The 106,662-nt window shown below is 31.5% G+C and overlaps 16 protein-coding genes and 1 long non-coding RNA gene across 25 annotated transcripts; 7 read left to right on the forward strand and 10 right to left on the reverse strand.

Annotated features, from left to right (window-relative positions):
- The first annotated feature begins 2,026 nt into the window (after positions 1–2,026).
- On the forward strand, positions 2,027–5,335 carry LOC107908604 (tubby-like F-box protein 8). The gene is made up of 6 exons (XM_016835820.2): positions 2,027–2,397; positions 2,521–2,588; positions 3,064–3,499; positions 3,649–3,736; positions 4,102–4,234; positions 4,347–5,335. Exons 3-6 carry the CDS (start codon positions 3,152–3,154, stop codon positions 5,053–5,055), a joined length of 1,278 nt encoding a protein of 425 aa, XP_016691309.2. The 5' UTR covers positions 2,027–2,397; positions 2,521–2,588; positions 3,064–3,151; the 3' UTR covers positions 5,056–5,335.
- Positions 5,336–5,867: 532 nt separating this feature from the next.
- Positions 5,868–8,241, reverse strand: LOC121222473 (G-box-binding factor 4). The gene is made up of 4 exons (XM_041103334.1): positions 7,271–8,241; positions 7,091–7,162; positions 6,803–6,832; positions 5,868–6,382 (listed from the first exon to the last, which is right to left on the reverse strand). The coding sequence occupies exons 1-4, from the start codon at positions 7,973–7,975 to the stop codon at positions 6,302–6,304; spliced, it is 888 nt and encodes a 295-aa protein (XP_040959268.1). The 5' UTR covers positions 7,976–8,241; the 3' UTR covers positions 5,868–6,301.
- Positions 8,242–11,879: 3,638 nt separating this feature from the next.
- Positions 11,880–21,262, forward strand: LOC121222476 (probable helicase MAGATAMA 3). Its single transcript, XM_041103339.1, has 20 exons — positions 11,880–12,093; positions 12,177–12,321; positions 12,416–12,549; positions 13,028–13,240; positions 13,396–13,587; positions 13,750–13,785; positions 14,351–14,436; positions 14,545–14,595; positions 15,032–15,143; positions 15,225–15,330; positions 15,979–16,076; positions 16,441–16,542; positions 16,624–16,716; positions 17,076–17,129; positions 17,812–17,870; positions 17,977–18,061; positions 18,199–18,567; positions 18,903–19,025; positions 19,109–19,195; positions 19,775–21,262. The coding sequence occupies exons 1-20, from the start codon at positions 11,992–11,994 to the stop codon at positions 19,985–19,987; spliced, it is 2,460 nt and encodes an 819-aa protein (XP_040959273.1). The 5' UTR covers positions 11,880–11,991; the 3' UTR covers positions 19,988–21,262.
- Positions 20,843–24,578, reverse strand: LOC107908602 (uncharacterized). Its single transcript, XM_016835818.2, has 2 exons — positions 23,580–24,578; positions 20,843–21,410 (listed from the first exon to the last, which is right to left on the reverse strand). The coding sequence occupies exons 1-2, from the start codon at positions 24,279–24,281 to the stop codon at positions 21,324–21,326; spliced, it is 789 nt and encodes a 262-aa protein (XP_016691307.2). The 5' UTR covers positions 24,282–24,578; the 3' UTR covers positions 20,843–21,323.
- Positions 24,579–28,003: 3,425 nt separating this feature from the next.
- Positions 28,004–31,773, reverse strand: LOC121222479 (kinetochore protein NDC80 homolog). Its single transcript, XM_041103352.1, has 4 exons — positions 30,568–31,773; positions 29,690–29,936; positions 28,627–28,773; positions 28,004–28,380 (listed from the first exon to the last, which is right to left on the reverse strand). Exons 1-4 carry the CDS (start codon positions 31,650–31,652, stop codon positions 28,153–28,155), a joined length of 1,707 nt encoding a protein of 568 aa, XP_040959286.1. The 5' UTR covers positions 31,653–31,773; the 3' UTR covers positions 28,004–28,152.
- A 904-nt stretch (positions 31,774–32,677) lies between these two features.
- On the reverse strand, positions 32,678–36,088 carry LOC121222483 (uncharacterized). 2 transcript variants are annotated; one of them, XM_041103357.1, is made up of 3 exons: positions 35,898–36,088; positions 35,368–35,440; positions 32,678–34,199 (listed from the first exon to the last, which is right to left on the reverse strand). In XM_041103357.1, exon 3 carries the CDS (start codon positions 34,190–34,192, stop codon positions 33,131–33,133), a length of 1,062 nt encoding a protein of 353 aa, XP_040959291.1. In that variant the 5' UTR covers positions 34,193–34,199; positions 35,368–35,440; positions 35,898–36,088; the 3' UTR covers positions 32,678–33,130. The 2 variants fall into 2 exon arrangements, with proteins under 2 accessions (XP_040959291.1, XP_040959294.1); XM_041103360.1 differs by lacking the exon at positions 35,898–36,088 and adding an exon at positions 35,597–35,852.
- Positions 36,089–37,574: 1,486 nt separating this feature from the next.
- LOC107908599 (partner of Y14 and mago) lies at positions 37,575–40,727 on the reverse strand. Its single transcript, XM_016835812.2, has 4 exons — positions 40,317–40,727; positions 39,453–39,569; positions 38,805–39,050; positions 37,575–37,855 (listed from the first exon to the last, which is right to left on the reverse strand). The coding sequence occupies exons 1-4, from the start codon at positions 40,506–40,508 to the stop codon at positions 37,712–37,714; spliced, it is 699 nt and encodes a 232-aa protein (XP_016691301.2). The 5' UTR covers positions 40,509–40,727; the 3' UTR covers positions 37,575–37,711.
- A 4,131-nt stretch (positions 40,728–44,858) lies between these two features.
- On the forward strand, positions 44,859–48,827 carry LOC107938850 (protein SUPPRESSOR OF GENE SILENCING 3). 2 transcript variants are annotated; one of them, XM_041103375.1, is made up of 7 exons: positions 44,859–45,034; positions 45,110–45,148; positions 46,477–47,341; positions 47,424–47,718; positions 47,801–48,048; positions 48,133–48,287; positions 48,380–48,827. In XM_041103375.1, the coding sequence occupies exons 3-7, from the start codon at positions 46,496–46,498 to the stop codon at positions 48,567–48,569; spliced, it is 1,734 nt and encodes a 577-aa protein (XP_040959309.1). In that variant the 5' UTR covers positions 44,859–45,034; positions 45,110–45,148; positions 46,477–46,495; the 3' UTR covers positions 48,570–48,827. The 2 variants fall into 2 exon arrangements, with proteins under 2 accessions (XP_040959309.1, XP_040959316.1); XM_041103382.1 differs by having other exon boundaries at positions 44,905–45,148.
- Positions 48,828–52,056: 3,229 nt separating this feature from the next.
- Positions 52,057–56,918, forward strand: LOC107938869 (uncharacterized). 2 transcript variants are annotated; one of them, XM_016872114.2, is made up of 11 exons: positions 52,057–52,558; positions 52,693–52,942; positions 53,048–53,195; positions 53,292–53,399; positions 53,576–53,733; positions 53,941–54,106; positions 54,393–54,529; positions 54,644–55,331; positions 55,448–55,560; positions 56,109–56,364; positions 56,452–56,918. In XM_016872114.2, the coding sequence occupies exons 1-11, from the start codon at positions 52,372–52,374 to the stop codon at positions 56,740–56,742; spliced, it is 2,502 nt and encodes an 833-aa protein (XP_016727603.2). In that variant the 5' UTR covers positions 52,057–52,371; the 3' UTR covers positions 56,743–56,918. The 2 variants fall into 2 exon arrangements, with proteins under 2 accessions (XP_016727603.2, XP_016727602.2); XM_016872113.2 differs by having other exon boundaries at positions 52,060–52,573.
- A 537-nt stretch (positions 56,919–57,455) lies between these two features.
- On the reverse strand, positions 57,456–59,712 carry LOC107938876 (pathogenesis-related thaumatin-like protein 3.5). The gene is made up of 3 exons (XM_016872122.2): positions 59,148–59,712; positions 57,869–58,538; positions 57,456–57,785 (listed from the first exon to the last, which is right to left on the reverse strand). The coding sequence occupies exons 1-3, from the start codon at positions 59,203–59,205 to the stop codon at positions 57,647–57,649; spliced, it is 867 nt and encodes a 288-aa protein (XP_016727611.1). The 5' UTR covers positions 59,206–59,712; the 3' UTR covers positions 57,456–57,646.
- A 112-nt stretch (positions 59,713–59,824) lies between these two features.
- On the reverse strand, positions 59,825–63,673 carry LOC107938875 (protein RETICULATA-RELATED 1, chloroplastic). The gene is made up of 8 exons (XM_016872121.2): positions 63,171–63,673; positions 61,970–62,134; positions 61,767–61,859; positions 61,564–61,679; positions 61,337–61,435; positions 60,940–61,245; positions 60,649–60,813; positions 59,825–60,522 (listed from the first exon to the last, which is right to left on the reverse strand). Exons 1-8 carry the CDS (start codon positions 63,504–63,506, stop codon positions 60,234–60,236), a joined length of 1,569 nt encoding a protein of 522 aa, XP_016727610.1. The 5' UTR covers positions 63,507–63,673; the 3' UTR covers positions 59,825–60,233.
- Positions 63,674–64,981: 1,308 nt separating this feature from the next.
- On the forward strand, positions 64,982–69,009 carry LOC107938874 (probable E3 ubiquitin-protein ligase RHC1A). Of its 3 annotated transcripts, XR_005919809.1 has the most exons (5): positions 64,982–65,907; positions 66,019–67,074; positions 67,162–67,285; positions 67,810–67,882; positions 68,290–69,009. XR_005919809.1 is itself a non-coding variant. In XM_016872120.2 (4 exons), the coding sequence occupies exons 1-2, from the start codon at positions 65,043–65,045 to the stop codon at positions 66,051–66,053; spliced, it is 900 nt and encodes a 299-aa protein (XP_016727609.1). In that variant the 5' UTR covers positions 64,988–65,042; the 3' UTR covers positions 66,054–67,074; positions 67,162–67,285; positions 68,290–69,009. The 3 variants fall into 3 exon arrangements, 2 of the variants coding, with proteins under 2 accessions (XP_016727609.1, XP_040959341.1); XM_016872120.2 differs by lacking the exon at positions 67,810–67,882 and having other exon boundaries at positions 64,988–65,907; XM_041103407.1 differs by lacking the exon at positions 68,290–69,009 and having other exon boundaries at positions 64,988–65,907; positions 67,810–67,998.
- LOC107938872 (uncharacterized) lies at positions 68,438–71,863 on the reverse strand. The gene is made up of 5 exons (XM_016872119.2): positions 71,312–71,863; positions 70,409–70,518; positions 69,955–70,326; positions 69,195–69,879; positions 68,438–69,065 (listed from the first exon to the last, which is right to left on the reverse strand). Exons 1-5 carry the CDS (start codon positions 71,556–71,558, stop codon positions 68,986–68,988), a joined length of 1,494 nt encoding a protein of 497 aa, XP_016727608.1. The 5' UTR covers positions 71,559–71,863; the 3' UTR covers positions 68,438–68,985.
- Positions 71,864–77,154: 5,291 nt separating this feature from the next.
- Positions 77,155–78,476, reverse strand: LOC107938852 (histone-lysine N-methyltransferase, H3 lysine-9 specific SUVH5). The gene is made up of 2 exons (XM_016872096.2): positions 78,260–78,476; positions 77,155–78,081 (listed from the first exon to the last, which is right to left on the reverse strand). The coding sequence occupies exon 2, from the start codon at positions 78,071–78,073 to the stop codon at positions 77,297–77,299; it is 777 nt and encodes a 258-aa protein (XP_016727585.1). The 5' UTR covers positions 78,074–78,081; positions 78,260–78,476; the 3' UTR covers positions 77,155–77,296.
- A 172-nt stretch (positions 78,477–78,648) lies between these two features.
- On the forward strand, positions 78,649–81,918 carry LOC107938853 (uncharacterized). Its single transcript, XR_001694991.2, has 2 exons — positions 78,649–78,843; positions 80,340–81,918. It is a non-coding gene; the product is annotated as an uncharacterized lncRNA (long non-coding RNA).
- A 758-nt stretch (positions 81,919–82,676) lies between these two features.
- On the reverse strand, positions 82,677–86,061 carry LOC107938880 (60S ribosomal protein L3-2). 4 transcript variants are annotated; one of them, XR_005919818.1, is made up of 5 exons: positions 85,700–86,041; positions 84,435–84,539; positions 83,600–84,265; positions 83,375–83,505; positions 82,677–83,201 (listed from the first exon to the last, which is right to left on the reverse strand). XR_005919818.1 is itself a non-coding variant. In XM_016872128.2 (4 exons), exons 2-4 carry the CDS (start codon positions 84,516–84,518, stop codon positions 83,074–83,076), a joined length of 318 nt encoding a protein of 105 aa, XP_016727617.2. In that variant the 5' UTR covers positions 84,519–84,539; positions 85,700–86,061; the 3' UTR covers positions 82,677–83,073. The 4 variants fall into 4 exon arrangements, 2 of the variants coding, with proteins under 2 accessions (XP_016727617.2, XP_016727616.2); XR_001694998.2 differs by having other exon boundaries at positions 84,160–84,265; positions 85,700–86,040; XM_016872128.2 differs by lacking the exon at positions 83,375–83,505 and having other exon boundaries at positions 84,160–84,265; positions 85,700–86,061.
- A 4,254-nt stretch (positions 86,062–90,315) lies between these two features.
- LOC107938846 (uncharacterized) lies at positions 90,316–91,143 on the forward strand. Its single transcript, XM_016872089.2, has one exon. It carries the CDS (start codon positions 90,474–90,476, stop codon positions 90,900–90,902), a length of 429 nt encoding a protein of 142 aa, XP_016727578.1. The 5' UTR covers positions 90,316–90,473; the 3' UTR covers positions 90,903–91,143.
- Positions 91,144–106,662: the final 15,519 nt, after the last annotated feature.

The raw sequence follows: 106,662 nt of genomic DNA on the forward strand, positions 1-106,662 counted from the left end.
TTTAAAAAAAGTATTTTGATTCTTTTTAGAAAGTTGATAGTCAAATTCGATTTTTTTAATTGAGGCCAAATTTAATTAAAATAATAAAGGTCAAATAGACAAATTATATAAACATTAATGACTAAATTTGTCATTATACCAATAATTCAATTTATTTAAAAAAAATTAGTTGACATTCATGGAATTTAATATAGTTTATTAATATTAGGCTTAATGACAATTTTAGCCACTAACATTTACATGTCTAAGCTATTTTTGGCCATCAACCTTTGTGTATGTGTGTGCGTGTGTTTTTTTTTAAATTGCTTTTCTAAAAGTTTTGATGAAAGTACTGTTAAAAAATTAACATAGACGATGTGTAATATTTTTAATGAGATGTAATTTATTACTTAGGTTACCCAATAAGATAATTACATGTGAAAAATAATAAAATAAATAAACCATACATGAAATTAAAAAAAATAACTCTTAATTTAAAGAAAATAAACGTAATTATCTAAAAAAAATTCAAACTGAATGCATATGTTTTCTTTACTGAGAGGTTTCAAAAAGATAATTAATAAATCAAACAGAAAAATATTGAATGTTACATTCATTTTGAAATTTTTTTATATAATTACGTTTATTTTTCTTAAATTAAGAGTTATTTTTTAACTCCATGAATTATTTTACTAAGTTATATAAGTAATAAAATTACATCACATTAAAAATATTTCAGATATAAAATTCTATGTCATCCTATTAAATTTTACTACAGCAATTTCATCAAATATGTTAAAAAAGTAATTTAAAAAAATAAAAGTTGATGGCAAAAAATTGGGACCGTTTTGCCAAAAAATATAAATATTAGGGACTAAATTTGTCGTTAAGCCGTAATATTAATAATTTATAATATATATATATGATTAGAGTTTTTTATAAATTAAAAATAATATTTGTGTTTTCAGTACGAACATTTAAACAGTACACCCATTATAAAGGCTATCGCAACTTTCATTAAATGGAATTTATTTTTCATAAATGTTATGATTGGATTCAAGTGGGAAAAAAAAAACACATTCAAAAAGTTGCTATTTTCATATATTCAATCAATTTTCTCGGATTAATTAAATAATGGCGAAATTCAATTCAAAGGTGGGGTTTTTTTTTTTGTCTAAAGGGCAAAGAAAAAAACAAAATGAGATGGACCTTAAATTCCGAGATAATTTATAATGTTTGGTTTCCAATAAAATGAAAAAAAAAGTTTAATTTAATTTTAGTCCTTCTATTATGTCAAAATTTAGGATTTAATTTCTTCATGTTATTTTGACATAATTTATTTTTTATTTTTATAATATTATTAGCATATTTAAATTGATAATGTAATTAGTTGATGCTTTAAAATGTAGATGTGAGTTTTTTTTAACTTTAATTAATAATAAATTTACAAATCAATGGAATGCTTATTACTTATTTGAAAAAAGAAAATAATTCATCAGTTTAAGCATATAGATAACATTATGTTAAAATATACTCTGAGTTTCTATATTTTTTGTATATTTAAAATCTAACCTCTCTATTTTTATTTTAAAGAATTTAGTCCCTCTATTTTTTAGATTTAAAAAATTCAAATTCAGTTGTTAACAATGTTGAAATACATTTTTGTTAAATTCAATGATGTTGGTAGGCAAGTAACAAAATCAAAATGCTACGATGAACCTAAAATTCGAAGAAAAACTTTAATGATGTTAAAAATTGTACTATTTTAAGGGTAAACTAAATTAGTAATCACCGAACTATGATTTTTTTTTTTTAGTCACCCAACTATGAAATGTTATAAAATGTGCACTCTTCAAATTAAAGTAATAAACCATAGTTGGGATTCCTTAAATTAAAGTAAAAGGATCAACTCTTCAAATTCAGTATAATATAGGGGTTAAAATATAGATTTTACCAAAACTTTATGCCGTTTCCTTCAGTCAGATAATGCAAACGGAAAAGTCAAACAGGGCAATTTAGTCTTTGGTTGGTTTTATAAGCCTGCTTTTCTGCTCTGTAGCTCCACGCTCCATTAAAAAAAAAAAAACATCATCAACTCCAAAGAAACCATATTAAAGAAAAAAGAAAATTATAGAGTAGCCTTTTTTTTTCTGCAATTTTTTATTTTATAAGGGTAAACCCGTGAGCTGAATTGAATGTGGGTCTGGAGTCCGGATTAAGATAAAAAAAGAAATCATAGAATACAAAGCTTCAACAAACAACACTTTAAAGAGCCAAAAAAACAAAAAAAAGGACTGTTTGTAGTTGAATAGTTCTTACTTTTGATCCATTTCCAAAAACCCAGATGTTATTTCAATAAGGTTTTCTGGGATTTTTTTTTGTTCTAGATCTTGCCTTTGGATTTGCTGCATGTTTCAGGTATATAAACATGGATCTCACTTTAAATCTTTGTTGTTGTTTTTTTTTTCTAATTTGTAGTTAAAATTACCTTGTTTTTAACTTTTAAGATTTGAATATGATATGGGTTTTTTTTTATTGCAGATCTTAAGTGGGTTTTGAAGCTTAAAAGCTATGGCGGTTTGATCAGATTCAGGCTTTGAGATTTTAAGGTTTATTTTTTTTTGGAATTTATTTTTTGCACTTAGGCTTCTGGGTGTGGGTTAATTCTATAATCTTAGCTGAAAAATCATTTCCACTTATGGAGAAAGTTTGGAAATTTTGATGGGAAAATATCTTTTTTTTCACTAAATATGTACTTTGACTTTAGCAACAATGCTTGATTTAAATGGGGTTTTGCTGCTTAGTCCAGTTTCATGAACAATAATGTTTCTTCTTCATATATATATGTATGTATGCATGCATGTATGTTTGTATACATACACTTGAAAGCTTATAAATTGCATACTAGGTGGATTCTTTGCTATTTGGGTTACTGAAAATGTGTTTTTGCTTGTTAAATGTTTAAAGTTTTGCATCCATTAGGACTGCTAGGGTTCCCATATGAAGCTTGCTCTCGTTTTTTCGTGCTGTCTTTTTGTTTTCCCTTGTGGTCGGAACTGAGTTGTTTTCGTTCTTTATGTGCAGCTGCAGACTCGTAACGTACTTTTATCTGAAATCTTCAGAAAAAGGCATTCTAATTGAGCTGGCTTAGCTTTCTGCTTTGACAAAAAAAATGTCCTTCCGTAGCATAGTTCGTGATGTGAGGGATAGTTTTGGGAGCTTGTCTAGGCGAAGTTTTGATGTTAGGTTGATCGGGCATCATAGGGGAAAATCCCATGGTTCATTACATGATTTGCACGATGAGCCTGTTGTAGTTCAGAGCAGCCGGTGGGCTAACCTACCCCCTGAGCTGCTTGTCGATGTGATCAAGAGGTTGGAGGAGAGTGAGAGCACATGGCCTACTCGAAAGAATGTCGTTGCATGCGCATCAGTTTGTCGGTCGTGGAGATTCATCTGCAAAGAAATTGTTAAGAGTCCCGAATTCTGTGGGAAGCTTACATTCCCCGTGTCTCTGAAACAGGTAGGATCACTGGATCACCGGTTCATCCAAAATGTCTTTATTCTGATTCGAGTTGCTCCTACATGGACATGATGTCGAGACATAATCAGTTCTTACTATAAATCAAGAGCTCGAGATTGTTTCTCTAACTCTCTTGTTTGACTTTTCAGCCTGGGCCACGCGATGGAACCATCCAGTGTTTCATTAAAAGGGATAAATCTAAATTAACGTATCGCCTCTTTCTTTGTCTTAGCCCTGGTAAGTGTGATTCTCGACAACTGTTTGTTGCATTAAGTTGCCTTCGTTAAATGTATATATGATCTAATTATTGCTCTTATTATGGTAATGCATATCTTTACACAAGCGATGGCATGCTATAATTTAAGATGACTTAATTTGTTTCATGTGTCTATGAATCACCAATCGGGTTCTGTATCATTAACTTTAATTCTTTGATATCATTTCGAACCACCATTATAAAGATAAGCTGTTTATGTGCGTTTTGAAATATGCATTTTGAACTGCAGTTGTTTTAAGCATCTTATATTTGTCTTCGCATTTTCTCTGTTGTTCCTTCTAAGCTTACTGACATGTATTCTCTATTTGTTTTTACGTTTTCGCAGCCCTGCTAGTTGAGAACGGGAAATTCCTTCTTTCTGCAAAAAGGACACGTAGGACTACTTCTACGGAGTATATCATTTCTATGAATGCTGATAACATTTCACGATCAAGTAGCAGTTACATTGGAAAACTGAGGTATGATTGCGATATGGAATTCTAAAATCATTAGCTTTTGGAAAGATTATTCATGACTCGTGCAAATTTTCATGTTTATGGAATGTAAAACTATTTCTTTTTCTGGTTCCAGGTCAAACTTCCTTGGCACAAAGTTCATAATATATGACACCCAACCTGCCTATACCTCGACTCATGTCCCTCCACCAGGCCGGACGAGTCGAAGATTTTACTCCAAGAAAGTTTCCCCTAAAGTCCCTACTGGCAGCTACAACATAGCTCAGATTACTTACGAACTAAATGTTCTCGGTACTCGGGGTCCACGAAGGATGCATTGTATGATGCACTCTATCCCTGCTTCGGCTCTTGACGCCAGTGGTGTTGTCCCTGGCCAGCCCGAGCTTCTCCGTCATCCATTAGAGGACTCATTCAGAAGCATTTCCTTCTCTAAATCTCTTGACCACTCTGTTGAGTTCAGCAGCTCTCGGTTTTCCGAAATTGGCACATCTTATGATGATGAGGACGGGAAAATGAAACCCTTGATCCTCAAAAACAAGCCCCCAAGATGGCACGAGCAGTTACAGTGTTGGTGCTTGAATTTCCGAGGTCGAGTAACAGTTGCTTCGGTTAAGAACTTCCAATTGATTGCTGCCACACAAGCAGCTGCTGGTGCACCCACCCCATCATCTCAACCTGCCCCACCTGATACTGATAAGATAATCCTACAGTTTGGTAAAGTTGGCAAAGATATGTTCACCATGGATTACCGTTATCCGCTATCTGCATTTCAGGCTTTTGCAATCTGCCTTAGCAGCTTTGACACCAAATTGGCTTGTGAATAGAGAATATTATGATAGAGCATGATAATTGGTGGTCCCACTAAAACCAAAAAAAAAAAAAAACGAAAGATTAATGACAGACTTTAATTTTCTCCCCTTTTTTATTTTCTTTTGCCGCTTCTCTTTTAGGGTGACCATTGGTAGGATGAGAAATTGATACTGTTTGTGTTATTTGTAAGCTAATTTGTATCTTTGATGCTATCACCTGAATGACACAGGCTTGCATCGTAGTAAACCCTAAATCCTCTTTAATTCATGAATGATTAATCAAGGTGCTTGTTTCTCCTTGTCTTTAAGTGAAAAGAATGTTAACTTGAAGACTTAATGGGTACAATGTCCATTGAAATGTGGAAGAAAATAAGGTAAGAACAAAGGGAAATTGCAAGGAAAATGTCAATGATCGGAGTACCTTTGCCTGTGGTGACGCAAAACATGGCATGGAAATAACAGTGATGAATGTTAAGATGATGGCAGAAGACAGTGCAAGTTCATCAGCTTTGATGCTGTTAGATCATTGCTGCAAGTTATAATTCTTCATAAATTGGTGGGTAGAAGTATTACGAGATTGGAGTATTAAAGTGTTACATGTATCTCGTATAAAGATTAATTTTTAACAGTAAAAATAAAAAAAAATATCAGAAGAATCAACTTACTTTTTGATCTCAGATATAAAGATTAATTTACTCATTTTTTATATAAAAATAAAATACAATTTAATTTTTAATATCTTGTCTCTTAATGGCACCACGATGAGCTTTTATCATGAAGCTATAGATATATAATAACAAGAATAATGAGAAAGGAAGGCCAGAATATTTCCACTCGAATATTCTCATGATTCTTTTTGTACTAAATAATTTTGTATTAAAACCAGTTCTCTCAAAGCCTGCCCTACCATCTTCTCCTTCTGACATGATTTACACAAATGACAATCAGATTCTTTTTTTTTTCTTTCATTTTTATTCACAATACCTAACCTAGGCAAAATGCATCCTCTTCTTCTTCAACACCTTAAAACTTCAGTCTTGCATTGGACTTCCTATGCAAAAAGAAAGTCCCCAATTCCCAACAACTCTCAAAAGATCTTCCACATGGATAATATAGATCAAGCTTGAAAACCGAAACTTTGTTTTCGCCTTTCATAACCCACTTCAGTTTCAGTTTGGTTCTTGCGGTTATTTTCCTATAGCTTCAATAATGGACACAGCATTGACAAAGAAAAAAAGACAAGGCCCTGGTTGCTGATCATTTACCATTCCATAGAATGAGCTCGTCTGATAACACGACGCGGTCTTTGCTTCTCGTCGACGGGGACCAAGTTCTTCATCAACTGTATTTGGAAAATAAAAAGGTGTCAGAATTGGTACCAACCATCATCATCTTTCAAGCAAAAAGGACAATCATCGTTATGTTTTAGCCATACACAGCACATTCTCGAATAGGAACCATTATAATATAGCAATAAATTATGTCACCATAGTTCATAATTACTCAGCAGTGAGCTGATAAGCTCGTAGCTCATTATGATGTATGATGTGAAAAGAATTAACTCCAAAGTGGAAATGTATATGGCAAGCCTGTTGAGCTTCATGTGAATGTTCTTTTGCTAACAAATAAATAACATCTCCCAACATTTATCACCACATCAATGATGGGATATCTAAGAACTAATGAATTCATAAAACAGCTCAAGAAATCTCATTGAAGAACATAATATTATAGAATTCAAAGACTGAACACAGAGACATACCTGCTTAAACCTCTCCTTGTTTAGCTCAGCCTGCAAAGTACACTGAGAAATCAATATTGAAGGAAAATGTTCATGATAAAGATTCATACACTCATTAACAGTGTCTGGATACTACTTGACAGAAAAACCAGATTAAAATCTATGCATGCTAATGCTTCATTTTGAAACACATATAATTTTAATCAAACATTTAGAACATGAAATAGTTTATTAAATTGGGAATTGGGCTACAACTGAAATTCTTCCATATAATTTGAAATATCATATAACATAGCACAGCCTATGTACCTCTTCTCTTCGCAACCGAGCATTCTCTTCTTCCAGATGTGTTACCATAGATTCCAATTCAACAGTATATGCCTAAAATGTAAACAAGGAGAACTAGCTTCAACAATGAGATGAGAAAAAGTACTATTTATCTCCATTTTCTAGGCAACCAAACGGAATTTCGAGAAATGAGAACCTGACCTGTTTGCGTTCTCTAGACCTAGCAGCGGATTCTCTGTTCTTGATCATCCTCCTCTGTTTCTGCTGTGTCGCTTTATCCAAAGGAGGTTCCTCCACGGCGCGTCGTTTACCTCTCCCGCCTCCACCAGTTGGCACCACCACCAACCTCTGATGATCAACGCCACCTTTGTTTCCAAACGTCGAAAACTGACTTCCACCGCCGTTGATAACGGCAGGCTCCACGTGAAAAACACCTGCACCCACCTGATTAACAACTCCCCGGCTGACGTCCTCTTCCCTAACCGCACCAGCTTTCGTCAAAAAATCCTCCAAAGTCATCTCTTCAAGTTGACCTTCCTGCCTTTGATCGCCTCCGCCAGCCACGATCTCCTTCCAAACCTCGTCAACGGACTTGCTAGCCACATCCTTCGGAAGCGAGAAGCTACCTTCGCGCGAGATGGAACCACCGAGGAACTGTGCGTGGTGAGCGTCGGAACCAGTATTCCCCGTCGTCGACGGCGGAGGAGGCGGTGTCGACGGGTATATGTTTTTCAATAGATCGTCCATACTCATGGAACCAACGCAGTTCTGAGATCGGTTTTCATTGTTGTTTTGTTGGTTTTGGAGATCAGCGAAGAGAGTGGAGAGCGAAGAGCACAGAGAAGGCTGACGTGTCACATCGGGATTCGTCTGTGACGTGGTCGTGATCAACTTAGAAGACGCCATGACGCCCCCTCAATTTTCGGTGGTGTTTTTTTTTTTTTCACTTCGTTGCTATTAACTGTCGTTTGTTTTGGGGATCTTTCTTCTTTTTATTTTTATTTTCTTTCGGCTGATTGGATGAGAGGAAAATTGAAACTGAGAGAGAATCTTATTTGAGAAACTCTAATAAGCAAACAGCAAAAGTAAAGCAAAGGGGGATGAGAAGAGACTAGAGAAGAATAAAGCAACAGAAAAGGAAAGAAAAGAGGAACCTGCGCGCTGCAATAGATGGGATGACGCCTACTCAGCAGTTATCAGTATAATATACCATTAGTAATACATTATATTTAATTATTAATCTTAGCCACTAGAATTTTTAAAATTAACATAATAGTAACTTTTACTCTCAATATTTATAAATTATATTAATTAAGTCTTGATTTAAAAAATAATAATCCTTAATACTTACCTATTGTATAATTTTCTTTTTGCAATTTTATTTTCCTTTGAAGGTTAATTTCAAAAGGATGAAAAAAATATAAATATCTTGAATTTTAGGATGTTCCTATTTTTATATATATATATATTTTCAATCAAAATTAACTAATAAATTTGTTTTTTAATAATCTAATCTAAATTGACATGATGTATAAATGTTGAGGGTTAAAGTTGTTACTAAACCAATTTAAAAGTTGCAACCGTTAGCCATATATTAACCAAAAAAGACGAAATTAAATAGTTGTGTGATCAGTTTATAATTTTTCATAGTTGGATGACCAAAAAGAAATTTACTAATAGTTAGATTACTAACGATGTAGTTTACCCTTAGTCTTATGGGATAGAGTAGCATTTAGTCATTAAACTTAACAACTTTATTCACATTAGTCATGAAACTTTTTTATGTTCACATTATTTCTAAAACTTGGAAACTTTTCTCAAATTAGTCATTGAACGTGAATTCTATTAAAGTATCCTGATGTGACACTCAAAGATTATGCCATATCACCACTTGAAGTTTTAAAAAAATTATTTATAATTCTTTATAATCTTTTAAAATTTTAGGTGATAATATAGCACGATATTAAAGTGTCACATCATCATATTTTAATCCAAAATCAAGGATCAAATTGAAGAAATTTGTCAAGTTTCAAAACTAACATAGATAAGAAAAAAAATTAGGGACCATATTTGAAACAATTGCTAAATTTAAATTCCTAAATCCTAATGACAGTAGCATTTTTATTTTATGTAGTTGAATTTGAATTGATATAATTACTCGTAAAAATGAAAATTTTATTGTGAGGATGGAATTATAAGTGGAGCGATAAAATATATATGTTTGTGAAAGGGGATAAATATTAAAACCATACATGAACATTGGTTTAATGTGTATTTTGATATATGAATTTTGACTCGGTGTAATTATATACATGAAATTTGAATTGTAGTTCAGATGTGTACATAAAATTTTAATTTTAATTCAATCATACAAATTTAAATAAATGAGTATATATATTATTTTTATATTGGATTAATATTTGTGGATGTAATATATCAATGTGGAATGGTACTAATTTGATAATGTTGTTTGTGATTTATAAAGTTTTAATCGAAGTAAAATTTCATGTATAAAATTATACAAAATCAAAAATCATATATATATTATACACATTATATCAAAGTTCATATATAATGTTGATATTTATCCCTTAAGTTTTTAGTTCACATCGATTTTAGATTTGATCTTTAAACAATTTCTGTCCAACTCATATAAAAAATAAATTATAATATTAATCAAGTAAAATATTTTAAATTTTAAATCATAAAATTAAAATGCCTATAATCAACTTAAATTACCGATTGAGTCTTAGTTTAATTGGTATCAGTATTGTTGCCAGTGCAGGAGAACGTAAGTTTGAGTACGTTGAAGTATATTATCCTCCCATTTAAGAGTTTAAAAAAGACTATGAATAATTTTAACTATTCTATCAAAAGAACAAATATGGTAACGAAAGTTAAAATAAATAGATAGAACACTAAAATAAAAACCTAATTTCTACTTTAAAAAACTAAATTATAAGTTGGAGAATAGTAAGACGATCAAAATCAAAATTTGACCTTTATGTTTTCAGAGAGGGAAAAAAATTGAGATGGAGCATTTGAAAACACGCGCTACAAGCTTTCAAAAAAAGGCCACGCGCTGAAGGAAGAGCGTGCGCCAAAATAGGCAAAAAGGCTGGATTGCCGTTTTTATAGTTGAATTCTGCCGTCCCGAGACGATACGATTTCACATTGGAACAATCCAATCAAAACTCTTTGAGTTATTTATAATTATTAATATTACATTAATTAACATATTATTGTTATTTTAAATTATTTTAAATTAAATTTAATAAAATTTTTAAGTAAAATTCAATCAAACAAAATAAAATCACGAAATTTAATATAAATTTAAAATATAATGATAAATTTATCTCTAATTAATAAGATTAAATGATAAATATTAATTAAATTCAAGTATAATGGTAAAATTGAATTTCCATTTAAAGTATAGTAACAATTCTGTATATTAGCCCATTTGATTTTTTCTTTTTTACATATGCATTAATTGAGGAGAAATATGTAATTTCAAGTTTGTTGTAAATGGCAAAAAAGTCAAAAAGAATTGATGAATCTTTTCTTCATTGTTTACGACTTATTGGTTCTTCCCTTTTAGCACTTTACGTGTACAATTCTTCAATCTCGTCTCACGCACCTTTCCTTTATTCACCAGCACGCTTTACATCTGCATCTTCTTTTATTTATTTAGGTAAAAGGACCTAAAAAAATATTTAGTAAAAAATAAAAAAAAATAATTTAAAAATTACTTCTAATCGAGTCATCAATGATTAAAATTAAATCAATCAAGCTCATTCGTTGATTTAACATATGATAGTATGAAAAACGAAAATGCTAACATATTGAAACATGATAGAACACATGGATTATTATATCGATGTGTCATGCTATGCTTAAGAAAATTAAAAAAAAAATTATAAAAATTTTTAATAATCAAATATATGAAGGTTGAAATATAAGTGTGTTATACTTCTATCAGAGCACAACATGTGACAAGTTGTTGGATAATTCACGAATAACCATTTGTAAGGAATGGTTCGAAAGTAATCATTCGCATGGAATAATTCATAGGTGACTTTATGTGAATCTTATTTAAGTTAACCTATAGACAGTTCTCTATACACTCTTCGTTGGGACCATCAAGGCACAACCACCTCATATGACCTTAAGGATAAGAATGTCAAAATAGGACTACATAGTATACTCCATGGTGACAATTTACCTGCAGTGACACTAACCATATAGTGCATTATACCATCGACAATGTAATACTATAGAAGGAATGAGAAACCCCTTATATAAGTGTACGCGAGGAACCAATGATCAACTTTTCTCCCCAGCCTTACATAGCAATCCTAAAGTATCCTCCTCCTCCTTTCTCCTTACATCGATACTCCATTTGTCATAGGTAAATTGACATTTCCTTCCACCATCTTCTCCTCTCTATCGATTACTTGTATCAACAAAAGTAAACAAATAGATTTATTATTAAATTGAATGTAGATACCTTGGCATTGAATGTAATGTTTATTACTTAAAGAAATTACGAGATAAATTGTCAAATTAAGGGGCTAATGTGATTAAAAAATTTAAGGATAAAATTGAAAAAGTAACAAATTCAAAGACTAAAAGTTACTTCATCCCTAATAATAAATCAAATATAAATACAAATTGAAAAAAAAAATCACCAAGATTTATTTAAAAATTGAAAAGCCCATTAGCAGGCAAATCCAAATCATCTCACAACCCAAAAGAAACAGAAACCCGTAACCCAAACCTAACCAAAATTTGGTGCGTAAGAGCCGAGCTCTAAAGCTCCGAATGCAGTGATCGTCGCTTAAACCTTCCCTTTGTTAAACCCACATATTTCCTTCCCAGTCTCTTTCTACTCTCCACAACCGAAGAGGAGGGGGAAAAAAGCCATGGCTGTGGACAAAGATAAGCTTCAAGAAGAAGCTTCCATTGTTCGTTTTTGTAAAATTATTCTTGGCTGGGACTATTTTCGCCTCCTCAAATTATCTAGAGTACGTTTCTCTCTGATTTTCCTCATCAAAATTTCAATGTGTGTGTTTTTTGTTTTTTGAATTGTTTTTGGAATTGGAATCAGAAAAATAACAAAGATGAGGCGACGTCGGCTTTAAAAGAAGTGAAGGATAGCTACAAAGACGTTGATGATTATTTGGCTACTTTCGAGCCGCTTTTGTTTGAGGAAGTCAAAGCTCAGATTGTTCAGAGAAAAGATGAGGAGGAAGGTAGTGTGTTTTTTAAGTCTCTGTTTGGTTCGTGAGATTTTGCAAAAACAATCCTTCTAGTTTCTTTCTCATGTTTTGTTATTAAGCATTGCAGTGACTGATTGGAAGCTAAGGCTGGTTATGGAATGCAATGAGGCTGATGGATTTTACTTACCTGCGATTACTTATGAAGCTGAGGAGGAAGAATCGATATCACAGAATGACCTTTTGCTGCTTTCAAAAGAGGACGTAATTAATGCTTCATTTGATCCTTGTTTTTGCTATTTGCTCACTAAAAAGTTGCTAAAATGCTAAAGCAATTGATGGAAACTGAGATTATTAATTTTTATAAAATTGAACAAATTAACTAGTAATTGTTCTTTGTAAAAGTAAAACATGCGTTTTCTTTTCTCAAAATAATTCAATTTCCAAAAGAAATAATCAAGAAGGATCTGCTTCCGTTGTTATGCTATACTTATATTGACACCTTTTTTACTTATAAAGTTTCTATCTGTTTTCAGAAGTGCATTCTTGACTTATATTAATTCAACTAATCTGGTCTAATAATGGTAGAGAATATCGTTGGTAATCTTAGCCATGTCATTGGTATTCATGATATTTTCCAGCTATTTGTTGACTGAAAGGGATTTTTATTTTCTTTAATAAGGGAAGAACGTTGAGTGGGATGAAATTGTTAAGAGTCTTGATTAGGCTTTTGCTCTTGCAGTTTAAAGAGGGTAGTAAGAAACTCCCAACAACATATGCATTTGCATTGGTGGAACATAGACAAAAGAATCAGCTTAGACTCAGAATGTACTTAGCTGGCGAGTTCACACAAGTAAATCCTGATGTTGAAAAGAGTTCTGCAAGGCTGGCGCGTATGCAAGCCCTTATCACTTCTACTGCTAATGCAGTGGACAAACGATTGTTCAGTATAAAGGTAATAAGATAACCATGTCTTTCCTGCTTTGACCATGCTAAAGTTTTACTTCTGCCCACATTCCTTTATGCATCAAATACAACATGTTGATAGATGGAGGTGCCCAGTGAATCCTATATCTGCTGAGACATATGGTTAATGCATTTGTCCTGCAGATTTGTAGTTTATCAACTATAGCGCGTGAATATATAGCTCTGCGATCAGTTGGTTCTCTTCCTTTCAAGGATTTAATACTTAAAGCAGCAGAAAGAGATCCTGGTTCTGAAGACCAATCCTGGAAAATTTCTGGATCCCTAAAAGATTATTTTAAGGAGAATCTTAACAAATCTCAACAGGAAGCTATACATGTAAGTCTTTGGTTAATTTATTATGCTCGATATTTACATGGTAGTTCTATCCTTTATTTTTTTTATTAGTCTGTGCAGTTTTAGCTTAAACAACTACTTTTTTGGTTCTACCTTATTATTGATCTTCTCATAACCAAAGATATTTCATTCTCTCTGTTGCAGGCTGGTCTGTCTCGTAAATCCATTGTCCTGATACAGGTTTAGCATCTCACTTAGTTTCTTCTTTTCGTCTGTTGGCTATTTTTTTCAAAAGAAAGAACAAAAAAAATGGAGGAGAACTCTTTGTTTCTCTTTTGGCACTATTCTGTACCATTCCAATTTTTTAAAATCAAAATGATGCGGTCATTCTTATAAGCACTGAATTGAATAAGTGGATGTGAAAATAATTGATATGTCCATGCCATATTACAGACCTGCACAGAATTGGTGAGTTGATGAAAGAAAATAGGAGGTGAAGTTTTAATGTATTATCTTTCTAATGTAAGTGCTGCACATTGAATTGAGTTGCAGACAGAAGACTGTATTTTGATTATTTAAATGAATCATTTTTAATTGCATGCATTTTCTTGAGTTCAAGAGCTGCAAAAATCCTGTATTAGAATTGGGGATTGAAGTTGACTTGTAAAGCCATTTATCCAGCTCAGTTATGGACTTATAATATAACCTTGTTGGAAAGCATTATCACTATTTGTTACAGCCACATGCATTGAGTTATGTTGTAGGTGCCTTAATTTTGGTTAGCTGACCATGTACTTTTTCCTAGGGGCCACCTGGAACAGGGAAGACACAGACCATCCTTGGACTTCTAAGTGCTATTTTGCATGCAACTCCAGCAAGAGTACACTCGAAGTATAAATTCTGCTTTCTTTATTTTCTTAGAGCTAGGGCAATGTTTCACTTTTAGGAATAAACCAACAATTGCACGTATTTGTGCTCATACCTATCTTCTTATTACAGGGGTGTATTGCTTGAGCTAAATCTTGGACCAGAACTACCCATTGAAGAAAAGTATGTTCTGAATCCATTTTTCTATGCCTGCTCCTAATTTAGTTGACCATGGATGTCTTGAATTATTTTATTATCTTCCATGCATGTTCAGTTGGGTTTTGTGTAGAAAGATTTTATGTTATCGTCAAATGGGGATTCATCTTCAAATGACAATGCACCTGAAAGCTTCCCTCATATGTTCTCCTAAGTTAAATGAGATTTTAAAAGTTATCCTTTTGTCAAAGACATGATTTTAAAAGTTTTCCTTCTCTCTAAGTCAATATAAATAGGTCACGTGATATGCAGACTTAAGTTTTACATTTTTCTTTACATAGAGTGGTGGATTTCAAGAGAACCCTTGCTAGTGCTTTTGCGCCTGAAATTGCATTACATGATTGAGTCTGACATGCCCATTTTCTGCTGACCTATCAGACTCTAATGGTTCTGCATTATGCAGATACAAGCATTGGGGACGAGCTTCTCCATGGTTAATGAATGCTAATCCCAGGGATATTATCATGCCTATTGATGGTGATGATGGTTTCTTTCCTACCTCTGGAAACGAGATGGTGGGCTGAAGTCTTGATATTGGTTTGTTAGCTTCTGACAATGTGATCAATTATCATCTTCTAACTTTAATTGCTCTGCAGAAGCCAGAAGTTGTTAATTCCAGACGGAAATATCGCCTACGGGTGCTGGTATGTGCACCATCAAATTCTGCTCTTGATGAGATTGTGTTACGTCTTTTAAAAACCGGTATGATTGTTACCGCTCTCTTGTACTTCTCTAGAGAAAAATAGCAGATATATAGGTAGTACTAAAAAACCATTTTCCAACACTCTTCACTGGTTCCTTTTTTCTATTCTATTGTACCGAGCTTAATCATCAAGCTTATGTGAAATGGTTACTGCAGACTAGATTCATAAAATATTGTAGTTTAAAGCGTATTGTTGTTCTTGAAACATGGAAACCAGAAGGTTATTTTGTTTGATCACTGTTGTTCTTTAAAAACTTAACCCAGCATTTAACTTGATTTATGTCTCTCTAGTAAACTTGATTTAATATATATTACAAATTTATTCAATCTTTTGCTCTGTATCCAGTTTTTCAAAAACTAAAATGAAAAGGTGATAGACCAAAAAAGCTAGGTATTCATTTGAAAAGAGTAAATGAAACCAGTCAAGTTGGCTTGCTATTAGAATAAGGTAGATTGCTTGAGGTAGGTATTCATATCATCGTAAAATCCTGGAAGTGCTTGACTAGGTATTTAATGTTGTAAATTATTTTGGAGGGTGGGATTATTGTTGGTTTGAAAGTTGTCTGAAATGTTTTCAAGTGCATGAGCTTATCATCTGGCTATCATTCTTGATGTAGTTACACATTATATTTTTCTATCTTCTACAGGTGTTCGTGATGAAAATGTTCGCGCATATACTCCTAAAGTTGTTCGCATTGGTCTTAAACCACATCATTCTGTCGAGGCAGTCTCCCTGGATTACCTTGTATGTATTCAGTTTAACCTATGGAACTTCATTTATTATTGTTATGATGAGAATACTCCTAAAATTGTTCACCTTGGTCTTAAACCACATAATACTTTAGAGGCAGTCTCCATTGATTTCCTTGTATGTGTTTAGTAACCTTCAGAGCTTAATTTATCACTGGTAACGAGCATGGTCACTCTGCATAAGTGTTAGGTTGAAGTTCTTTCAAGTGGAACTTTTATAATCATTAGGCAAGCACTGTTAAAATCATCAAAGCATAGAAAACTATCAATTCTTTCATAACTTCAATGACATGATGAATTAGTTGGCCAAGGAAGAAGAATTCCTGAAAGGCATCTTGAAAGAGAAATTTCCTTTGCAGGTTAATCAAAAGAGGGAGTTGGCTGGTGATAAGCCGAAACAATCTTCCACAGCAAAGGATATAGACAGCCTTCGTGCTGCAATTTTAGATGAGGCTGTCATTGTATGTTAATCTGATTTGTCTTGACGTCTAAGTCCAATATATATGGTTAAAAACTTAATTGCCTCTTTGTACACTTGGTAGGTCTGCTCCACGCTCAGCTTCAGTGGTTCAGCATTGCTTTCTAAACTTAGTTCTGGTTTTGATGTTGTTATAATTGATGAAGCTGCCCAAGCTGTAAGACTCTAAAATCACTTTATTCTTTTTGATCATGAATGTTTGTTTTTATGTGAGTGTGATCTTGAATAAACTGCATCAGTTAATCCTTAATCTATTCTATGCTAGTTTTTCAAATTTTGGAAAGAGTGGAACTGTTCTTCAGTTCTCAGGATTTTTTCACGGACATTGGACATTGTTTATCTGTTCTTCAAAGGCATTGGAGGAGCCTTTATCGAAAAAACTTTTGCTAGGCAGTCACTAGTACTCATAACTAACAAATTGTGTCCCTAGGAATACATTTGCTAGTGATTTAGATGGTGCAATTCTCCTCCTTTATCCCCATCTTGTGCTGCCATCAATTACATGTTCTTGTACAGGTGGAACCTGCCACTCTTCTTCCTTTGTCCAGTGGCTGCAAACAAGTATTTCTGGTATAATGCCAATGCTTTTTCCCATATGGTTTTTTTATTCTCTAGTGTCTACGTTCCTGTTTCTAAATCGTTGAATAATGATTGTTGTATTTCTCCAAGATGCTACAAATACTAGTAATATTTTCTTCATCTATCAGTTCCTTTATAGGACATAGGTATTAAGTAATTATAACCTGAAATTTGTAATTTATCATCATTATAAAGAACCATATTGAAAAAGCAATGAAATTAGTAAGGTGGTTGAGTTGATGTTACAGTGGAAATGGTGAATTAAAATCATTAAAATAGTAGTGCTGCTGCTCTAGGTTCTCCTGTTCTTCATAATGGCAATATTTTGTGATTGTGATGATCATATAGGAATTGAACATGATAGGAAGACATTGATGGAGAAAAGCCAATTATTTCTGAATGACAGATTCTACATCGATTTTCAACTTGCAAGATACATTTCTAGTTTGCACTCATTATGCAAATTTGATTTTTTCTAGAATAAAGAAAATTGACCTTTAAGACTTGTGAATCTCACCTCTGTGTGAAATTCTTTTGTAAAGATCTTCATTCTACAATGTCTAGAAAAGCTTCACTGCTCACATACCAACTGTTTGATATTTACATTATCTATTATCATATTTTCTTGGGCAATGTTATTAGTGCAGTTCATTAATTTATTAATTTTCCTTAGATAGGTGATCCAGTTCAATTACCTGCTACTGTAATTTCACCCGTAGCTGAGAAATTTGGGTAAAACACTTTTTTTTTTTTTGAAACACTTAATCATGTGCTAAAGGTGACTTTATTTATCTTTATTCCTATATCTTTCTATCTCATACATGTCTTACTTTTGAAGCTATGCCACGAGTTTGTTCAAGAGATTTCAGAGGGCTGGTTATCCTGTAAAGATGCTTAAGACTCAGTATCGAATGCATCCCGAGGTAAGATAATAAATGAACATTGATATCACTTATCCAAATGAAAAAAATTATGCTGAAGCCTTAGATTGTCTAAAGTATCCACATGATAATTGATGGTTGATAGTTCTTTGAGTGGATCTAATCTATTTGTTGAGCAGATAAGAAGCTTTCCTTCAAAAGAGTTCTATGATGAGGCGTTAGAAGATGGATCAGATGTCGAAGATCAAACTACTCGTGAATGGCACAAATACCGCTGCTTCGGACCATTTTGCTTTTTCGATATACATGAAGGGAAAGAGTCACAACCCTCAGGAAGTGGGTCCTGGGTAAATACTGATGAGATCGAGTTTGTCCTTGCCTTGTACAATAAATTGATAACAATGCACCCAGAGCTTAAGTCGAGCTCTCAATTTGCTATTATAAGCCCTTATAGACATCAAGTCAAGCTTTTACAAGAGAGATTTCAGGAAACTTTTGGGGTGGAGTCCAAAAGGGTTGTGGATATTGGTACCATTGACGGTTTCCAGGTAATCTTCTTGTGCACTGCTTTCATAAACTTATGTGTTTTTTTTCTTAGGCGCAGCCAAGTGAATTGTTGATAATTTTACTTAGACATGGATGGATATAGTATGTAGTTTGTAAAATCTATATTCTTGATATCTGGTTAATTTTATCTTTATTTACTCCTATGAAATTAATTGACACGTAGCAATGTGAAAGTTCCGAAGAGTAAGCTTGATCAATGGCAATCATATCTCGAACTATTTCATCTGACAGGATACATCTAATAGCATATAGTATCTAATAACTTTTATGCATAATAGATCTATAAGACTAACACATTCTCTGTTTTCCCTTTCAGGGACGGGAAAAAGATGTTGTAATATTTTCTTGTGTGAGGGCTAGCAAAGATAGAGGCATAGGCTTTGTGTCTGATTTTCGGCGAATGAATGTCGGAATCACCCGAGCAAAGTCTTCTGTACTGGTACTACGATATATACTAAGCCTAGTCGAATTCAAAGTTCCGCTAAATTATATACTTTATAACCTTTTTCACTGTTTCTACAGGTGGTTGGTTCAGCATCAACGCTGAAGAGGGACGAGCATTGGAACAACCTAGTAGAAAGTGCTGAGGAGCGAGGATGCTTATTTAAGGTGGTGTTCTTTTTACTAAGTCATTTGAAAATTCGTACTGTCTATTTACAGGATATAATGTGTTAACCAAATGTTACATATGAAACGATTTTTTCTTTTTTGAAATGAAAATTTTGGGGAAGTGGGATTGGAACTCTTGGATTAAGTCAGTTATGGTAGGTTATGATTTTAAATATGAAAAATATCATTTTTACCCTCTCTACTTTTTACATAGTTATATTATAGAAAAAGTTATGATTGTAAACAATCAATATATTTAATTATTTTCTTTCCTTTCCACCGATTAACCAAACAAAAATGGTTAAATTTATTGTAATTTCCTTTACATTATTAATTTTAACAATCCAAACAAAATAACATATAATCCTTTCCTTTTATGTTCTTTACTTTCTTTTCCTTTATAATTATCAACCCAAACATAGTGTAAGTTGATCAGTTAATTAATTAAAGTACGAGATTGATAGGTTAAGTTGGTTTTTTAACCGAACTGATCAATTGCTCTCTTCTACTTTGAACCAAATGCCTAGGTTGAAATGCATGCATTGAGATATATATTGCTAAGAAATTTCCTTGGTGCAGGTAGGGAAGCCTTATACATCATTCTTGAATGATGAATATCTAGAATCGATGAAGGTTATTAACAAGGATGCACAAATGATGGAAGATATGGATGATCTTGATAATGATAATGTAGCAGCCTATAATATGGCTGGAGATGCTGATCAAGCTCCGGTGGAAGACAATGATTATGGAGATGGAGATGGAGATGTAGGAGGATATGATGATGACTGAACACAACTATCACAATAGGTAAGCTTTTATGCATGCTTTATTCACCATCTAGAATTCTAATCAGAAACCCTTTTATTTTGGTTCTTTGCTTTCATTGCTTGGTTGGCAATCTAAATCACCTTATTTTACTAAGAGCTATAGATGGGTTTCTTAGGGGAAGGAATGGTAATAACATTATCCACTTAAAATTTGTCACGTCGATTCCTCTACCTTCTCTTGTTGACCACTTGTTTGGTTAGTCCCCGCTTAAAATATACTTTTGTCAGTAATAATTTTTTCTTTTTCTTTTTTCTTTAATGTGTAAATATTTATATATATTATAAGAGCCGATAAACGTGTTTTGCACTACAAAAATCTAATTGAATTTTTTATGAAACAATATATTTTTCTTATTAATATTATCTTAATGAGTGATACTAAGCTGAGATTTTGTTATTTATTTATTTATGTTTTAAGGACAGATTTTGTTTAGTTGAAATAAGAAACTAGGTTCATTCTGTGTACTTACTGGTTATGCTTTATGTTTGGGATTTATTTTCTCTTTAATTTGGCATGATTTATGATTTGATATTTTTATTAGTAGATCTAAATTGATGATATTGTTAAAAGTAATAACATGATTTTTTTTATTCTTTGAAATTTTTAATCATATTTAACAAACAATATTAAACATGAAATTTACGTATTGTTTGAAGGTTTTTTTTTTTAAAAAAAAAGAAATATGGAGTCATTTAAACTTAAGAAAGATCAAATCATATCAATGTAAAAAAAATAAAATGAAGATTAAAATTATAATTATAATTAGAAAGCATTTAACAGCATGGCATAGACGCCACTGGAAAAACAGAAATAGGATGAGAGAAAGAAACTTGCCAGTTTGATTTAAGATTAAGAACAGAGATGCACATGCAACTTTACAATGGCAATTAGAACTTTCTTTCTTTTCTCTTTTCTTTTTTCCATTTTTTCCCCTTCCTTCAAACCGAAGAAACCAATACAAAAATCAGCAAAATCTTAGGTTGGGAACAGGGGATGGGCTAAAGGGTAGCAACAAAAAATTGAAATTCCCATTTAGAATCTTCTCATCATCATCATCTTCTTTGCCTAAGCTTTACCTTTTTTTCCTTTGTAATACTCAAAACCACGTGCAATGTCCTGAATTCTAGCCTTCCTCCTCCCCCTTCCCCCCCCCCTTTTTTTTTCTTTTTCAATTCTTTTCTCAATCCAGTTATGGATAGAGAACATTGAACAATGAAAAGAGAATTACATACCTTTTTTTTTAAAAAATAAAACCAATATGAATTATAAGTTAGGAGTTTTTTTTTCTTTTTTTCTTTTAAACATTCAATCCTTCAAATCCACATTGCTTGTATGTAAGTGATTGCTTCCTTGGACTAATCACTATTGCACAATCCACTGATACCTGCCAAAACCCAATACAATAATTCCAAGATAAAGAACAATAATAATTAAAGCAAATTGAAAAATCACAATATGATCGTGTAAATGATTGAATGTCAAAATTTTGTCATGTTTCTAGACATCGCTGATAAGGGAATCGTTTTAAGTTTTCAAAGCATGTGGAGAGATCACATGATGATAATGAAAGTGAGGATTAAGGTCAATGAAAATGGGTCCCTATAATATATATGTGGTTTTAAACCTATTTTTATTACATTGTTAAGGCTGCTTCATGACTAAGAAATGATGTGTGAGATGTTAACAAGAAGCTTCATAATACTTTACTTTTAATCCCTTTTTCTTAAAAGAATTATTAAAGCCTTAAACATGGGCAATGGACACTTGTGTTACCCATATCTACTGACACATTTAAAAAATAATCGTACACGTATTTGAATGTGAATATTATTAATATTGTCCATTTAAAGTTGAAAACCTAAATGCCTAAAAACAAAGTGGGAGTATCTCGTTAAATGCGTAGTAAGATAAACTATTTAACCTACGCCTTATAGTATATAGGGCACCTTTGGGTGAGAGTATTACCACTCGACCTACCTTGTTCACTCTTTTTATGCTATAGGATATAAGTTCAAGATCAACCATATACAACACTCATGACTAAACATCTAACAAAAGATTCCCACTTTGTCTTCAAGAATTCAAGTATTCGACAATGTTAGAAGATAAATTCTCAACCAAGAACAATACCGAACTTATAAATAAACTTATCAATTCTCGATGGAAAACACTTATTTCGAAGGAGAAGAAAATCCTTAATCTTCTCTCATATGAAATAATTTTAAACAAAAACTAAAAATTGCCCATATAAAATATATAACTTAATTTCAAGCACCACAGATACAATAGGACAAAGGAATTTTCAAGTACAAGTAAATTTTGAAAATGGGTTGAGGTTAAAAAACTTGTGGATCACACAAGAAAAAGAAATTTTCATGGAAGGTGGATCGCACATTGTAGAGAGATAGGAAGTAAAATGGGACCAAGTGATAGCCCACCATTTACGAAAAATCGCATGGTGAGAAAAACCAAAAACCAAAAACAAAACAAAAACATTTTTCATTTTTACCCCATAAATAATTAAAACTAACATACTATTATAACCAATTTATTTATTTATAAGTTAACATATATCATAAATTCATATACTCTTAATAAATTTAGAATTTAGTCCCTTATTTTTAAAATTTTAAATTTTAAGTCTAATTATTAACAATATTAAAGTTATTTCATAAATTCAGGTTTATTATATCATTCTTTTAATTATAATGTTACCAATTGGGTTTTTTTTAATTTCAAAATATCACATCAATAATAATATAAGAAAATTATATTAACAATCGGACTTAAAATTTAAAATCTGAAAAATAAAATGATTAAATTCTTAAAATTAAACATATAAAAATTAAATTTCAAATTTATAAAAATTACAAGAAAACTACATCATACTTTAACCTTATTTATATTCATGCTCTTACAATTACCCAAAAAAATTATTTTATAATGTAGTGTAATGTTTATTTTTCATAGTATTATTGCATGAAGGAAAAAAAAGAAAAAGAAAAAAGAAGAGAGGCTAGGCGCACGATAGCTATAGGCCATTGGTGTATGTGTGGGTAAAGCGCGTGGGAAGCAAGCTAATTATTATTACCGTTAATTAAAAAGTTAAACATAGCTTTAATCTTCTTTTAATACGTGTGCCTTATTTTTCAGTGTTCAGACAACAAATAGTCAAATACTACTGTAAAATTGCAGCAAAAACTAAGTACATTCCTCTATGACAATGAAACGACTAAATGACATTTTTTATCCCAAAAATCAATGGAGATAATTTAGAGAATTATTATTGGATAGGTAAAATAAAAGTAAAAAAAATGGACAAAAACAAAAGCATCCAAGAAAGAATGGTGCATGTTAGTAAGAAACAAACAAAGCCCAAAAAAAGTTGAATGGGGCAGTAAGTGGTGGGGATGGCGGTAGCTAAAAGCAGCCACCGACTAAGCGACACCTTTTACGGCGGGTTTTAGAAAAGAAAACTGGGTTTAACATAATCAATAACGTAAGCTTATAATTGAAAGCAATGGAGAATAATAATGGAAGAGAATGAGGTGACCTGGACGCCAGGAGAATCGAAGTTTAATACACGGATCTTTGCGCCGACGTCACCGAGAACTCGGAGCTGAACACGGTCATAAATGGAGGCGTCTTTGATTAAATCGGTGGCGTCAGCTTGCATTAAGTTAGCTCGATCAACGGCGATGGTTGCTTCCACGTTACGAGTACTATGAGCTTGTTGATAAAACCCAGGAACCGAAGCTTTACCCAAAGGGATCCCACGGTACATAACGGTGAATCTAGATTCGCCGTATTTGATCCCCACTTTGTTAGGATTTACCGCTGTGAAAAGCATACGGATGGTTAAAGATAAAGAAGCGGTGGTTGGGGTGGTAGCGACGGCGGTTGCGGTACCGTCGAAAGAAGATGGAGTAGATGTTGAAATGCCCATGTATTGAACCGCTACTTGTTGGAGATCGAACTGGGGTTTTTTGGGTTTAACGGCGAGGACAATGATGAGGACGATAGCTAGTACAAGAAGTGCTAAGAAGGAAAAAAGGAGGAAAAGGCAACAACAACAGCCTTTAAAAGAGGCGGAGGAAGAGGAAGAACGAGGGTAGTAAGTATGGTGGCGTTGGAGTGGTTGAGCGGTGATGGAGTGGCCGTTGGGGTGGTGGTGGTGGTCACCGTTAGCGGTGGATGAACGCGTTTCTGTGGCTTGGGATCGATTATGGTTTGGATTCATGTTTGTAGGTGGCATTTTTTTTTCTTCCTTCCTTCCCTCCCTCACTCACTCACTCAGTCACTCGCTCGTTTGCTCACTGGCTGACTCACCGATTCACTCAGTATCTCTTACAATAGCTCAGCTACAGTGGTTTCTTAATTATGAAGGAGACTGTGAGGGAGAGAGAGAGGGAGAAGAAGAAAATTCGTGACCCTTTTTCTTTTTCGTTTCGTATTTTTTTTTTGGTGACTTTGCTTGCTGTGAGAGAGATTGAGAGAGTGTAAATTATTAAAAAGAAAATTAAATACTAAATAAAAACCCTAAATCCAATAAAAACTAAAAATTATATATTTTTATTTTTTTAATATTTAATATTTTATATTAATGATGATGTTATTTTATAATTTATCCATGGTGCATAAAATTTATCATATATTAATTTTATAATATATTATGATCGTGAAATGAATCAAATTTCAATGTTTTAATATAATTTTTTTAATAAATAACATTTAATCTTTAAATTTGTTTTTAAAATATTAAATAAAGTTTAGTTTATTTGAGCTAAAACATAAATAAATAATTAAGTATTAGTTCAATTAATATAATAATAATATAAATTCTTAAAAATTTCAAGTTTAATTAAATTTAAGTAAATAGAATTTAATTAATTAATCATTTAAATGTTGAAGGTAAAATAAAAAAATATTTCAAATACTGAACTTAAAGAATGGGAATTAAATAATATTTTTTTAAGTAGAAGCTTTATGGTTGATTTTCTAAGAAAAGTAAGAAGGAAAATTGTTATTAATAGAATTTTCATAACAACAAAAATAAATAAACATACTTTCAAAAAATAAACATGTTTTTATTTTAATAAAAATTTCATATTCTATTAACCAACTAATATTCTCTTTAAATGAACATAATAGAAGATTTGAGGCTGATGATAACTTCTTTTTTTTTAATGTATCAACAAAAAAAATTAGTTTTTAAAGAAAAAGAGGATCAAAATAACAACTTTTTATGTTAATGTTATTTTTTATTAAAAGTAAATAAAAATTTATTACTAGAAGGAACTAGTATAAACTTAAACATAAATAATAAAATCAGTAATAAATAGTTGAGTGCAATAATAAAGTACATCACACTCCTAACAAAAAGATTCATGTTCAAACTTTGAAAATAACATTATTGAGAAGGACAACTATGAACCTCGAATATAAATCGTTCATAAATAATCAAAACCTAACATACTAACACAATTTTATAGAAATAGAAAACAGAAGTGTTTCTTTCCCATGTGGATTAAGCATATAATGTAATGCATGTCAATTTCAATGTAAAAGTCAAAGGCTATATATCTATGAATAGAAAAATAACAGTCCAAATCCAATTAAATAACTATCATAGAGCCAAAAATATAAGAAAAAAAATGTCTTTAATTATAAACATCTTTATCTAATTTTTAATCACAGTTACTTTTGGAACCAACTCAATTTTTAGTAATATGTTGGAACTTCCATAAAGTTTGTTGGTTTAGGGGTCTATTGCCCCTTTTTTTTCCATTAAAATTTTTTTAAAAAAAAGCTAACTCAATAATTATTTACAACTAAATCTTCTTCACTCATGTATAAATATAAATAAATGCAAGCTTTGTTCTCTTTTGGAATTATATTAGTAATCATTGATGGGTTCTTAAATGTAAATGGGCTGTCTTTTGTGGGTGCTTTTGGACTAGTGGACCACACTTAACACTTCGTAACAAAGTATAAAAAGAAGACATTAAATTAATGGGTATAATTCATGATTAGAAACCTATTATACATTTTAATTATTTAATAGTTAATTGCACCAAAATACCCTAAAGTTTAAAACGTTTCAATTACATCCCTATACTATGGAGGTTATAATTTTTTTCAATTACAAACATCTTCATCAGTTTTATAATCTAAGAACAATATCAAAAGTGATATTTAGATAAAAATCTTCAAATAATGATAGACTCCAAAATTTAAACTTGATCCAAATATATGAGATAAAAATTCACTTTCAAATCTTCCAATTATTTGTTTATTTGCTTACTTTTATATAAATATAAAAAATTCCTAATATCACTTTCAACCGGAACAAAATTAAGATTGATCTTAAATTGTTTAAGATTCTTCAAGGGATGCAATTTTATCCCAACACTCTCCGTCCACAAGTGCCCATTTAACAATATAATCTGCTCATATTGGTTTTTGTCAAATCACTCTATAACTAGCATCAAACTTAGGGGGGTTATTTATATGAACAAAACCAATTAGGCCATCTATCAAATATTAATGATGCAACTAAATATATGCAAACTAGCCCGCCATGTCAGACTACTTTGCAAACCAAAAATAAAAGATGGGTAGCCTTTGGATCAAGACATACTTGCGGGTAGTTTCCTCAAATTTCATCTTCTTTACGAAGTTAAATTTTTTTTTTAAATAACTATTGAGAGGAAGTCAAAACACATTCTAAAAAAATTCTTCGAAGTGTTGCTCAAGGAGTCAATAGATCTCTCAACGATAGAGGTATTGTGTCCGAAGTGTTTTTACTCAATTTTATTTTCCAATTTCATCTCCGGATTCCGTGGAGATCCCTCAACGAGTTCACGAAGTGAGAGAGCCTCACTCACCAAGGATATGTGAGCATCTGACCTTGACAAGGTTCAAACATATACCTTTAAATGGCATTAGTGGGTAAAAATGACACCACTAAGGCAAACCCCTCAAAGACGGAGGTATTGTACCCACTACCTAGAGTGTCTATGCTCGATTTTATTCCCATGTTTTGTCTTCCGACTCTACGGAAAGCCCTCGATGGTTTTACGGAGTAGGAGCGCCTCACCAACGAAGGAAATGTGAAATTTTGATATTGGTAGGGTTCAAACCCATGCCCTTATATGGCATAATAACTTAAACCCAAAAGAAGTTCAGACCGCAATGAAAGAACAATTTTAAGAACTTAGATAATAAAATTGTTTAACCTCAAAATGGAAACAACTGTTGAATTCAAAGACTTAGACAAAAAAAAAATTAAACCCAACATTAAAAACAATTGCTAAATCCAAATCCTAAATGATTCATTCACCCATAAAAAATTCCAATTTAAGTGTTGACTCAACATTAGTTTATTGAATGATCTTAGGATGGTAATAAGATTAAGTGTTTATTTCACATGACGTTCTCAAACTATGACATAGTTTTTAAAGTAGTCTTAAACTTTAAAATATTTTAATTATAAATATTATCTTAATCAGGTCCTTCTCTTAACTTAACAATTAGTTTATGGATTATATACTAGCTCAAATCTAATGTTTACCATATTTAATAACTAATATATTAAATTTTAAACATGTATACCTATCCATGAACCATTTGAATTTATTTGTACAATAAATACAAATGTATTTAAATTAAATATACTCGACATCGAATCTAAAGCTAAAATTCAATGTTCAAGCTAACAATTAAATTAATAGAACTTGATATAGATAAAATATTGGTATTTTTGAAAATTCAATCAAAATGCTTTTCAATTTAAAAAGTCTAGTTTAAAATCTAAACCATAGGTTAGGATAATCTAGTGCAATTAACCCTAACGTTTTTTTTATCTAAACCAAATTCACTGCATATTGACTATGAAAAATTCTATACCAGAAAAAGACTTCAGTTGAATCAAATCAAATCTGACACCATATGAACAAAGGATTACAGATAAAGCACTAGACAAAAACCAAACATTTGAATCAAAACAAACATTTACATAAAAGGATGAAGATGGAATGGCAATTTAAGTAAACAAAGTGTTTGAGCAAGAAAATAAACGACTAACCTTAATAATAGATTCACATATTTTCAGCTTAATATTGCTGCTAATTTGCATTCGCACTACCAGGGAACTGTGCTGGCAATGAACCCTTGTAAGCATCTGATACGGCGGCAGCAGTTTCCGAGAGACTAACCCTCATCTCTGAAATTTTGGATTCAACGTGTTCTTTATATTTTGACACTGAATCAACGACCATAAAGAGTTGACGTGCGTGTATCTGAATTTCCTCTTCACTTTGTTGGATTGCTTCTTGCAACCTCAGTTGCGAAGCCTATATTAAGAAAAAAGAGAATTTTGTTTAGGCATCATACAGGCACTCGTATGGTAATACCCTTATTTGAAGTGCTGCATTGAAATTTCTTACACAATAAATTGTGGAGGGCGATGAGCATTCATCTTAAAATGATAAAAGCTGCTTTTGCTAATACAGTAATGGCCATAACTCGTAAGCATGACCACATTATTTATCTATTTATGTTTTCAACCACTGTAAGCAAAAGACCAATAAAAGGCCTACCTTTAGAATCTCTGTTGCTTCTCTTTCCGTGATATCTAACTTATGCGTCTCGAACTGGACGTCCTCAACCATTTTCTTGGCTTCTGCAGTAGATCTATGATCACAGTCCTGTATTTCCTTCTTGAACAAATTTATTGGGGCTTCAACCTAACAAGAATGATTAAATATAGAAGGTTAATGTCAAAAACTAGCCCTTTATAAACTTCAAGTTTGAGCATCACTGGCAAAATTAATATACATTTTCAGACATTAGCACTGATCAAATATTCGTATACAGATATTAGTGATAAAGGGGTAAAATTTTAAGAAATATCTCCAGGAATGAGAATTAAGGGAAGAACAAAACGAGGTCAAGATGGAAAAGATCCCTGCCAGTTCTGTTTCAACATTGAGAAGTTCCTAGATTCAAGATATTCAATGGTTGGTTGCCTTTTGAGGGATGCAACAAGAACTTAAACGAAAGACACTGGTGTGTTTTTTTTCATTGACATCACATTTTCCACACGGAACTGAACATGCTTAGCCCAATTAAACAAAAACTGGTTATAGGATGTGAAAACTAATACAGGAAGTATCTTAACTGCCTATACTTAGATTCCTCAAAGTAGCAAAACAAAGATCTAGATCATCACTCAAACAAAGTTGGAACCTGAAAATGCCTCCGTATAATTATTGCACTAATGACACTGTAAGTGATAATTGAAGTGAATTTCATGGATTCAATACAATAAAAGAGTGAGGAACTGAGCCATCAAGCACAGCAGTAAGCATGAAGTCTCAGCTTTTGAACATCAAATGTCAGGAACTATCTTGTTCCTCATGACCAGCTACTTAAGATACTATTTTACATGCCCCAAAAACTATGGTTTATAGAATTTCATTCATAAAGGCAAGACTGAACAAAGGCCTTTTGAGCAAGAAAGAAAACTTGATGCACAGGTCAAAATCCTGACAGATACATACATGCTAATCATGACATGCACCAAAAAGAAGTAGAAGAAAACAACATCAGTATAGTGCTATAATGCTATCGTAGTGTCAGACTAGATTTAAAACTACCTACCTCATCAATACGGGATTGAAGTTCAGCAATACAATTTTTCTTGTCTTCAATCTTAGAAGCCATTTCTTTTGATTGTTGCTGAAGGACAATCATGTCTTCAAACTTTTTCTTAGAACACTCCCTTATTTTGTCAGCATAGATTTCGAGTTCAGGCTTAAGCATTGCTTTGTAGTCAATCCCCATCACCTCAGCAGGTGTTGAACCTTTAGCATTAAGCTCGTACTGGAAATCATTACCAAGCTTTAACCTAGAACCACCACACACACGCAAAATAAGAAAAATGAGAGCATCACTATTAATTGTTACCAAAGGTAAAAGAACTACACAAGTTTAGAACTTACTCAAAGTAACAAATTCAAGCACACCAAAACAATGAACAATACTGCAAATACAAGTTGAGAATCTTAGCACAGACTTCACAGAACAGAGCCAGAGACCATGACCTTGTTTGTGCATTGTTTTCTTACAACTTCAACAACAAATTTCGCAATAGACTGGAACCAAGGAAAAGATAGTACTACTCAACATAATTTTGGGTAAACAATTCAATCATCACCTAAGGGCTAAGGTAGTCAAATCTCAAAGAAATGAATGCAACAATTTGTTTAAAATAGAGCATCATTTAACCAACAGCAATGATTAATTCCAATTTCCACCTGGGACTTATACCTTAATTTTCAGCTGCAGCAAAAAGCCCATGCAACTAAATTCCACTTTCTACTATAAGGAGGGATTCACTAATCCGCAGTTTAAACTTATTAGTAGTAGGAAATCAATTTCGAAATTGAATGCATAATCAATATGATCAAAATATATGTATCATTGGAAAAATAAATGTAATAGAGGATAAAGATAAGCAAACTAAAAGCTCAAGGAACCTCCTAATTGCCTGGTTGCACTCCATTGCAAGCGCGGTAAGCTCCTTAAACTTCTGCCCTATAGCAGAATCAAGATCCCAAGACTTATCCTCCCATGAATTTCTTGCCATTTCTGCCTCCACAATGTCCTTCTCCACAGCTTGCATCTCCCTTCTCATCCTCTCCACATCTCTAGCATTAAAGGTTTGCAACTCCACTCTCTTCTTAAGCTCCTCATTCTCCTCACAAATTCGATTCCTCTCCTCTTCCTTAACGTTCAATTCCTTCTGTTTTTCCTCCAACACCTTCTCCATCGCTGCAACCCTTCCCGTAAACTCCGCAATCATTGCATGAAACTTCTTCACATCTTCTTCCAACACATTGTTTTCCTTCTCCAGCATTTCCTTCTCCGTTGGCCCGGTCTTTAATCCCTCCGCTTTAGCCTCCAGTTCTCCAACACTCTTCTCCAAAGCCCTGCAATTCTCCACCACATTTTCCCTCTCTTTCTCAAGCTTCTGCACGAACTCCTTATCTAAAACCTCAACTAAATCATCCTCTCCACATATAAATCGTTTGTAACACTCCAATGCATACTCAGTCATGCTATTGTTTTGAGCAAAAGAAGATATGGAGTTCTGACATAAATGTTCATTGTAGATCGCAAGTTGAACCAGCCAGTGAACGATACCAAGCCAATTTGGCCAATTGTGATGGGTATTAGGGGCACGGAGCGTAGATTTATTGAACTTGAAAGGGCAATTTAGAGATTTCAAAAGAAAACCTAGTTCGTCCTCGACTTTGGAGCAAGGGAAACCAAGAAGAGAAAGGAGGGAGGTAAGGATATTCAAGAGCTCTTTAGCGGACGGTGCTTGAGAAGGTTTGGTGGAGATAGGTGGAATTGAATGAGTGGAGAAGAAAGCGTTAATAGAACGGGTGGTCGCCACTTGGAAAGAGCGTTCGGCATAGGGTTCAACGGCGGATACGGCGCGGCCAATAGCGACGGAAGAGGGCCGACTGCTGGCGAAACTGGCATCGGAATCACGTGACTGTTGTGCTACCGGAGGATGGAAGGACTCGGTGGGACGGCCGCGTGCGGTGGCTCTCATCTTTTTTTTTCTCCGTCAAGGCGCGCGCGGGTGTTTGATTTTTTGAGTTTCCTTTGGTTTATTAGATATGTTTTTGTGTTTGTGGGGACACTCGCTTTTCAGCTTTTAGTTTTAATTTTGCCGCTCAAATGCTGTTTTTGAAGCACTTTTGTAATTTCATTGGAACTGAAAAATACAAGTTGGTAGTGGGGCCAAAGAAGCTACACGGCGTCGCTCGATTTCATTTTCTTAAAACAATACATTTTCTTTATTATTTCTATGGGTTAATTTCATTTTAAGTCCTTAAACTACCACCCAAATTTTAAATTAAACTTTAAACCTTAAAATTATTCTAATTGAATCCTAAATTATCACTATTATATTAATCATAAGTCCTTGACTCCTTGGCTTCTTAAAACTCATCGTGTAATTTTATGTGCAGATTTCAAAGTCTCACAATGTGCTGGTGCCAAAAGTGAATTTTAGCTCAAGTTAGTCACTTTTTTAGTTCTTAGTCCACTGTGGAGGTTTTAGTCTGAATTAGCTGGTCTTGTTTGGACTTTTTTAATTCTTAGTCTGTTTATATTATAATAATTTGTCTAAATTTTTTAATTCGATGACGGTAAAATTAAATACTATAACAATACTATAATGTGAGATAAAAAAAATAAACTAAAAGCATCGAACCGTCCATCCAAACATACACTTAATCTATTTGTGCTATAATAATTTGATTCTACTTGTTCAAACATCTTTAAACTCCACTGTATTGTAATAATTCGACTCCACGGATTTAAGATCTGTAGCTGTACTTAGATTATATCATTAGTGTAAGCTTTCCAAAAAAAAAATAAACATGTGAGTTAAATTGCAAACATACCAAATGAATAATGCTAATAAAATACAATAATTCATACAGTAAGTTTACACGTATATACAAATATGTTTAAAAAAAACTTAATTGCACTATACCAATACCTTGAATACTCAAATCGAATCTTTAAAAATTTAAAAGCTGAATCATAAAGAGAAAAAAAGAAGAAAAATAAACAATCAAACAGTATGTTTGAATCAATTAAGCACAAATTTTCTTGGCCCCAAAAATACAAATAATGTTTCACTTGCATGAAGACTTTTCAATCTGTGCATAGTCTTCGCTGCATATCCTCATCCTATTAAAAGGCTTGAGGTTTTATTTTTAACAATACAAAGTCAATATATACACATGACAGATGATTAACACAAGTTAACTGAACAAATTACATTTTTTTTTGCAATTAACAGAAGGGAAAAGGAATTATGAACACACCCAAATGATTACACAACAACAAATTGAAAACGTATCTTTTTTCCCCCTAAAATGAATTAGAAGTAAATTGCTGCAAATTCAAGGTCAATTCTTTTTTATGTGTTTTTCTTTTTACCTAATTTTTGCCCAACACTATGAAGATGTGTTACCTTTTTTTCCTGTTTTCCCCCACTATGGGTATAACTTTGATCTATATTTGACCCCCCGTGGTGCCTTCTCTTCGTCTACGTCTTCGGCCTGCACGTCCCAAAAGAAGTCTGCCATGCCGGCGAAGGCGGCTAACCAAAGAAATATCGCTGCCATCATCTTCGTCGTCATCTTGACCAGAGGAACCGAGATCCCCAACGGGGGAGGTGTGGTGAATGCCAACAGTGTCCTCGTCGGGTGTGTGTGTAGGTTGCCTTGGTCGTCTACTCAGGTCATTACCTGATGGACCAAATGCATGCAGGAGAAGAAAGAAGTTAACGACATTACTATCTAAGCCAACTTCAAAATTTCCGTTACGATCTGCAGGATCTGTGTCGGGACCATCTTCTTCATCTGTCTCGAAACCACGATGATTTCCTTCTATCACGTAATCACCAAAAACCATTGCCCCTGGCATAGCTGATCTTATTGTGCTTATCACGTCCTCTCTTTCACGCTCTCGTTCAAGCCTTCTCCATTTCTGTTCAAGAGTAGGATCCACTTCGCGTGGCTTGGCACACGGATGATTGGCTTTCATGTGTTTCCTTAGTTCCTTAAAAGTCCCAACAAAGGTACAGTCATCCTGCATGCAGCTTCTCTTTTTAGCATTTAAATATTCCCTTGCAGGTTCCACCACAGTCCATCCTTTCACTTGACCCCTGCAAAGTGGACATGCAAGTTCCGTCACTTCACACTTCTCAACACTTGGCGCTAGAACCAGATCATCAATGGAACCATGCAAAGATTCTTCGTGACTGGCTGAGACTACTTTAGTGTAGAACTTCTTGTACTGGTCAAGGCAATTTGAATATCGGAAGCTAGTTCCACACATGTAGGGACGGCAGCCCTTGTCATGAGATGAACAGAGAAGAAGAACAGCATTGTGAGGGCACTCCATGCAAACAGAACATGTTACATCTTCCCAATCTTTCTTATCCAAAGGTTTGGAACATTTTTTGTGGTACAAATCCCCAGAGATCCCTGGGCGCTGTGAGGACAATGAGTATGGGGTTGGCCGGCATTGCCTGAAAGCACTTCTACGTCGTCCTTTGCTTCCTTTTGCCATATGCAAACTACACCTCAAAACAATACTTCGCAATCAAAAAATCTCATGACAGTAGAATAATCTCGAGCCAAAAACATACTGGTAAAACAGATCAATTACTCAGTGCGATTCAAATTTTCTAATTAATAGTAACTTAAGGCCTATAAACCATAGTTTCCATGACCCATGATAGATCATGCATGTTCATGGTAATATCTATCTCCTATAAACTTACTACCAGCAATGTCCTAACTTGAAATCTAGAATATTACAGTCCAAGGTCCAAAATTATATGCATGTAACCCTTAAAAGAACGATGAGATACTTTGGTTATTTAGGAAATGGATGCACGGAGTTCTCTCATACACTACATATGCAGACAGGCACATTTCTTTAATGTTTTCTCTCTTCTTTGTCTCCCAAAAACACCATCTTTACCAAAACTAACAGGGGAATTGGCATAAAAGGAGGCTTCCACATGTTCAAACTTGATAGAATAGTCGATCTAAAGCTGTCTCACTCGGCAAGTAACCATTTGGAAGATAAATTGATCACAGAAACTAGTAATACACCGGACAACCAACAATATTTCGTAGCTTTTAACATTATCTACTTCATACCGCATGACTCAAAAAGGATAAAACAACAACTTCCATTCTAATCTCACAATGCCATTATGAGCCATCTGTGACCAAATCTATAGAGAAATCTAGCCACATTACACCCTTATCCTCTCCTTTATTACATCGATATGCCCTTTTTCTAATAATGAAATGTTTGTAAGAACTTCGATACCTAGAGACAAATTTCTAAGACTTCAAGGAACTAAATCAAGAAAAGGCTAGGAGGGGAGTGAATCCTCATTTCCAAAATTTGAGATTCATGACATGAACCATAAGCATATCAAAAACCCGATCGGCTATCTTATCCTTGATGCAATTCAAATCCATAATTTTCATTGAAGAACTGAATTAAAATCCTCTAACAGTAAACAATAAACAAATGAAATAAATCATCAACAAAGAACGTCAATAAAGAAGAAAACCCTTGATACAATTGACATCCATGTTCAATTATCAACGTGAATTAGATCAACCTTCATTGAACATCATAAAAGAACACCACTAATCAATGGGCAACCCAAATATGATAAGACAATTCATAATTCAGAAACATGAAAATTCAAAGAATCTCACCTGTATGAAAAAAAAAAAGTTGAAGAAATCTTAGATCGAGATAAACGGGTTAGTTGAAGATACCAATTCTCATCTGCTGACAGAGCACCCAGAGTAAATAGATCTATTTATATAGAATTATAGATAGATAAATTTAAAAGAATCGAAAAATAACGTGCTTTAGAAATCATTCACGCAATAATACAGTTAATTAACTGATTAAATTAATCAGAGGAGAACATGAACCTACGATTTTACCCACATGGGACTTGTAGACTTTGATCTATCTAAGATCTACAATTATCAAATTCAATATTTAATTTATAAAAAAAAGACAATAAAAAAGAAGGAACTTGGAAGTATATTTAAAGATTAAAATACTTCCATTTTTAAAAAAAGGGAAAAAATCAAATTTCAAAAAAAAAAAGAAACTGTTCAAAGCTTGAAAAGTATAAATGACGTTTCCTAGATTCTTTTCTTTTCTAGTGAAGAAAATTAAAAGCTCCAAAATTCGATAAAAAAAAAAAGTAAAGATAAAGCGACGGACGTACCAGGGAAAAATTAGAGTGAAAATTTTGAAACGAAAGAGTAAAATAAAATTTGGGTATGAAAATGAGAGTGAAAGGAATTTAGGGTTTTGTTTATTAGCAACGAAATCGGAAGAATTGGCGACGAACTCGAGAGAATGAAAGAGAGGGAGTGATAAGCGCCAAAGAGAAGCTATATTGTATCGGAGAGGGAAAAATAGGGTTAAAGTGCTTCGGAGGTCCCTGGATTATATGAACATGATCAAATTTAGCCTCTCTATTATTAAATGGATAATTCTTTAAATAAATCCAAATTAAATTATAATAGATTTAAAATGGTGTATAAAAATATATTCAATTCTATTCTAAACAAAAGATTTTATTTAGAAAGATATAAAAACTTCAACAATATTAATTTTATTAAACATTAAATGTTAATTCTTTTGCAATTTAACCTTATTTTATTATTTTTAATAATAGAAGGACTAATGAAATCATTTAAAAATAAATGAATTAATTTTATCCAATCTCCGTAATACAGTAAACTGTAGTTTAACTAACAAATAAAAGTAGCTTAGAAATAACTTGATAAATCCAAATTTAGGTCAAATTCAATTTGAGAAATTATCGAGTAGTGGTTATTTCACACGGAGTTAAAAGATTGTGAATTTTACATTCCAATTTTTTTTTAAATATGTGGCGGACTAAGTTAGTTATTTTAAGTATTTGGTAAACGCTAAGTCATATGAAGATCACACTTCGCAAAATGTTGATGTAGTTAAAAGACATTCAGGCAAGAAAAAAGATTAACTACTACCTAGGACAATTGAGTAAAGGGGTCGGCTTGTGTGTGTCGTGTAGGTTGCTTTTTCTTTATTCTAAAATTAGTTTTTAAAATTATTATCTTAAATAAATTATTGTTATTATTTACATACATTTAACAAAATGAATCATGAAGAACTTTTTATTTATTTATTATTTATATTACTTCATATTCAGGGTTCATAATTATCCTTTCTAAAAACATTATCTCTAATATTTGATCCAATGTCTCTCATTGAGAATATAATGTGACATATATTTGCGCATTGTAAATATAAATTTCAACTATAAAAATGTTAAAAATATCATGAAGACCCCTATAGAAAGTGTCAAATTGCATTTTATCTTTTTTGCTCAAAAAAATTATCAAATTAGTCATTATACGTCAGTTCAAAAGCAAATAAATTATTCAGTTATAAATAAAGCAACTTATGGCTATAGATGAAAATATCATGAAGACCCTTACATTAAGAGCTGAATTATATTTTATCTCCTCTATTCAAAAAATGGATAACTCAATCTATATGATAGATTAAAAAGCAAATAATCTTTTTTTATTAAAAATTCATCTATTTATACTGTTAAAAACTGACATGATTAATGGAATAACCAAACAATGACATGTGATGTGATATGCCACATGTACCTAATGACAATAGAAATGGATTAATTTTAAACAAAATAACTATTTTACTCTTTGATCTAAGATATATAACTAATTTGCCCCTTTTTTAGTAAAGGGGGCAAAATACAATCTTACTTTTAGTATAAAAGCCTCTATGATACTTTTACCGCTTAATGATTGACGTGCAATGGAAAGGTAAAAAAGAGTACTACTTAAACATGGTGATATGCATGAATGCAAGTTCCCGTTGCCACTTTTAAAATCGAAATCTCTGATTATAGATCAACGACATAGTTTCTTTACGGAGACGGAAACCTAAACTTACAAAAAAAACGAAATTTCCAATTATAAATCAACAACATAGTTTCTTCGTGGGGACGGAAACCTAAATTTACAATGCTGCAAATTCATCCTTTTTGTCCTCCAAAAGCTTTAGCTCCTCACGCCAACCTTCTAGTTTTGCCAGTTTTTCCAACTGTTCCGGCTTCATATCTTGCTGCGGAGTTTTCTGCTGTTGAGCTTCCACTAACCGGATCTACATATGCAAACCACAATTTACGTAAATCAAAAGCGTAACACAAAAAAAGTTATATACACCAGATGTTTTACGGGCTCAAGAAAAGGATAAAGCCACCGTCACTGTTATCCGAGACTCCGAGGAATGGAAAAGATACCACTGAAATAAAGAACTCTATGGGTAAAAGTACCATACAGGCGCCTATACTAGGAGCTAAATTACATTTTACCCCCTCTACTCACAAAATGGTCAAATTAGTCCCTATACGTTAGATTAAAGAGTAAACCGGTCCTCCTGTTACAAATTTCATCCATTTCTACCATTAAAAACTAGTCTTTGTACGTTAGTATGAGGTGCACGTGATATGCCACTTGTCACTATCTTGTTAGTCCATCGTACACGCCAGTTTTTAACTATACAAATAGATGGCGTTTTTAAATATACAAATGGATGAAAGTTTTAATAGAAAAGACTAATTTACTCATTGATCTAACATATAAGGACTAATTTGCCCATGTTTTGAGAAGAGGGGGCAAAATACAATTTGACTCCTAGCACAAAGGCCTCCAAGATACTTTTACCAAACTCTATGCATAAGTGGCTCAAAGTTCTCAAACATGTTTAGACAACTCGAATTTGAAACTTGTAAATAGCTAGATAGATAGATAAACTACTCAGCATATATATTTGCTGAAAACAAGTCTTGTTTAGATAAACAAGCAACCATACACAAAAGCCAAAATCTTAGTTAAAATCTCCTCCAGGAAAGCATCTGAATCGAAGAAGGAAGAATGAAATAACACAAGTCGAGATTTATAGGAATATGAACCAAATCATAGAACAAGCAAGAGGACTGTGCACCAAGAAATTAATTATTAGCAAATGTGAACAAAGATTATGCAAATCTGCTGGACAAATTATAACCAATACTACTTGCATGTTAATACAACAGTGTAATGAACCATACCTTCTTTTTAAGTGCCCGGATTTTTTTATCGAGATCTTGAGCTGGTGTCACAGCATCTGAGGCATCCACTGAGTTTGAGAGAGGAGAGGTTGAAACAAGATTTTGAAAAACAGCAAGATCTGTCATCTGAGAAGTCAATGATTTAATAGATTCGGATCCATGATCTAAATCTTCCTCAGTTAAACCGTCTCCTTTAATCTCATCACCAGCCACTGCTTCTGAGTTCTTACCCTTTTCAAGAGCAGCCTGCCATAGGTAGATTGGTAAACAAAATCACAAGTATTAATATATATAGTCTCGTTGGCCAAACGTCTAGAACAATCACAAGACTCTATATTCATCTCTCACTACATTGATACCGACATTAAGCTCAATACCGAAGCTGAATAATTTATTCTATCAACTAGTTAATACAGTATATATACTTTCCAATAAATATGAAGCCGCAGCAATGATGCAAGTGAAAATACGAACCGCAACAAAAATAACAAGTCTTCCAATAAATAGTAAAAACAGAGATAATGAAGTACAAAAGGCCTGCAAGAAATCTAAAAACTGGGGAACCTGTTGGCAGACTGTATATGTCAGTACAACCGTATAAACCATTAAATGTAAACTAATTCAAGATTGCAGCAATGAGTTTCCTACCTGTACCCGTTTCTCTTTCTTTCGTTCATTTCTTTTTGCTGACTTGGTTTTCAGTTTTGTATCTGTAGGTGGATCGTAACCTGGAGGCCCTACTTGTGAAGCCATCTCCTTTTTCCACTGCATCGTAGATTAAAACAATTTACTAATGTCACTCCTCAGTTCTTCCTACTCTTTACCTTTCAGAAAGAAAGAAAAAACATTTTCGGGAGATATTGCTACAAAATAAAGCTTAGAATACAATAACCTCAAACAACGTTGAACTTTAGCTGAATGGGATGGGGCAGTCACAATACTATAAAGCTAATTCTCTACTTGTTGAGGGAAGTTCCGACTCCTTCAAGAGAAGTCTACAAAGTGTAGTCTGCCAAGCAGGCAGTCAAACCCCCAAAAATGGTCGGTATTGTCCCCAAATCGTGCTGGGGCTTTGTCTCTAACTTCCGCAAAGAGGCTTGAAAGGGACTTGAAAGGTTCACAGAGGAAGAATGCCTCAGGGCATCAGGCTGTAAGCACGGCTACCTACTATGGCGAAGTGAGCGTCTTTCCCTACCCGACGAATGACACCATGAAGAGTTCTCGGAAGTTCCCTCAACAATACTCATTCATCTAAACATTATCAACAATTAAATTACTTTTAACCCTAAAAGCTCAACCATAAAGCCGTAGCAAAAAAATTCCCAGTTTTAACAATCGCCAAACATAAACAATGAACCATACATGATAATACATCCTACACTATCCATCCATCTATCCCCATACATAAACAAATGCATAGTATACACATTAAAAATACAAATTCAATGCCATAACCACTAAAAACATGAAGATTATAAGCACATAAATGCATAAATTACGCAAGTGACATACCAGGGCACCTTTGGACTGGTAAATGGCGACTTCCTCCTGAGGAATATACCCGGCCCGAATCCGAACGGGTTTTCGAAGGGTACCATCGGGTCTTCGACTTGGTTCTAGAATTCTTTCTCCTTCTTTTAAGGGTTTGCCCAATTCCGCCGTTTTCTTCGATTGCTGTTCACCACCACCATTATTGCTAGCCATTGATTTAGGTAATTTGAAATTCAATGGATAGCTTTTGTTTTCACTTAGATACTTTGAGACTGTGAATTCGAAGTATTCATGCTTTCAGTTCGTGAAATCAATAAAAATGAATTGATTTATAGCCTATTAGATTAGCTAAAAAGGTTGCACAAAATGTTTTGGTTAATATACTTTTTGGTACTCGAGTTTATCTTCAATGTTCAATTTGATATCTGAGATTTTTTCCAATTTGGTACTTTTGAGTTTTTCCTTTTGTCTTGGTTAAGCACCTAAATTTGACCCCAATATTCAATTTAGTATTAGAATATTTTTTTTGTCCTGATTAAACCAAACTCAAGTACTAAATTCGGATAAAAGGAAAAATTTAGATACCAAATTTAAATACCAAATGATATAGTAACCCATTTTATTAAATATTTGTTTCATATGAATAATTTTGACCGATCATATTAAAAACAATTAATGTTATTAAATTTTAAAAGTATTATTTTTTAACACGCCATATTTACATTATTCATGTTTTATATATACACATGTTTAGATTTTGATTAACACCTTTCACAATATATTCAAACTATCATAGAGATAGAATTTAATAATGCGATGCTGGTTGAATCTCTTTTGGATGGTAGTAGTAAAATAATAGAATTACGGTTGATTCATGGAATGCTACACCAAGAATGGGAAGTTTAAGTACATCATATGCTGAGAACTAAGAATGAAATTAAGGATTGCATGACAAAAATTACCGCTCGACTTACTAGTTTACAATTGTTTGTTGCTCCTCTAGAGACAATAAAAGACATTTTTCTAGAGAATGATAATAAATCATTGATACTGTAAAGATGTCAATGAATGTATTCACATAGTCACTGTTTCTTTTCTAAAAAAAAAACTAATGAAATAATATAAATGAATCATTAATTTAGGGAATTTATGATTACTAGGGATAATAATAAGAACAAAAATAAATTAATTAATCAAAATTTTCATAATTATCAAAATTAAATATTTAATTTAAAAAAATAGTAATTAAATTAAAATTTTTAATAATTGAATAATAAAATAGAATAAAATCAATAATTTAGTGATATTTTGATAGGTTATCCCTTAAATATGATGACAAAAGGCTCAAAAGTCTCAACTTTGGGACTCAAATCATTTGATTAGATATTTTATCAAGTATTTTTAAAGTATTAATATTATATCAATCAAGTCATTCTGTTAATTTAATCATTAATTTGAGTATTAAATGTCAACTCAAATGTAACGTAAAACATTTTTAAAATCCGTAGACCAAATTTTTTATATATGTCTATAATCTATATAGATAGCTTGAACATAATATGCTACAAAATAGTCCTCGATTTTAATGAATTGTTAATGCAATTGGTTCACTTGTGTACGAATTTTTATTTTGTGTTTTAAGTACGCACCATCTCAAATCCAATATATTTTAAAGGGTTTTTTTATGTTTTCAAGTTTTCGGGCTAATTTAAAATTTTGGATAATAATTCTTTAAATATTTAGTTTTTAAAACATTTTGAAAGAGTCAACTAACATTTAAAGCTTAAATTGACACTTATTGGTGTTTTAAAACCTCAATTAAAATGTTTAAAATGTTTAAAACTAATTTAAAATTCATTTATAAATAATCCACGATGGTATGAAAGATGAATCTTTTAGAAAAAAATGAAGATATTATGTAAGATGAAACTTCTTGTGTTTCACGTGTTGTGAAGAATTGTCAAAATTTTCACATATATTACAATTTATGTAATAGATTATTAGTATATTTAAAAATATATAATTTTACTTTTACTTAATATAAAAAATTAATTATGTTTACTCAAATATTAAAAATTCAAATTTAATTATATTTTATATTGACTGATAATTTTGAAAAAATTTTTGGTGAATTACAAGAATTTGCCTAAAAAAAAGATATTGAAATAAATGTACCCTTATCTCTCATTATTCACGTGTTTTTTTCATACCTTTTGAGATTATAGTTTTAAGAAAAATATACTTATACCCACAATTACAAATAATTATAATTAAAATTAATTATTAAAAACATAATCATATTGATAGTAAAAATAAAATCGAATCTAGATTAAAATAAATCTTAATTATGATTTACGTATGTTTTGACTTAAATTAAAATAAAATCTAAAAAAAAAACTCCATGCAAGATCTGTGTGGAAGCCATAAAATTATTATTAAGGAGTCAAGATAAAAATATAAAACATTGGAAGGTAAATTTAGAAAGAAAAAAAACTAAAAAAGGCATAAATTGAGTTAGTAAATTTTTAGGGGGACTAAAAATAAAATTCACCCATTTTATCTAAAGAGCCAAGGCCTAAAGAATAGGTACCACTTTGGATTCGCGTCTGCACACGATAAAAACAATGTAAGGTTCAAACTTAAAAACAATGAAGAAAAAAGACAACCATTAATAGAAAGCATAAACAATGGTGTACACATACAAAACTAACATATAAGAATATTATAAATTATTGGATAAATGCCACTGTTTCTAAAAGAAAAAAAAATAATTTACGAGAAAGATAAATTTACAATAATCGTAATATTGGAGGATTTAGAAATACAACATTAATCAACCGTTAATAACTATTTCATAGTTTTACTATCATTAGACCAACTTAATAACGAACTTTCATTAACCTATAAATTATTGTCAAAAGCCCAAAAATTCCACTACAATAGCTCAATCAAATTCTTTATATATATAGTAAGTATAGATATGGAAATTAAACCCATAATCATATTATAATTAATACACCATAAATTTATAAGATAAATTTCCTTTTTTAAATTAATTAAGTATTAGTTTCACGATGTTAGAATTTTAGTTTGACAAACCGCGCAGCCTTAGGCTATTTTTTTATTCTTAACTTTCAAAAAGTGTGTAAGCAACTCAAAGACAAAAGAACTCGCCAAGTGTTTGAGTAAATTACATCGGCAGTTAAGATTAAAGTCTATCTACAATATGAGAGTCTTCAAGGATTTAAACTCTATATAATTTTATCACTTATGATTTACAATATTTATAATGGTAACTCCAGTTTTTCTGAAGTGTTCCATTAGGTTGTCAAGGTTTCAACTAGATAAGTTTCTCCACGTGTTCTACGAATTGGGTCAGTTTCAGTGGGCTAAATAAGTCCTATTTAATTAGTTTACCTCAATGGGAAGTTTTGTATGCTTTCGTCACGAGTTTTGATCCGTGACCCATAACATTAATGATAACTTTTAATTATACACGAGCTTTGATCTAATGTGTAATATTATGCATAAATTTTGATTTGATTTAATTTTCACCAATTACTAACACAAATGTTCATATAACATTATTTTAAGTTTGCACATTACATAAACAAATAATTATATTTATCTAATATAAAATTAAATTAATATAATTTAATTTAATTTATTTAAATGTATAAAATTAAATTAAAATTAAATTTTTACCTACACATTTATAGAAATAAAATAATATATAAAATAGTTTATTTTTTAAAATTTCATACTCTTATGTATGTTAAGTTTTGAATGAAAAATTATAAAGGTTTAATAGTATGATAATGATATTAAATTAACTTGAAATCATATAATAAATATGAACTATATTGATAAAACAATAACCGATAAAATATTAATTTGAAATCATATAATAATATATATTAGTGCGTTGAAGTTGGAGAAAGATTATGGATAGTTCTAGCCTTCTAGGCATTGTTAGGAGGATAATGCATTTCAGCGCACTCGGATCTACGTCTTTTTGTATTGGTAATAATTAATATTCATACTAATCGAATTAAAACTCAATCAACAGCTATTTATTATTTTTTATTTTCTTTAATGATAACATATTATACTATTATTAATCATCAAATATTTTCCCTATGAAAATTAATTATTCATACATATATATATAAAGATTATAACGACTACAAGTCTGAACGTGATTCATGCAAACGAAGCAGAAAATGAAAGGAAGCTCCCGTTTCTATCATCAATTAAAATGAGTACCACATATCTTTCACATGAAAAAAAAAAGTATATATTGAAAATAAACTATAAAAAAATATATATACAGACACACACTTCCGGCCAAAATATTTTTTACGCATAAATAAAATTAAATAATGACTTTTAAGAATATTTAAAATTTATATTAATTATTTATATTTTATATTTTATATATCATAATATTAATATTTTATTATTAATGCGCTTTTAAGACATTCAAATTTATATCTTTATTTTCTCTTACACTGATGACAAAATCAATATTAATTAAACTAAAAGTTAATCCACGGTTATAATCATAGTTAGTTGAAAAAAATAGAAAATAAGGAAAGTGAAAAAAGCGGGCATGCAATGGACTCTCTGCATGGAAGTAAATCTGCGATATTTATGTGCATATAGTCGTGAAAAGGGTCCCCATTCTCGACTCAGTGGGGGACTCAGCCGTCTGGTCATTTCTATCACTCACAACGCGCGTGCGTCTCACATCCCTTCTTCCATGATTAATGATTTCTCAGTTTCTCATTTTTAGACTCTCTTTTTCTCCACAGGCACCTGTTCTTTTTTTTCGCTATTCAAACTCTATCCTGGTAAAAATACCCACCTTTTTGTTTTGGTAGAAAGCATGTCTTTTGTTAAATGTTAATGTATTCTTCCATGAGAGTTTCAAAGAGAGTAAAGAGTTGTTTTTACGTGATGGTCTCATGTTCTTAATGGTTGAAACTTGAAATCTTTGTTTGTTTTGCACATGAATTGTTTGTATAAATGCATGTGTTGATGTCATTTGATTGGCTTTTGAGTTATTCAAACAGGATGAATAAACGGCGGTATTTTTCTTCTTTTTTTCGGCTGAATAACTTGTTTATTTTCATATTTTATGCATTGAAAAACGTTACGTTTTGAAAAGATCTGTACTTTTTTCCTTATTATATTCAAGTTTTATGTTTCTTTTTTGAGTACTGGTTTACAGTTGTTTTAAATTAAATCTGCCATAGCTACTTTGCTGCTTATTCTTGCTCATGATTGGCTAAAGGAAAGATAGGTAGGTTTCTATTTAAATCTTACCGGTAAGATTCCATATAAATTGGAAGTAGCTAGCTGATTGATCCTAGAGAGAATTATCCAATTCATTTGATTTCAAAATGGTATTGTTTGAAGTGCTCATCATTTGCATATATATATATTTACAAATAAGTTATCATTTATGTACGTATTATCTATTTATAATTTTTTTAGATTCGTAACTACTCTTCTCAATATTAACGTGTCGTTTGATCAACTATTTTCATTTTAAAACCCATATTATATCTTTTGTTTCATAGATTTTCTTTCTTTAATTATGATGCGTAATCTTAACATTCAAAGTATATTTTTGAATAATCTAATTATTCAATTATTCAACCATTTCATTATATCAAATTTAATATTAATTGTATTAATTGATATTTATATATTTCGGTACAATAACAATATGTTATTAGTCAGTTAATTGATCATATTTTGTTCATGAAAAGGGGTTTGATTGGTATTAGTGTGGATACAACAAAATATTACCGATCTAATAAGCATCTTGTATTAGAACTTAGAAAGGAATTAATCTTATATGATATGAAATTTTGACTATTCATGAGTGTGCTCAATATAGATATATCCCATAGTGGTCCTTGGTAGTAAATAATTTTAGCTGATGGAAAATCGTAGCATTTTGTTTTGTTCTTCCTTGGAAAAGAAGAATAACGTTTGGTCTAGTACTTTTAATGTTGGGACGTTTCACTGCGAAAATTAAAACCATATGGGTAGCTTTTATGCATCATTAATCCCTCAACAACTGAGCACATATGTGATATTTCTTGTTTATGTACTGATATAACTAAGCTTCTTGCTGTGAGAAAATCACCAGTCTTTTCATTCAATACAGTGATCTAGGAGTAGATTTCATGGCAGATGCTATTGACCCATTTCCTGACTTGGGGAGCGTGTATAAAGTTTCCGGTCATCGTCAAGTAAACAGGGATGTAGCAGACATCAAGCTTGCTTCTTCAGTGGATGGTGACAAGGAGAACACAAGGGAGTCTAAAAACCGAGTTGCTGCAAATTCTTGGTTACATAAAGATTCTACATCTAATGTATGGGGACATCCAAATTTGATTCAGAAACTTAAGATGCAAACTACTTCCAATATCAGGCCAATTGTGGATGGTACTTGTTTGAGTTCCAGCAGACATGGTAGTGCATCGACCCAACAAGGTGCTGGAACTTGCCCTGATCAAGCCGGTTTCACTTTGCCTAACAGTTCAGAAAATAGAGTTGATGAATATGATAACAATGACCCTGATGTTGTGTATGATAACGATGATTTGGATGACTATGATTTCAATTTTGATGAAGACGAGAAGAGTCATGAAGCACGCAAGAAGAGCAAATGGTTCAATGCATTCTTTGAACATTTAGAGAAATTGACTGTTGAGGAGATTATTTCACCAGCTCAGCAATGGCACTGCCCTGCATGTCAAGGTGGACCGGGAGCCATTGATTGGTATCGAGGTGTACAGCCTCTAATGACTCATTCCATGACTAAAATGACACGGAGAGCTAAGATGCATCGTGTATTCACGGAACTTTTGGTCGAGGAGATGCGTAGGAGAGGAACCTTCATTAAACCGGCCAACGACGCTGTTGGCAAATGGGAAGGGCTTAATGTTAGAGTTGCAGATCATGAAATAGTTTGGCCACCAATGGTTATCATTATGAATACAAAATACGAACAGGACGAAACCGGCAAGGTACTTTACTGCTCTTGGATACTAAACTATCTCTATTACTAATATACTGCTAATTGCTTTGTACTGACTGTTATTTCATCAGTGGAGTGGGATGGGAAATCAAGAGCTTCTCAATTACTTCAGCTCATATGCTGCGACAAAAGCCAGACATTCGTATGGTCCACAAGGACACCGCGGGATGAGTGTGTTGATCTTTGAGAGTTCAGCAGCAGGGTATTTAGAGGCTGTTCGTTTGCATAAACATTTTAAAGAACAAGGAAGGGATAGGGATGCTTGGGATCATTCACGGGTCCCATTCTGTCCAGGCGGAAAACGCCAACTTTACGGCTACATTGCCATCAAGGAAGACTTGGATGTATTTAACCGACACTCTCAAGGTCTAATACGCTGCAATCACTTTTGTTAAATCATTGTTTTTGAACTTTTCTTATGAATGATACAATCTATGCGATCAAACAGGGAATTCCAAGCTGAAATTCGAGCTGAGATCATACCAAGAGATGGTTGAGAGCCAAATAAAGAAGATAAACGACAATAGTCAGCAACTTACCCGACTTAAAAAGAAGGTTGCTCAAGAACAGCAACATTCACAAGTCCTTGCAGAGTCTCTAGGCCGATTGAGTGAGAAGCTCCACCAGACAATAGAGCCGAAAAATCGTATCGTGAGGCAACGAGCTATATTGCAGCATGAACAGAACAAAGAAGAGGTAGCATTTTTTAACTTTATTGCTGCAATTTCAGTGTTCTATAGCTAGATATCTCTTCCTTATTGCAATGCAATGGTTTTCCAGTTGGTAGCTAAAGAACAATATTTCAAGGAGAGAATCAATACTATCTACCAATCCATAGACTCTAAGGAAGATAATTTCGAGAAGCTGCAAAGGGCTGCAAGTGAGAGAGTTAAGCAATCAAATACGAATCCGATACATAATAAAGATGAATGCAGGTGACATTCTATCTACTCAAAGCTGTAACAACACTTTTTTTTTCTTGTTCTATGTTGTGAAGTGATTTTTTAACATGTTTTTGAATATTCAGTGCCATTGAGCTTCATGAGAAAAACATAGGGGAGTTCAATGCAGAGAGGGAGAAGCTGATGAAAAGTCGTCAAGATAGAAGGTTAACAATCACACTACGGTATTGGGAAGATCTTGTCAAGCTGGAGGAAGGGTTTGAAAAAGAATTGACCTTGCTTATGGAAAAGTACACCTCCAGAAAATTGCATTGAGGAACAATAGACCACTAAATGGACAAGACATGAACCAGAGATAAGGAAATAGAAGACACAATACCACCATGACCATTACCATTGGCACAGTGAAAAGAAGCAAGACAAACACTTGTTTGATAGGTAAATATAAACCAGTTTTGTTACTTGATACACTTTTTAAGTTTTGGAAAGAGAAAAATGGTTTATGAGGGAGGGAAGTTTGGGGTTCATGGTGAACACTGAAATAGTGAAACTTCAAGTAATGTTTTTTATGCATTTTTGTTTCATATTTTTGGCATTTGGCCATGGTATTGTCAACTTCACCATAAATTTTTTATTGTGATCTTATTCGAACTAAAGATATTTTATTTATACATTAAAATCTATACTACTATATATAAACATAAAAAAATAGTTGGAAAAAGTGGGAATGGACTTTTTTGTCAAGTATTTAAATTAAGTTCTAATTCTTGAGTCAATATTATTAAGAGGGTTTACTTGAATACCACTCAGTCTAAACATGACTAGACTTAGACCATAACACGGATAAGAACATCTACAATAACACCCAAGAAAAAAAGATGCCATACTACTATATATACCAAAGGAAAGCCCCTAAGGCCTTCCTTGCATGAAACAATTCCATTGTTTTTTTAAATTTCAAATTTAATAATTTTTTTAGATTATATAAAAATAGTTAAATTTTAGTTTTAATACTTATATTTCATTCAAATTTGAGATTTAACCTCTATCTTTATATTTAACATAATTTGATATCTCAGTTTTTATAATGTCATTAGTTAGTCTATTAGTTGGTCTAGTTAGTTTATTTTTATTAAAATGTTGATGTGAAATTTTAAGAATTGTTATTGTTAAAATTCTCTATTAAAATTAGATCTATTTATAATGTCATTAGTTAATATATTAGTTGGTCTAGTTACTCTATTCTTACGAAAATGCTGATGTGAATTTTTAAGGACAGTTACCACCGTTAAAATATTATATTAAATTCAAGTTTATTAGGCCATTAAGACAAAGCACATGTTAGACTTTCGTTAGATAATTAACGTAAGAGTGACTAAAATATTTAATTTCCAAAAGTTGAATGACTAAAACAAAAAAAAAACTAATAGTTGAATGATTAAAATAGAACAAACTAAATAATCGGGTGACTATTCTTATAATTTACCCTAAATACAAACAGTAAGTTTAGCATTTATTTGAGGAATTTAAATAAATTAAAATACGCTTTTGTATTCTTATTTATTTCTATTATTTTTATTTATAGAAATTTAGATTTTTTATTTTTTGAATTTAAAAAATTTAAATTTAATTGTTAATTCAGTTAATGTTATTTTTTTAATTCGTTAGTGTACTATTTTGAAATAAATAAAAAATAATGGTTTACTAACTATGTAATCAATAAATGATGTAATAAACATAAATTTAATAGAAAATTTTTAATAATGTCAATAATTTCACTTGTACTTTTTTAATTCGGAGGACGAATACATTAAATTCTTGAAAATAAAAATATAAATATTAAATTTCAAAGGTAGAAAATTAATATATGGATATTTTAACCTTTTGAATAAATAACAAATATTTTGAGAAAAAATTAAAAAAAAGGGTAAATTCCACCCAAGGTCACTAAACCATTAGTAAATTTAAGTTTTAATCACTCAACTTCAAAAAGTTACAAAATAATCATTAAACTATTCAAAAATTTTCATTTAAGTCATTAGGTTGTTAAATTGCCATTGCATGGCTTTCTTCATTCACACTATTGGCAATAATCGAAATCTCTCTTTCCCCTCCTCTTCTACAATCTAGTTTTTTTTCCATAAAACAACATTGAACGTCACGAATTTGTGAACCAAAATCCGAATAGATTTTTTCTCTCATCTATGACACTAATCATCAAATCAGCTTAGATCTAAGGTATATATATTCTACTTGATGGGAATTATTTGACTGTATTGATCGTTGAATTGTCACTTGGAGCTCACTAGTTGAACTTAAAAAAAAAAAGACTTGACAGTCTAGTGAAATAAATGAAAAATTTCGAATAGTTAAATAACTATTTTGTAACTTTTTAAAATTAAGTGACTAAAATGTAAACTTATTAATAGTTTGATAACTTTAGGTGTAATTTACCCTAAAAGAAACTTAAAACACACGTATAGATGTGCTAGAAGCTAAATATAAGTGGTGGTGATGGTTGTTTCAAACTCCGAAGACAAAAATTTTGGGTGTTGTGCTGGGTTCCGTTTCGTCTCGTGTCAGCTAGGTGATGTAAAGGCAATGGATAATATTATTTTTAGCCCCTGAACTTGACAATTAGGTTCATTTTGGTGCCTATAATTTTTTATTCACTTTAACACTTAAACTTGACAATTAGGTCCATTTTAGTCCCTGAAATTAAAAAGCATAAAAGTGTGATTATACGAGACTATGATATTATGTCATCTCATCACTTGAAAATTAAATAATTTAGAGTAAACTACACCAAGGTCACTAAACTATTAGTAAGTTTACGTTTTGATCACTTAACTTCAAAAGGTTACAAAATGATCATTGAACTATTTGAAAGTTTTCATTTAAGCCTGGGCTATTTAAAATCATTGTTGTATGGCCTTCTACGTTTACATCGTTTGCACCAATCGGAAACTCTCATTCATTTTCTCTTCAACAATTTAGTTTTTTTCATGCAACATCTTTGAACGGCATGAATCTATAAACCAAAAATTCAAACAACTTTTTTCTTTGACCTCCAATAGGGATCGCCCGATTAATTTAGATCTAAGGCATGTTCTTTTACTCGTCAATGGGTACTAATCCACTGTATTAACTGTTAAATCGTTGCTTAAAGCTATCTATCTTTTTTTTTAAGTAACAACCCAATGACTTAAATAAAATTTTTTGAATAGTCAAATTACTTAAATGAAAATTTTCGAATAGTTCAATAATAATTTTGTAACTTTTGAAGTTGAATGACTAAAATATAAACTTACTAATAGTTTAACGATGCTGAGTGTATCTTACCAAAAAAAAATTTATACAAAATTTTCAGTTGATGATAGGGAATAATCTTGGAGTGTCACATATAGGGTTTTAATACCGAACCTATAGTTGAATAGGTCAGACCATCGATTCACAATTCAAACAGTTCAATAAGTTTGACCATCAGACGAACAATAATTAAATAAATAATTAAATTTCTTAAAACTCTAAAAATTGAAAAATAAAAATTTTATTAAACCAAGTTAACTTGTTCAATTGTCGATTTTTGTCTCAATTTCTTACTTTTACCAATTTTAAGCAATTTTTGAGTAAATTCGTTTAATCCTCTGTTCGAACCGTTATATTATTCGGTTCTCATTTTATTTGACATAATCTTATTCCAATAACACATGTAACGTTATCAAATCTTTTAACAGAATAAAGTGTTAGGTTGAGGGGCAAAAAATTATATTATCCTAAAAGCAATTATCCCAAATGACTCTTTTTCATCCAGCACGTTTATTTTCCTGTGCATTAAAGGAAAAGCCATTTCCACACGCCTCTCTTATTCATCTTCATCTTCATCTTCTTCCCTTTTGATTCCAACGTCTGTAGTTACAAATCTGTCTCAAAGCTTGAACCTTTGAAACCCATTAACCCAAAGAAACTTATGTTTTCAAGCTTATGAATTCCAAGTCCTCTCCAATAGAGCTATTTGACCCTTTTAAATTCCTTTAATAATTATTTTGACTACTTTGCTTCATTAGGATTCGACTCATGGATTCAATTCTTGAATCTTGAAATCCCGCCCAAAAAAATGGTTACTAAATTGCAGGTTACCCAGTTAAAAGCATCGGATTTTGGGTTGAATTATCTGATTTCCAGCCATGAAAAAGTTTTCAAGTTTGGATATTTCTCAAGAAACTCACCTTCAAAGCAGAAGTTGAGGTTCAAGCTTGTGGGAGCTCAGAAGGATAGATGGAAGCTCAATGACATTGACACCAGTATGAATATATATTGTCAGCTTCTTCATTTTTGCTATTCTGTTATCTCTGATTGGCTATGATAATAATCAGTAAAATTGTTGGGTTTTTTTTTTAATAATTTAATTGTCCTAATAGCATACATTAATTTACAGATACTGTGCAAGAAAGAATAAATTCATGGCTGACAAAGACCCAGCATTTTTTAAGTGAGATAACTTTGCCACTAGTGAAAACTGGTCAAACTGGTCAAAGTGGACCTGGAAAGCTTGATCCTCGAAATGAAGATGAAGTTGATAATCAAGAAATGGAAGACATTTTCATGGCAGAAGGGATTATTCCTAGTGTTTTGCCTAATGGAAATCTTTCTATAGCTGCTATTGTATCTATTGAGCAGTTTAGCAGGTGAAAAATTATCAAATTATGTGTGTTAATGTCTTGTTTAATTAGCTTTAAGATAATGTTTAAGTTTTGGATTGTGATAATGATGTTTGGTATTTAAGTTTACAGGATGAATGGATTGAGTGGAAAGAAAATGCAGAAGATATTTAGAACTCTTATTCCCAAAACCGAGTACGATGATGCTCGTAATTTGGTGGAATATTGTTGCTTCAGGTTTTTGTCAAGGGATGCCTCTGATCTTCATCCCTGTCTCAAGGTTCATTATATGGATACTTAATGTCCATTTTCTGTAACTTACTTATTTCCTCATGTTTTCTCACTGGTTTCACGTCTGTCATCGATATGTTTACAGGAACGTGCATTCCAGAGGTTAATGTTCATCACAATGCTTGCTTGGGAGAATCCTTACCGTGATAAAAACAATTTACATGCTTATTCACTGACAAAATCTTCTCTTCAGGTTCTTTTTTCCTTTAATTACCTTTTAAAGCATTCTGAAATTATATTGGTTTCGATTATGTATCTGAACTTGCTTGAATTTGATTCAAGTTTATTCAGGGGCGAACTGTACCCCTCCTAGAAGAAAACAAAGAGTGCGAGTTGTGAAATTAATTAAGTTTACTGGCGTTATTGAAGGGAAAGCTGGTGGGAGAGGAGGCTTTTATTCGTATCGCTCCTGCAATTTCGGGTGTAGCTGATCATCCTACAGCACATAACCTTTTCAAAGCTCTCGCTGGTGATGAACTGGGCATTTCATTACGAGTGTGGCTAACTTATATCGATGAACTTCTCAAGTAAGCTTCTGATTTCATACTACTACTGCTAATCATGTTTGTAAAGTGATCCGAGAGTAAATAAACAATCAGTAATTCCTCACACTCACCGTGCTAAAAGTATGATGTCGAATGGTGGACTTCGCATCCTTTTTAGCATGTTTCTTCTGTTAGTTATTGCCCGAGTTTTCAATTTGCTAAGCTTGATTCCTGCTAGTTCTAGTGTAGAGTGCATGAAGGAAGGAGATCGTATCAAATCAGTGAATATCCTCAGCTCTCAGAGGAAAGAGTATTGTGCATCGGTTCTAGCAGGAAACGACCTGTTCTAAAATGGGAGAATAACATGGCATGGCCTGGGAAAGTTACTCTAACGGATAAAGCGCTCTACTTTGAGGTACATATCGTCCATAATAACTCGTCTATTGATTTTACGCTGTAGTTGTAACCTATGGTATCCTCCATTTGTTCACGAGTTGACTGATATATGCATCTAAGTGGAATGGCATGCAAGCATCCTGTTTCCCGTTTTGGAAATTGAATTAATTTATGCATTCATTCGGATATTGGTTTTATTCATGCAAATGAGTAGAAAAGTTCAAAAACTTTTAATAAGTTTTTGAGGGAACGTAGTGATTTTCGATCCGGTCCAAGTATTTGATATGACGGTCATGTTGTTGCAGGCTGTTAAATTTAAAGGGCGGAGCAATGCAATAAGACTCGATCTTACAAGGCCTGGATTGGAAGTTAAGAAAGTAAAAGTTGGACCTTTCAATTCTGGGCTTTTTGACTCTGGAGTAGCTGTTTCATCGGGTCCGGGGTGAGCTTCTTGGGTCTTTTTCATGAACTTTTACTTACAGTATTTGAATTTCTGGGTACTTTTTCTTTTTTTTTGGTTCGATCATGTATCTTTTGTTGTCAACTTTCTGTTCAGATCACAAACATGGGTGCTGGAGTTTGTCGACTTGGGTGGTGAATTAAGGCGAGACGTTTGGCACGCGTCTATCAGTGAAATTATTACTCTACACAAGTTTCTTAATGAGTATGGACCCGATGATAATGATCGATCACTATCTCAAGTATTCGGTTCTCAAAAAGGGAAGGAAAAGGCTACGACGAGTGCCATTAATGGCATTGCTAGACTTCAAGCTCTCCAGTTTATGCGAAAGTTGTTAGATGATCCGATCAAACTTGTTCAATTCTCTTTTTTACAAAATGCACCCCATGGTGATCTCGTTTTCCAATCACTAGCCGTAAATTTTTGGGGTGGACCTTTAGTTGCAAAAGCTACGGACTTGAAGTATCAACATGCTCAAGGAACAAGCCCTTCTGAACCTGCAGTTGAAATCAGTGATCATGTATTTGACATAGATGGAAGTGTTTACTTGCGGAAGTGGATGAGCTCTCCGTCTTGGGAATCTAATGCTTCCATTAATTTTTGGAAGCATGCTTCAACTAGACCAGCAGTCGTGTTAAGTAAAAGTCTTGTTGTGGCCGATAAGTCCCTTGTTGAAAAAGCAGCAGCAATCTGCAAACAAAAATATCAGGCAGTGGAAAAAACTCAGGCCACGATTGACGCAGCGAAACTTGAAGGGATACCCAGTAATATCGACCTTTTCAAGGTTCAGCATCCATTTCACTATGTTCTTTTTATTGTGCTTGTTTCAGCAAGTTCGGTTTATGTTGTACATATAACCTTATATATCATCGAGCTGATTTTGTGTTCACCTTTATGCAGGAACTTCTTCTCCCTTTTACTATCACTGCTCGGAATTTTGAAAAGCTTAGACGATGGGAGGAGCCGCACTTGACTCTCTCATTTCTCGCATTTGCTTATACAATTATTTTCAGGTAGACGCATCACGGAAATCATTGTTAGGCAAACAGCACTTAATCTTACAAGCAATACTACACTTGTTAGCTTTTGAATATGAACTCATGAGTTCCCATATCGGTCGTGCTATATATTTTGCTTGTTGTAGAATAGGGTCTTCACCTAATAGGTTTCGAGCTTTTGTTTAAATTGGGTAAATGTACCATGGAAGCCCCTATACTAGGAATCCGTTTAATAGAAAAATGGGCAAATTAGTATCTGCACATTAGATTAAAGAGCAAATTGGTCATTTCTATTAAAAATTTCATCCATTTTTACTATTAAAAACTAGTGTGACTGATCAGACAACATGGACCAGTTTTTAATAGTGGAAATGGATAAAGCTTTCAACATGAGGACCAGTTTGCTGTTTGATCTAATGTACAATGACTAATTTACTTTTTTCTTAAGTAAAGGGACAAAATGCAATTTGACTCATGGTACAACATCCTCCATTGGAATTTTACCGTCTTATTCAATCCGTTTTAGCATCAATATGTTGATGTGTTGAACATTTACTCCCTAGGAATCTGCTGTCATATGTTTTTCCCATGGCATTGATCATCTTAGCCAGCGGCATGCTAACACTTAAAGGACTCAAGGAGCAAGGTCGTCTTGGTAGATCTTTTGGAAAAGTAACTATACGTGATCAACCACCTTCAAATACTATTCAAAAGATTATAGCCGTAAAAGACGGTATCCGTGACGTGGAACATATCCTCCAAAATCTGAACGTTACTCTCCTGAAATTACGAACGATTCTCCTCGCAGGTCAGCCTCAGGTATGATGGCATTAGTCATGAACACATGTTTTCATAGCAGAAAATACGAAATAATTTATACTTGTTTAAACGTTCTCCTTTTTGCAGATAACAACCGAAGTTGCATTAGTGTTGTTATCATCCGCAACCGTTCTTCTCATCGTGCCTTTCAAGTACGTCCTTGCATTTCTTCTATGTGATCTTTTCACTCGAGAGCTCGAATTCAGGAGGGAGATGGTTAAGAGATTCCTTGCCTTCTTGAAGGAACGTTGGCTTACCGTGCCAGCAGCACCCGTAATCGTATTACCATTCGAGGACGAGGAATCCAAATCATTGAATCAAAGAAACCAAACTGATAAAGGCGCGATCAAAAAGAATGCAGAGGAGTTGGAGACCTAGATACTTTTGTTTTGGACATGCACATATACTATAGTGAAAAATTAGTTTCTATATGGTACAGAAAAAGGCAAAAAGTTACAGTTTAATCCCATTTTTGTGGACATTGCTGCACTAATATATGTGGCAATTGAATTCTTGTTCTTGGCTATATAAATAAGATTAAGATGATTGTCTTAGTTAGCTCATGAGCATGGAATCTTCTGTTCTATCACATCATTTGATTAACACTTGAATTTACTAAACTTTACACTTTTTGAAATATTAAAATTAGTTCATAATATTACGATAAATTTTAAAATTATATATAAATTTTAATTTTATGTAATTTTATACAAGAAATTTTGATTGGATCTAATTCTCATGAATTATCAACATAAATTATTAATTTATCATCATTTTATGTTTATATGTTGCATATACATATAATTATATTTATTCAATAATAAAAAAATTGATGAATTTAATTATTTTAATGTGTATAATTGCACCAAATCAATGTTAATGTATCAAATTACATATTGAATCAAAGTTTATATATAATTTTGAGATTTATCCCAACATATTTTGGTCAAATTGTATCATTAGTCTTTTTATTTCGAGTAAGTTGTGTATTTAATTCTTATATTTTAATTTAGTCAATTTTAATCATTATACTTTTCGAATTTTAAAATTTTATTTGTGAGTTCTGATCTAAATGGTAACAGTTAAATCCATTGGGTTAATTTTTGCAATTAGTCTTATACTATGTGTAAATTTACAAGTTTAACACATGTTCTCCAATCAGATCATTTTTAGTCATTATGTTTTTTTTTTCCAGATGACCAAAAAAATCCGTAAAAATAAAATAAATAAAAGGACAAAGCATAGCATCCATTTAGAGTTCAAAATGGTACAAATTGAATTACTAAAATAAAATTTGTAAAATGGAAGCCAATGGTAATGCCACCATCAAACTCCTCCATATATGAGAAAATGCTTTGAAACCCTTTGATGTAACACTGCAAATAAGTCTCTCATCATGATATGTGCATATTGTATTGTTCCTAAAACCAGCATCAACCTCATCAGTCAGTCAGTATGTATGTATGTATGTATGTATGTATATATGCATGTACGTATGTATTACCTTGTTGCACAAAATGCCACCATATAATCTGATGCAGAACAAGTTATGATACTAACACGATCATCATAAGCATAACTAGATGCTGCAGGGCATACTAGTTTGAAACTCTTTGAATAATTCGTAGGCAAACAAGCAACGGGATCTTCGTATGTCCCACGACAACAATATTCATCGGTGTTGAACACGTCACAAGCGCTTCTACAGCCGACAACCTTACCATTTTTCTTAAAACTAAGATCGGACGAACAATTTTGCCTCAAGTCACCATCACAACCAGCAGTGCTACAGTTTCCTTTACCACCACCAGGTTTGATCACAATAGGCAAATTAAAGCCATCTACAAGGCTAACATCGTAGTAATCGATATTATCACCAAGCGTGAATTCGGCTATGGTAACTGGGAGACTACCAGCGCTTGTACAATTAACGGACGTACCACAGTCGCCTGTTTGACACGTTCCGTTACCGGTTTTATCGAAATCGCAACCTGTTCTACCCCATATTCGACCACTCCAACCATCCGGGGCATTATAAAATGCAGTTTTGCCTGGTTCCAACGTAAAGCCTTCACCGTGGAAGTTGCTTCCATCCGTGATGATCGCCGGCCATATCGTCTCTTTGCACTGATTCACAATGGTGAAATTTTTGGCGTTTGAAGGCTTTGTTGCACCTTAGCAAATATAAATGACAGTGAGGTTATATTCATAATATAGAACCACATCACACTTAATCAGGCATAGTCCCAATTCTATACGGTAGTTGTGAATTTAGTTCTTGTATTTTTAATTTGTTTATTTTTAGTCCTTAAACTATATAAATTTTAAAATTTCAGTCCTGATCAAACAATATTTGTTAAATTCATTAAGTTTTGTTATTTTTAAAATTTGATGCGACAAACATATTGTCACATATATAATACTATGTCAGCTTGCTATTTCTACATGTTACTCATCAAAAAAGTCAATTGTGCATTTAAAAAGACTGTCGTTTGTTTCAAGGTTGAAATTTCAAATTTTAAAAAATATAAGGATTTATAAATCTACTACTTTAGACATTATACAGGACTAAGAGCAAAATTTAACAAAACAGATTTAACTGTTACCATTTGGTCAAGACTGAAATTTCAAATTTTGAAAAATATGATGACAAACTGACCAAATTGAAAAGTATAAAGACTATATCCACAACTTTTGAAAAGTACAAGGACCAATAGCACAATTTAACCTATTCATAATATTGAACTATATCACACTTATATAGGCATGAACAGAAAAGGTACCTGATGCAAAAATAATAAAAATGCAGAAAAGTAAAATGGGATTGTAAGGCAATGCCATTGGAGAGCAAATAAGCAAAGGCAGGGGAGGAACTTGGTGAGAGACATGTAAGAGTGATGTCGGTTGGCTTTAAAGGAGCATAAGATGGGTTGAAACGGGAGAATACGTGTGGGAGATGGTAAATCAACAAGCAGTGAACGGCTGGCTGGCAGAATCCATAAAAGCCTTCCTTGCTTAGTTCCATAACCAGTATATACTTTGCCTCTTATCATACTACATTGTACTAAACATATAGTTTTTGGCACGTCTTTTGTCTTACAATCTACAAAGTATTTATTCTTTGATATATATATATATCATAGCCAAGTCCAGCCTGGATGATCCCCACCATGTATATTTGCTAGTAATTACATGAAATTCCCCTTAAAAAGATTGAAAATATTAAAAGATAAGTAGCAAAAATTAAATTAAAGCAGAGTAAGAATAGATACATCCACATCCATGGAGGTAATAATAGTTTTCAATATTATACATGCATAATAGAGCGAGGTAGCTAGTAAAATAGAGCATGCTAACTGTGAAATCATGGCAGATTTAGCAACATTCACCACACCCCAAATCCATTAATAGTCTTCGGAAAAAAGAAAGGGCAACAAGCAAAAGACAAGCTAAATAACAATTACAGAAAATTCAAAATTGCAATGTAAGCCAACAGATACAATGAGGAAACAGTTTATTTATGCCTTCCTACTCTAAAAACATATAAAGAAACTAATTGAACAATCAAACTACACGATTCTCTAGTATCATTCATCTAAGAACTAAAATATCTTCCCAAAAAAATATCCCTTGCAATTTAACTTATTAAGGACTCAACTCAGAGTATAACACTTCATTGAATATGATAAATGTTTAACATGTACTCAAGAACTCGTCCCCAAAATAATCTACAAGTCACGGTTAATAAGCCGGTAATCCACACTAGACATAAATCGTAGCAAGTCCAAACCTTGTGGAGGTTCTTTTCATATTGAATTCACTCCATCAAGCAGCAAAATCGGACAGAAATGCTAATTTATGTCAGGTAGCTATGTAGTGCGTGCAGTTACCTTCTTCCGGACAATCCTCTTTCTCCGGGGCTTCAAAGCTCCAGTTTCCCCATCGGCAACAGATTCAAGGTTTCCTTGTTTGATGCCAAGAAGTCCAAGACCAGAAACAATGGCATTCTTTGATATGAACCATTTAGAGGATGACCTAGTTCCATCCTCAGAAGGTCTGTTGTAAGCCTTCAAGAGGTCATCTGACTGAACCAGCGGATCCACCTCGACACCTAGCCAAGCCAGCCTCGATCTCTCTCCTAATTGAACATTCAAGACCCTGCATAGAACCAGTTTGGTGAGGCAAAAAGATACCACAACCTCCATTTACGTCATAAACGCCGAAGAGTTCCAAGTGTAAAAGAAATCGATTTAGAAATTTTCGAAATGATGCAATATACTAGACCTTAAAGCTGTGCTGAAGAACAAAGCTACACCAATGACATCAAAATAATTGACCATTGCTTGATCAAATCCACATAAAAGCTGATATCTAAGGTTTGCATAGAGTCCGAGAAAAGCACCATAACCAAGTGCGTTGGTACTCACAGACGGAATTGACACAGATAACCTGCCAACAGTAAAAAAGGCCACCATTAATGCATCAAGTAAAAGAAGCCCCCCAAACAGAGAGAAAATTTTCTTTCCAAATAAATGGAACAAAAGGATAACTGAAGATTTACTCAAATATACTTACTTTTCCTTCTTTTTACTAGCCAGAAAATTCGACAAAGAGCCTTGCGCTGCTCCAGCAGCTAATCCAACAATACACAACTCGGCAGCCTTGTAGAATAGAGAATGGATTCTCTTTTGCAAGTCAAATTCTCTAAGTGGGTAACTCTTTTCAAATATATTGTTGGGAAGCTTCTGTAATGTGTTTTGCAAGTCAAACCGGAAGGTGTTGCCGTAAGAACGACAAGGAGCAAGAGACCAAACTACAAGAGCATTGCAAGCTGCCACTGTGAGAACATTCATAAGTGCTAGATCCCATTCTTGCTTAATCCTGTAGACAAGGTGAAGCAAGTCTATTAGTATAATTTACTGAAATTGATAAAAAGGGCAAGCATGAATCTCGTCATGGTATTTGAAACCACCTATCCTTTCGATTCTTCAACTCCCACCAAACAGAAGAACCAATAGTAGCAACCTCTTCTAAAAGAAGCCTGTATAAAATGGCAGGATCTGCAAGCATCCTGGGAATAGAAAAGATTGTGCATAAGCATATATGACAAGTTCAACGATACGCTGTGATCAAATATTCATTTCATTCAGATTGCTGGAGACATCCTTAAGAGGTGAATATGAGCATATCAGGGATTACCTGCCAATAAATGCCCGAGACATTGCCTGTGGGAGTGTTCGAGAAATAAATCGACTGGTGGTTGGTCTGGCATTAATTGCCAAGAACTTTACCATTTGTGCTGAACTGACCAATCCCTGTAGGTAAAAAAGCCGTAATCAGCATCTGATACAATAAACTAAGTTCTTCACCGTGCGATAAAGCAATAAGAAAAGTTACTAAACCATTTCATAAGCTTGTCGGAAGCCAGCAGGCAAGTCCATCATTGTCTTGTGCCACTCATTCAATACAGCATCTACAAATTTTCGATCAAAAAGCTGGAAAGAAAACAATGGAAAATAAACAATTCAAGTGTATATTTATCCTTTAAGCATTTGATTAAGTCATTAAATATGTATAATGAATCTGCTAGACTTTGATCTCTTACCTCTTCCAGAAACATCCGCCTTCTAAAGAGTCCATCCTCATCGCCCTCCCCATCATCATCAAAGTCATCAAAATAATCATCATCATCTCCATCATCATCACCTCCATCTCCACCTCCATGATTAATTTTCTTTCCAATATCTCCACCACCTCCCCCAGTTGCAAGCTGTAATTTCAAACATATTAGTTGATCCTTCCAAATTTTTGGACAAAGTCATCAAGGAAACAAATAATAATAAGCAACTCCAAGAAATAAACATCTGATTTACAATTTAAAAAACCGAACCACGTGCTGAAAACACTAGCAACTAATTTCTTGAGGTTCATAAGCCAAGCATCTAAACCCAAATCCTCATACTCAACCGACAAACAGTAGCATATATATATACACGCACATACAGATGCCTGGTGCATAACTAACCCTGTATTCAATTTCATATGTAAATCATGCATGCCGAATCACAAGTAGGTAGGATATTTAAAAACATTAAATTCAAACAAAATTAACTTTGTTCCTAATTTAACAATGCAAACGTTTAACTTAAAGAGTTCTACAAAGATAACACCAAAAGGCACGAAACATATTCAATTTTCATCATTGTATGTTGTAGGGCCTTTTTCCTATCTTGCACACAATAATGAAGAATTGCAAGGATGGAATAGTAATAGTCTATTAAGCTAGTTTAACTTGAGAAAAATCAAGCTTTATTATGATATATGCTAGGCTCTGTCAGATAGAACATCTAGTTAAAACATATCAATTAGAACGTGGTTACATCCAATCAATTGAATTGAAAGATAAACTTTTTGGTAGAAGGTTTTAAGGACCCTAAACTAATATTTAAAACCCCAAGTTTTGAAAGATAAACAGTTCAAATTTCACTAATTTAACGAAAATATGAAGACCTTCTAGCAGAAAGTTACTCTGTTAGTTTCTTTAAGCTTAAATAACAGAAATAGGCTAAATTCTGCATTTCTATTCATTCTCTATATATTAAAAATCTTATGAAAGTGCCTTCTATCGTTAATTAAAAATATAATTCAGTCTTAAAATACTCCTAAAGTTTTAATACCTAAATTCTAAGCAATTAACTTAGAAATTAAGCTCAATTAAGCTAAACTTCAAGAGGACTTCGTATCCCTTTCTAAAATTAGGCTTAATTAACACTTATTAAGCTAAAGCTAAAATTTTAAAATCCAACCTCAGGGCTAGACGTTGACTGTTTCTGAGACATATCAAGCTTCCCTTTCTCCAAAGTAACCGCACCAAACGCACCGTATTTTCCTCCTTTCATAACCGGTCCAACCTCACCTGAACCTGAAGAACCAGTCTCCACTGGAGCCGGTGGTGCCGAGAAACATCGCTCGAGAGCAGCGACGGAGGAATCTCCACCGTCAATTAAAGAAGAAGACGAACATTTCACCACCGTAAGATTCTTTCTAAGTTTACCTGATAAAGGATGAACCGGAGGTGGTAGACTCGGTTTTAATAACAACGTCTTGGGAAGTTGAGAGGTTTGGAATACTATATAAGACATTTTCCTTTTTGGTGTTTGGATGGCGAGAAAGTTGGTTGGTTATATTTTTCCCTCTCACGAGAGGGAGAGAAAGCCAAGAGAACGGGAAATGAAGGGATTGGTGGGGTTTTTTGATGGATTGTTTTGCCGATTACAAGCCAGACCAAACCCAACCCAACCCAATCAGATTGGCATAACTGAGTTGACTCGGGTGAGTTTTTAAGGAGTAGAATTAGCCGGCTCCATGAGTTTGGGTCATGTCGTTTTGTCGAGTTGTGGACTCATTTTCTTGGGCCATGCCAAAGGAAGTGAAACTATAAATTTCAGCACCAATTTGTTTGGGCTTGAATTTACAATTTAATCCTTTAGGATTAATTCCGCCAAGTGTCCCAAATTATCATTCGAATTTTAAATTGGTCCCTCAACTACAATACATTCTAATTGAATTATTAAAATATTAGCATTCTCTCAGTCGGAACCCTAGTCAGCTTAGCCATCATTTTGGGAGTTAAATGTAGTTTAAATCCGATGTGGAGTATACTAATTAAATTATAAATACGTGTATCTATCGCACGAACAATTTGGACTTACACATTAAAAAATAATGTGTTAACAAAATTTATAATGATTATTTCTTATTTTTTAACATGACATATCTATTTATAATTTGATCCATATATTTTAATATACTCCATGTCATATTTAAATTAATATTTTATACTCAAGCTAATAGTTAGTTCGACAAAAGTCTCAAGATCATGATACTTTAAGAACTAAATTAGAATATTTTAAAATTTTGAGGCCAATTTATATTTTGGAGTTAAAATAATATACATAATTAATCGGTAATTATGACGGAATTTTATATGATATAATGTTAAATTTAACTCTAAATATTTTACCTATTTTATCGTTTTAATCCTAATTCTTTTTTTTTATCACCTTGGCTCTTTTCTTTCAAAATTCGGTCAAATTGTTTCGTTATGTTTATTGAGCTGTTACAATTTTGATGCCAACGAATGTAATAGTTTACATGTATTTCATTGTTATTAAAAAAATGTTGAGAATTATCACACAAGTTATCACTTGGGTACGGCTAAAATTTGCATGATCTGGACAACTTTTCCATTTAAAAAACTGCAATTTCACTAAATTTAACTGCAATTTCACTAAATTTTGGAAATTGAGAACCAAACTGATAAAAGAAATTAGCACTAAAATGAAAAAGATGAAAAACATTAAGGACTAAAGTTATCATTATACCTATTTTTTATTAATTGTAATGAGAAAACAAAAACTATACAACGAGTTAACATCAATTATCAATCATCCTTAACATTTCCTACAAGTTAGACAAAACTGGGAAAAATTTTAATTAACAAATACAAATCAAGGAAAAAGAGAAAAAAGGAATCCCTTGTTGCATGTCTACAAGATATTCTTTTTCCCCTTCACATTACGTATATAAAGAGAGATGAATTCTTCTTCCATAATCTGAAAAAATCCCATTTCCAAAACACACAGTTAATCCCCATTTTCATAGCCAAAAGAAAAAACATGTCTTTGAACAGCCATCGTCGTCCTGGTGTTACAGTAAACGGTGTCCGAAGGATGCGAACCTACCATTTTTTCTGGTGTCTCCATTGTCAACGAACCGTAAGGTTTTCAAATTCAAATGTTTTTGAACCTTGTTGTCCTTATTGTTTTCGTCAACTTCATCAAGAGCTTGATGTTTCAACGCCTAGACTTAGAGTTAATCACGGCCTTGAACCGTATGAAACCACTCGTAGGTTATTAGATACTTTGGCCGCCGCTCTTGACACCACCAGGCCGCGGCAAAGTGTAAGAGCTCGTCGGGATCGACCAATTCCTGAAACTGGACCTTGGGTCACTCTCGTCGAACCACCACGACCGCAGCCGAGTCCTATCGTTGCACCCCGAGATACAGTCAGCAACGACGACTTGGATGGTTTACTCGAAGGCTTAACGGAAGACGATAGGCCGGGTCCACCACCGGCAGCTGCGTCAGCCATCGAGGCCTTGCCGGTGGTGATAATCACCGAATACCACCTTACCAACGCTACACATTGTCCTATTTGTAAGGATGAGTTCGAGATTAGCGGAGAAGCACGAGAGTTACCATGCAAGCACTTGTATCATTCCGATTGTATCGTCCCTTGGTTGAGCATTCACAACACCTGCCCCGTTTGTCGCTACGAGATCAAAGACGACACCGATCCCACGACCGATGATGTCGTTTTTCGTGACATCGGTTTCGGGGCCGACGATCTGGCAAACGGATTAACCTGGTTACGAACTCAGTTCCTTTCTTCTAGGCCATTTCGTGCATTCTCTCATTGGACACAACGATATATTGATTTCCTCGATAGCAGATTCAATACAAATAATTTCACTCGCGAATGTAGGATCTATTGCCAGAGCTTAATCTATTACATGTTTATGGTTTTTACGTATATATATACATATACATATATACATGTATTACTAACATTTACAAGTGATTAATCCACAGCAAGCTCATGGTGGCCATCATGGTTCATTTTATAGCTTCACTGTCTTTAAATATATCAACAGCCTGCAAACTTTGGTAATAATTTCAACACATTACAAGGCAGGTATGTATATATATATATATATATAGACTTTCTATTATATACTAACATTTAAGACTACATTGATGGCAAAAAAATTACTACAAGATATATTGGAGCTTTAACTGGTATGTCTGTTCTGCAAAATGTTCCAATTTTCAGTACTTCAGCAAAGAAAAATCATAAATTTTTCATTTTTTTCATGATTTTGTTTTTGTTGTTAGTATTTTTTTTTTAATTGGGTTCTTATATATTTGCAGTTTCTTAACAGATGAAGACCAAAAAAAAAAAAAATAGTATATGCTTGTTATCTTATAGTTAGTTCTTGCAGGAAAGGAGATATTTATGTAAATATTCATTAAAGTCCCCACTGCTAGATTTAATGTTATATAGTATAGTCATTTATTAAACATTTCATTAATAAATTAAAAAAAAAACACAAATAATAAAAATATATATGTAAAATGTGAAAATATCTCCAAGTCCTTATATTTTTTAAACATTTGAAATTTAGTTCTTTCACTTTTATTTTAAGGAATTTGATCCCTTTACTTTTAGATTTAAAAATGTAAGTCAAACTTTTAACACTATTAAAAATCTTTTGTCAAATTCAAGTTAACTACAACCTCGTTTTTCTATTATAAGGTTACTAAGTGAAATTTTTTCTCTCATTTCAAAATGTAACACAGATGAATTTGATAAAAGAAATTTAATCGTCAGCAATTTGACTCGAATTTTAAAATTTAAAAAGTAAAAAGATTAAATTTCTACAAATAAAAGTAAAAAGACTAAATTTCAATACACGAAAAGTAACCATAAAAAAAATAATAAGAGGTTATCACCACACCTCCGGTGGGACTTATGGGAGCTGGTACCAGCATCACCATCATCAAAGCTGGAACCAAAGGCGCCAATGTTATCACCACAGCAGCTTATCTCCGCCACCAGCTCCGCCTTAGGGTTCCTTATCCAACAAGGTACTCACTCCCTTTCTTTCCACTTCCTTCCGTCAAAAGGAGAAAAAAAAAAAAAGATTGATTGTTCTTTTAATTCTCTCATCTTAGATTGAAAGGTGTATGCTTTTAAACAACTTCCAGCTTTCATGGGAAATCAACAATTTTTTCAATTTACAAATGATGATTTCACTCTTCATGTTCCTTTGGAAAGCCTCTGCAGACAGTTTATTGGGTAAGCAAATCAATTTAAATTTAATTTAATTTTTAATATTTACATTTTTATTAACTTAATCATTAATTTAAAAAAGAATCGAATAAATTTAATACAAATATTACTAAAATTTTAAATTTTTAAACACCTCCACGTATAGTTCATAATAATCTTTTTGAATTTTTATTAACTTTATATATATTAAATTTTAAAATTTTTATATTTTTTAAATTATTTATTAACATAGCATATAAAATAAATAATACCCTGTCAGTAAAAATTTTACATAAATTATTATATAGATTATCGTGCCAATATTATTAAAAATAAATATTTTTCCATTAAAAAAAGCTATATGATTTTCTTTTATAAATTAATAACCACAATTACCCTCTGATCAAATTGACAAAAAATGGGATATAGGCAACTGATCTTGGAATGTGATAATGCTTTAGCAATTGAAACCATTTTATGCTATCTGAGTTACATCTAATCAAACAACTCTTATGTTGCAATTGGATGGTACGGCTTCGATACGTCTTCAGGAATTATAACAAAGTAGCTGATTGGATGGCTAAATTTGGTAAAGGGAGTTATGATGAGATGCATATATTCAGGGTGCGCCCACCCCTTCTAAGGGAGCTTCTCAAGAGTGATTTTCATCTTACGATTAATTTGACTAGTTAATTTAATTCTTATTAACGCTCTTTAACTGTTTCCTTGTTATCAAAAAAAAAATTGGCAAAAAATATAAACGTCAAATCATTTATGATAATTAATTCAGTTTTATAAGCTCTTGAAAAAATTCATAACCATTTTAATAAACTTAAACAAACTTCTAATATTTATATATATTTTTTATTTTAAGATATTTTTGTAGTATAAATATATCATACCCAAACCAACTTCTATGAAAGAGAAATTTGAACCAACTTAATAGGCCAACCTAACCAACCAATTAGATAAATTAAAATCTAAACCGGTCAATTAATTTATTTCATATGACACTCCTTTGTTTTGTCTAGGTTGTGCTGTCTTTGACTTGCTGGTTAGACAAGCAATGTCCTGAGCCAGCTAGGACCAGCATGGATACACCAACTTGGACCTGCCAAGCACCACTCTTAAGAAAACATAGACCTGAATGGACCAATTTGTAATATGAACCATTCCATGTTCATGAATTTGTATTTATTCCATTCATTACATGAAGCTATTCAACATCCAAAATTCAAAATATACTTTCTTTTTCAACATATTTCCTTCAGTGTATTATAAAACACTAGTTTTTACATTTCGCCTTTTAATCCTACATTATAGTTGCTCAAAATGAACCAAAATGTTCTTTACACTTAAATATGAGAGATGGTTCTCGTTGAAACCGACGAGTTACTGCCGGTTTCTTAAGTAGTCAAACCATGTTCAGAAGTTATTCCCTTTGGGAAAAAACATCCTGTGTTTTCTTTTGTAACGACGTCGTAAGTGAAGTAAGATGTGGCCTGCCAACTTTCCGGCTTCGACCAGTTGTTCATGTGTCCATCTCGTTCACATATATATGTTGACTGCTTTAACTGAAGGAAAAGGGAAATCTTTTGACGGTTTCGGGTTATTCACACATGGTTTCTCTACCATCAATGCCATATATATCAAAACTGGGAAGTGAACATCACCTGCCACGGTCTTTCGGGAACTTCGGGTGGTAGGGACAGAATGGATCTATTCGATCATAAAAGTTGATGAAAGATTAAGACACCCAATACTCCTAATAAATGGAATTCCTTGAGGGAAACACGTACTGCTACGGCTGCAGACAACAATCATGAAAACAGTCATTACAATAAGCTAAAATGCATGTCCAACTGATTGAATCTCAACGAATGCTATAAGAGAACATAAGCAGAATCGTGTAGTTTCACTTTGCATAGATACTTACATGACGGAGATTGCACTGTTGGAGACTTAGCAACCGGTGCAGCAACTGGCCCTTTTGTGTGCTCCATACCTTGGCCTGGACGAGACCCATAAGACACTGAAGCTATTGGTGGTAGATTTGGGGGGGACAACTGTGATCGGGGGCTCATTAACGGTGGGTGCTTAGGAATTACGTTAGAATAGGATTTGGATGGAGGACTTGGTGGAACTGCGGGATGAGAGTACGGACAAGGGGGAGGGGGATGTGCCACTACACTAGAAGATGCAGGAGAGATTGGAGGAGTGGGAGCTGGCGAATGAAGGGGACGATGAGCAGATGGAGAAGCAGTATTGCACTTAGGGCAAGGCGGAAAACGATGAATCTTGGGTGACAATCTTGGCGGGTGAGTTGGAGCAAAATTAGGATGCAGTGAAATAGATGGCTGTGGAGCTGAAGTCGGTGAAGGAGTGGGAGGGCTAGCATGAAGTGTACCCTTCAAATAAGATGATAAGCTAATGCTTTTAACTTTACCAAAGTCCGAGTTATTGAGACCGAGATTCCTTGCAGGAGAGTGCGTGATGGTTTGAGCCAACTGCTTTAATCTCTGAGGCAGCATGTTACCAAAACTATCCATCACCGAAGCCTGAACTATGACTGGCGACGACATTGTGGAGCCATTTTTGTTCGTTAATCGCACAAACAAGTTCTGCAACAAACAAATAAAAGATGCAGTTATTAACACATAACACAAAATGAAGCAGCTAGTTCGAGTTTACCATACCTCATAAGACCTCAAATGTAGACCGTACTTCAGCTGATCCCTTAACTCGATGCATTTGTGTTCAATTTCAGATATCGAGTTATACAGTGTAAAGTTAAATAGAAACTGGGTTATCTGAAATATGGAAGCAGATTGTACAGGAATTACAGTGATGCCCCCACGAAACTTTAAAATCTCAAACTTGGAAGGCTGTCCAAAAATCGGAGTTGTCAAAGTCAGATTGGATCGCCTGAGGAACAGCTCGATTAAAGATGATCTCAGCACGCTAAGGGCTACTGGACTTATCGGACGATGCACGGGATTGGAAAGAAAACCAAACACGACATTAGTAGAGTTAGATTCACCCGATGGACGCATGGATAAGATAGCCACCTGTTGAATGAGTAGCTTTTAGATAAACTTTTCACGTAATATAGAGGTAAATATATGTGACGAAAGAAGTTAAGACCGAAACCTTGGTATCCAGAACACCTATTTCTTCATAGATATCATACTCCAACTTTTGAATATGATCAACAAGCTCAGAAACTGGTTTTTGAAGTGTAAAACATGCATGAACTGGGGCTGCAAAGGAAAAAAAGGTCATTCATTGTGATGTAAACACCATTGAATTCAAAAAAAGAAACGATTACTCATATAATGGCATGACATTAAATCATCCATTTGTATGTGATCAACCAGTGATCATTTCAAGGTATGAAAAACAAGAAAACATAGCTCTTGTCTCATAAATTTGACACTTTTATTTATAAGATAAGGGGAAGAAAGCATTGAACCAAACCATAAAGTGTTTGCACCTATTGCTAAAAGGAGAAATGCTCTAAATATAGTAAAACAATCACTTCCTATGATACAATCTTAATTGGAACCACATTTTTGTCATAAAAACAAACAGCAATAAAAATGAACATCTTGTCAATGAAATTGTAGAAGAAGGTTAAACAAATGTATGCCCCTTTCGGCCTCTGCCGATATCATCCAACAAAACAACAAGGCAAAATCGGCGGAAAACTTATGTTCAAGTCTTCAATTGACACTCGAGTTAGATCCAAATCAATTTTGGATCTCTAAGTCATTTACAAGTACCTAGGGATCAATGAAATTTCAATAGTCAATTTACAACAGGGGCAATCAAAAATTCCTAATTGAAAGTTGAAACATAATTACAAGGTAAATGAGACATCAATGAGGGGAAAATACCAAATAGTTCTCAACAATTAAAGATCTGAATTAAACCCGAAACAAATGCAATGAAAATCAACATACCCGTTAATTAAAACAAAATAAACATTTCAAAATTAAACCCTAATTACACAAAGAACAAGAGAAACTAAATTTTCAAAGAAGAAGTTTTTACCGCTGAGCTTAATAGCTAGCTTAGCTTCAAACCCAGAGTTTGAAGAACGAAAAGGGAGGATCCAAAAGATCCCGGGCAACAAAACCGACAAGCTAAGGAACAAAACAAAAACACATCTGAAACTAAACTCATTGGAAATCCTCGACAAAACCATCCCACACAAGAATCTCGAATGCCCTTCATTGTTCCCTGATTCAAGGCTCTGTTCTCTTTGTTGCTGTAGATTGGGGTCCTCATTTTTCCCCATTGAAAGAGCATCTGGAGAAGAACCCAAAAAAATCACAAAAAAAGAAAACCAATGAAATTTCTAACTTTGGGTACTTTTCTTCTTCGTCTTCTTTTTCAATCTCTTTCTCTATCTGTAAATCTCCACTCACCAACAACAACAACACCACCACCACCAAATAATAGCTTTGCAAAGGGTGTGGATTGATAGGCAAGCGTTAATGGTGGGCAATGCATATGCCCTTCTTTCTCTCTCTGTGTATTAACTAGTGCTGAATTTTTTACAACACTCATCTTTTTTTTTTTCCCTCTCTGTCTCTCCTTTTTTTAATTTAATTTAATTTTTGAATTTAAACGGTTTTTTAATCTTTTATCTAAATTTTTCTACTAAAATTGACGCACCGACTGGAATAAGGACTCTTTTTAAAGTCAATTTTAAATTACCTTTTTTGTTGGCAAGCCGAAGAGGGAAGAGAAAATAAGGGAAAATATAAAGCAACGTGTATAGCCTATATATCTCATTCTTTTCTTTTTATAACACTTTTTTTTATTTTAAAATAAAATTATCAAAAATATTAATTATTTTATTATTTTATAAATTACTAATTAAATTATTAATAATTTTACGTTTTGGTCATTCAATTTTAAAATATTATAAAATACATTAAACTATTTAAAATTTTTATTTAAGTCAATAGACTATTTGAAATTTGTATATAAGTCATAGAGTTGTTAAGTTTTATTTTTAAAGGTATAATAGATTGGTACCTATCGAAGAGAAAAAGAACATGCTTTAGATTCAAGTCAATCTAACAGTCAATTTTGGAGACAGGAGAAGAAAGTTATTTCATGAAAAAAACTGAACTGTAGAAAAGAAGGCAATGAGAGTTTTCGGTTGGTGTAGATAGTGTGAACACAGAATACCATACAACAACAATTTTAATAGCTCGGTGACTTAAATGAAAACTTTCAAACTTTCGAAATATATATTTATGCATGTGTGAGTCCTAAGCTTAAATTTTATTATGATTTTAAGTCTTATTATACGTATAAATCGTGTCAAAATTTATCCCGATATAAATTTGAATATATCTTTATTATCGGCTCATATACTCATGTATTATAATAATTCAATTCTAATTATAAATATACAAATATATTAATTATAGTTGTAGTTGATTTATACATTGTATTGATTGATTTTTATTACACATAAGTCACTTTCCGAATTTTAATTATAACTTCAAAACATTATTATATATAATACTATGAATAATTATTTTTCTTCTAAAATAAAATTATAAAAAGACATATATTTAATTCTAATTATAATTAATGGTGTAATTATAAATTATAATTCTTGGAGTAATTTATATTATACACATCCAAGTTTTTTTTTGTTTTTTTTTTATTTACTTGTCTTTTAATTCATTTAGCAATTAGTATTTAGGGTTTGAACAGTTAATACTCGAATCAAATTATTATTAATCGAATTACCTGAAATGTAAAAACTTTTAACCGTTAATCAAGCCGAAGTTTTTTTCAAAATACATTAACCAAAATACCAAACCGGAATTTATATGTTTTTGTCTTTTAATTAAAATAAGTATAAAATATATATATAAAAATACATTACTAATGTTCATTTTTTTAATAATTCAAAAAACTTTAAATTAGGGATGGGCTATATATATAATATATTTTTTAATTCAGTTAATTAGGTTAATTACCTAATTTCAAATCGAATTAATTAAAAATCGAAATTTCAAAAAATCATTAATCAACTTTCGATTGAACTAAATTCGATTTCAACCGAACTGTAAACATCCCTAATTAGAACTTTCCATGTAAATACTGTAAACTGGATCTCATTTTAGAAAGAAAGATTATTCTATTATTGTTAAAATAAAAGATTATATATATATATATTAATTTCAATCTGCTCAGTTGTCAATGTATAGTTGTAGTTGTAAGTTATTTGTGATTTAATTATTTTCCCAAATCACTGAATATCAAACCTTTTTAATAAAATATTGTATAGATTAAGTACCAAGTTAATGTACTAATTATAAAAATTGCATTCTCCTAAACCAAATAAAATAGCAATTTAAATGACTCCAAGCATTTATACTTTTTTTTTAATTTTGCTATTTGGTAAATGTCTATTTTTCCTTTTTTTTTCCCAAACATTCTTTGTATAATTATATATTTAAAAAAATAAAGAAAAAAAAAGTTTGGTGCCAATAAGAAATGAAATTGAAATGGTGGGCAATATTGGAATAAAAAAATAGAAAATGGGTCACCTTCACTTGCTTGGTAGAAAGTACATATCCTTTAACTTCTTCATTATCATTATTTAATTTATTTAACAAGTTGACCAATATGTGGAATACATGTGGACCAATGAGAAGTCAAGCATCTAGTTTGCAATCAATTAAAATAATAATGAAGAGATGATTTATTCTAATGAGATGTTTACTTTGATTAGGCTACTAATTACCAACACCATGAGTAGTTGTGTTTGCTTATTGGACAAACTATACCTTCCTCTCTCTTTTTTTTTTCATTTTTTATAACATTTTTTAATTCTAACTTTTCATAAGTCCTTTTATTTTTAGTAAATTTGAAATTTAGTTTTCGTACTTTTTATTTTTAGGAATTTGGTCTCTTTATTTTTCATATTTTTATAATTCAGGTTCAACTGTTAATATTGTTAAAATTATTTTGTTAAATTTAAATTTATTCCGATGCTATTTTTTAGTTACATTGCTATAAAGTAAGCAGGGGTAGCGAGAAAATTCTTTTCACCTTTTCTAACTCTTAACCTTGCAATTTTTGTCAAATCACCACAAAATGAATGAAAAAATTAACTTTTTTTAACTTTGTTGATGTTACATACATGTGGATGACATATCAACATTTAATTAAATTTTTTAAAATTTAAAAATTTTAAGAAAAAAAGTAAAAAAATATTTTTTAAAAATTAAAAATCATTGAAATTATTAAAAAATTATAAAAAAACATTTTTAATATTTTAAATTCTAAAAAATTATTTAAATGTTGTCATATTATCCACTTGACAATCCACATATATACTATGTAAGTAAAGTTAACAAATATTATTTTTTTATCCATTTAGGGTGATTTGACAAAAAATATAAATTTAAGAGGAAAAAGAGGCGAAAAATAAATGAAGGGTTAAAATGATTTTTTTTATAAAGATGGAGGGCCAAAAACTCATTATGCCTTTAGTAAATGTAATTTTTTTTTTATGGCTGGAAACTAAAACATCTTAACCAAATGCATGAACAAACCGTCAATCTCAAAGTGGGTCGGGTTGTTGACCCATTGCTTCACAGCCTTGTTTACTTTTGGACTATTTAACCCACGACTTTTTTGGTTCCATTATAAAAAATGCCCCATAAAAAAGAAGGGTTAATATAATTTTTAGTCCCTAAATTTAATAATTAAGTCCATTTAGGTTTTTACATTTTTTTATCCACATTGGTACCTGAATTTGGAAACTACATTCACTTTGGCTCTTGAACTTGGATTCCATCAAAATTTGATTTGTGGCACAATCTCAAAATGCCACATTATCAAACTTTTACATTTGTTAAGTTCATGAATTAAAATAAAAGTGAACTAAGAATTTAAGAACTAAAGTGGATCTAATTATCATGTTTAGAGATTAAAAGTTATATTAACCCAAAAAAGATTAATCATCAAAAGAACATTTTCTCCTCAAAATCATAAATACAATTAGACTTGATAAATTAAATTATGGGTCGAATATGATTGTATTTATGTATGACATTTTTTTTATATAATGTTCAACTGGGGGAAAGACAAGGAGGAGATCAAGGTGGTGTAATGGAGGTTGAGAGCGAAAACAAGAACAAGAAGACAAACTGATCAAGAAGACAATTGCTCAAAGTGATTTTAGGGTGCTAAAAAATCGATCATTTCTTTATCTCTCTTCAGGGTATTTATAAGAGAGGCTTCATTGTAGGTAAATAAAAATATGATGTGATGAGTTGACAGCTTTTGTCAAAAGACTCTGTGAAGCCGAAGCTTGCAGATAAAACATAATGATAACAGCAGTGATTCTTGCTTTTGCTCAACATCAAATCAAATTAATAACAGTGACTGTATGAACTTTCAACAATTTCCCTCTTTAGTAAAGTTGGACCGTTAAGCCTATGCTAAATATATGTTTTGGTTGTCACTATCGAGGCGCTGTTAATCCAGCCATTTTCACATCTTAGGGGGATTCTATCTTACTTTATTTATTAAAGATAATAAATTAAGTGATAATATGATAGCTATATCGTAATATGTTATGTGTATTTCACGTTGAGCTATATTTCAACAAATAAGGAGCGGACTAAAAGGGGAAATTATGTGGTGTTGTTGTGGAATCGACAATTCATGCTATTAGAGATTGTGGATTTGCTAGTATGGTGTGGAAAAATGTTGTGCCAACAAGGCCCGAGACATTTTTTTTCATCTTGCCAAGAGAAAGGTGGGTACTATGAAATATCAAAAATGAAGGTAATCTACTGTCCCCTAAATATAAGACCATTAGTTATTGTCTATCTCATCCTATATCATCTTCATTTCCTTCGTTAAATTGAGGTGTTCAAGCGGCTTACTGAATTGAACTAGTATTAATTGAATTTTTTAAAAATTATTAATTAATTTTCAACCAAATTAAATTAATTAATCTACCGATTGATTAAATTAGATAGATTTTATCAATTAATTCGATTTTAACCGAAATTTAAACACCACTAAATTAAATAAAATCCCTTAAAAGAACTCCAACAAGAGATACTAATCATTTATAAATTAAAAGAACACTAAAAAAGCTTTGAAGGCTTTCAAAATTAAACCATTAGCTACCACTTTCCATTTAAGTAAAGTTTTTGGGGCAGTAATTCAAATTTTATTATTCTTTTAATAAAGAAAAAATCTAATTAAAATATTTTAAAATTTAAAATTATGTCATTACTTATGATAAAAAGAATTAAAAAAAGGAATATTTCATCAAATTCTCTTTTTAGACAAAAAGAAAGTTAATTGATAAAACTTTCCAAAATGGTTATGGATTCCATAAATAACTCTTTTTTAAAAAATTAAATTGAAATTTTGTTTAATTTATTTAAAAAAATAAATTTATATGTTACAATGACGTCAGATGATTATATTTTAATATATAAATAAATGAAACCTTTAAGAAATGGAAAAATTTTTCATTTATAATTTATATAATTTTAAATTAGTAATAGTAAAATTATATTTTAACCCATAAAATAATAAAAATTTAATTTAATCTTTTAAAAATTATAAATATATAGATTACTATTATAAAAATATATAATTTAATTCCGGCTCTTCAAAAAAATTTTCTATCACTGCCGCTGCTACCACTTGCATTTTGAGCAAATTAATTTTCAAGTATATTATTATTGATTGAGTCTTAACTCGATTGTTGTGAGTATTATTATTAATGTAGGAATACGTAAATTCAAGTACGTTGAAATATATTATTATTCTATTTATAGGTTGATAAAAGACTATGAATAATTATAAATATTATATAAAAAAACAGATATAATCGAAACCTATAATATATTATTAAAAAAAAACTTTTAATGTTATGTATCGATCAAAGCAAATATTAAAACCGAAGACAACAAGCTTGTTGTAAAAAAACCAAATTCTTCTCCTACGAGCATTTAAGCTTTGAAAAGAACATCACCTATCACCCTCTTCACATTTTCTTAATAAAAACTTGTAAATTTCTTTACCAAATTTCCCTTTCTCTTTCCAATATTCAGTCACACAAAACAATCCATCGTAAACAAACTTATAGTTACACCCACGATCACCACTACCATCATCATTGACCTTACGAATCACCCTTACCGGCATTTTATCATCCATATTGTTCTTCAACGCAAGGTTCCCACGTACAAGCTTTTGATCTTTATTGGGATTGTCACCTTCGCCGCAATAGGCCAACTTATCCGAACAAAACTCATCGACGTTGTGGTACCGACCGGAATCAACGATGCTTGTAGCCAGGATTTTTCCATTGATAAGTTTCATGTAGTCTATTCCTCTTTGAAACTCATGGTGAAGCCCAACGATACTTAACTCACCTCGCCAGTAAAAATGGTCACCAATTTTAGTCCCTGAAATGGGTCCTATTTGCTTACTGGTGTTAACCCATTTCCCCATGGTCCTAACAACAACCTTAGCTGCTCTTATATGAACTTTTAAGCCCCAGTTTCGACCATTTTCATGTTCTTGCCAGAGCTTGTTTAATAGTTGTTTGTTGTCGAGTAACTCTCTGTAAAAGCTTAAAGCTTTCTTAATATTCCGACGAGTTTCATACCATTTTGCAGTAAAAGGCTTCTCTTTGTCGTCACGAAACAGACCTTTACAAGGTATCACTCTTTTGCCATCTTTAGCTCTGTTAAGTTTCGATGAAGACTTACCATTTCCAAGCTTTTGACGCAGAGCCGCCATGGTTGATTCTAAACAACACTCCCAAAAAAAGGTTACATTACATACATATAAATATACAAAGAAAAGAGCTAAAAATAATTCATTGCAACAGTGAGGAAATAATTATTGTAAAAAACATGAACAGGAGGTGATTATTGTAAAAAAGAAGTAAAGGAAAAAATTTGAAATAAAGTTGAGAGATCGTACAGAATGAGTAAAAAGAACCAAGTAAAAACGAAGGTGTAGAGAAGGAATGTTGAGTTGAGTGTATCAATAGAACCTTGAAAGGAATGTATAAATGAGGGAGAAATTTTCCCGGAAAGGAAAAAACTGATGGAAAATTTTTGGAATGCAAGGAAAAACAGATGATTTTCATTAAACGGTCAATCCCGACAAGAGGATCAGGGCCCGACTAAATACATTGGTTAATGAGAAAAAAGATAGCGTTAATACATTTTGTTGGGTAATTATTTTAGAGACGAGAGTGTGATAATATGTTGATGCAATTGTTGGGTATGGATCCCATGGGAACCATATTTTCTGCCATAATGTATTGTCTTTTTTGTTTTGTCAAAAGCCTTTTTTTTCGGCTTTTACAGGATGTGGGCAGCATTCTTTAGTCAGTCAAAAATCAATTTTAAAGATAGAAAGATTGAAGCTCATCCGGATAGACAGAGAGAATAAAAAAGAAAAAAAATCAGTTTTTCAAGTTTAGTTCAGCAGTGATCAATTCTTCGATCGAAGGTTCATCCGTGGTTCGATTGAGCTGATTTTTGGACAGCAGCTAGGCGGTAAGTTGTTCTTGACTTTGTACGGTCGGATTTTTCATCCGAGTCTTGTAACTTCGGAAATACCCGTTTTTCAGCAGCTGCGTTTTTTTGGTGATGTTCTCTCATTTTTCTCTCTTTTGTTAAAGATTACATATTGTTAGCCTTGTTGAAGCTGAATACTTGTTGTAGGTTTGATATTGTGATATTGTAGTTGAACATTTGATGATAGTGGAGCTTTTGATCGGACTCTAAAGTCTCGTGATTTTTACCCTTAATTTAGAGGGGTTTTTCACGTAAAAATATCGGTGTCTCTATTTTTTTGTTGTGGTTGCATTAGTTAATTTGTGGTTGATTAAGGTTGCTAGAGAACATATTTTGTGCTATTGTGCTTGCCATAATTTTTGACAGGAGTTATAGGGAGAGAAAGAACACCGGTTGTGCTTTCGCTTTGTTTCGGTTGTTAGGTTTCTTCTCAACAGCAATCGGATAGTTTAGAGATAATTAAAACAATTCAGAAAAGGGTTTCAGATGTTTCAAATTTCGCTCTGATAAAGGAGGATCATTCAAGTATTATAACATATAAAATAGTGGGATATAAGATATATCCCGATGGAGAAAAATCTAGTTGCAAACTATTTAGCTAAGATGGTATCTGACAAAAAGATCAATGTACGGGTGTTTGTTGAAGCCCCTACGGAACTTTTAGCAATCTTATTGATTATAAAAAAAGAACAGAAGATTAGGATTATATATGATTTTGTTGAGCTTATTGAATGCTTTACTTTTAACTCTTTATATAATAGTTTAAAGTGACTTTTCGTATATATAAGTGACTTTTCGATTTGCTATATTTGTAACAGCCCAATTTAGACCCTAATTAGAACGGTAGTTTCGGGATCACGAATTCGAGTTAGAATAATATAAAGATATTATTTTCTAAGTTTAAAATATGTGAAGTTGCTTTTGTGAAAGTTTTGTTTAAAAATTTCAGTGTTTGGAGGTCGATTGATAAAAAAGGGTTTAATCGTGTAAAATGAAAAATTTAAAGATTAATGTATAAGGGCAAATTATGATTGTTTTTATATTATGGAATATTAAGGTTGCAGTTTGGCCATAAATAGGAATTAGTGGCCGACCAATATGCATGGATTAATGACTTGAATTATTTATTATGTTTTATGGCATTATGGTATACTTTAATATATGTTAATATATTATATTTAATAAAAGATGAAAGTAGCCGACCAATATGCATAGATTAATGACTTGAATTATTTATTATATTTTATGGCATTATGGTATACTTTAATATATATTAATATATTATAATTAATAAAAGATGAAAGTAGCCGAGAATATGCATGGATTAATGACTTGAATTGTTTATTATATATGTTAATATATTATGTTTAATAAGGGATGAAAGTATTCATCTTTCTTTTATTCTTTGGCCGAAACTAAGAGAAAAAAAAGAAAGTTTCAGCTTTGATATTTTCGGTCCTTGCATGTTCAATTAGATCAAGAACCAAAAAGATCGGACGTGGATCGGGGAAAATCAAAAATCGTTGAGTAGTCGAATTCAACTATCCGTCGATATCCGAGGTAAGTTATTAAGCATATATTTTGTATCGATTTAAATAACCATAATACCTATGTAATTATGCCGAATTGAATGATATATATATATATGCATGTAGTGATGAAATTATCAAATGTAAAAAGAAGTGAGATGTATTGAGTTGTTGATTTTCGGCACTAAGTGTGCGGGTATAAATATTTACGATTATGAGATTGGCACTAAGTGTGCGAGTTTAATTGTATAGCACTAAGTGTGCGAACTTACTATATATTTTCGAATAACTATTAGCATTAAGTATGCGACTTTATCGAGTAAATCATGGACAGTGGAATGAGTAAATACTTTGAGTTCGTGAGGAATAAATGTTATGTTTATATTTGAAATTGAGCTTAGTAAGTCTTGAACCTATGTGGTGATTATATTTGAAATCAAATATATAAGATTAATTGGGGAATAGATGAAATGCTATTTAGTTGCATAATTTAAATGAAAATAAAATGATATGTGGAAATGCATATCAAATATCATATTGAATGTTATATGAAATGTCAATGGAGACTTGGCTAGTCGAGAGCATGTAATCATAAATGTGTGAATAGCTTTGTTCTAAAATCATTTTGAATTTCGAATAAGATGGATGGTGTTAAATTGTAGAATGAGAGGAAATGAATTATGCATATATATTTTTCTTTTATATTACATAATGATGGAATGCCATAATGTATTCGGCCTTGTAATTGGAATTAAGGAAATGCTTTATGGTGGAGTAATTATATATTGATTTTAGTTGAATCATAGTATTTTTTTTATAAGTGCCTTATAATATGGTAAGCTAGTGATTATTCGATCTAGTAGTATGAACTATTTAAATGGTATTTGAGATATCAAGTTTAATTTTAGAGTTTAATTGCTTGTAACTTACTAAGTTAAATTAGCTTATACTGTGTTTGGATAATTGTTTTTGATTTATAAGTGCTCGGGGATCGTCAGTGAAGTTCGTTACACTATCGTTTATAATTTGGTACCCTTGAAAGCTTGGGAATTGAATACACTAGTGGTTGCTATGTGTTCCTAAAATTGGTTATATTAAAATGATCAAATGCACGTAGCTTTGTAATTAGCAAATAAGCATGTTTGGTATTTAAATGAATTGTTAAGTCTGATTTATTTATTTATTTATTTTTTTAGCCAATTCTAATGCTGCACATGATTTTAAATAGTAAGCTATGTGAAATGTTTTATTTGGTTAAATAATACTTGTAAATAATTACGAAGTCAAAGGTTTAATATTTGATTTGAATTCGTTTGAATTTGAGAATTATAATTCGTGCATACAAATTTAATATTTTATTGTACGAATAAGATTTATGGAATTATGTGAATGTACAAATACTATGTTTTTCTTCGGTGATACCTCGTAACCACGCTGACGACGGACGTGAGTTAGGGATGTTACAATATTCATTTATCCTAATCACGTAACTCTTATTTAATCAGTTATTAGATTTTATCTTTCATTATTGTGTTACTATTTTTATCATTTTTTTTGTAATTTATTTAACATGTAATATCGTTTGAGACCATAGAATTTGGAGATCGTCTGTTCGATGGCCTAGAAAAATTTAACCATTGTTTCAAATAAGTTTGCAATTCCTTTACATGCTTGATGATATCCACGAAACCAACTAAAAATACAACAAAGGCAAGTGCATCTGTTGATAAATAGTATAGCTACGATGAGCAATATATCGATCCCACGAAGACTAAGGGTACGTTTGGTTCACTGTAATAGAATAAGGCTGTAATTGAATAGAGTTGTAATATAATAGAACTGTAATAGAATAGATGTTGTAATAGCATAACAAAAAATATTTAAATGACTAAAATACCCTTAATAGAATTTTTTTAGATAAATGATTATTGTTATTATTATTAAATTTTAATAAAATTATTGTTAAATATATTTTAATAAAAATTAAAATAAATAATTTAATTATATTTATTATTAAATACAATTTAATAAAATATTATATAATTTAATAAAATTCTTAATATAATCATTATTATATGAATTAAAAAATCATAATATATAATATTATAAAAATAATATATAATCTACTTTATTATTTTTAAATTGCAATAAATATTTAATGTGCTAAAATATCATCAGTGAAACAAATAATTTAATTATTTTACAATAAAAAAACAAAGTATTAGAAGTAATAAATTGCTTGTGATTAAAAAAATATTAGACACTAAAATAGAATTAATGATATAATTTAAATGTTAATTTATGAGTTAAGTAATAATTTTAATCAATACTTATACTTTGTTACATATAACAAACATTATAATGTTACATTTCACATTCTCATTTCATTTAAATTATGAGAGAAGGAAAGAGCATCACCATTGTCAATGGAGATTCCCATTATTTTTGTAGTTTTTAAAGGTCACTTTCTCAATACTGGAAAATTCTCAGGACATGTATCATTCTTGTGATTTCATGCTAACCCAGCTCCACCAAATCTCTAAACTTGTATCTACAATAGGTATGCTGGAGAAGTACTCACATGCATCTTCGATTATGCACTTATCAGCCATCAAGTTGAATTTTTATCAGTATTGCCTTCTTGTTGTGCTTTAGAAGAATCTTCCTTTTTCTCCATGATCTATTGGATACCCTCTTGATATCCTTCTATGAAACTCTTAAGAGCATCTCTATATGCAGAAGCCCTTGTCATGTATAACCTCTGTAAAGCAGGCCTCAAAGTCTCCACCCCTCCTCTTGCAACAATCGCTATTAAATCATTTCCATAGACAATATCAAAACAATGTAAAATTCAACAAGATAAACTATAATACCAGGAAAATAAGAGAGAAAAGGGTGAGAACTAAATAAAACAAAATGCAGTCACAGATGACTCTGAGCAGCAAGGGGAAAAAGAAATCAATATTATACCACAACAGTACCTATGAAAAACTCAACACCAAGGTTTTCTACAACAAAATTGAGGTCTCTCAAAACTGTGAACTTGTTCATCCTGTTGAGCCAACAGGCTTTTAGTGTAAGAACTAAGCTACTCCAGGCAAGCCAAAAGTATCTGCAAGGAATATCGATGGGATATTGATAGGCATATAACTTAAGTTTGACACAAAACTAGAATGTAAAAAAAGTGAATTTGAAATAAAACTGACACTAGCATAAGGATACTTCTTTACTTTTCACTCGCTCTCCCAAAATGGAAAACGTAAGGCTTTGCTTGGTTGCAGAAATCTAAAAGAAAACAGCAAACAGGACCATGTTTCCAACAAAGTACATCATTATTTTCATTTGACATTAGTATCCCTTGAATGCAAAAATGGAGATTAACCCATTAAGATAATACGGTACCTAAAAAATGCCAGGCTACCTATTTTTCCTCTAAAAGAACTTTCGTGCAATAAAAAAGCGATGACAACTCTTCTTACTTTGCCAAACCAAAACCCTGCCATCTTATTCTACCAAAATTGTCAAGCAGAAAAATATACCTTCAAACAAGTGAAAAAGCATCTTCTCAGACTAACAAAATAGAACTGTATGAATATTAGTTTATGTTCTTGATTAGGATATAAGAAACTTTTGATTACCCAGTTAGAAGGTTTAGTATCTTAAGTTCCTTTCTTCTAAAACTCTAAGACAAAAATATAAAACATAAATCCATTAAGAAAAATAACACATAAAAATTAATAGATCATATGCATAAGCGAAAACATACTTGATCCAGGCTTTTCAACTTCCCTCACAATATGGGTCATTCTGGCCTTATAACCCAAGAATGCAGTTAATTTGCATGGCTTAGTAGGATCATCTTTAGGGAAAGCCTTCATTGAAAACCATAAAATAGTAACATGGACTAGAAATTACAAATTCGGGTACAAGTCACAAATTAAAACACAAAACAAAAACAAGCTAATTTATTTGATCTAACAACTACAACTACAAAATAAACATTGTTAAACAATTAAGAGGGAAAACTAGGGGAAAATGAACCTTTTCCTCGATGTCGGGAGGCTCTTTTCCTCGGGAGAAAGCCCAATGACCGTGCCTTGGATGCTCAAACTTGTGATGAGACATGCTTATTCACTAACAAGAAAGCTGCAAAATTCAACTGAACTCAATTTGTCTCTTAACGTAAGCTATAAGCCACAAATGTGAGCAAAGCTCCATATACAAAATTATTTAAAGTCAGTATACATGTTCATGAAATAATCACATTAGAAGTAAAAAGATAAACCCAAATACGAAATTGGGTATTTGAAGATTTCAACAGTTACCCAAACATAAACTAGAAAATGGAAATCCATTTAACCTAAAACTGAATTAACCCGAACATATACATACATGTAGACCAACACTATACAATCCAACCATAAAGTCGACAACCGGAATCCATTTGACCTAAACCCAAATTGATCCAAATACAAAATGACCAAAACATGAGCTTCAAATCCAAATTAGCTGGTCATAAAACAACAAAAACCCAAATAAAAACAGTCCGAACCCCAAATTGGCAAAATCCAAAATAAATGAAAATTTTAAAACTTAATTTGATTCAATCTACATTGATCCTACTCAAAATCAACCCAAACTGACAAACTATTAGATCTATAAAGATGTATAGGAGATTACAACAAAATTCAAGCTAATATAGGTAAACAAATAGATGAATCTGCTAGAAGTAGAGAATTGGGTTGATTAAAATTGTATTGATTAAGCTAAATCAAAATCGTTATTGAAATTTTGAAACATGACAGATCCATTTTGAAGCATCATAAAATGATTAAAAATGACTTTCAGAAATAATTCAAAATAAATGTAAAATGAAAGAAAAAGGAGTTGAATCTTGATGTTGAAACATATGAAGAGCAACAGATCTAGCGAACTGAATGGAAATGGATCCCCCAAAGACCAAAGGCCTATGGCGTAAACTTAACGTACGCCAATTCTCGAGCTCATTCGGTATTTCTTTCCAAAAAAAACCCTTTTTCTTAGGATTTTTGGCAAAAAAAGAGCCCTAATCGAGACTCCAGCCTTGATTTCTCCAATCATGGGGAAAATCCAATTCACATACAATAGTAAAAACTGAAGATTACATCAATATGTTTTCACACCCCAAGATTAAAAAAAAAACCAAAAAAGTTAACAAAAATTATCAGCAAATAGACTAAAAAAAACTTGAAAATACCTATTATTTCTACTAATTTAACAAAAAAACTAGAAAAAAAAAAAAGAAATCAAAATGGGAGAAGAGTTACCTGAGGGAGGACTGCCGATTGTTTCTCTTCTCAAGTTTCCATCTCAATCGAAAGCCTTGTTAAGGGTTGGAGTTAGAAAAACGAATCTTAATTGAAGGCCTTGTTAGGGTTTATCAAAGGGAGATAGAGTTGGTGATAACAGAAGCATGAAAAAAAGGGAGACAAGTTTGGAATAAAATAGGAAGAAGAATGAAAAAAGAAGAGATTGCTTCAGACGTGAGAAAGAGAAGGGTAAAGTTGAAAGTCTCAACATAATTTTTCACCCAGCCATTCGTTGAATCCCTATTCCGTGGGGAGAGTGCCGAATTGTAAACGGCACTTTTGCGTTGAATAAGGCCTACTGAATTCAGCTGTAATGGTTTAATATTACAGCCAACCCAACATGCAATAAAAGTATTAGTAATTATTGTCTTTCTATTATATAACTGACAAATTAGAATGATTAATTAAAACTAAAATTAGCTAAATTAATTAATTAAGAACATGATAAATAAAAAATTAGGAAAATAATTGATTAACAACTAAAGAGCGAAACAATACCTAGGAAATAACCCACTTAGACTGGATATGTCATTATCAATCTGAATTAAACAATTTATTCACTTAATATATTGATTCGTAGAAATCTATAAAATATGCTAATATCTCTCTTCAAGACTAAGAGCAACTGATTCTAGGATGATTAATTAAAATTTCATTCTAATTAAAATCCCTATTATCTCATTAACTTGATCTATGGATTTCCCTATTAGATTTGACTTTAATCCAGTAGATTTATGTCGTCCTATTTTTAGAATTGTATGCAACTCCACTCAGTTATGCTAGATCTACTCTTAAATAAGGTCTATTCCTCTTCCGAATTAAGCACATAAAAAATGAATTAATAATCAAGAAATATTAAATCAATAATTAAGAATATATAATTGAGAATAATATTCAAGTATTTATTGAGTAAAATAGAAATTAAAAGACAAAATTCATCATGGGGTTTATCTCCCATAGGTATTTAGAAAATTAGTTCATAATCGCGAATAAAAACATCTCAAAGACAGTATACCCATAGGAAATAGAGAAACTCATAATAAACTTCAAAGAAATCAAAAGGAGATCTTCAATTTTGGTGGAAATATGCTTTTGCGTTGGCTTCAATGGTGTTTTCCGAGTTATTTTTTTCAATATTCTCTGACGTCTCCCACTTCTATTCTTATATTTGGAATATATAGATTTTAGAATGCTCGAAAAACCTAAAAATTACATTTTTTCTCATATTTGGAGTGCGAATCACAAAATCCACATGGTCTGGCATATGGTCATGTGTCTAAGTCCGTGTGGCTCACATGGCCGTGTGTCTAAGCCCGTGTGGCTCCAAAATGCTCTCTTAAATATAGTAACATGAATGTAAAGGATTATGAGTATAAAATTCACCAATTTACATTGATTAATCATCCAAAAACGTATTAAGAACGAGATTAAAATATGTTACTTTTAACATTTATCACTTGAATATGTTGGCTATTATTTGTAAAGATTGCGATAAAAACAAAACTTTTTAAAAATACTAACCCACATAAACTGACCTAAGATCAAATGATCGTGTGGCTTGAATGGTCAAAATCATTATAAGGGCCGGCAAGGGTGAAGTTAGAAATTTTTTTGAGAGGCTAGAATGAATTTGTATATTTTTATGAAAGCTAAAATGTAATTTCACAATTTTAAAAGATTATCTCTTTATAATTCTTAAATGACTAAATAAAAAAATTATTATTTTTAAGTAAACTATAATTTTACCATTTATCAAATTAAAATCTTGTAAATTTCAAAAGGTCAAAAGTTAAATTTTATAAGGGTCGCTTGCTAATTCAAGCCCAAATGAAGGCTTTCCATGATGGTTCTCATGAAGGTACTAAAAGCAAACCATATCTGTTTTGGGCCAATAACAGGCCGAGATGATCACTCTTTGTGTTAAAACATAATGGTATAAATTTTTATATTTTTTATTTAGAATTTAGTTTATTTAATTTTATTTTTAAAAATTTAGCGCTTTAAATTTTTGAATTTAAAAATATAAGTCCAGTTGTTTATATCAATAAACTTTTTTTTTGGTTAAATTCAGGTCAATTATAAATATCATTTTTTTCACATAACTACCAAATGTGGGGTTCTTTTATTTTCTTTTTTTCATAATGTATAACACTACATACAAAACTAACTAATAAAAACGTGACACATACTATGTTCTTTTATTATTATTTTGAACATTAATATTATTATATCTGTTTTTTTATACAATATCTAGAGCTACTTAAAGTCTCTCCCCAACCCTTAAATAGGAAAATAATACGTTTCAGTATACTTGAATCTAAGTCCTCTTACACTAACAATAATGCCGATGTCAATCGAACTAATACTCAATAGACAATATGCTCTGATTAACCATAGTACACTTTTTAGGGTAAAATTAAAGCCATATAATTTCATGGACAATTTAATAATTAAGCCCTTCTTTATTTTGTATCTTATCTAAAAGAAAATGTTAATAATTTGGTAAGGGGATGATAATGTACAATTGTAGAGGGCCAATGTATTAAATTTCAACGGTCAGTACCCAAGGACGGTCCCCATCACATTTTTTGTTTGATATTATAAATCTAAATACAAAAAAATGTGTAAGCTCGTGATGTGTCAGAACTTTTTTCCCCAAAATCATGACCTAAATTTACATTATTGGTAACATTGAAAAAAAAGATCCCTACTTTGAAATTTTTTTCTGTTTGCCCAATTTTGATGCTTGACAATGTCAAATGATGATGGCCCTACTTTGTTTCACTATGTTAAAAGATTCCTTCTATCCTTTGATTGAGATAAGGTATACCATCCACTTCCCCACTTTATTCACACCACCAATTTGTGTAAAGGGATTTTCCCTTTTTTTTTTTTTAATTAATTGTTGAAAATTGACGTGATTGATAGAATAATAAGATAGTTTTATATAGTAATTTATTTGTATTTCATATTGACGTCCATTGACTAATTTTTAACAATAAAAATATATGTAACTTTTAACAAAAAGACCATTTAAAAAAAAAGAGCAAGTCAAATGTAAGAAACTAAACTAATCCCTCCCACGGGGAATCCTCAATCAACCCTATCCTGTTTTTCCGTCACAAGCCATCTTGACGATACCATCTATGATGTTATTTTCTATTTGGGGAATATACTGTAAGTCTCCGTGTCCTACAATTGCAAAGAGCTTATAGATTCTCCTGACCAAAGCGAAATTGAAACACTCGTATGATCTATCCTAAATGGCATTAACAACTTCAAGACTATTAATTTGAATTAAAACCCTCTCAAAACTCCAATCTAGTATAACTTTCAACCCATCCAAGATATCCCAAAGTTCAACGTCTAGCACAATACAACGTTCCAAATATCTGCTGAAACCAAGAATCCACCCTTCATTTCGATTGCACACTAACTGCCCAAGCTGCAACAAAAAAACTATTTTTTCTAACATATAAATACTAATTTATTTATTTTTTAAATAAAAATATAAAATATAATTCAATTTATAATACAAATCCTCTATATTACTTTTATCCATTACCACAAATCAAATGGAAAGAGAAAGGAATTCCAACGGTCCACTAGTTTACACTTTGGAAATAAAAAAGGTAAAGGAATGGGGTATGATTGGAGAATAATATTCAAATCACAACAATACTAATGAGGTCTTGAGCAGATTTTAGGTTTGCGTAATATTGTTTGTAGGGTTTATCTTGGAGGCTAGGAGGTAATTACGGATATCGAACATAAACTGTAAAATAATTATGAAAAATACTAAAATTTTTATATATATATGAACTATAATTAAAATTTAATGTATATAATTATATCAAATTAAAATTATTGTTATAATTTATAAAATGAAGGTTGATATTTATATTGTTATTTATTTATGTTTATTAATTTTTTATTACATTGTTTTTTTTTATTTTTTATTTTATAGTAATTCACCTAAAATTTAATAATATGATTGATTTGCCATGTATATTTTTAGGCCAAAAATAAACCCTCCATCTATATATATTAATTATAAGAAGCAAAAGTTTAATTTTTTTTATTTTTGGTATATTATCAAATTTAACTCTAAATATTTATATCTTTTGTCAATTTGATCTTTATTATTTAATTAAATTTGGCCATTAATTTTTCAAAAAAGAATTAATTTATTTTTTTAATGAAAATACTAATTAAAACATTAATTCTTTAACGATGTTGACACGACAATTTGTGTGACAGTCCATCCATACGTACTTTATGCTAATATGTCATTATTTATCTTGTATATCATATTAACAAATAATTTAAAATTGATAAAATATTAAAAAAGTTTTAGAAATAAAAAAATAGTATGAAGTAAACGTGAATTGGGATGCAAGTTACATGTTTAAAATTTTAACATTTTAGTTCGTATTTTCGTTAAAAGTGACAATTTGATTTTTTTGAAAGATTGATAGTTAAATATAACTTTTTTTAAAATATCGAGAGTTAAATTTAACTAAAAAGAATAAAAATCAAAATGATAAAAAAGTATAAAAATTGAGGACTAAATTTGAAATTATTTACACTAGTATTTAGCTGAGATATTAGGAGGAAAGTAGGTATCTCTATATATGATTCTTCACCCACTATATAACTTTATTTCTTCTTCATTGTAGCACACATAAAATTTCATTTAAGGTAGATCTGCATTTGAATTCATCAAACAGCCATGGAAGCTCTCCTCTCTCAATTCACTTTCCTCTCAGATCAAGCTTTACAAGGCAACAAGAATTTCGATCCATCCGCCATGGAAGACCTAATGAAGCTTTTCGAGATCGAATCTTACAAGGCATGGGCAGCTTTGGAGCTAGAGGAAGACAAACAAGTGAAAGGAGCTGAAATAACCATGCAACAAGCAGAGGATTATTTTGACTCGGTCATGGAAACCGCCGTGGATGAGTTCAGGCGATTCGAGGAAGAAATGGAACGCGAGTCAAAAGCTGAACTCAGTGGTGTTGATGATACTGCTGAGACAGTTAAAAAAATGGGGGATTTGATGGAAAAAGGTGCAAACATTGCGTCTAAATTGTATGTTGAAGCTGCTATGAAATCTGCAGGTTTTAATGGACTTTCACCTAACAAGGTTCATCCTTCATGAAAAAAGTTATATATATATTATATTTATTTAATTTCATTTTTTTGTAATTTATATGTATGATTGATAAGGAACCTTGATGGGGGTTTCTTTGATGTTACTATTTTTTTTAATGGATTATTTGTTTTTAATTAAAATCCATGAACTGGGTTTCAAGAAATTTTTCCACAAATTCTTCAGCTATGAGTTCTTCTTTCCATGCACAGTCATAGAATCGTTGCTTTATACATTATATTTAATTCAATGATTTCGTCTACTTGTTGTAGCGGTAAAATTATGATTACTTTTTATTCTTTCTATTAAAATTTTGAGTAAAGTAGCCCTTGTATGCTGATGAAAGAGACATCTATTATGAGTTATAATAATTATACAGGGGAGTGTTGGATATTTAAAGTTGAGTTACGAGGCATTTTAGATGGACTGACTATTTTAAACGACTGAAGATATGAAAGAGTACTGATTTATATAGATAGCATGAAGGTAATTAAAGTCATTGAAGATAAGCAACTAAAGGATGCAATTTTAGTATTAGTTAGAAGGACCAAACAATTATTAAAGTGCAAAAGATTGTGGTTTTCTGTATATTCTCAGGAAGAACAATCGAATTGCTGATGAGATTGCTAAATTGACTTCTGATAGTAAATAAGGTACCTAGATTTTGGAAGAGATTCCTATGGAGATTTTACAAGAATTATGTTAAGATAAAGCAAATAGTCTTTTTACTTCTAGTAGTTTGATGTAAGCACTTTAAATTTGTAATATTCACAAATAAAAAAAGAGAAAAAAAAAGAGAGGAAACTATTTTTCTATTAAAAATTCTATCCATTTTTACTATTAAAAATCGGTATTTGGACCTTAGTATGAGATATACGTGGCACATTACATTAAACTATCTAGTTATTTCGTTAGTCACACAAATTTTCAACAGTAAAAATGGATGAAATTTTTAACAGAAAGGATCAATTTATTTTTAATCTAATCTACATGGACTAATTGTCCAACTTTAAAGTAAAAATAGACAATATAATCAGACCCTTAGCCGCACGAATTTTTAACCGTAAAAAAAGATAAATTTTTAACTAAAAAATTCAAATTGCTTTAATGATTTAACCCCTAAATTGATGTTTTTATTTTAAATGATTTAACCAAATATAACACAATAATTATAAACAATATATTATTTAACATAAAAATTCCTTTAACAAGACCCAAAATAAAATGCTATAAAGAAATTTAGTTATATAGTTATTTCCTCGTAAGCCAAATAGCTATTAAAAGGCGGGAATCTACATATCTCATCTGAAATTTAGATGATATTTTTATTTTTTCAGTTCTCTATAATTGAATTTTCGGGTCAATTTGATGAAGGATTAATTGAAGTTTGATCTTTTAAAATTCCTTTATATAATTTAATGATTGACTTTTAGCAATTCAATTGTGCAGGAGAAACGTTTGATATTAATTTGTTATTTTGAGGTGATTAACCGATAGCATGTGCTTCAGGGCTTACTCTCATAGCAGGTGATCCGGTTTATATACATGCTATTAAAGTTAATCTTGTTAACATATATGCAAATGTAAGGTATATTGTAAGAAAAGTTGGGAGCTCTGGAATTTGTCTTATGGATATCGGATTGGAATACGAGTTCTTCAAGTTTATCTGCACTAACCCATAACTTATTTGTGTATTGTTCGGTGATCTTTCAACTTAATAAGAAAGGCTATGTAGTTTGATTGGTTTTTACCATTATAATCTTTGTAGAATCTGAGTCCTAAGCAAGAATCTTTTAAGAAGTGGCAATTAGATTAGTTGGACGTGCCAAAGTGAAGGTGCTGCTGCAGTTGAATGTGTCATTGGCATTTTGTAAACCGATGGTTTCAGTTTCGTTTTCACTTTTATGGCTGTTGAATCTCTTGGTTGAGTATGTCTTGACATGCGTCTGATATCTTTCTGTTCAAGATGGCATAATTGCCTTGACTTCTTTGAGCACCTTCATGATAGTAGATTTATTTAATGACTACCGTTCTGATTATGAAGTGTTGCTGATGGATTTATTACTTGACATCTTCTATGAAACTATCAACATCCGGTGGGCACCTGACATGTGAGCCTTTTGCTTTGAAAAAAATCGAAATAGGATAAATACAAATACAATTGGAGCTAAACTTAGAGATTTTACGAGAAGTGATAGAATAAATACAAATACAAATCTTATAGCTGTCGCTCAATTAATCGTGTTGTTGCACAGAAGGAAGAGTTGCTCTGTTAGTCTATGATGATGCAAAAGTCATTTTCCAATGGTAAGATGTCACCGGAGCTATTCTCAGATTCCAAAGCATTATAAGAGGCAAAGAAGTAGGAGCTTTAAATCTTCTAGCTCAAATCTTGTGACCATAGAGCAGAAAAGCTGAAAAGTGCTAGTGACATATTAATAGAAGAAGAGGAAGGAAAAGGTATATCAAATAGCTACTCCTTGTGCATGTAGTTTATTTTCTTTTCAGAGTTCTTGCATATCTTCTTGAAACTTATCTAGTCTGCTTCCTAACTTTGGTACATTTTCCAAGTTTGCTGGTTCTATTAATATTTGAGAAACAATGTCACATTGAAGTTTGGAATCACAATGCTTTTGATTTACCGGAAGCAGATACATTATTAGATAGCCTTTTTTTTTTTTTCCTTTTCTTGATTATATGATATTTGGTTCAGGGGGATGATGTAACCACAATTCATATTGGAAGAATGAATGCAAGGATCCCAAGTGGGTTCTCAGGTCTTGTGAAATTCAAAACTCATTTCATGCTTTAATTTTAGTATTGATGAATGATGAATTCAGATCATTCAGTTTCATGTACGCAAATCCGTTTTTCTTACCTCCCTCAGTTATATGGAAATTTTCCAAGCTGAGTAATGTGCTGTTTTGTACAGCTCATGCTACCTAATAACATCCAGATAGAAAATGCAAAGGAAAATAATGGAGAGAGGTTATTTATGTGCTTTACCATTGTAGAACAAAAAAAGAGATGCCTTCAATTGCCAAAAGCCTCTTATTTTGTTGGTTTTGTTATTTACAGTGATAGATAGCCATTGTGGCCAAGTGTTTTGGGTTGAACCGTTATTATTCACCTTCCATGAATATATGATGATGTCTAAAATGTACTTTGGTGCAAGGTTTGAAGTATCACAATGATTATTTATATAACTGCAGTAAGTTACTTCACTATCTTCTGCACAGGATTTCTTGAAGGACAATTCTGCTAACTTGTTTTAATTAAACTGATTCAATGCTCATTTATATGCCGCATTAAAACATATTTTACTGCCTTTGGTGTCACAAAGGTTAGTTTGCTGATTTCTTGTAGTTTACTTTGTGAATCAAGAATTATGGTGAGAGAAAGAAAAGAAAAAAAGGGGAAAGGAACACGACTTGTCAGCCGTTTTTTTACTAACTGTTGTCTGGTTTAGAAAGAAATCCAAAATGGAAGGTTGCAGCTCTTCTTGAGGCTAGGCAAAAGGAGGTAATATCTAATACAAATGTCCTACGAATGCTTGTCTGTTGGTGTTTGTTTCAATTATTCATTTTCTGCAATGGGAATGCCATCTCATATATAACATTTGATACTTTTATGGTGTGTACTGCCGAAAATGGTCCAGATGAGACGAACTCGGTCTTGACAGAGAAATCACACAGTTGGTTTCCCTGGTATAATTTTTTGAACCCCTCACTCTAGTTTACGGTTGTGACTCAATGTTTTAGCCTGCAGCCAACTTTAATCAACATCGACAGGAGCAAGCTAGAAAAGAGAAAGAAGAGTTGGAAAAGTTGCTCAAAGAGAACCCGTTATACGGAACTAGCGGAGCTTCAAAGATGAAAGGAAGAGGCCATGAAGAGGAAGAAGCAACAGGGGGCCGGAAAACATTCAAATCAGACAAAATCATCTGTAAAGAACATACTCCGACCGGAGTTGTCCTTTGCCCTTGGTTCTAAATGATTGATTTTACAACCAGGTTTATTTGTTCTAATATTTTGTGCTGTAGCTGAACTTCCATTAGTAATTAAGAGCATATATATGATTGTAAATGTAGTTTTGAAGTTGAAAATCCGGTTTTGATCATGCAATCGATAACTCCTATGGTCATCTAAGCTTTGCTCTCATGACCTCATGGGTCTATGATAAACTCTGTTGCTTCCTTAGGGACGAATTGACCATTTGAATGAATTGAGACCTTTATCTCGAGTAATTCATACAATCACTTTGAAAATATAGTACAAATTTTTCAAAATTCACTATCATAACCCTTCTTTTTTTTCTAAGTTACAATTTAAGCTCCGTTTGTTTCATTGAAAATGGTTTTTGAAAAATGATTTACTTTTCTAGAAAAACTAATAGTTTCTGATGTTTGGATAGATCTATATAAAATACTTTTTGTTGTTTGGCAGATTTCCTGAAAATATTTAATAAAAGTTGTTTTCAATGGAACAAATATACATTTGAGATTTATGATAAGTAGTGAATTGATTACAAAGTGATGTTAAGGTGAACTTATAGTAAAAAATGAATCTTCATGATATTAAGGATTAAATTGTAAACTTTGTGAAATTTATAATTGAAACAAGAGAAGTGATATGCTTGAAAATTTGTTATGTGAAATAAGATATTATAATGAATTGTTTGATTAAAAAGCTTATATGGTGAAAAATAAATTACATGGCAATAGGGACTAAATTGAAAAATGTACAAAAATTTAAGTGTGAAACAATTGAATATGTGAATAAAGAAATTGTGATAAAAGTTTAATGAATTTGTTATAAGGTGATAAAATATGCATAAAGTATTGTAAAAGTGAAATTACGGAAAAAAATATGAAATTTTTATGATGACAAGGATTAAATTGTTAAATTTGAGAAAATATATGAATGAAATAATAGAAGTGAAATACATAGAAATTTGATATGTGAAATCAGATATTCACATAAATTATGTGATTAAAGTGTAACAAGAAAGAAAATTGATTTAATATGATTAATTAGTGAATATTGAATTTTTATGAAAAAAATAGACTAAATTGAAAAGTTATGAAAGTTTATAAGAAAATATTTGATAAGTGAAGAATGTAGTAGAGAATGTAATATCCTTGTGCTTTGACCCAATTTTTGGGTTGGGTATGGGGGTGTTACAATGAAAAGAGTCCTATTAATTTGAAAAATATCTTATGGAAAAAAATAAAAATTTTTGGCAAGATACTTTACCAGAATAAAGGGATAATTCTACACTGACTGGAATACTTTTTACCTTACCCATTCTATTTTATATGAAACAAACATCAGAAAAAATTAAAAATATTTTTCATAAAATTTGTTTCCTCGAAATAAACGGAACCTTAAAAGGAAAAAAAAAATACACAACTTGCCTAGCGTAAATAAGCAAAGCTAAGCATATGGCAAACCCAATTTAGCTTTATAAAATTATAAAAATCCAGGTTTTGGTTTAATCAAAGTTACTATAAGATTAAACTAAATTTAATTTTTGATACAATCAAATATTAACATATTTTTACTTTTTTTGAGACACTTATATTTTTTGTAGGCAACTCTTTAAGCTTGTGTCAAACGAAAGTTCCGCTTACTTAGAACCATTCAGGGGTATGCCTCAGTTCCACATTCGCATGAGCATATGTAAACATACATGGAATCCACTTATTAACTGTCACTTTTGGTCTCAACTACCATATCTCATCTGAAGTGATTGAAAGAACGTCTTATCGCTACCTTATCTAGACCTATGACGACAGAACTGTAACACCCCTTACCCGTATTTCGAGCCTAGAATAGGGTACGAGGCATTACCGAACTTAATATGATCAATCATGTAAAAATCATCCATAAAATTTCTATAAATTAAAAACTTTCATACATATGTTTAACGTCCCTTATATGGGCTTATGGGGCTCAAAACATACATTCAGGGTGGTTCGGGACCAAACCGTAAACATATGAAACTTTTGCAACACTTAGAAAATTTTCACATTTTGGAGAGTCACACGCCCGTGTTTTCAACCCGTGTAACTCTCTGTTTATAACTTGATCACCCTTGTCAGTCGTACACTTCATATAAATAACAAGAAACGTGTATGGGCTCATTTCTCATTAAATTTCTCATATATATACACAATTTCACGTTATGTAATCATACAACATATATCAGCCATATCTCTGTAATCTAAATATATTTTTATAACAACTTATCTTGATTTCATACTGTTTCATATTTAAGCTTAAATAACCAAAGTATTTGAAATATCATCTATATGCAAGTAGTACACATGAGGTATATAATTCCATAATTATGAATAAACATATTTATCAAACATTTTCCATATTCATATACCAATGTCACATATCTCCATATATCAATAACCGTCATTTTCATGAATTTCGAGTTCAATTTCATAATTATTTGTCTCGTATTCAATTTATTCCATGTCGGAACTTTATTCATTAATACGTTTGAATTATCAATACATATGGACAGTGCATTCAAGATGAACAATTATATAATCACAAATGAATTCATTTATCAACCAAGTTCTATACTCATATCTTATCAACTCGTACTTCCTGTATCACATAATTCCATGTAACACTTACCAAACTTTGTCAAATTAGTGAACGTCTTACGGAATTGAGTACTTCGTTTTCTCGATGCCATAGTTCAACTATGGTCTTACACATCTTCACATAATGATGCCATAGCCCAGCTATGGTCTTACACATATTCATATATCGATGCCATAGCCCAGCTATGGTCTTACACGTAATCACATATCACATATCGATGCCATAGCCCAGCTATGGTCGTACACGAATCACATATCTCATTGATGTCATATCCTAGATATGGTCTTATACAGTAGCATATATCACACCGATGCCATATCCCAAATATGGTCTTATACGGAAATCACTTGTCACTTGTAGCCGAAGCTACCACTATTCACGGATCAGGTAGCCGGAGCTACCATTTTTCACTGATCAGGTAACCGGAGCTACCACTTTTCACTGATTAAGTAGCAGAAGCTACCACTTTTCACTGATCAGGTAGCCGAAGCTACCACTTTTCACTTGTCATTTGTCCTTGATCAGATAAGTGTAGCCGAAGCTATCACTTATCACTTTCACTTGTCTTTGATCAGATAAGTGTAACCGAAGCTATCACTTATCACTTGTGCCATGGTCCAACCATGGTCTTTTCCTTCAATTAATCTTGTCACTGAACTTAAATGCTCAATTTGATCATTTATTCAATTTTCATGCTTTTACATTATTCACGATTTTATCATCAATACATATGAAATAACACATCATGAAATTCATAAAATTAACAAATAATCACCAAAATTTAGCCATATAAACTCACAAGTTCAATTTTTGTATTATACCGATAATCATAATTTCATAATAAATATTCCAAATAAAACATTATATCATTTCTAATCCAACACTTATCGATTATAATCGGGCATGTGATCAATTTATACACGAGTCATTCATATATTTTTTCCTCCTCCTCCTCTCCATCCATATCCTTGGTATAAATAACACACTTGTAAGTAACCTTATCCATAATTTTCACTAATTACTTATGTGAATAGTCAAGCTATCCACCCATGTCATAGTCACTAAATTATTTATATCTGAAGCTACAGAACTCCAAATTAAGATCCGCTAATTTTTCCTAAAACTAGACTCACGTATCTTCTCACCATAAAAATTTCATAATTTTTGGTTGGGCCAATTAATACAGTTTATTCATTGAAGTCTCCCCTGTTCTGTTGTCTGACAGTTCCGACCCTTCTTCACTAAAAATTAATTATCTCCTTGTACAGGATTCAAATGATGTTCCTGTTTATTTCTCTTGAAAATATACTCATTCAGGATTCTAAACATATAAATTTAAGCTCCTAATTATTTTTATCCATTTTTTTTATGATTTTACAAAGTTAGAACAGGGGAACCCGAAATCATTCTAACATTATCTCACAAAATTTATCATATCTCATGATCTACAATTCCATTGCTTACATCATCTCTTCTATAATAAACTAGACTCAATAAGCTTTAATTTCATATTTTATCCATCCTCTAATTATATTTCTAAAATTTTTGGTGATTTTTTAAAGTTAGACTACTGCTGCTGTCCAAAACAGTTTTAGTGCAAAATGTTGATTTCCATTTTGCCCCAAAGTTCACAATTCATACAATTCAGTCCTTACTCAATTAACCCCTCAATTAAGATAATTTTCTCAATTAATACTTTTCCTAGACATTATAAGTTATTTCATAATTATTGAAATTCAGAATTTCTTGAATTGAACTTACTTGAAGTAAAAATATGAAAAACCAGCTTTAAGGGAACTCTTCCATGGTGTTTTTGCTGATGAGAATGCAGAAAAAATAAAGAGAAATCTAGATAATTCCACTTTAGTCCTAGCTTTATTAAGTAAATTTTGTAATTTTCTAATTTTGCCCTTAATTCTCCTTATTTTCTTGCTGATTTCACGCCATTGTCGTCCAGCCCAAAGAGACCTTGGGTCTATTTTCCTTTTAAACCCTCTTTCTTTTATCATTTAAGCTATTTAATCATTTTCCACAATTTTGCATTTAATACAATTTAGTCCTTTTGTTCAATTAACTATCAGAACTTTAAAATTTCTTGATTAAACTTTAATACTGACTTATGAACACTCCATAAATATTTATAAAAATATTTATGACTCGATTTAAAATTCTCGAGGTCTCGATACCTCGTTTTCGATTCTAATTATTTTAATATTTATTTTTAGTACACTATTCACTACTTCAAAATTTTTCCTAACTTCACATTTAACTTATACTCACTAAATTAATAATATTTCCTACTCATTTGTTCGATTTAGTGATCTCGAATCACTGTTCCGATACCACTAAAAATTAGGCTATTACAAGAACACTTGATTATTTACGCTCAACTCGCTAATGAGAATATGACGTGTGACACCTCGAGATTACAATAAAGAATATATAAACCATCAGTCCCGACTGAAAAAAGGATACCCTCTCTTCTTTATCCCCCGTTTCCGACGTATCCACCATTGCCATCCAAGCTCCCTCAAAGTTGACTCTCCACCTAGCTCTAAGCGAGGTGAATTGCCCAGCACCACTATTGTCTCCTTGTTTGACCTTAACATCAACAACGTTCAACCTTATATCAACAAATTTTAAATTACATTTTTAAGGGAGGAAATAATGAAGTGAAAAGTGTGAAAAAGACCTGTTTTCTGACTTGGAACAGTGAATCAGAGTTAGAGCTAATATATTACTTTTAGATTGGCTGTCGGAAGAGGAAGTAAATTGCAGGCTATAGGCATAGATTCTATCTCTTTGTTTACTGTTTTTAACATTTTAAAGCTACATGCATTTATATGTATGATATAATATATATATATATAAATGGTTGAGGATTCTCATGCTAAACAGTTGGATTGAATTGATTTGAATAGAATAGAATTATTGTCTTGTTCCATAAAGTTGAAAAAAATAAAAAGAAATAACAGTTCCCATAATTTTTTTAGGGTAAATTTCCCTTAAAGTCGTTAAATTATTAATAAAGTTACATTTAGGTTATTTAACTTTAAAAATATTATAAAATAATCATTGAATTATTCAAAGGTTTTCATTTAAGTAATTAGTCTGTTTAAAATTGCTACTATATAGTTTTCTATTTTTGCATTACTTGCACTACTTCTCTTTGACAACTTTTTTTCATTAAATAGATTTAAATATCATGAATCTACGAATCAAAATCCAAATAGATTTTTTATCTGATCTTTGACATTGATTGTCAGATTAATTTGGGTTTAAAATATTTTGTTCTACTTATCGACGGGTATTGACCCATCGTATTGATTGTTGAGTTGTTGCTTAAAGCTCATTAGTCGGACTTTTTTTTATAAAAAAGAATTTAGCAGTCCAGTAACTTTAATAAAAGATTTTAAATAATTTAATTACTTAAAAAAATTTAAATAATTCAATAATAATTTTATAATTTTTTTAAAATCAAATGATGAAAATATAATTTATCCATAATATAATGATATAAAAGGACATGACATGAAATACTAATGACTGAAAGTCACTGTCTCTGACTTTGTTGGAAGTAGACTAATGATGGCCCAATCCAGCCTTGTCAATGGCGCTTTTAAGCCCTATGCCCTAACACATGGATTTGCTAAAACCCCATCCCTAACATGTAGGTAAAACTACATGTCAAATCCATTTATTATAAAAATTAGATTAAATTAAATTTTAAATCAATAAAAATTAATATTTGTTGTTTAAAAAATACATCTTTTTTCATTTAAATTATAAAAGACTTTTTTAAATAATAAATATTAATTTTGGTGAAATTTAATCTTATTTTATTTTTTAATAATATAAAGATTAAATTAGTTCATTTAATAGAATGATTAATATAATTCAATCCCGATAATAGAAAGATTTGGTACTTCAATAGTGTAAAGATTTAAAAAAAAATTCATGTGTTTTTAATTAATTTTTTTATTTTTGTAATATAATTGAAGTATACTTAATTTAATTTTGCTTGTAGAGTTTTTTTTATATTTTACTATAAGTATATGTATATATATAATTAGTATTTAACATAGCAGTAATGAAATAATTTTTTTTTATCTTTTTTAACATTTAATTTATCTTTTAATTTATCTTTTATTTTTTTATATAATGCCTAGAACTACCTATAGTTCCTCCCTAACCCTTAAATAAGAGGATAATATATTTCAACGCACTTGAACGCATGTCCTCCTACATTAACAACAATGTCAATGTCAACCGAAGTAAGATTCAATCGACTTTTAACTCACTTTTTTAGTTTCACAAAAGGAGGACTCTTTTTGGGGTGTTTCACTATACCTTAAAGAATGTCTCACCATTTCAAAGGCGAACTGTAATTGTCGTCAATGCTACTTTTGACTCCTCTCAAAATTATTGAAATTTGTTGAAATATTTAATTAGGTTCCTTCAATATTTTTAAAATTTTCATCAATTCTTTTAATTTTTTTAAAATTTTTTTATTAAACTCTTCTTTTTTTTTTGAAATTCTCGTTAATATAAAACAGTTCAAAAAAAATAATCTAACCTCCAATTTTTCTAAAAAAATCTCATTAAACTCCTAATTTTTTTTAAAATTTTTAGTTACGTCCCAAAACCTGCAATTGTATATATATATATATATGTATTTATTCAAGATTTTTTTTTTTTTTGCTTAAGTTGTGATAGAGAAAATCACATCTATTTTCATGATGAATTGTGGAAGTCATTAAATATGGGTTTGAAGAGTGTATATAACAATAGATGAAAGGTTGGTGGAAAAAAATATTAATAATAGTAGGAATTGTACCAAGCAATTTAAGATTGAAAAATCATTTTTAAAACAAGAAATAGATTGGAATATTTATAAAACAAAAGAGATGGAGATTCATTAAATAGAGTAGGACCCCTGCTTTTAATATCCCATACCACCCAATATAAAATAGGCACGAATAACAAAAATTATTGGATTATAATAACAAATTTAGCCCTTAACATTTTTTATTTTTCAATTTGGTTGTTATTCTGTTTTTTTGGTAAATTTGGTGCTAAACCTTTTAAAATTAGTCAAATTTGATCATCAATATTTTAAAAAGATTCAAATTGTTAAACATGGAAACCTGCATGGCAATCCATGTGTAATTTATGAGTTTTTTTTGAATTTTTTGAAATTTTTATAAATTTTAAATTATTAGTTGACGTATAAGACAAATAATGCTATGTTAATATTAAGTAGATGTGGTTTGCCATGCCAACATTGTTTAAAAATTACTATTTTAGTCAGTATTTCCATTCAAAAAGTAATTTAGCCAAAAAAAAAATTAAGCGCCATTTGACAAAAAATATAAACTTTAAGAGCTAAATTTATCATTATGCCTAAACATATTATAAAAATTTTATATTAAAAACTTATTAGGGTTAATTCATAAAAGGCCCTCAAATAATCAAAGTATCAATATTGTATTAATTAGGCTTTTTTCTTTTTTATCAACCTATATGTGAGTTTAGGCATTACACAATGGTTTAGATATGAGAGGAGCATTATTTTTTTAAATCATGCGGATCAATTTGTAAACACGTGTGTACCTGTTGTAGAAACAATTTGGATATGAAGGGTTAAAAAGGAGAATGTGTATTAAAATTTAGGAGGGCTATTTATTTTTTTAGCACATTGGATCCAAATAGTTCATGTAGTAGGTACAAAACATATTTTCAATTTAATCCATGTATTTTAAATATAATTCATGCTAGATTTAAGTTGACATTTTTTTTCCATATTAGTAAAAAAACTAAAAGAAAGACCGAGGCCGAATCGTAATGGAGGCCAAGGGGTACCTTAACCCCCAAAATTTTTGAAAATTTTCTTTTTGTCCTTTGAATTTGTTGAAAATTTTAACTTGACCCTCAAATTTTTAAAATTTTTCATAATGCTTTTTATTTTTTTCTTAAAATTTTAATTGATCTCTTCTAATTTTGTTTTTCAAAATTTTTAATAATTTCACAAATATTTTTTAAAAAATATTAAACTTAAAAAAAAAATCTCATCCAACCCTTACAATTTTTTAAAATTTTAATTATGTACTCAAAATTTAATCACAAAATTCACCACGATAATTATGGCACTGATATTTTAAAATTTTTAAATAAATTAACAGACAATTTAAATTAAAATCTTAATCTAGACACGTGAGGTGGAATTAACCTTAATAATAATAATGCAATATACGTATTACCGTGAGAATTGAGTCAACTCAGCGATTCAATTCAAACACACTCGTCTAATCTGACCATCTGGTGACACTGTCAAATCTGACTGACACCCACATATATAATATTTTTCATTTTTTTTCTCTCACATCTTTCATCATTAACGCATAATTGCCCCCCTCCCCCGCCAAAGCCTAATGGAAACGTGGGACCCAGTGGGACCCACTACTAGAACAGGAATCGAATGTCGTAACACCACGTGTCCATTAGTCAGCTTCTCAGGACACCAACGTGGTCTTGTCCCCTCCTTTGTGGTGGCCCACACTCAGAAAAACAAAAGGGAAATTTAAACTTTTTTTATTTTAAAAAAAAACGAAAGAACAACAGTGACTGTACGTGGGAAGGTGCATTTATTACAAGCACGTGGAAGGTTGTAAGAAGGTTAGGTCTTCTTAAAATGTACGATGTGGTCGAATCTCAGCCGTCCATCTCTTTGCATGCATACGTCATTTCTACTTTCCTACACCAAAAAGAATTTTTTTTTAAAAAGACAAAACCTCTTTCTTATTTGACTTGTTTTTTCTTCGACTTGGGCCTTTCAGCGTATTAATTTCTTTCCATCCATTTCTCCACGCGCTCTCCCCCAATTTTATTTTCGGAAAATTATATATTTTAATAAATAACAAAAATATTTTTTGGGTAAAAAAATGATTAAAGGCTTTTCAAAGTTCAGTTTAATCTAAGTTTTTTTAATTTTTTTTGAAAAATAATTTTTTATAATTTTTAAAATTTATATGATAAAATTTTAAAGTTATTTTAATAAATATTTCTTAATAAAGTATTTTTCATGTATATGAAACATAATAAGTAATCTTTGTATTTATTGAAAAATATATTATATAGAAAATTGAAGTTTATTTTGCTATTTCATATAAAATGTTTATTTTAAAATAATAAAAAATTAAAATGATTTATAAATTAAATATTATTTAGTTTGATTCTAGTAACTACAATTTTTGAACTTGTATTCTGAAAATTGCCCAAACATCATTATTAGAATTGATTTCTGATTTCTCGATTTTTTTCTCATCTCTAATATATAATTAAGGATTATTTCCATTACACGTCCTCAAGTTATGATTTATGGTTTAAATTGGTTTAACTGCAAAATATTTTAAATAAATACATGAAATATTGATATCGTATCAATTATATCCTTCTATCAATCTAGTCATTAGCTTACTTGTTAAATGCCCCCTTAAACCTAACGTAAATCATATTTAAAACATGTATATCATGTTGTAAACATGTTTATCCCTACTATGTAGATATCTTGGATTAAATGTATTAAAAATAAATTGCTCTCTTAAATTCATTAATACTATCCGTTTTTTTTTAACACGTGAGATTTAAACTATATATGCTTATGTTTACAATTAGATCCACATGTTGTAAATATACTTCACATCAAGTTCGATATTACCAGAATGATTTAATTAATATGATACTAATTGAGGATTTAATTAAAACATTTTAAACTTTATAGATTATTTTAAAATCTAAAAAATATTTCGGAAACATTTGTAGTAATTTAACCGTACAATTAAACAATTTTATTAAAAAAATTAACTTTCTTTTTATCTAAAATAAAGAAAATGAAAATTTGTTGATCACGCGCTATGGAGAAAGCGTGGGGGAGGGAGAGATTTGAAATAGTTTGAAGCGTCGACGTCGGCGATTAAATTCGGTTCCTCGTTTCTCGGGCTATTTCTTTCCCTCTTCCATTGCTTACGCTGACAACTCGTCCCCTTCCATGCAACTTAAACATCCTTCTATATTTTTTTCTTAATTTTTTTTGAGTATTTTTAAAATTTTAATTTTTTTTCATTCAGCATATTCAAAATAGCAATTAAATTTATCATGTCAAAATTTACAAAGTGCCGTTCCATTCGTAGTAAGTAAATTCTTCAACAAGTTCGATATTATTTTTAAGAATTTATTTCTTGAAACTTTTTAAAGATTTAAAAAATTATAAGCGTACGATTTGATTCAAATTCAAGCCTTATAGAATGAGTTCGAGCTAAACCATACATCGTTGCGCATGGTACGCATGTTCACCAATCTAAAAATATTGACTTGTTTTAAAAATTCATAATTCCAGTGGCGGAACCATTAAAATAATAAAAAGTTTTAAAATTATAAATTAATAATAATAAAATTACAATTTAACCTCTAAAAATAATAAAATTTTAAAATTAAGCTATTAAAATAACGCGGCCACTATGTAAACTTCTGGAAGACAATAAATTGCAGCGAGGTTAAAAAATTCAATTTTACTCTTTTTTTTTTTTGGAAAAGTGAAAAATAAGATTTAAAAAAGGAAAAGGAAAAAGGGAAAATTAAAATTACTCTGGTTGGCAACTTTGAGGAGAGAACCGTACACAGAAGAAATGAATGTAGAGATAGAAAAGTCAGGAAAGTCATGGGACTAATAAAAAAGTACCATTATCTACTACCTGTTTTCATTTTATTTCAAAAAATTGAACCTCCAATAATAAGGTAATGATGAAAGCAATGAAAATAAATTGCTCTGCCTTTCTCTTTCATTACTCCTTTACTTGGGAAACTGAAATTCCATTCTTTTATTATAATTATTATGCACCACTGTTTCCATTCTTGTTTAATTTATTTTACCTTAAATTGATATAATTAAATTAATAATATATAATTTGAAATAAAATAAATTACTGTACATTAATAAAATAAAGATAAAAAGGTGATAATTTATCGAATTATTGAAAATTATTGATCTAATCAGTTTCACTATTTATCTCGTTCTTTAAGATAGAGCTCAAGTTTTTCTCTAAAGGGGATTATTTTATATATTTTTATGAGATTTAATATATAATTTT

The sequence above is a fragment of the Gossypium hirsutum genome, chromosome A03, assembly GCF_007990345.1.
Source record: "Gossypium hirsutum isolate 1008001.06 chromosome A03, Gossypium_hirsutum_v2.1, whole genome shotgun sequence".
NCBI lineage: Eukaryota > Viridiplantae > Streptophyta > Magnoliopsida > Malvales > Malvaceae > Gossypium > Gossypium hirsutum.

Coding starts and splice junctions, on each gene's coding strand:
- LOC121222479 (XM_041103352.1), bottom strand. CDS start 31,652: ATGAGAGCCACCGCACGCGGCCGTCCCACCGAGTCCTTCCATCCTCCG. Junction 29,937..30,567: donor TGCAACCAGGCAATTAGGAG/GTTCCTTGAGCT, acceptor TGGTGGTTCTAG/GTTAAAGCTTGGTAATGATT. Junction 28,381..28,626: donor AAGCAACAGAGATTCTAAAG/GTAGGCCTTTTA, acceptor TTCTTAATATAG/GCTTCGCAACTGAGGTTGCA.
- LOC107938876 (XM_016872122.2), bottom strand. CDS start 59,205: ATGGCATTGCCTTACAATCCCATTTTACTTTTCTGCATTTTTATTATT. Junction 58,539..59,147: donor TTTTATTATTTTTGCATCAG/GTACCTTTTCTG, acceptor ATATTTGCTAAG/GTGCAACAAAGCCTTCAAAC. Junction 57,786..57,868: donor GTGGCATTTTGTGCAACAAG/GTAATACATACG, acceptor TGCTGGTTTTAG/GAACAATACAATATGCACAT.
- LOC107938852 (XM_016872096.2), bottom strand. CDS start 78,073: ATGGCGGCTCTGCGTCAAAAGCTTGGAAATGGTAAGTCTTCATCGAAA.
- LOC121222473 (XM_041103334.1), bottom strand. CDS start 7,975: ATGGCGTCTTCTAAGTTGATCACGACCACGTCACAGACGAATCCCGAT. Junction 6,833..7,090: donor CTCGGTTGCGAAGAGAAGAG/GTACATAGGCTG, acceptor TGTACTTTGCAG/GCTGAGCTAAACAAGGAGAG. Junction 6,383..6,802: donor ACAAGGAGAGGTTTAAGCAG/GTATGTCTCTGT, acceptor TTCCAAATACAG/TTGATGAAGAACTTGGTCCC.
- LOC121222483 (XM_041103357.1), bottom strand. CDS start 34,192: ATGGCAAAAGGAAGCAAAGGACGACGTAGAAGTGCTTTCAGGCAATGC.
- LOC107908602 (XM_016835818.2), bottom strand. CDS start 24,281: ATGCCACCTACAAACATGAATCCAAACCATAATCGATCCCAAGCCACA. Junction 21,411..23,579: donor TCGATTCTCCTGGCGTCCAG/GTCACCTCATTC, acceptor GGGTTTTGGCAG/GTATCAGTGGATTGTGCAAT.
- LOC121222476 (XM_041103339.1), top strand. CDS start 11,992: ATGGCTGTGGACAAAGATAAGCTTCAAGAAGAAGCTTCCATTGTTCGT. Junction 13,786..14,350: donor AATCCATTGTCCTGATACAG/GTTTAGCATCTC, acceptor ACTTTTTCCTAG/GGGCCACCTGGAACAGGGAA. Junction 17,130..17,811: donor GCTGCAAACAAGTATTTCTG/GTATAATGCCAA, acceptor AATTTTCCTTAG/ATAGGTGATCCAGTTCAATT.
- LOC107938880 (XM_016872127.2), bottom strand. CDS start 83,896: ATGGCAGGGTTTTGGTTTGGCAAAGTAAGAAGAGTTGTCATCGCTTTT. Junction 83,506..83,795: donor GGTAGCCTGGCATTTTTTAG/GTACCGTATTAT, acceptor TATTCCTTGCAG/ATACTTTTGGCTTGCCTGGA. Junction 83,202..83,374: donor TGGTGTTGAGTTTTTCATAG/GTACTGTTGTGG, acceptor ATGATTTAATAG/CGATTGTTGCAAGAGGAGGG.
- LOC107938874 (XM_016872120.2), top strand. CDS start 65,043: ATGTCTTTGAACAGCCATCGTCGTCCTGGTGTTACAGTAAACGGTGTC. Junction 65,908..66,018: donor AAATAATTTCACTCGCGAAT/GTAGGATCTATT, acceptor ATTAATCCACAG/CAAGCTCATGGTGGCCATCA.
- LOC107938875 (XM_016872121.2), bottom strand. CDS start 63,506: ATGTCTTATATAGTATTCCAAACCTCTCAACTTCCCAAGACGTTGTTA. Junction 61,680..61,766: donor TCCGACAAGCTTATGAAATG/GTTTAGTAACTT, acceptor TTTTACCTACAG/GGATTGGTCAGTTCAGCACA. Junction 61,436..61,563: donor TCTCGGGCATTTATTGGCAG/GTAATCCCTGAT, acceptor TTCTATTCCCAG/GATGCTTGCAGATCCTGCCA.
- LOC107908599 (XM_016835812.2), bottom strand. CDS start 40,508: ATGGCTAGCAATAATGGTGGTGGTGAACAGCAATCGAAGAAAACGGCG. Junction 39,570..40,316: donor ACCAGTCCAAAGGTGCCCTG/GTATGTCACTTG, acceptor TCTACGATGCAG/TGGAAAAAGGAGATGGCTTC. Junction 39,051..39,452: donor AGAAAGAGAAACGGGTACAG/GTAGGAAACTCA, acceptor TACCTATGGCAG/GCTGCTCTTGAAAAGGGTAA.
- LOC107908604 (XM_016835820.2), top strand. CDS start 3,152: ATGTCCTTCCGTAGCATAGTTCGTGATGTGAGGGATAGTTTTGGGAGC. Junction 3,500..3,648: donor TCCCCGTGTCTCTGAAACAG/GTAGGATCACTG, acceptor TTGACTTTTCAG/CCTGGGCCACGCGATGGAAC. Junction 4,235..4,346: donor AGTTACATTGGAAAACTGAG/GTATGATTGCGA, acceptor TTCTGGTTCCAG/GTCAAACTTCCTTGGCACAA.
- LOC107938846 (XM_016872089.2), top strand. CDS start 90,474: ATGGAAGCTCTCCTCTCTCAATTCACTTTCCTCTCAGATCAAGCTTTA.
- LOC107938869 (XM_016872113.2), top strand. CDS start 52,372: ATGGTTACTAAATTGCAGGTTACCCAGTTAAAAGCATCGGATTTTGGG. Junction 52,943..53,047: donor TCTATTGAGCAGTTTAGCAG/GTGAAAAATTAT, acceptor TTAAGTTTACAG/GATGAATGGATTGAGTGGAA. Junction 54,107..54,392: donor ATAAAGCGCTCTACTTTGAG/GTACATATCGTC, acceptor ATGTTGTTGCAG/GCTGTTAAATTTAAAGGGCG.
- LOC107938850 (XM_041103375.1), top strand. CDS start 46,496: ATGGCAGATGCTATTGACCCATTTCCTGACTTGGGGAGCGTGTATAAA. Junction 48,049..48,132: donor ATGAACAGAACAAAGAAGAG/GTAGCATTTTTT, acceptor ATGGTTTTCCAG/TTGGTAGCTAAAGAACAATA. Junction 48,288..48,379: donor CATAATAAAGATGAATGCAG/GTGACATTCTAT, acceptor TTGAATATTCAG/TGCCATTGAGCTTCATGAGA.
- LOC107938872 (XM_016872119.2), bottom strand. CDS start 71,558: ATGGGGAAAAATGAGGACCCCAATCTACAGCAACAAAGAGAACAGAGC. Junction 70,327..70,408: donor TAGGTGTTCTGGATACCAAG/GTTTCGGTCTTA, acceptor CTCATTCAACAG/GTGGCTATCTTATCCATGCG. Junction 69,066..69,194: donor AACAGTGCAATCTCCGTCAT/GTAAGTATCTAT, acceptor TGTTGTCTGCAG/CCGTAGCAGTACGTGTTTCC.